The sequence below is a fragment of the Pseudonaja textilis genome, chromosome 3 (assembly GCF_049901715.1).
Source record: "Pseudonaja textilis isolate UNSWEBS1 chromosome 3, rPseTex1.2, whole genome shotgun sequence".
Taxonomy (NCBI): Eukaryota; Metazoa; Chordata; class Lepidosauria; order Squamata; family Elapidae; genus Pseudonaja; species Pseudonaja textilis.
The window spans coordinates 16,776,554-16,898,449 of NC_141992.1; the positions used below are offsets into that span (position 1 = coordinate 16,776,554).

Below are 121,896 nucleotides of genomic sequence, written 5' to 3' on the forward strand. Positions count from 1 at the left end.
CACCCCCACAGCCATCCACAGACTCAATCATTAGAACCATTTCACACAGATTGCCCTTCATTTTCTGCATACTACTTTCATCCAGGTTCCAGTGGATGGGAAGGGTTCTCTATCCCATCCTAAATTGAGTTAAGATGAATCAGACTATGAAAAGGCTTGTGAACATTCCTTTTTTTCCTTATTGGATTAAGAATGACTGGGCAAATAATTCAATGGTGAGATAGATGAGGTAGCTTCTGCCCTAGGGCAGGAGAAGGAGAGAGTGAGAAAACCCTTAACCTTCAGGCCTAAGAATCTTAAACAAATGCCTCAACTCTATGGCTCCATTACCCATTCATCCCTTTAAAAGAAAGAAGGAATCCACTATGGGAGACACTATGGCAGTTGGACTCGCTCCCCGAGTCAGAAAGGACCCTTTAACAATGACAGGCTAGGGGTGATAGTCCATCCTTAAATTTATGTGGATTTCAACTGTCTTGGTCCTATTGGCTTTAATAAACCAAATCAGGCCCCAGATTGAGGATAATATTAAACAGAGTCCACCATTTTAAATCCCAACTTGGTTTTGCCACATAATGTATCTATCTTATGAGTGGTACAGTTATCCTGCATCCCACAGGTGAAGGATGGATTACGGTTAACTAAACATAATTTTGTGTTAGAACAAGTCAGATGCATTAACCCTTTTAATCCCAGGCAGAAAAACTAATTCCTTAAAACATAAGCCCCAAGGATCTCTGAACATTTCTGATTTTGCCTGTTTCTGCTCTTGGACCATTGATTTGAATGGAAAAACCAAATGGAACAGAGAGGAAATACTTTAATGTAGGCTGTAATATGAATAAATAGTACGAAGGAGGAAAATCTAAATGAATATTTAGTTCCAAAGGCCTCTCAGCTACATTTTCAGTTTGACCCACTCAGTGAAAACAATTTTCATCTTCTTATGTGGTAGGAAGACAGATGAAAACTAACTCTTCTTAGAAAACATTTGTGTTGGAAATTGTCTTTTTTCTCCTCATCTGATCTATGGATGATGGCAAAGGAATCAAATTAATCTATTTTAATTCACTAAATTTCTGCACTGCACGTCTTTCCTAAGAGAATCTGGCAAGCAAAGGCGAAATTGGGACAGAAATGATTTTTTACAAGGCTGACAAAGCTTACTTCAATTAAAAGAGTAGATCTAATTTAACTGATATACCGAATCATACTAGGTACTAATCAAGAGGTGATCAGCTGTGGACTCTCAACATTGCAAAATATCGAATGTCAGATATTTTTTAAAAGGGAAAACATCTCTCTGAACTTACTTCTCCTTACATTTTCCCAACAGGTGGTAATATAATTGTGTTTGCAAAGAAACCCATGACACTATCAATTCTTTCAAATCATTTTGGAGCCATATTTCATGATTACAGGAGGTTGGTTAGTTAGAGAGGCCTTGCTTTCTCTCTCCCTGTCATGATACTTCAGTGTGGTCCCCGTATATTTTAAATAAAGTTTCGGCTGCTTTGAAAGCCTGCAGGGAATTACAGCTCAGTGCATTCTTTTCTTTCAGCCAAACCCAGACGTAATAGTTTTAATCACCTGTATGGGTGAGAATCTCATAACAGTTCCTCATAAAAGAGTTATCATCTTGGTTTTATAGTAACTAAAATACTTTCATTCTATGTAATGCTGACTTTTTATATTTTTATACAAAGACTTTTGGGGGGTTGGTAGTTTTGTTTATTAACTTTCTTACTGCCTATCTTTTCATACCACCTGCCTCACCTAAGTGGCTCTGGGAGTGGCTTAGACTTTTTAACTTATTTCAGAATGGATTGAGGAATAATTGTATTTATTTTGCATACCACCAACCCTTATGCTGACTCTGGCCTTTTGCCACAAGGCATTGCTATAATGGTTCATCACAGCACAGTCAGCCAGATGTTCAGACTGGATTTGGCATTTTTGTCCACCTATCGAATCTTTCCCAAGGACCTGGGGTAGGCAGATGTAGATGTTTGATGGTGTTACAGGTATCATGACAGGAGTTCTGAATAAAGCTGCCTTTTGCAACTGGTGTTCGGTGGTGAAAGTTCTGTACATTTAGGCAAGAAAAACCAAATGCACAGGTATAGTATATGTGGTATCTGGCTTAATAGTAATAACTGAGATTTTGGAGTACTAGTGGACAACCACGTACTGTAAATATGAACCAGCAGTGTGATGCAACTGCCCCCAAAAGCCAATACAGTTCTAGACTACATTAACAGAGGGATAGAATCAAGATCAAGTGAAGTGTTAATATCACTTTATAATGCCTTGGTAAGACCACACTTGGAATACTGCATCCAGTTTTGGTCACCACAATGTAAAAAAGATATTATTGAGGCTCTAGAAAAAGTGCAGAGAACAGCAACAAAAATGGTTAAGAGACTGGAGGTTAAAACATATAGAGAATGGTTGCTGGAATTGTGTATGTTTAGTTCAAGGTGACATGATAGCAGTGTTCCAATATCTAAGAGGCTGCCACAAAGAACAGGCATTCAACCTATTTTCCAAAACACCTGAAAGCAAGACAAGACGCAAGTAATGGAAACCTAATCAAAAAGAGAACCAACCTAGAGCTAAGGAAGAATCTGAGAACAATTAATTGGTGGAACAACTTGCCTCCAGAAGTTGTGAATGCTCCAACACTGGAAGGTTTTAAAAATATATTGGATAATGATTTGTCTGAAATGGTATAGGGTTTCCTTCCTGAGCAGGGGGTTGGACTAGAAGACCTCCAAGGTCCCTTCCAACCCTGTTATTCTGGTGCTCCAATTGTTTTAGGATCGTAGCCAAGGGGCCAATTACTACTGTTACTACCTTTGGTTGCTTTTGTTACAGTCATTCTATTTCTGTTTGCATGTCTTTGTACTTTTTTGTCTTTAGTTTTTTTTCCTATTCTGCTGTTTTCAGGTACTGCCTTGTCCATCATTCAGATTTTGTTGTCTTTCCTATCAACAATTGTTACATTTGGAGTGTTATGTGCAGGTGCCTATCTGTTTGAATTCTAAAGTTCCAGAGCACTTTAGTTTCTCCATTTTCTATTATTTTCTCCATTTTATGGTCCCACCAGTTTTTGCCTGCAAGCAAATAGTATTGCTTGCAAATGTACAATTGTTGCTACTTTGTCATGCCGTTGCTTGTAGTTATCAGTGACTAACCAAGTGATCAACTGTTTCTTTAACTTCTTTACAGAGACAGCACTTGCTATCCTTTGCTGTCTTCTCAATTCTGGCTTTGTATCCATTACTACTACTAAGCTGTTGTGATCCGATGGTTAGAGTGCAATACTGCGGGCTACTTCTGCAGACAGCCAGGTGCCTGCAGTGCAGGCAGTTCAGATCTTACCAGACTCAGCCTTCCATCCTTCCAAGGCGGGTAAAATGAGGACCCAAATTGTTGGGGGCAATATGTTGATTCTGTAAACCACTTAGAGAGGGCTGTAAAGCACTGTGAAGCTGTATATAAGTCTCAGTGCTATTGCTATTGCTATTATTGTTAATATTACTATTATCACTATTATAGTAGTAATATTATTCCTAGTGCTACCATACTGCTATGTATCAGTATACTTTAAACAATGGCAGGCAGCTAATTCTAGTTATCCATTTAATTTCCCATAATCCCTCTAAGTGCTGTTCTGGGACATTATGGAAAATCTAAGGAATTGTTAGGCCTTCATTGCCACGTACCCCATCATGTACAACCACAATAACTAGAGAAGCCAGTCCCTGAAGTGAACAACGCCCCTCCAACTTGAAATCCACCCAGGATCCCTTATGTTGTCCTTAAGATCTCCCATATCCCTTTGTCATAGAAATTGGAAGCTGTTTGTAATACGGACAGGAGGAATATATAATATGGACACAATAAATAACCATTATCATGGCTCTGTCTTTTGGATAAGTCTTTTCTGGATTCCTGTCTTCTATTGTTTCCAATTCATTACTCTATTGATTTTAGGAGTTTTATTTTGGTTATGAAAAGTAATTTCAAGGACCCTATTTGCAAATTGTAAAAGGCTGAAATGTTGAAATAATAAAATTCTTCAGCTAGCATTTTTTCCTTACTAAGGAAGAATATCACATTGTTCCTCCTTGAAAGCCTTTTCTGGTGTCCTTTCAGGAGGACATGAATCAAGTGATACAATCTCTTCCTGAATTATGGAAAGTAATTAAAGGCCAGAGATGGCAACATTCCTAAAAAATAAATAAATTTGGGAGTCTTTGTGATTAAGAGTTTGGCTGACAACTGCAGTCAATGAAATACCTCATCTAGAAGTGGCTTGGTATATCTGCCATTGAGTTCATGCAAATGACTTCTAGTGGGCATATATTATCTATAATGCTAAATCCAAGCATTGACAATCTCCCGCTTCCTTCAGCTCTTGGAGACACTTCAAGAAGAGGGACCTCTGAAAACAGAAAGTAGTCTAGTAACCTCCCTGAATAATTACATTGTTTAGACTATTAATGAGTTCCCAGAAGCTGCCTGAACCACAATTTATTAAATAAATCATAAATGACTGAACAATACCGTACAGGCTATAAACTAGGGTTCACCAACCAAAGTTGCTGAATTTACATAATATCATCAGCCAAAATCAGACTAATCACATTATGGTTAAAATATCGAATGAACCAGGCATGTGTGTGCATGTTTTATATAGAACTGGATATTCCATAATGAAGGCAGTAATATAGTTCTCTGAAAGAGCAGTTTTGATCCTATTCTAGGTAAGCCTTGTTCATTACAAAAAAGATGTTGAGACTTTGGAAAAAGTGCAAAGAGCAAAATGATTAACGGCATGGAGACAAAAACATGTGGAAACGATTGCAGGAATTGGGTATGGCCAGTCTACAGAAAAGAAGGACTGGGGTGGCATGATAGCATTACTCCAGTATTTGAGGGGCTGCTACAAAGAAGGGGTCAATTTATTTTCCATGCTACCAGAAGGCAGGATAAGAAACAATGGATGGAAACTAATCAGGGAGAGAAGCAACCTGAAATTAAGGATAAACTGTCAACTCATAAAATATTTCTATGGTCATTTTAGAGTTGCCAACAGAAAGGGAGGTGGAAAGGGGGTTTGAAAGAACAGTTCAGCAGCTAGGAAATCAAAAGTGCATTCCATACATAGTTTTTCAGAGATAGTAACTAGGTGACTGAAGTTTCTGCCGTGCAAAAATCTAGCTGGAGAACATGATTGATGACTCTTGACTGTGGATGCGTCCCATTGGAGAATATGAATTATGATACACTCAGGGGGTGGGGGGAAATCAGGGTCAAGGGTGACAATGAATTATGTGCCTCAGAGTTGGCTACATCCAGGCAGTGCCAGACATGTTAACTTCCAATAAATCCTTTTGAAGTTTTGGAAGTTTGGCTTGAGACTCATGATTTAATTGGGGTAACTGCTGGAATCCTGACAGAAACTTCTAACAGTGAGGACAATTAGCCAGTGGAACAGCTTGCCTTTGGAAGTTGTTGCTGAAGTCCATTTGGCCCCTACCTTTTGACCTCTGCCTCCCAGAATTTGCCTCCTTGCAGCAAACAACAAACAAGCTGGTCAGCTTGAGCACAGCCTGATTTAGCATGAGCAGCTGATCGGTGGTTGGATCGGCCTCCTGGAATACCACCAATCAGCCCGTTCCAGGTTGCAGGGATCACTGCCATCGATTGCCTATCGCCGCCTCTGCGCACCCCATTTCACACAGCCTCTGTGCATTCCTATCACTGTCACTGCAAGGGCCTGGAATAGGCTGAAAATAGAGTGTGGGGAAGCTGAAAATGGGGTGCGTGGAGGCAGCGATAGGTAGTGGCGATAGGTGGCGGCGATCCCCGCAGTCTGGAACAGCTGATAGGTGGTATTCCAGGAGGCCGATCCAACTGCCAATCAGCTGCTCGTGCTAAATCAGGCTGTGCTGCAGCTAACCAGGCTGTTTGCTGCAAGGAAGCAAATTGCTGGGAGGCAGAGGCAGATTTTTATTTCTTGTTTTCCTTCACAAAAGCTAGGTGCATCTTATTGTCTGGAGAGTGTTATAGTGCAAAAAATGCAGTAAAATAGGCAACACAGTATTAGATCAGACTCCTACTATTGTCCTTCTCCAACTAAAATAAAGCAGGAACCAGAGAGTTTGTATATGACTTCAAAGTTTAAATAGTGTTAAAGTACCTTGGAATAACTGCCTTGTTCTACCTGTCAAAGCAGGTACCAGTGTCTTCTGTCCCTTGCAGTTTACCTAGATTCTGTTTCAGGTAACTGAAACAGGTAACTGGTTCAAAGATGTCACTGCCTTCTCTGCTTTTTCTTTTTTTCAAGTAAAACAGAATATTTCACAATGGTTTGAAAATGAATTGCAGTTAGCACTGCCAAATGAGATGCAGTCATGAGCAGTGTTGCCTTGCTTGTTGGAAAAAAAAACACCACTATTTTTAAAACTATGCATTTTCCCCTATAAAAGTACAGTCTTATAAAAACAATTTAAAGACCAATATTCTTATTTGGGCAGAAAGAATTATAACACCTTTAAAGCGGACAACAGCTGTAATATAAATTTTTCTTGAACTGCAGTTCAAGAAATGGACAACATGTTGGCTTGATACATGTTGGTATATTCATGTGATTATGAAATTATAAGGTGGGAGGTAGAGATGGATATTATCAAGTTCGTCAGATGATCAGAAGCACTTTATCCAGCTGAGATATACAGTAGAAGTATGTGTACAACCAACCACTGAAATAGAGAGCTTGTTTCTTGAGGTCAGAGCAAACTACTCATGTAGAACACTGCATTCCTCAAAATGAGAAGTCCTATCAAGTTACAGATAAGTTGATATATCTGATGCAAACTGATGCAATCAGTAGGGTTTCAGTTAGCACATTCATCTTTTTCTCAAGGCTGAGTCAGTTCCACCATGAATTTTCAGAAGTTATTAATGCATAATATAATCTTGTTAGCCAGGGAGTGATAAGCTTGCCACATATAAAAGAACCAACACTATTAATATCAGCTGTCAGCATATTTGAAGGGCTACCAGTTTCCAGCTACAAAAACCACTAGACAACAGCAGAGAGATACAAAAAAAATAGTCTTCTTCTGTGCTCCCATCTAATGACCATCCTGAAATTGAGAGCTCTAATTTTGACATCCTCCATGAGAGAGATTTCCTTCTTCCCAATCACCAGATCTCAGGCTCCTCACCAGATATATATGGTATAACTATTTAGACTTATATTGTCTTCCTGTAGAAAACTAAGGTGCCCTTTCCATCACGTAACACAATTGCTTGCTCTTGGTTTAACATTTTCTCTTACTCTCCACATTTCTGAAAAGCGTAAGCCTAGATTTCTGTTGTTCCTCTTGTTTTTCTTGTCTTGTACTCAGATTCATATTGCACATTGTTCCACATTATTAACCCCATAAAAGTAGGGGCTCCTTCATTCTCATTGGAAGTGGGAGAGAAATTGTATGAACATTGAATATTTAGTGATGGATCCTTAGATTGCAAGGTAGATGAGTGAAATAATCAATGAAATGTACATGGGTGATATAGCACAGTATGACATTGGACTGGATGATGGAAAATAAATGAATTCTTTTCATTCAAGATTTCATGTATGCATAATGGATTTAAAACATTCCTAATTGATTGTAGTTCCGGATTACTAGAACTGCATTTAAATATTTCAGTTCATGTCTGATCACAAAAGCTGAGTAAGGATAGTGTACATGAGAACTCTTAAATTTATGTTCCAAAATTATTTTAAAAAATAAAATAAAAACAGAATAATTTTACATCTATTACTGTTTCAATTAATATCTTCCCTTTCTGCCTAGATTCAATTCCCTAACCCTAAATAATTTTATAAAACATCTGGTGGAACAATTTAGCTTTGAAACCTGACATTACTTGAGCCTGAATTGGTAAATTCAAATAATTTGAATTTGAAATCAGGCTTTGTTCTCTTTGGGAAGAAAGAGAATAATAAGAATTCAAAAATGGGATGTACCCCCCCCCCCCAAAAAAAAATAAACACCAGTACCTAATGCCTTGCTTTAAGTACTTCTGATTAACTAGGGGGCACATAAAAATAATACCAGCTTGATTTTCTAAGTGTGAAACGGTTAATTTTTTGCCACCACAGTTTAACCATAACCCACCCCATGGCAAGGTAAAGTTCAACAAAGCTTCCATCTGGAAAAGAAGCTCTGGCACATATTTTAGGTTCATGGGGAAAACAACAAAGGGTTTATTTTCTGGCAGGTTAGGTAAACATATGCCATGAATTTAATTTTGCGCTAGTATAAATTAGAAAGCTGGAGTAATTAGTGTTGTTCTACCACTGACAATTAAGGATATGACTAAAAAGCATAGTTGTAGAGTTGGCACAGTCATGAGTTTTCTATCCAAAATCCCATCCTGGCATTTCTCACACCTTTCACAGAGAAATCTTGAGATTGATAGCTTGACAAGAGAATTTACTGGTCCAGTAAAGTTGTGGTATCCAGATCAAAGTTATATACTGATTTCTGGGAACACAGCTGAATTTTTTTTCAAGAAGTGGTAAACATGCTGACTTGAGTTTACAACTAAAGAAAATGAAGCTGATTTCTATCAGTGTTATATCTTGTGTTTGTGCTGGTTCTGGTGGACCTTAAAAGATGTGTGGTCAAATTCTCATAATTCATACTTTTTGAATAAATTTGAAGTTGGTCTTGATGCATTAACTTAATCCAATCACAAGGTTGTTACAAAAATAATAAGGGGTGAGTAGGTTGAAATAATGGAAAAGAAAGCTATATCTTGCTTCAATATCCTTAATGCTGAGTAGCTATGTAAAATACAGTTCCCATATTACACAAAGAAGAAAATCTACTCTTGCTCTGAAAGAGTACACCAGTGTGCTACAAAACCTGAGACTATAGATATGTAATAGAACAGGGTATGATGTTAAGGTGTTAGACTAAGTTCCAGAAAACCAAGATTCAGGGCTATCCTCAAACATGAAATTTACAATGTGACCTTAAGCCAGTGCCTCTCTCTTAGTAACCACCTGTCCCATCAGAATGTTGTAAAAAATGCCTCCAAAGGAAAAGCAGTCTATAGATCTAACATATACTAACTGAATCTAGTAAAATGTGTTTTTTTCCTCTATGCATGGAAGATATTAAACTCAGAAATTAGAATTTCTGACTCACCTTTCTGAACTTGGAAAACTCACTTTCTGCTGCTTATCTTTTAATTTATAAGCTTGGGGGCAGTTCTCTCTCTCCCCCCCTCTCTCTCCCTCTCTCTCTCTCCCTCTTTAATAAATGGGATAAAATGCAATAAATAGTCCAGAAAATAAGCTTCACCCTTATTCTTTCAGTCGCAAGCAGTATGAGGATAAATTCTCCTCACCAACTTTTAGGAAGAAATACTGATCAGGTTAGGTGATACCTAAAGTGACAGAAGTGCAGAGTAGTCACCCCCAAAATTGCAAGACTTTTAGATGGTTTATATTCCAAAAATTGTAGCTGCTGAGACATAATCCTACGTTCTTCCAGAATCTATGGGTTAAGGCTTTTGCATTCTCTGACAGCCAGATAATTAATTTGCAGATAACTTTTTTTTTAAAAAAATCCTCAAACAAATACAAAGAAAAACATGAGGACAGTGCTTCAACTGCTTGGCTTAATAATGTAGATTGCTCTTGTTTAATAATGGTTGCATTTACATAAGCCCCATGGAGGCTTTGAAGTGAGTGGAGGGGAGGGGATGAGCTGACACTTTTGCTGAAATCACTTTTGTTTGACTGGAGACAGTTTTCTGCTGGACTGGTTTAACAAGGTAACAGTCCATTGGCTCCCAAAGATGCCAGCCAAATTGAACAAAGGAGTAAAAAAAAAAAAATCCACACACTCTCTCATCCCAAATCCTTCTCTCTTGCCTGCTCACTTCTAGACCGGCATCTGCATTGATCGTAAATGCAAGGAAAAGCACTTCAAAAAAAGGCTCTTTCTCCTTACCTGATTTGCAACACCAGCAAAGAATTTTAGAGCATTTATATCTTAACAAAATGTCTCTTGAATTACAAAGCAGAGTCTTTCACCTGGCCAAGTCAAACCATGAACCACGTTTTGAAGTCATTACTAAGGGTTTCTTTTAATGGTATTTGGTAGATTAGATGGGAAATTGGGAGACTCCACTCTGGCTTAATCCCAACTTTTTAAGACATAGTTTATTTGTATAATTTGCAAAAGCCAATTATAGAAAGATACTGATCCAATATGAGTGTTGTGGCTCCTTTATTGTGGTTTGTTTTACAAACCTTCCCTGTTCAAATGCTTTCATTTGTGTTTTGCATAAATCCTATGATCTGATCCATTTTGGAACTTGGGAGTTTTCTTCTCTGTTTACAGCTCATTTCATTATGCTGCAATTTTCCTGGTTCCTTGTCACTTCTCTTGAAAAAAAAAATCAAAATTTTAAAGAAACGCAGGTGTGTGTTTGCCTTTTCACTGTATAAAACAATGGCATACAAACGAATCAAACTACCAATTGGATGAAACGATGAACCCTGACTTGTCCCTAAGAAAGAGGGATTAAAAATAAAACATCTTAAAAAAATAAAATTAATTTTGGCTGGAATCCTTTGTATGTTGTGCTAGAACGTTAAATAATGAGGAGGGTGTTTTCTGTTTTGGAGCTGAGATGAATAGGGCTCAAATGTTTCATTGTAATTCTATTATGAATTATCAAGGATTAATTTAGGATAATGCAAGTAGCATTAGATTGTACAATTCCTTACGGCTGCTACTGTCTTTTCTGGGACTTCTTCCAGTGTCTGTAAAAACAGCCTGATGAACTAAAACCAACTTTTTTCTATATAGTGTTAGATCAAATGAGATGGAAATCCCTCTAGACCAGCAGAGCTATTAGTTAAGCCATTGGACTCAGCTTGGACAGGTTCAAATTCTCTTGGATTTCTGAGTCACTTATATGCCTGAATTATTCTTCTGTATGCATTTTGAATTCTGAGAGATCAAGTGGCATACAAATGCAAAAGGATGAATTGTAGTTGAAAAAATGGTCAGCTTTACAAAAACCTGTGGAATGCTTTTCTTTTAAAATCATCAAAGAACTTCAGCATAAAGCAAAGCAATAAATTGTGATTTAACAATGTAAATGGTCTGAATCTCCTGCCTGGCTCTGGCACCACTTTAGATCAAGAATGGGAAACAACCACAGAGACTATCTGTCTGTCTGTCTGTCTGTCTCTCTTTCTCTCCCCCTCTCTTCCCCCATTCACCCCCCCCAACACCTGCACTCTTACAATTACCATTGCTTATTCACTTAATCTCTTCTTTAGCCATCTCAGTCATCTAAACAAGGCTGATAACATGGAGTTGTTCTATTTTTTAAAACAATAACCACAGCCCTAACAACACGGGGTAAATGTGGAGATTAAATTTCAGCAAGATTATGGTTGTACATCTTGTCTTTGAAACTCCTCAAGGCCTGAGACCTGACCATTTTGGTGAGGTGGTTGTATCATCAACACCTTCCAGCTTTTAGAGTATAAATCTTTGAGGTTCTTGGTACTTTCTGAGCTTGGTTGTTTTCCTGCAGACATTTAATTACACAATTAGGTAATATCATCAGAGCTCTCTTCTAGCCTTGATAATGTTATCTAGTTTGGATAATAAACATTTGCAAGAAAGCAACCAAGCTCAGAGAGCACCAAGGATTCCCACAATTCAACCCTGAGCTACAAATGTTCTCTTCTATTAGTATAAATCCTTATTTTAAAAAAGAAGGAAGTGAAGTCCTCAGTCCTAAAAACCTTCTGATGTCCATGGAGATTGAGATTAGTAGTAAGTAAGTAAATAAGTTGCCTTCCTTTTCCTCCCCTTAGTGATTTTGTGGGAGTTTTCTAAAATGTTGAAATGCAATGGGGAAATCCTTGATTTCTGGGGGAAGAAACACGGCATTAAAAATCGGGTGAACAAGCAAGTTGAGCTAGAAAGTTGAGTGGCTATTTAGCAGCTGACAGGCAGTTTTTGTCTCTTGTTTTGGTCAAACATGTTAAAGACTAGTAGGAAATTTAAGAACTGTATAGAAAATACAGACTGGAAAATTAAGCAAGAATCATTATCCATTATAGTTGTGTTTCTATGATTGCTAAACATTACAGCAAGCTTCCAAAGCAAAAACCAAAACAGGAGACTGGCAAGCAATGTTTATCAAAGAGCACAAACCTTGACTTCTTCAAAATTATCCCTAGTAGGTTAAGTAGATTATCTTATGTAAATAATTTCCATAGCTTGCAGGCTTAATTTATTGGATTCATGCATGAAAAGCCATGGTGCGTTTAATATTACTTTTATTAAATAAACCATAGGTTATAGGTTAAGGGCCAGAATGGCTAGGTCACAATCACCCTAAAACCAAGCCAAACAATATTATGACTTAGTTGTGATGTACCACTCCAGCCTATGTCTTCAGAAAATTGCTCCTCCTTTTATTACTGGGCTGGCATGCTTTTCTGTGGTACAAGGGAACTAAATCACAGGGCTATTTTAGAAGGCATTATATACGGGAGTCTTTATGGTTAAACTGGGAGAAAATTAAGAGACAATGTTATTTGAAAATCCCAGTTTGGTTATCAACTATTGAAGTTTTTTCTTATCCTATAATATACAAGAAGGAACAAACAGTTAGATATGGGGAAATATTGGATGAAAAGGGTGAACTTAAAACAATGCAAAACTTAGAAGAACAAGGTATAAAGATGAATTGGTTTTCATATGTGCAAATACACTCAAGGTATGTTAAAGATTCTAAAACAGAGGGATTTTATGATAAATTGACTGATTTAGATAAGATTTTGACAGGTACTGATGAAAAAGTGATTAAAAAACTATATGGTTATTTACTGGAAATTAAACTAGAGGAAGAACAAGTTAAAGAAACAATGATTGCTTGGGGGAAGAATTTTGGATATGGGATTGATTTAGAGAAAATTGTGGTCTCAAAATTATAAAATGACAATGTCAACGGCATATAAAGAAAATTTGTATAAGATGTTTTACAGGTGGCATTTTCCCCCAACAAGAATAGCAAGAATGTTCAAGAATAAATCTGAAAAGTGTTAGAAATGTCATCAGATACCTGGCTCATATTACCATATGTGAGGTACTTGTGAGGACGCTAGAAAATATTGGACTAAAATTCGCATATGGTTGGAAAAAATGACAAAGAAACATATAGATTTAAAACCAGAGATTTTTTTATTGGGAATCTTACCTGATATATACAATAAAAATTTGAAATATTTGGTTATAAATGTATTAACAGCAGCTAGGATTGTATTTGCTAAAAATTGGAAGAGTGAGAAAATACCATCACAGGAAGAAATTATTAAGAAAATATTGGAATGTGCTGAAATGAGTAGATTGACATTTGAAATTAGAGAACAAGAAGATAAACAATTCTATGAAGTTTGGGACCTTTTCTATCAATGGTTAGATAATAAAATATAATAATAGAATATTTAGAACCTTAGGAAACAATGAATATATATTTCCTTTTTTTCTATGATATTATCTTTATAAAATTTTATTATGATAGACTTGCTATGACTTGATGATTTGCTATAAAATAAATTAAGTAAACTATAGTTATCTCGCTAAAGTATGAATTAATAAAATTATAGTCAAATGATTGTTTAATAATGATATCAGGCTATATAATTGTTGATTGATAATATGAGCTATTATGCAATATAACTACAATGGAGACTATGAAATGGATGCACAAAAAAAGTGATAAACCAACGGATACACTGTCTGTAAACTCATGAAGGAAAGGATGATGTTTTTATGTTATATGTGTTTTTGTTGTTTTCAAAAAAAGAAAATTGCTCCTCCTTTTGAACACCACACATTAAACAACATATGTTGAGCCTTACAACTGTGACCACATTTTTCTTCCCAGCTGGCCAGACTTTTCTGCCTTTAATAGCAGTGTGAGACTGAAAATTAATTAGGAAAAGCTTCTTTACATAGTAGGAAAGCCTTCAACTGCTAAATATCCATGTGTGGAGAGGTCATTAAGGAAAAGATGCCAAACCCAATTCCAGTATGGTACACTTTTGAACAATCTTTATCTGTCTTTCAGATCTTGAAAGGAAAATATTTTTCAAGTCCATAATTAAAACTAGCAGATCCCAAGGATGGGAGTTTAGTCATCCATACAGCAGTTTCTTGGTTTCCAGGCCTGAGAGAAATAATATTTGCTATGGTGTATCATCAGTGCAGTATGTGTAATTTCTCTTAACCCCAGTGATTTATATTCTCTTAAGTGCATTGTGTGTTAAACCACATTTAAAATCATTAAAGGAATTATGAGATCCAACTGTCTACCACCTCTCCACATCCCATTTAAAAATGTGATTAAAAAAAAATTCCTGCATAGGTAATATCTTTCTAAAAGATGTCTTAAAGAATACTGTATAAGAACATTCAGTCAATGTTAATGTCCTCCTTTTGAAAAGCTTTTGGGGCAACTGTCCATTTTAAGTGTTTTCAGCCATTCAAAAAAAGAATCAACATTTTAAAAATCCCAAGCAATTTGGATTTTTTTTAACATAAACCACACAAGAAAAAAAAATCAGTCGGCTGTATATCTGATAAACCTACTATGAATTATTTTCTTGGGTTTTTCAAATATCAGTTTTAACATAAACCTATGTTCCAATGTTCAGTGGTTCAGTGTTCTCCACGCATTATTCTCATTTTTACTTATTTATAATAAGTAAAACTTATTAATAAACTTATTATAAACTTATTTATAATAAGTAAAAATGAGAATAAAATGTGGAGAACACTGAAAAAAAACCCGATAAGTTAAGGTTTTCTTTCTTTGCACAAAAATGGGCAATTCTTATCTTTGAACCATGCCCTTTCTCTGAAGCTTCTGATACCTTTACTAAACACATATCTACTCGCTGGGAAAAAGATTTCTTAACATTTTAAAATGCAAAGCCTGTTAATTGATTATATCCTCAAGATAACTCAAAGATATTCAGGTTTTCATCTGAATATTACAACAGATTAAATTCCTCACCAATGCGTGGTAACCCGAGATAACATTCCAGTCTATTGAGATGGTTGAAGACTGAAACACATTCTAATAGAATTTGAAAGTGTGTGTGTGGTGGGGGGAGGGATTCAGAATTTTTTCCCTCTCCGTTTTGTTTTCCCTGGGAATTCTCTAAGTATATTTTTTGGAGTTACTCTGATATTATTAGATCTAATCAGGAACAGTTATCTTTCCCAAAACTATCATATCCATCTTTTTGCAACATTCCTTTGCCATCCTGACCTAATATTGCACATCAAACAGTTGAAAGATAAGTAAACTTACAGCCTATGCAGAATCTTCCTAGAAATGTTAAGTTCCAACTGCACAAGGACCTTTGCTTTTTTCTTTTCTGAAATACACTATGTTGGCCCAGAGATATTCAGACTTTTGTGGCTGGCAGTTGAATAAATCTGATTTAGGTTCAACATATTCTGATGCCCAATGTTATGCCACTATTGCCAACTCAAAATATTTTAAAGACTTCAATGCCAACCAAATTTTCTCGGATTCCCCCCCTGCCCCCCCAAGCTCTTATTCAATTATATGAAACACCATTTGCTTTTGAAACACTATCCTGGAGGAAGGGAATTGTACAAAAAGTATCACAGGTCAAGCATACGATGAGAGTAGCAGTAAAGACATCAAGCCAGAAACTGAGAGATTGTGAGTTCTAATAATGCCTTATGCACAAAGCCAAGTGTATGAGCTTGGGTCAGGCTTTCCCCCTCCCCACTCTTGGAAAGAAGAAATGGCAAACAACTTCTGGGGGGGGGGAAAACTTTGCCAGGAAAACGGTAGGGACTATTCCATGAAGTCTGCAAGAATTAGACTATTTTCCAAAGCATCCAAAGGCAGGACAAGAAGCAATGGATGGAAACTAATCAAGGAGAGAAGCAACCTAGAACTAAGTAGAAATTTCCTGACAGAACAAGTAATCAGTGGATCAACTTGCCTCCAGAAGTTGTGGATGCTCCAACACTGGAAGTTTTTAAGAAGAGTTTGGATAACCATTTGGCTGAAGTGGTGTACGGTTTCCTGCCTAGGCAGAGGGTTGGACTAGAAGACTTCCAAAGTTCCTTCCAACCAGGGGTAGGATTCTACTGGTTCGGACAGGTTTGGGCGAACCGGTAGTTCTGGTGAGTATTTGGCCTTGCCCCCCCCCCCCTTGCCCTTTTCCTGTGCTTTATTTCCTTGTTTTTGAGCACAGCTGATTTGTGCAGCAGAACGGTTTGCTGTGCATCAGCTGTTTTATTCACAGCAGCTGCAACAGAAGGTAAGTATTATAGCTAAAAATGGTCTTTTCTAAATGTTGGGCGTGTTTGGCATGCGAACCAGTTGTTACACCAGTTGAATCTCACCACTGCTTCCAACTCTGTTACTCTGATCAAATTGAAAAGAAGGGAAAAGAAGGATGCTTCCATGAAGTTATGAGGTAGACAAAATATGTGTGTGACTGTGTGTGTGTATCCCCTCATCTTTCCCAACTTTCCATTTTCCACTAAAAGCCGAGGGAAGACTTTAAGAAGGAACTTCTCCCTTGGTGCTTTTCAATAGCAGAACTAATGCTATCTGACTTTCAATGAATTGGCAAAAGCAGAAGTTGTTATTTTTCAACCTTTCACTGATAAATAAGCATGCAAATGCAAATTCAGTTATATTTTAAGAATTCAAACTTTGATTGCTTCTAAAAGGGACCTTAACTACAAGCACAAATTGTATTCCTTTGAGTGGCTTACCTTCAGGATATAGCAAGTGATTGTGAATCTATTCAAAGTATAATACATTTATTATTTGTGTAGAAGGTGGAAATGAGAGTGAAACTGTAAGCACTAACAATGAAACTAAAGCTTAACTATTTGGAGCACCCAATGCAAAGAGAAGAGCAACCCTGGAAAATCTGAAAGCAGGCAAAAAAAAAGTTTGTTTATTAAATTTGTAGGTCATCCATCTTAGCATCAAGTGACTTTGAAAGACATACGTGTGAGTTATGAGAACTCTTAGAAGGAGTTAAGGAAAGTTCTGGCAGAATAATGTCCATCAAGTCCCAAAGATTTGGAAGATACAGAACAACAACAATCATAATTCAATTATAATAATCTGGACAACCAAAGGAAGGTGAAAAAGAGATTAAGGGAACTAATTTTGTTCCCATGTAATGGTCTCCTGGATTTTTGTAGCTAAATATTGTATCTTTTATTTGTTCAGTGTCTTTCAATGAGCGCTGTCTGGACTAGTCCCTGCAGTTTTATTGGAAGCATTTTCAGAAGTGGTTTGCCATTCTTCCAAAGCCACCCAGCCGGCTTCACGCCTAAAATGGGACTAGAACTCAAGGTCTCCCAATTTCTAGCCTGCTGTCATAATCACTCCACCAAACTGATAATTTTTAAAAAATGCCAATCAATTGTTTTGTTCATGACAACAACTCTATGTCTTCAAGCGTTTTGAAAGACATTTCTGCTTTCTTTCCCCCTTGGAATTTTCCCTTGGAAAATTAAATGAGGACTATTCCCTGCTACAAAATTGTGGATGATTACTAGACCATAACACTATTTGTATGTACACTCAGGCAAACCTAACCTAGGAGCTTAGAGTTGCTGGGAATTAGGGGGGTGGGGGTGGATAAAGGCCAAGTAATTGAAGGATACCAAGGGGAGGAAAGGCTGCTCTAAATGCTCAGTGTCTTCCCCAAACATCAATCTGTGCCCATCTTCCTCAGGTACCACAAAACTGATTATGCTTCATGAACAAGAACAGCTGGAGCCTACCTGAATGCATGTGGCCAGCAGCTATTTAAAGGGTGAGTGAGGTGCCAATATAATAAACAAAATCCAAACAAATGATCCTGTGTGCAATCCACAGAGGTGTGAAATTGTGAGAGATGCAACAATTATCAGATGAGATTGAGCAGCTGCCTGTGTTGTTTGAGCTGCAATTTTATAGATAATGAATAGGAGTAATTTCTAGGTAGGTTTTGCTTTTATTTATTTTAATTTTCATTTGCAGCACTGTACCATCCATAATTTTCAAATGGAGGCCTTGAACGGTATCATTTATGTGTTTGTTTGTTGCTGTGCAATATATTTGCATAGCTCCATCATGGACTCCTCCACTCATAGAAGAATCTTGAGTTGTTAAATGCAAGCTACATGCAAATGAAAGTATTTGGTGCTTGCTTAGTCACTTTGACTACAGTTAGTCCTCAATTTAGGGGCACAACTGAGCCCAAAATTTCTGTTGTTCAGTGAGACATTTCTTAAATGAATTTTGGGCCATTTTCCAACTTTTCTTGCCATAGTTGTCAAAGTGAATCACTGCAGTTGATCAGTTAGTAACCTGGTTGTTAAGTGAATCTGGCTTCCTTGATGACTTTGCTTGTCAGAAGGTCACAAAAAGGTGACCCCAGGACCCCAGGACATAGCAATCATAAATGTGAGTCAGATAACAGATAACAGAAAATCAGAGTTGAAAGGGACCTTATAGGTCATCTAGTCCAACCCCCGCCCAAGCGGGAGACCCTACACCATTTCTGACAAATGGCAGTCCAATCTCTTCTTGAAGGTCTCAAGTGATGGCACTCCCACAACTTCCGAGGGCAAGCTGTTCCATTGGTTGATTGTTCTCACTGTCAGAAAGTCGGTTGTCAAGTGCCTGAATTTTGATCGCATGATCATAGGGATGCCACAAAGGCTGTAACAATGAAAAACGGCAATGAATCACATTTTTCAGTGCCGTTGTAACTTTGAACAGTCGCTAAATGAACTGTTGCAAGCCAAGGACTACCTGTATTTTGTTCTCTACTCCAAGTCCATCCAGCCAAAATCTTAAGTACAATCCTTTAAAGGGGAATCTATTGATTCCACAAGCTGAAATTCTTCAGGGCCAAAAGAAAGAAGGATTAAAGGAATTAAGAGAGAGGGAGCCTTTCTAGCTATACTTCACTGTATATATGCTAACATTGAAATCAGTTGAATGATGGAGGTGTGTACATGTTTGTGAGTGTTCACCAAACACAGGTGAAGGTACATCTATTAACATGAAAGAATGGTTTCAGTAATTTTTGTTCTGACCAAGGCTTTTTGAGACAGTAACAATCACATGCTGTTCCCCCAAAACTTTTTTATTTCAACAGCTGTGAATTATATGCATTCACAGCCTGTAATGAGTTCCAAACAGTTTATGAATAGTCCAACAGAAATCTGCCACAGTCTTAGAAGGACAAGGCTGATAAGCACCCACCTTTATCTCCCTTGAAATGCTGCCAATGACTAAATTTCCAATTAACTGTACAAGGCCAAAAGGAGCACAAGTCAACAAGGAGATTCAGATTTTAAACCGACCAAAACAAACAAAATTGCTTCCTGCAAAGGCTCATGTCCGTTTGCTCCTCATTTATGTCTTATGGGAGGGGCCAATCATCTCCAAGCCTTACTTCCGAGTTGCCCCTTTTGTTTTAACTGTTCTTGCCTTCTGGAAGCTCTGCACAAAGACACACTGGGAACAGGCTCCCCCTGTTCCTCTGCCTCACTGATGTCAGATTCTGGAGGCTCCGGAGTCTGCACATAACTCCCAGGTGGCCCTGGCCCCATCTGTTGTTAACCTGTTGTTAAATTATTTGAATCCCATCACTGCATATATTTTATTTTTATTTATTTATTAGATTTGTCTTGCCGCCTATTCGCCATGGTGACGTAAGGCAGCTTACAACATATAAAACCACAATTTAAAATAATAAAGCTTGTAAAATCAAATAAATTAATATGGTAAAATCACCCCCCCCCCATCTCCTCTGACAGTGACAGCAGATCACACAAGCCATTTGATGGGCTCCATCCAGAACCAGGGCTTCAATGCCTTCTGGAACAGAATCAGAGTGGGGGCCATTTTAATCTCTGAAGGAATGATGTTCCAGAGAGAGGGAGCCACCACGGAGAATGCCCTTCTTCTGAGTCCCAGGTGTATCTCTCTTGGGGATGGGACCCGCAAGATTCCCTGCCTCCCCATTCTGATGGGTTGGGTAGATGTGACTGGCAAGAGATGGTCCCTCAGATAACCTGATCCCAAGCCATGAAGAGCTTTAAAGATGACAACCAGCACATTTGAATTGCACCCGGAAACAAATAGGCAGCCAATGTAGCTCCCATAGGAGAGGTGATACATGTGCACACCGGGGCCTGCACAAAACCGTGTGGGCCACTCTATTTTGCACCAACTGCAGCCTCCGGATGCTCTTCAAGGGCAGCCCCATGTAGAGTGTGTTACAATAGTCAAGACGGGAAGTAACTAAGTCATGTATTGTCAAATGCTTCCAAATTAGCCATACAACACTACTTGCCCTCTTATTTTTTTTCAATCCATCTTTTATTGAGTATTGTATATGGTTTTAGGTAATAGGTCTGAGAGTAAGATGGATGGTCTGTAAACTTGATTGATAAATACATTTTAGGTATGATAGTTTATTATACTGCTTTCAAACATGGCAACTTTAAGTTGTGTGGACTTCAATTTTCAGAATTCCACAACCAGTCCATGAAACTTGGCAAATTGCCGAGTTTTTAAAAACACTGGTTTACTGAATTGACATTATTCAATAAACCATTGTTAAATAAATCATGATTTAAAGGGATATGTGAATTAAATTAATCATGGTTTAATGGAAATCAAATCACAACACACAAAGTAAAGCCAAACACTATGTAATTCATTCACTACAAATCCCATTCTGCAAGAACAGCCATATTTTTTATCACAAGGATCAAAAATCTATATCTATTCCAGGTGGAACTTTCTTAACAAGCCAACAGTAGTAAACACCAACAGAGATAATCTATTAAATTGATTACATGAATTAGTTTCAATGCCAATGTACAACAAGAGATATTACTTTAATCTTATCTTTTGGTTTTAAATATATAAATCTATTACATTTTCAATTAGGTAAATACACTAAAGCTATAGTCTTTAGTGTTGTAGGAGGTTATTATGAAAAAAAAAATCAATTAAAGCCCAACAAGCACAGACAAAATTAAACTGGTGTAGTTTTGAAACGCCCAAACAAGAGAATTTAATTTTACTAATTTATGTATCTACTTCCCTTCTGACAGTGAGTCACAACTTAAAACAACACCTTGCAACTTCAAGAATGGATAAGGCGAGGATAGTCACTTTCATATAACCCAAATACAGTTTGTATTTCCTGTGTTGAAATAAAAGAATGGAAATATCTATAAGGGACAGCTTTGTCTCACTCCTTTGCTGATCTGGAACCGGTCTGTTTCACAACATTCCATCTACATTGTGATTTCCAATCTCCTCTACAAGAGGTTCTGGAATTTCCATTTCCCTAATGACACTACTCAGCTTGGCATAGCTAACACAAAGGCCTTTCTATAATAAATGGAACTCACATTGGCATATTTTGGGGTATTCTTTGGCTTTCTCCAACATGCATTATCAAAAATGTCTCTAAAGCAGGGGTGTCAAACTCGATTTCATTGAGGGGCACATCACAGTTGTGTTGGACCTTGGGAGGGGAGTGTGGCCAGGAAGTGTGGTGTCCAGCTTAATATCACCTGTGGACTCCTGAGCTCCGTTTTGTGCTGCAACAGCCTCTGCGGCCCTCCTGAGCTCCATTTTTGCTGGCAGAGGCACCGCGGGCTGGTGCCTCACTATTTCAAGAGCAGCCCCGCCGGCCAGATCTAAGTACCCAGTGGGCCAGATCTGGCCTGTGGGCCTTGAGTATGACACCCCTGCTCTAAAGGATGTGCTATATACAGTTTATTTAAAAAGTCATTTACTCTGCTGTAATGTTACCAGCTAAAATTCTTTTGATGACATCTGATTTTAATGTCCCAAAGGTGCTTTTTCAGCCATGACCTGGATGATTGATAAACATCTGATTTTAATGTGCTGACAATCACTCAGCTATAAACATCAGTCCGATAAAAAATTGGTTTCTTAACATCATCTAGGAAAGCTTATGTCTTAATAGTGAATATAACCATTCACTGTATCAAATGATGGTTTGGGTTTTGTTTAGCATGCATTTCAAATTCAGCTATTACAGTTTATAGGCTTATGAGTTATGGCTTCCTGAAGGAACTCAGGAAGATTTCCTCAGAATCAATTTCATCAGCAAACCACAGCTAAAATCTCCCTAAAATCTCACTTAAGGCAATGGATAGTATCAAATTTTATGCTGCTTGTTAAGGTAGCTCAAAGCTTCTTTAGCTGGTTCTGGGAGAAGTTTCCATTCTAAGGCAATATTGGGTGAGGTTTTTTTCACAAGTAAAGTTGGAGTAGAAGCTGATATTTCCACTGAGCTGACATTAATAGTTCGCTTTTACCTTAGGCTGTGAACCCATTGAAGACCTTCTCACTGACCCATCATAATTATTTAAACAAGTAATTTAATTTAAATAAATATGAGAATTCCAGAAGATCATGTACTTCAGTCTTGTTCATGGAGTTAGTAACTCCTGTGTAATAAAACTCCTTGCTTAGGGAACATAAAAAGGAAACAATAGAAACAATTCCTCAATAGAGGTTATCATTACCTTCTACCACATTTTTTAAAAAATGCATACCTTCTCCTCCTATGTCAAATACAGACAGCATCCCAATATATTGGACTCTGTCACTATTCCTAAGAGCCCTGGAAATTTCCTTCTGAGGATAGAAGTGACCTGGTCATCAATTTCTGGGAGAGCCAGACAGGAGAGATAATTATACCACCAGTAGCAATCTGGTGGACGCCTCCAAAAGCTACTGCTGAGCCTTTTAAATGTAAATGCATCTGTTTCTTTGTAAAAACAACACAAAATACCCAACCAGTGTCATTGAAATTTATTGTGAAATATTTTATGTTGCTAATTAGGTAATAATGATGGATGGAGAGAACATTTCCTGACTATTAAGTCAAACCTTATGACCTTTGAGGTCAGTATCGGTTAGGAAGAAATTACTGCTTTTAAAAAGTGGTGGAATTAAAAAAAAAACAAAGCAACATTGCCTTTTAAGGTTTTTGAACCTTGACCATGTTAAATTGCAAAAGATGTTATTTTGCAAGAGACCAATTATTGGCTTGTGGGTTTGTAATACCTACATACAAAATACCTACATACCTACCTACAAAAACGTTGGTGCTGTTTAGAAAAGCAAAATACACTGAATAATAATACTGTTGGAAGAATTATCCTTCTGGGTTCAGTTCCAAGTGGGAAAGAAAGACACTGGAAACATGGTGACTGCTTGGAAAGATGGTTTAATGGTGGACAGGATCACACGCCTTGTGTGAAGAAAGAAGGAAAAGGGCTGAGATGCTAAGATTCCCTTAGTTATATAACCTCTGTTGGGCCCCACCTTAGTGTTTCCTGTTCCTGTGAAAGAAATTTATCCCATTGGCTGTCATACTCCTAAGGACGGGGGTCTTAGCTAACTTTAGCTAGGCCTTGTCTGGACCACATGGCTTCGCCTGAGCACTGGCTAATGCAATCTTCCCAGGCCAGGTGGTGAGATGGGCAGAGGCCTTTATTATGTAGAATACTCTGGCCCATCCATTAACAAAGGTAGGGGTGAGCTGCTTCTGAGGTGAGCTTCTGCTTCTGAGTTTCTACTCTTTTTAGGGGAAATATTCTGCATTTTAAATATTTCCTAGGATGTTTCATTTCTATAGGAGAGGGGTGGGTGATAACTTCCTACAATACTACTAATAATGGAACTTGGAAAAATATCTGAGGAACAGTGAAGAAGATGCACTGAAGGTAGTACACCATGAAGGCTTGTGGAGTATTGGGTAGACCAAACTGACCTACAAGAAAGACCAAATACATAAAAAAAGACATGGCAAGGAAGAAGACATGGCAGGCAAAATAAATAATGAGAAGATCTAGCACTGGCTAAGAGCACGAAAGATGAAGAAAGAAACAGAGCAATGTATTCTGGATGCACAAAACCAAGCCTTAAGAAAAAAAATGCATACAGTATAAAGCAAGAAATGAGAAAACAGCAATGGGCAGCAAATGCTGCCTCTGCAAAGAAACTGAAGAAACAGTGAACTGCCTAGTTATCTGCTGCAAGAAGATCACTCAGACGGACTACAAACACCAGCATGAGAAAGTAGCAACAATAGGGCATTGGAATATCTGCAAAGATATCTGCAAGTAAGAAGGGGCAGGACATAGCATAGACAAAATAATAGGAAACACAGAAGCAAAATTGCTCTGGAACTTTAGAATTCAAACAGGCCCCTGCCATATAATTCCTCAGACTTAAAAATGGTTAATAAGAAGGACAAAAAAGTCTGAAGAGTGAACATTGAAACAACAGAATAGCAATGAAAGAACTCTGGAGAAAATGATGAAATCCAGAAAAACGGAATAACAGTTGGGAGGGTATTTGGAGGTCTTCTATCTAGTCCAACCCTCTTCTCAGGCAGGAGACCCTACACCATTTCAGACAAATGGTTCTTCTTAAAAATCTCCAATGTTGGAACACCCACAACTTTTGAAGGCAAGCCATTCTACAGGTTTATTCTTCTGTCAGGAAATTTCTCGTTAGTTCTAGGATGCATCTCTCCTTGATTAGTTTCCATCCATTGCTTCTTGTCCTGCCTTCAGAGACTTTGGAAAATATATTAACCCACTTTTCTTTGTCGCAACCCCTGAGATATTGGAACAATGTTATCATGTCACCCCCAGTCCTTCTTTTCATTAAACGAGACATACCAAACTCCTGCAAGATTTTTTCTTATGCTTTAGCCTCCAGTCCTCCAAACATCCTTGTTACTCTGCAAATTGAAATAGACTGGGGCAAAAGAAAGCAAGGATAGTACCTGTATCTTGGATGCAATTCCAAAAGAACTGGAGCACTACTTGAGAAAATCACCATCACCCAAGTGCAAGAGTCAGCTTTATTTTGAACAGTTTGCATCTTAGAAGGATACCTTTAACACACCAAGCAACACCTACCTACCCCAGAAACTTGGCAAGAGTTAGATAGGTTGATCAAAATGCCAAATCTAAACATCTGGATGTCTGTGCAAGGAACCAATGATCTCCTTTCTTCTTAGATGTTTATGGAATCATTCACACCCAAGTAGAACATGTTTGTTCATTATGTACAAGCCACATGGGTATGCTGAGAATTACCTTCCTCTAAGATGTTGAAGAAAGAAACCCTCTCAGTTGCTTTCCCCTTGCTCAGAATAGATTGTCTCACCAGATTAAGATGGTTCCTTCCCTGTTGCTTTTCCGAGAAGTCACAACTGCCTTTGGAGCAGGAAGTGAATAATCAGAGGTAGCCACAGGAGGATGAATTGGTAGTTTGAGACCGGATAATTTTGGGTGAATGAATGAACAAATATATCCCAGCTTTTATTCAGGAGCTGAAGGCAGCATGTATAGAACTTTCTTCTCTTGATTTTTCTCTACAACTCTGTGTGGGGGTTGGGCTGGCTTGATAATCAATCCATGACTTTTTGTGGTTGAGACAAACAATAAACATGGGTCTCCCTGCTCATAGCACACCACCTTAAACATGATTACACTGTGTACGTGTTAAATAACTACCCTAAGAGATTCTTGCTCTAATCAAAATGTTTATCTACCTATCTTACTTTTGTCTACTGGGATTAGACTATATAACAATTCCATGTTGGGATGCTGTTCCCATTGCTTTCATCTACACTTTATTTGAAAGGAGATGGCAGAGATTGGGTTTACTGTGTAGAAGCACAAAGTCTTTATTCCTAGGCTCTTGGCCTTCTTTTTCTTCTGGTCACCCTCCATTTTAAGGAATGGCCTTCATGATGCCTGTGTTACAATTATAGTCTAGATGAAACTGATGTTTCCAGACGTTTTGCATTGTAACTCAGTTGTTGTGATGTAATGATGGGAATTGTGATATAATATGGAAGGGAAGTTTCAAATTACATCTGGAACTCTGACTTGTTCTTGATAGGGTTCCCTGTTCTTAGACAAGGAAGACTTTCTCCTACTATGTCTTATTAGGAGTCATGGTGGTGCTTTGGTTAGAATGCAGTATTGCAGGCTAGCTCTGCCCACTGCCAAGAGTTCAATCCTGATGGGGCTCAAGGTTGACTCAGCCTTCCATTCTTCTGAGGTGGGTAAAATAGGGACCGAGATTGCTGGGGGCCAATGTGCTGACATTAAACCACTCAGAGAGTGCTATAAAGTACTATGGAGTAGTCGTACATAAGTCTAAGTGCTATTGCTTATGTGAAATATGACTAGCACCTTCATTTTCTGAACAGACTTCTTCTGTGATATTAAGTTAGGATACTGCATGAAGCCCAACGCATTTTCTACATCAAATTTATCTCATTTCTCTGAGCATGCTGCCTGGTGAAGTAAGGAAGCCAAAGTTTAATATTTCTGAAGATTTTCTAATTAGGAAAGACTACTTAAAAATAAAATGCATAATTTTCTGTTGAGTCCTGAAATCGGGTTGCCAGTCATGTTTAACAGAAGTTTGCCTAGGACTCATTGAAATCTACACATCACAGACAGGCATGTCTTTGGCTCTTTTCCAAGACATTTTCTGCAATAGATAATTTTCTGCACGTAAGAAGAGAAAATAATATTGGGAATGTCCTTCAGTGGCCTGTCAGAAAAACAATCTTGCTGACTCTGGGGAGCTTTAAAGGTGGCTTTAAACCTTTTAGAAAACAGTGAAAACAGATGCTTGCGGGAATCACATATTTGGTTTTTGTATATCTGGGGAAGAGAGCAAAAATAGATCAAGTTGCTTTGCACTATCAAATTATTGGTTCATCTAGTTTAGGGATAACCTGCAGCCCACTAAATAATATTCAGCAACAACTTCTAGCATCTTTCACCACTGGCCATGCTGACTGGTAAATCTTTAGACTCTTGAGGAGACTCACAAAATGCCTACTTCTGGTATAAACTGTCAAGAATGATGTACACAAACATACAAACTAGACTTGGAACAGAATTGTTGCCTAATCCCACATAGACATGCCATCAGTCAAACTTGAGATCTTCTGCACATGAGGCAGGTGTCCTGCTAAATTAATCATGTTGGTTGAACACTATCAATATATAGTCTCTCCTGATTCAGTTTCTCATTAACCTATTTTATGTCGGTCCTTAGGCATGTTGCTGCTCTCTTCTCTTCAGTTTCCTTGGCCCTCAGGCTTAAGTTGATTGATAATGACCTTTGGCAAACATTTGTTCCTCAACTTCAGTTTCTGCTGGCTTCACTTGAAACATGGGAATAATAATTGGGGTCAACACCTCTCACATCTTTAAACCTCTTAATGCTTTGAGGACACCTTTTCTGGTCTTGATAGCCAAGCAGAATTGGACTCGGACTGTTCTTGGATGGCAACTAGAAGGGAATTCCAAGGCTGTAGGTTAAAGTAGGATGCAAAAAAAAAAAATACTAGAAGAAAGCTTTATCAAGCTACGTATTTTTTTTTTGAAGGATTTTTTGTATTAGTTTCTAAAATAAAATTTTTAAAAAATTCAAAAGAAAATAGTGGGAAAGTAAGGGAGTGGGAAAAGAAAAGTCTAGGGCAAAAAGAAAAGAAAGAAAGAAAAGGTATTGACTTCCAACTCAATTTGGTGCAGTAGAATAAGATAAGAGCATCAAACCTCAAATTTTTACTTATACATAGTAATATAAACCTTGCTACAACAACAAAGCTATCTAAACTGTAAAACCCAAAATCAAAAGTTTCATTTTTTCCACCTCAAGCACAAACTCCAGAAGTGGTTCCAAATAGAAACAAAAGTAATTGTTTTTTTTTCTTTAATCAAAGCAGTCAATTTAGCCATCTATGCTAACTTCCTCAACTTTTACAGCCATTCATCCATTATGGGAATCAAAGTGTCCTTATATTTTTGTGCATAATCTTGCTGCCATCAACTCGATGTAAACCCCTTCAAACTCGATTGCAGAAAGTACAACTTCAGCAACAGAGTGGTCAATGCCTGGAATGCACTACTTGACTCTGTTGTTACATCCTCTAACCCCCACTCCTTTAACCTCAAACTAACCACTATTGATCTCACCCCATTCCTAAGAGGTCTGTAAGGGGCGTGCATAAGTGCATCATTGTGCCTACCGTCCCTGTCCTATTGTCCCCATTTATTTGTACCTATTTCCTGTATTCTTACTCATGTTTATACTTATACCTATTATCTTGTAAGCAATTGACAAATCAAATAAATAAATAAATAAATAAATAAACAAACATACATACATACATATACCAAATTCCAATCCCCCCCCCCAAGTCTTTACTGATTTCGGGTTTTATCTTTTATCTTCACTTTGAGAATCTTCTGCATTAAGATGTGAATCTTATTCCAATATATTCCTTTGCTGGAAGCCACTTCTGTATTGTGGCTAAAGAAAATGCATAGTTATAGCTATAAAAAGACTTGGAGCTGAACTCATCTGCAAGGAAATATTATCTTTCTTTTAATAGAAGATGAACCAAAGGGAAATACTTCCTTTGCTTGGCTTCTCTTTGTATTTTATGGTGAAGGAGAGTGGATGGACCATAACTCTGGGAAACAAATACTGCTGCCTTTATCTCTTGAAGTCTTCATCTGATATCCAGTAGCCATGTTATAGTGGTCAAATTTACAGCACTTATTATAAGGATTATTGAGATTGTATCTGCAAGGAATCTTGTGTGATGAAATGTATGCTATAAATGCCAGGATCCGAGGTTGTAACAATGTAGGGAGAATGAAAACCAAAGTAAGACCTTTCCCCTCTTGTTCCCCCCGCCGCCCCAACAAATAAACTTCATGAGGCAGGTTGTGAAGGCATAAAACTGTCTTGTTTGTGAGTTGAGGGGAAGGTCCATATTGATACGTAGACAAACACAAATAAATCTGAGTGAAACATAGGTATACAAGATGGCAAAAAAGAAAGAAGATAGAAATACTTTTGTTATAGTGCTACCTATGACAAACAACTTTCAGTGTGTGATACAATAATTCTCAAACAGCCTACCTCAATGAATAGAATAGAACAGAACAGAAGAGAATAGAATTCTTTATTGGCCAAATATGATTGGACATATAAGGAATTTGGCTTTGGTGCATATGCTCTCAGTGTACATAAGAAAAAATAAAATACATTCATCAAGAATCATAAGATACAAGACTTAGTGATATTAATAGGTTACTAATAAGCAATCAAATCCTACTAGGAAACAAATAACACACTATAATTTGTAAAGATACAAGCAACATGGTTATAGTCATAAGTGGGAAGAGATAGGTAGTAGGAAGGATGAGAAGAATAATAGTAATACAGTCTTACTAAATATTTTGACAGCATTGTGGGAATTAGTTGTTTAGCAGAGTGATGGCATGTGGGAAAAAAATGACCTTATGTCTAGTTGCTCTGATGTGCAGTGCCCTATAGAGTCATTTTGAGGGTAGAAGTTGAAACAATTTATGTCCAGGGTGTGAGGGGTCTATAGATATTTTCACAGCCCTCTTTTTGATTCGTGCAGTATATAGGTCCTCAATGGAAGCAGGTTGGCAAGTTGGTTGTTTTTTTCTGCAGTTCTATATAATGTAACATTAAATTATCTACCTTTATTTATAAAATTTTGACGAGCAGCACAGTGGCCTCGAGGTGAAGATGTTCACCTCCCCCTTGGAAGGTTGAGAATTCAATCCTAGGCAGCGACAGATGTTTCAGGACACAAAGAGAAAATATCTGATGTGAACTCTGTGTAGGCACCAGGAAGGGCATCCAGACAGTAAATGTTCAGCTCCATTCAGTCACTCTGACTCCACCCAAATAAAAAGGATTACAGCATTGTAAAAAAATATATCCAATTTGGTAATTTAACTTTAGCTCACTACAAATTACTTTACACCTCTCTTTAAAAGATGTCTCTCTCATTTCCTTCTGTTTTCCAGAATAACTACACACTCTAGGACCAGAGAGATTAACAGAAGAGTTAAGGAATAATGGATGGAAACTGAACAATCAACCAATGGAACAGCTAGCCCTCAGAAGTTGTGGGAGCGCCATCACTTGAGACTTTAAAGAAGAGATTGGACTCCCATCTGTCAGAAATGTTTTAGGGTCTCCCGCTTGGGCGGGGGGGTTGGACTAGATGACCTGCAAGGTCCCTTCCAACTCTGATTATCTGTTAAATCTGTGGACGTCTTCAAGCCCTTATCTTGCCTGGTTTGTGTTGTTTTTTATTCTTTATAATTTAAATGGCATTTCCTCCTTCTTGTAACTGCTTGTGTGGGAATTTTTTGTCTCCATTCAAGGATATTTGGAGTTTGGAAGCAAAGTGAAGGAATAAAAGGGGCTTCACCTGTTTTTTGTGACTGTGTTTATTTTGTATCCCACCCTGGGTCATCACATTTCTTTCTAGAGCAGGGATGTCCAATCTTAGCAACTTTAAGGCTTGTGGACTTCAATTCCTAGAATTCTGGGAGTTAAAGCCACAGCTCTTAAAGTTGCACGGTTGGAAATCTCTGATGTATTTTGTAAATTCTTTGAAGCCAACATCTTTAAGGCAAACTTCTTTCCTGCTTCTACATGGAGTACATTAAAAAGAAATATATATTTGCTGCTGCTGCTGAAGACGATGACAATCATTGTCTGTTGTCTTTCTTTCTGTTTCTCTAAAGTCTTTCCAGAAGAAGACAAATATGGAATTCTCCCAGACTGTATTTACTAATTAATTTTTTGCCATCAATGTTATTTTTACTGCTTTGGCTGTTGCTGGATTGGTGGCTGATGTTTGGCCAGTTGTTGTAACTACCGTATGTTTAGATTTCATTATTTTAAATTGATTTATTTACTGTGAATGTGTTAATTGTAATTATACAGTGAAGGTTTTAACTATCAGTTGTAAAACATGAGTCCATAATACATTTGGCAGTGTAAAAAAATACAATATGGAAATATATATTACTTTATCATCATTATTATTGTTATTATCTTCTGTATAATTTTCTATTATGTTATTAATCATATTTATTTATTAAAAACATATTTAAAGTTCCTTAAAAGAGCTCAGGAGTTCATATTATTTTTATGTTGACTATTTAAAGAAGCATTTTTATAAAGGATGCTAGGAAAGCCATTGACTAGGGCAAGTTCTGTTTTCTATAAAAAGCCCAAGTAGAATTATAGAAAGATGCTCCTGTCTAAACAAGCCTATGAATTGGCCTGGAGGATATTCTGTCGCTCTACTAAAAAGACAACTGCTACTGCATGAATATATGTGTTGTGTATAAGGAGCACTCCAATTTGCACACTGGAGTTCCATTGCAAAGCTGACGGAGCTTTGCAAAAGAGTACGGCTCATTTTTCATTAGTTCTGAAACAGAGATTAAGCTGACTCCAAAGCCTGCATCTTTCAGATCTCTACCATCACACCAAAAAAATGGTGCAATTGCCCAAGGTATCAATTTACCTACCCGTCTCTTACCTTTGCACACATTGTTACCTTCTCCAGAGACGAAAACAACACCCACAGCTTCTAAGCAATGTTTACAGCAACTCCAGATCTAGCAATGATCACATTCCTGTAATATTTCTTTCTAAATAGCCACATCATAAAACTTGCAGCTGGACAGCTACTTTCTAGAGTGACAGTAAAAAATGGGAAGATATGTGGAAAGAATTTGGAGGGGGGGGGGAATTCTTTTCTGAACAAACAAGTCAATAGGTTGCACCTCTGACCTCTTTTCTCTTTCCTTTCTTGCAGGTTGAGGGACAGGATTATTCTAGTGATATTTACGGTGAGAAAATGCAGGGCTGCTGATTCAGTCTGCAGCATAAGGATCAAGTCTCCTTTGAGCCAGCATCATTTTCAACGTTGGCTAGTTGAAACATTGCACATCCAGATAGTTGAACTAGATATGCAAACTATTATTATTATTTAAGATTTAATCTTCAATACAATTCACAGTCTGGAACTGGGGAAAAATTAACAGTTCAAGACCTAACCAAGGACCTAACAGCTATTCAGGTAACATCTGAGTATATAGGCAGTTCCAAGTAAGATGCTTTTTTGCAAACTCAGAATATTCAGGTGTGATAAATTCTAAATTTCCATATATCTAGGCAGCCCTTTGGATATTACTCCATGAACTCCGGTTACTATTGCTACAATCATTTATTTCTTCCTGCACAATTGATCAACGTCCATTTGTAAATCATGAGGTTTTGTTATTTTTTCTAGCTCTCTCCCTTCTATTCATGGTATTATTATGATTTAAGATTTAATCTTCAGTTCAATTCATAGTCTGGGACTGGTAAAAACTTAATAGTTCAAAACCTAACCAAGGACCTAATACTTATTCAGGTAACATCTGAGTATATAGGTAGTTCTGAATAAGGTGTTTTTTTTGCAAAGTCAGAATATTCAGGTCTAACAAGTTCAAAATTTCCATGTATCTAGGCAGCTTTTGGGGTGTTATTATTATTGTTATTCTTTTATTCATTAAACATGAAATTCAGTCAACCGAACATTTTAAAATGTTATCACAAATACCAGTGACTGGTGTTAATGGTTGATATGGTTGCTGCCAGCATCCTAGGTATCAACTAAGTATCTTCTTAAAATATATGATGTTCCGAGTAGTACAGTTTTTCACAGTTCCGCTGGTGTTATTGCAGGAAACTGCAATTTCTTGATGTGTTTTGTAAAATTCTTGGACATGATATCAAGTGCCCCGATGGCAATGGGTATACTGTTACATGTTTCATCCATAACCATGTAGTTTTGATGGCCAGCTCACAACATTTTGTGATTTTTTCCAGTTCTTTTTCTTCAATTCTGGCATCTCTTGGTACAGCGATATCAATAAATTGCACATTTTGGCTCTCGACAACCGTAATATCTGGTGTGTTATGTTCCAAATGGCGATCTGTATTCAAAAGTCCCACAAAGATCTTCACCGTCTCATTCTCAACAACCTTTTTCACTTTATGTTCCCATGATCTTTCAGATACAGGTAGGGTATATTGTGAGACCATATGCTGGTACGGTTGGCCCTGGGTTCCTCCTAAAGCACGACAACGCTAGACCTCGTGTGACTGGAGTGTGTCAGCAGTTCCTGCAAGATGAAGGCATTGATGCTATGTACTGGCACCCGTTCCCCAGACCTGAATCCAATTGAGCACATCTGGGACATCATGTCTAACTCCATCCACCAACGCCACGTTGCACCGCAGACTGTCCAGGAGTTGGGGAATGCTTTAGTCCAAGTGGGAGGAGATCCCTCAGGAGACCATCCGCCACCTCATCAGGAGCATGCCCAGGTGTTGTAGGGAGGTCATACAGGCACATGGAGGCCACACACACTACTGAGCCTCATTTTGATTTGTTTTACGGACATTACATCACAGTTGGATCAGCCTGTAGTGTTTTTTTCCATTTTAATTTTGAGTGTAACTCCAAATCCAGACCTCCATGGGTTGCTAAATTTGATTTCCATTGATAATTTTTGTGTGATTTTGTTGTCAGCACATTCAACTATGTAATGAACAAAGTATTTAATACGAATATTTCATTCATCCAGATCTTGGATGCCTTATTTTTGTGTTCCCTTTATTTTTTTTAGCCGTGTATATAGTAATAGTAGTAATTGATGGTCTTTGTGATCCCTTACAATTTTGTTGTTCTGTGACTCATTTAGAGCTGATGTGCAAGCAACAGCCTTTCTCCATTGTTTGTCTTCAGAAATTGCCTCTACACATGAAAATTCAAACTTCCCAACCACTTTCCCTCTTCTTCCTAATTAGCTAATTAGCAAGATACTTCCTAATGTCCCCATTTAACATCACCATTGTCCTAAACCTTTAAAGAAAGATATGATAGCACTAGAAAAGATGCAAAGAAAATTAAAAAGGAAATAAAAATGTTTATACTGTAGAGCTCCTCTAAGATGAAAAACTGTAACAATTGGATTTCTCTAGTTTGGAATGAAGGAGATTAAGATGACAAAAGTGTCTACAATTAGACATGCATGTCATAGCATGAATAGAGACAAGCTTTCTTTCTTCTTATATATTGGAATTCCACTATACTTTGACATATGTGAAGATCTAATTCAAAAGAAGTTTCTAAGATGGGAGGAAAGAGAAGAGGATAATCAGCAGCAAGGTGAATGGACTTAATTATAGTGGCACTTTTGACACACCTGAAGGATCAAGTTAGGGATAAATCATAAAGGGAAAAAAAACTATGTGGTCACGAAGAGTTTACACCGCATTGATGACATATAATCAATCAATGTTTCAATTCAAGGTTATTCATTGCAATTAAATGCAAGGAGATTCAAGACAAATAGAAAGCAATGTTTGTTGTTATTTGTACAATGATGGCAGAGTTAAATGGTGGACTTTGTTGCCAGCAGATGTGTGAATTTCAGGCAATTTGAAAGGATTTAAAAGGGGATTGGTTAGATTCATGAAAGATCAGGCTATTCTTGTCTACTAATTTTGATTTTTAATTTTGATTGGTCTCATTTGAGACAACGATGAACCTGCACACAGACAGGAGGTTATACAACTTGCCTCATGGTGTAACCGGAACAATCTGGAAGTGAACGTACTCAAAACCGTAGAAATGCTGGTAGACTTTAGAAGAAACCCTCCAATACTACCACCTCTTACAATACTAGACAACACAGTATCAACAGTAGAGACCTTCAAATTTCTAGGTTCTACTATATCACATGACCTAAAATGGACACCTAACATCAAAAACATCATCAAAAAAGCACAACAAAGAATGTTCTTTTTGTGCCAACTCAGAAAGCTCAAACTGCCCAAGGAGCTGCTGATACAGTTCTACAGAGAAATTATTGAGTCTATCATCTGCACCTCTATAATGGTCTGGTTTGGTTCTGCAACCCAACAAGACCGACACAGACTTTAGAGGATAATTTGGACTGCAGAAACAACAATTACTGCCCATCTGCCTCCAATTGAGGACCTGTATACTGCATGAGTCAAAAAGAGGGCTGTGAAAATATTTATAGACCCCTCACATCCCGGACATAAACTGTTTCAACTCCTTCCCTCAAAATGATGCTATAGAGCACTGCACACCAGAACAACTACACAAGAACATTTTTTCCCTGAAAGCCATCACTCTGCTAAACAAATAATTCCCTCAACACTGTTCAACTATTTACAAAGTGTACACTACTATTACTGTTAATCTTCTCACCACTCCTTATCACCCATCCGCTCCCACTTGACTGTTTCCTAGTATGATTTGATTGTTGATTGTACCCTATGACTATCATGAAGTGTTGTACGTTATGATTCTTGATTCTTAATGAATGTACCTTTTCTTTATGTATACTGAGAGTATTTACACCAAGACAAATTCCTTGTGTGTCCAATCACACTTGGCCAATAAAATATTCTATTCTATTCTATTCTATTCTATTGTCTCTTGTATTGTAGGCAGTAGACCTTAAACGTTGAGAGAAGAATAGAATACTTTATTGGGCAAGTGTGAATGGACACACAAGGAATTTGTCTTGGTGCAAGAAAAGAAAAGATACATTCGTCAAGAGTCAAGAATCATAAGGTACAGCACTTAATAATAGTCATAGGGTACAATGAGCAATCAAATCATACTAGGAAACAGTCAATATAAATCATAAGGATACAAGCGACAAAGTTACAGTCCTACAATCACAAGTGGGAGGGGATGGGTGAGATGGAGTGATGAGAAGATTAACAGTAATAGTAGTGCAACCGTAATATAGTAATAGAGGCAACCATTGAAAGGAGCTATTGCCCTTCAGCCCAGGCTTTTAGAAAATAATTATTTGAATTTAATTGTTTGGTTTCTCTTTTAATGTACAATGGAAGGAAAATGAAGGAAAGGGCCCAGAGAAGCATACAAAAATACACATTGTGCACAAAAAATACTTAAAGTTCACATGAAATAAAATCCTTTCATCTTATCAGTCCTGTCATCACATCACTAAAAACCTAGGTCAAAGCATAAAAAAAAAAAACAGGTCAGAAACCATGTATTTTGTCATCCAAAGTCTGTAAGTCTGGGGCAACTCCACCTATCTACTGGACACTAAACTGAGCTCTGACCATTTTTGCTGTCTTCTATGCTCATAAGTCCATCATTATTCATATCCTGAGAAGCCTTATGATGCCACATTAACAATCCTATTGATAGTAAAACACAATGGAATATTAATAGAACAAATCCATATTATTTACATAGGTCCATTTATAGAAAAATGTCCAAGTTTTACACTTCCAAACCTAATAAGGTTGATAATTAGTCCTTTAAAAACATTCTCTGGAGAATCAAATAAATATGAATAAATACATTTCGGGAAATCCATCTCATCTTAATATAAGGAGAAATATATTTAATATTTTCAAAAAACCTTTACCTAATATAGGATGTGTGAAGTCATTTTCTAAAGGTCTTGCAAATATCTAACACCCACTTTAGTATATCCTTGATTGTTCATATATAATACAGTAGGTTTAGGAGTTTCTAAGTTATGCTCCAGTAGTAATAATAATACAGGGGTTTTATTGGTGCTAACTGCAAAATCAAGAGGTGTTTTAGAGGAATATTTTGACATTTTAGTTTACCTAAATTCTTCCTGCAATTGCTCTAGTGGTTTGACGTCTTACAAAAGAAGTAAACTGATCTAAAGGATATTCTTTGTTGCTCATGGCTACTCTTCCACACCCAAATGTCTACCAGCTCTTTTTAAATGGTGACTATTCCAACATGTAACTTAATACCACAAATAAAGATCAAAATTATATTTTTCCCCAACTATTTCCAATGTGCCCTGCAGCTTTTAAGGCAGCAAATACCTATAGCTAAAGCCAAGCGCTTGCTATGATTTCAAAATTTCAAAATAACTTTCCAACTCTGCCCAAATAGCTTTTGGAGATGATAAATCTGAATTCTGTAAGAAACAATTGACAGTAATCATAATTGTCAAAGCAGTAGTAATAGTACTGCTATATAATAATAAACCTTCAATCAGAATAATTAAAGCCCTATGATAAAGTCATATGATAACTATAAAATAGTTAATCTAGGAGTTTTTCCCATAAAACATTTTGAAATATTTTATCCAACTTCCTGAACTAAAGTTATTAACATGTGAATACAGCTCATGAAATTAGTCTTGAAGTAATATGAATTTGCAATACAATTTTTAATACATCTTTGTGTTGATTTTCATCTGAGAATTGTAAAATGTTAAGATACTGTTGCCAACTGTAGTAGTCTATTCAGAATCTTCTCTAAATATAATTGGTGGTTGCGAATTCTGCTAATTCTTGATTTATCTGAAAAGAGAGCAGCCCGTTTGCTGGTGTGCAGAAATACCATTAGGAAAAGGCTAAAAAAATCTCCATCCTAATATATTGAAAGGTAAACTGGGTTGAACAGTAAAAGTAGGGTAATTCAGATGCTGTAACATTATCCTCATGTCAAAATACTAAGTCTGTTTGTAATTGCTATAAAAAGATTGCAAGTCACTTCTTTTTTTCTTTTTGTTAACCATATTTTTTCTATTTTCTGATTTTTTTTCTATTTTTCTTCCCTTTTTTCTGTCTTAATCTTATTTTATAATTAGCTCGATACCTGTGCTTCGCTACGAAACTATGTGGTTGGGCTTAGTTTTTGGGGAAGAAAAAAATTCTGCCTCTGCCTACCAGCATCCATCGGTATTCATCTGGTTAGCATCCTGTCAGTGTATGAGAGAGTTGAGGGCTGTTTGGAAACTGAAACAGTATTTGCTGTGTGAGCAAGGAGACAGCAGAGAGCCTGGGCATGGCTTAGCTCAACTGTTCTGTACTAAAGCTGCTTGGTGATGTGAAACTGAAACTCCTCTCCTCTGCTTGTGTTTTGCATTTAGAACAGATTTCTTTTCAGGTGGGGAGGGGAAGTAGAACTCCTTAGCATCAGAGCATGTTAATAATAATATACGAAATACTAATGCTCTGATGGTCATTTCGAGAAATCCTTTCTTAGTGAGCACCTAGAAGCCAAGAGGAACATACGTGCCAAATTTCAAGTTTGTAGGCTTTACGGTTCTGGATATTTTGTGATGATGCGTGAGTGATATTTCGCTTTTATATACTGTATATAGATAACTTTTACTATTGTTAAAATCTTTAAGAAAATTATTTTTAGATAAAAGAATAATCTCTCCCAGCTAAAACTAAAATAAAGGAGAAAAAAATGTACATTCCTATTTGTAAGATTCTACTCCTTTAGCTGATACAATAAAAGCAATCCTGAGCTTATGGTGCCTTCATCTGGTCCACCTTGGTGTACTGACAGTTGTTTAGGCATGATCTGATATTGCCAAAAGTTCTTATTGATGAACTCATCCTATGTCCTATGAAGACACTCTGAAAGTTCTTGGGATGTTTAGCTTGGAGAAAAAACTATGCCGGTGCACATGTCCCTTCTCTGTGAGCAAGAGATAAACATAACTACACACTGAAGTAGGAAGGTCCAACCAATTCAATGAACATTGGAAGTGACCGTATCATTGAACTCAGAATCTTGCTTGTTCTACCCACTCCATTCTACCGGAGGACAAAACATTTAATTGTAGTCCACACAAACCATGGACTAGCATGTTGTATGAAACCAGGCATAGACTAGATATTAGTATTTCCAGCCCCCTCTTTATCATTTGCACAGTTGACTCACATCACCTGCTGTCAAGCCAATTTTGATCTTGGCTGCTTGAAGCAAATGTTGCCATTCTCGATCAGACTTGCCACTGCCGCACAACTCATCCCATAAGACTTTGTATTCTTATCATAAATTGTCATAAAACTCTGTTGTGATGTGCTAGAAATGTCCCCTGGGGGCAGAGTTTAAAGGTATCATATATCAGAATGAGTATGGAGCCAATCACAGTCACCAGGGAACATCCAGCATAGTTGGAAAGAAATTCAAGCTCCTAAAATGTTCTCTAAATGAATATTTGATGTTCTGTAATCTGCACAAAAATGATGATGATGAAAAACAGTATAAATCATTTAATCCTCTCCAATCCCTTCTATTGTAGAATGCTGAAGGAGCATTTTGTGATTAGATGTCTCTTAGCTAGTTTAGCTACTTAATGAAACAGAGCAGCTCCCTTCTTACTTATTACAGGTAGTCCTCAATTTATGACCACAATTGAGTCCAAAAAATTCTTGTTGCTAAGCAGTTGTTAGGTGAGTTTTGCCACATTTTATGACTTTTCTTGTCACAGATGTAAAGTGAATCACTGAATTTGTTAGCAACTTGGTTGTTCAATGAATCTGGATTCCCCGTTGACTTTGCTCATCAGAAGGTCATAAAAAGTAATCATATGAGCCCAGGACACTGCAACCGTCATAAATGTGAGCCAGTTGCCAAGCGTCTGAATTTTGATCACTCAATCATGGGGACGCTGCAACAGTCATAAGTATGAGAATTGGACATAAGTCACTTTTTTTCAATGCCGTTGCAGTTTTAAATGTTCACTAAATAAACTGTTAAAAGTCAAGGACTATCCGTAGTTACATCTGGCCAGGGGATTTAAACATTACTAGAGACCGTAAGCAAAACGATATTTCCCCCTACATTTTCCTCTGTCACTCAGCTTTCCCTAAATTGGTATCAGTGGTAGGATTCAAATTTTTTTTACTACCGGTTCTGTGGGTGTGGCTTGGTGGGTGTGGCTTGGTGGGTGTGGCAGGAGAAGGATACTGCAAAATCCCCATTCCCTCCCAACCCCACTAACCTGTTTTCCAACTCCATTCTCCTGTGCAGGGCAACCAAAGAAGAGCCAGCCGATCAGCTGGGACTCAGGAGGCAGAGAATAGATGGGGGCGGGGCCAGTCAGAGGTGGTATTTGCCGGTTCTCCAAACTACTCAAAAATTCCACTCTCCAGAACCTGCTGAATACCACTCCGGATTGGTATCCTCCTGATTTGTAGCGCCAGCAATGAAGGTGTTAAGGTAGAATGGGATAGAGACCCAGGGAGAAGCCTACATTCCATCATGGAACTCGTTAGGTTAAATCCATGCAAGGCACAGTCAACTGGACTCATACAAAACTTGAACTAAAATCATATAAAACATATTATGGTTTAACATGATATATGAACCAAGTTAGAGAATTGTTTCTTGGGAAATAAACCTATATGTTCCTGAATTTGCCTTGAACACCTGGAAGAGAAGTGAGTATAAATCTAACATAAGGAAGGAAGGAAAGAAAAAAAAATCATCACTCCATGGTCAATTATTTGGGATTTATGAAACCCACACTTCTAGAGGATTACATTTTCTCTCTAAAACCTAGACAAAAAAGCTAAGCAAGCAAGCCCTTGGACAGAGGGGAGGATAGTGATTGCCCATATCTCATTGGACCATGATTCATATTGTCCTTGACCAAACTGGTAATGGAGTCCAAAATATCAGAACAACCAAAGGTTTTGATCTCCTGTCTAATAACATCTATTATCTGATGTTCAAAAAGAAAACACGGTGTTATTGGGCAAGTGTTGGCCAGACCTTAAAATATGTTCTCACCTCAAAATGACTTTGGAAATGCTATATTGAAAAAGTAACAGAGACGTTTGCTGTTAAAAAGACTTAGAAAATACGGAAGCTATTACTCTTTCAAAATGTCTATGGAAATTCTCAGTCATCCAAGTCATGGTTGTTCCAAAGATGCTTTTTCAAAAGGCAACTTGGTTTTCTTTGTTTTTCCTTGAAGACATTTTGCTTCTCATTCAAGAAACTTCTTCAGTTCTGGAAGAAGCTTCTTGCATGAGAAGCTAAACAGAAAGTCCAGTTGTTGTATGAAACAGCATCTTTGGGACTCTTTCGAAATATTCTGAAAAGGGATTCCATGCAGGTAAGTGAATACATGAGACTGAGGAGTGAGTTTTCTATTACTTTTTTTTAATCAACTTAAATTTTTTCTGTAGGGAAAGTCTCTTTCCTTATATCTAACATAGAAATATAGCAACAAACCATTCATATAGGTCAAGTCATAGTTTGTTTAATCATAATTAAATGATTAAATCATTTTAATGACTGAACCACAACTGGCTAGGATCACACAAGATGTTAAGCAAAAAGCAACCAAACCCATAAAATGAGTTAATATGATGCGTGAATTAAGTTCTCTGTTTCTTTGGTAGTTACAGAAGTAAGTGAGTTATTGTGGTTGGTTAAGATGGACATTTTAATAAAACAGATCTCAAGATCATTTGAAGAGTTGACCTAGGTAAGAAGCATGCTATTCTACTTTGAAAGTCTGGTGGAAATATAGGATATAAACCTTTTTTTTAAAAAAAATCTCAAATTGCTTAATGGGAAAACAATAACCTGAAATCAATAAAGACTAGTGCCTAACTGAGAAATTGTTTTTTCTCTGGTAGTTCTCATCTAGTTTAACAAAGGAAGATTTGCTTCAGGTTTTTAGAAGTAACAGACAGTGAAATTCTCACAAATGCAGTGTAGTCAGTTTGTACTGAGTTTGGAAATTTTCCAGGTTGTGTATGCATGTGTTGTGTGTGTGTGTGTACATGTGCTGCCTTTATTGTATACTTTCTCCAGCATTCTGCAACATTCCTGAGTTTCCATAGTTGTCTTAAATCACATGAGAAAAGAACATGGAGGGAATTCTTCTCATGAAGCATTTTCACTAGTGGTGTCCCTATTCACACCTTGAGAAATATCTGGAGATGTTCTCTTTTCCTTGGAAAAAAATGAGAAAAATCCTTCACCCAAGTTTGCCACCTGCAAATTCAGAGAAGAATTTGAAGGTCATTTGTCTTTAACAAGAACACATATTAATAATTAAGTTTTGCACATAAGAGAACTTGGGTAGCATTAGACACAAACCTAGACATAGAAGAGATTGGAATGCTTGTTTGGGTATCTTCCCAGTATTTTATCCTGAGGACAAATTAGTTTCACTGCCCCCCCCCTTGCTTCTGCTTATGTTTCTTGAAAAGAAGATAGGTAATTACTTTTTGCTGATCTCTGAGTGGAAAAGCCAACATGAGTGTGAAGTATGATTATCCCATTTTTCCTTAATTTGGTGGCGCCCTTAATGAACATTTAATGAAGACTGTGACATCTGAAATTGTCTGAAGCATCCCAGGATGAGCAAGATAACAGGGGCAGAGCCAACACCGGCTGATTTTCTGTGGTCTTTAATTAGAGCTGGTGTGTGTGTGTGTTTTTAATTCATTTAATTTGTACTCTCTGTTTAAATAACTCCCTGGCAACAGTTTAAAAGGATCACACTTTTTTTTTTTTAATTTGAAGATTTAGGCAGAACCCAGTGAACACTTGACTTCATCAGAAAAAGAGTCATGTCACAATTTTGTCAGGCACCAGTAGTCCAGGTTCAAAAAGGGCAAGGGAAGGGTTGAGGAATTCAGGTCAGAAGAGTTGCTGGAACAGCTTTCCAGAGCCGGGATGGCACCACCCAGAATGATCTGCCCTCTGTAAAGCCTCAGATTACGAGTCTGTCATCCATGTTTTAGAGACAGAAAAAGGAGACGGGTGAGAGAAGGGGCTACAACCCCTTTCCCTGCATGAAATACAGATAAGGATGGGGGAGAAACCAAAGGTTGACTCTGGCATGATGTCCATCAGAGGTGCCAATTTATGGCATGAGCTTGGGAGGTGACCCTCATACAAGGTTGGGAGGATGGTTGAATGCCATCTCTACCAATGGAAAGGAAAAAGACACAGAAGTCTGATACACCCAGCAGAAGACTTCTCGGAAACTTTGGCTCCTGGTTGTCTCGGGGCAAAAAAGCTACCTAAACATTTCAGATGATTGCAGGGATGTGGTTTTCTTCTAAACCTAATCCATGGTTTGCTTAATTATGGTTTGTTGAATGAGCCACAATGGGCAGAATTCTTACCTTGGGCCAAGACATAATCTTGGTTTGAAATCAAGAGTAATTGGCTACATAGATTTTATTTATTACATTTATATGCCACACATCTCATTGCCAAGTGACTCTGGCTGGTTTACAATATCATAAAAGAATAATATAAAATACTTAGAATATGAATGAATGAATGAATTCTTTATTATTGATTAGACATACAAGGACATTTGTCTTGGTGCATATGCTCTCAGTGTACATAAAAAAGAAAAGATACATTCATCAAGAATCAGAAGGTACAACACTTAATGATTGTCACAGTGTACAAATAAGCAATCAAATCATACTATACAATATAAATTGTTGATTAAATGAATCAAAAGACATTGAGCATTAAAATTAAGACATCAAACTATATCATCCCAATCCAAACTAAACCAAACTAAACCACTTAATGGCTTAATGCAGTGTTTCTCAACCACAGCCACTTGAAGAGGTCTGGATTTCAACCCCGAGAATTCCCAAGCCAGCCTGAGCTAGTGCATGCACCTGGCTATCACCAGAGCTCCATGCCATGAAGGAAACCAAATGAATATCATCTTTATGATGGTAAAGAAAAGAATGTCTCCTCCATGCAATGTTGGATCTGGGATGAGGCAGAACCTAGTGCAGAGGTCTCCAAACTTGACAACTTTAAGAGTTGTGGACTTCAACTCCCAGAATTCTGGGAGTTGAAGTCCACAAGTCTTAAAGTTGCCAAGTTTGGGGACCCCTGACCTAGTGCATTAAGGTAGCCATATCCTATCTTCTGCATGCTAATTTATTCCTCATTGTCCAGTGGCCTTGTTTCTCAGTAGCCTCTTCCCAACCTTTTGAATCAGTTCCATGACTCATTGGATGTCTATACTATATGCCTGGAATAATAAGCTAGCATTCTCAAAATATTACACTTGACGTCTACATCAAGGGATGAAATAGAACATTGAGTAATTCCAACAACCTCAAAGCCAAACTGTAGCAGGTATTCTTCCTGTAACTTAAGAAGCTTTTTCTAACCTAAGGCCACTCTAGCTAGAAAGATGGGCACTGCAAGCAATGAAATCTGAAGGTTGCTGGGTTGGGAAAGATGTCTCTATCCCAGGGGCACCTATGGGGACAGGGAATGTACAAAATCTGCAAGATAGCAGGGATTTTTTTTCCAAGTGGAATTTGATCCTAAACCATTTCTACCTTCTTATAGATTTTGCCTCAATTCCCACTCTGGGGTTCCTCTGTTCTTTACGCTCACTTCTGATCGGTGGTGGGATTCAAAAAAATTTACTACCGGTTTTGTGGCTTGGTGGGCATGGCAGGGGAAGGATACTGCAAAATCCCATTCCCTCCCCACCCCACTAATCTGCTTTCCAGTTCCGTTCTCCTGTGCAGGGCAACAAAAGAAAACCCAGCTGATGAGCTGGGACTCGGGAGGCAGAGAAGAGATGGGGGCAGGGCCAGTGAGATTTGCCAGTTCTCTGAACTGCTCAAAATTTCCACTACCGGTTCTTCAGAACCGGTCAGAATCTGCTGAATGCCACCTCTGCTTCTGATGGAGCTTAGGGGTTTACAGCCCAAACTGCAGCTCCTTATTCACAGCTCCTTTGTTTCTTGCAATATCTGGGAGCAGCACCTGTGGAAGATTGGTTCCAGTGACCTGAGAACCAACTTAAGAATTATCCTGATTAGTGGTGGATTGCGGGGGGAGGTGGGGGATACTTTAGATCTTTGTAAAGCAAACTTTCTTCCCATTTTATCACTGTTTCTTTAACAGCTTTTTAATGGAAGAAATCAGGGGGGGGTGGCTTTCACAACATGCTGATCATCATTATCACTCACTAATGTCTGCATGTTCAAGACCTGTTTCAAAGGATTTGAATCAAAGTTGGCATCTTTAGTTATAAAAGGAAGCCATTTGAGCAAAGCAAGAGTTTTTAAGCTCGGAAACAATTCAGCTTTTTAAGACAATAGACAACTGTGGGTGATTTTTATTTTTCAACTGTCTGATGTTTCTCAAATTACAATTGCTTAAGCTACTAATTTTGGAAACAGTGGGGTATGAAAGCATTCCTAACTATAATATTGTGAGAAAATTTGTCCCACCTCCCCTGCAGGATATTAACTACTTACTTCTTTGCAACTATTCACTCTGTAGGACAGCATGATTCCTAGAAAATCAAGGCTGAGAGCATAGCTGGATTCAGCATCCTGCTTTCAACAAACACGGATTGGCTAGCTGTTGCAGAAAAGTTGAGAAATAACGCGGAGTCAACTTTCTTCTGCTATTCCATTCCTCTTGTCTTTGATATTCAAGGAGACAAATTCATAAAAATGTAGCTTTTGCAGAATTCTAGTCAACCAGCTTTGTTCAGTTACAGATACAGCTTAACAGAGGTGGAAGGGACCTTGTAGCAGCGGTGGGATTCAAATTTTTTTACTACTGGTTCTATGGGCGTGACTTGGTGGGCATGGCAGGGCAAGGATACTGTAAAATCTCCGGTCAGGGGTGGTATTTGCCGGTTCTCCGAACTACTCAAAATGCCTGCTACCGGTTCTCCAGAACTGGTCAGAACCTGCTGAACGCCACTTCTGCCTTGTAGGTCATCTAGTCCAACCCCGTGCCAAAACAGACCCTACACCATTTCTGACAGATGGCAGTCCAGTCTCTTCTTGAAAATCTCAAGTGAGGGCAAGGTGTTCCATTGGTTGATTGTTCTGTCAGAAAGTTTCTCCTTATTTCCAGGTTAAATCTCTCCTTGTTCAGCTTCCATCCATTATTCCTTGTCTGGCCTACAGGCACTTTAGAAAATAGCTTGACCCCTTCCTCTGTGTGGCAGCCCCTCAAATATTGGAGCACTGCTGCCATGTCTCTCCTGGTCCTTCTCTTCACTAGACTAGCCATGCCCAGTTCCTGTAACCGTTCTTCATATGTTTTAGTCTCCAGTCCCCTAATCATCCTGGTTGCTCTTTGTACTTTTGCTAGAGTCTCATCATGTTTTTTTTATAATGTGGTGACCAAAACTGGATGCAGTACTCTAGGTATGGTCTTACTAAGGCTTTATAGAGTGGTATTAGTACCTCATTTGATCTTGATTGTATCCCTTTGTTAATACAACTTACGATTGGACAATCATTTGTCTGGGATGAAATAAGGAGTCTTGCCCTGGGCAAAGGGATCAGACAAGAAGACCTCAAGGTCATTTGCAGCCCCATGATTCTATGATGGGGGAGGTGTTCGGTTTCTACCAGGTTGCAAAATTGGGAAAAACCTCCTCTTACAATCAAGTCTACTCAAGCATTTGCTGTGAGGTCAAAGGAGAGAGAGGACGAGATAAAGAAAGGTTACACCATAACTTCTCTCTTTCCATCTAAAATGAGGAGTATGCAACTACTTATATATATATAAAAAACATAATCAACCTATAAATATATCACTGTCTATGTAGAAGTGAGAGGGGAAGGAGTTCATCTAGCTATTACCAATGTGTCGATAGTCCAACTGGATGGACTACATCATCTAACCAAACCTTGAACTCTACTGATATACTGGGATCACATTTGCCAGAAATCACCACCAGGCAAACTTAAAACTCTGAATGCTGTTAGACCCACAACTATCTAGAACAGGGGTCTCCAGTGGGTTTCAAAAAGTTTTCCTACAGATTTGGTGTGAGTGCATGTTTTGCACACACACGCACCAAATGCATGCTTTGCGCGCACACAGCATTTGCAACTCACCTTCTGCTGCAAGCCCTTGTGTGTAAAACAGCTGACATGTGGCAATGAGCTGTGCCGCGAGAAGCAGCTAAGGTTGAAAGAAATAAAGGAAATAAAGGTCAGTATAGAACTGGGGCAGGTGGAAGGACCCAGCAGCTGATCTTTGAAGTAAACCAGTTCGCTCACAGATGATCATCGGAGCTACCGGTTAAGCCGAACTGGGTGAATATCACCACTGGGGGTCTCCAACCTTGGCAACTTTAAGACTTGTGGACTTCGAGTCCCAGAATTCTTCAGCCAGCTTTGAAGTCCACAAGTCTTAAAGTTGCCAAGGTTGGAGACCCCTGAATTCTAGAAGATGTCAGACTGTGTGATGTTAGTTCTCACATTAGGGTAGTACTATGGAAAAAAAATTTAGGATCACAATTGTATAAGAGGTGGGACGTCAAATACAGCAGCACCGAGTATAGGGATAGCAAAAACCACAGAGTGGGAATTAAATAACACGATTAAATCCAGAGCAGGCTCTTCCCTTTTAAGATCATTACATCCTTATTTCCTGCCTTCTAACTGTCACTTTAATCCAGACAGCTCCAGTCTAGAATTCTGAATCTAAAGTTCTCTAATGTCTCCACTGAGTAATTTTATTCATTTTAATGTTCACTCCACTCATGTCACTTCTGAGACTCTCATTTTGACTGATCGTTCCTCACAAATCCCATTTTCCAAAAAAAAAAAAAGGCTGTGCTGATGTTGCCATCATATGGACAAATCTAATAACTGCAACTTAGCAGGTATTGGGCCAGTGCTCTCTGTACTAAAGAGATGCATATTTTGAAATACGGAAATTTGACCTCCTTAGACGAGGTGTAGCTTCAAAAGTAACATGAATTTGGGCAAAGGGCGTTAGCAGTTTCAAATTTATGTACACATGATTATACCAAGCTATAAATAAATTTGTGTACACATGATCGCTCCAAGCTATAAATCAGTGTTTGAAGACAAGCCTTCCCTCAAGGGATTTTTGAGATCCTTTCTATTTTCTCATGTAAGTCATTTATGAACATATTGAAAAATACCTAAAAATGAATACTGTCCTAATCCATTTTTTTAAAAAAGAGACAACTTTGAAGTCCACTGTTAAAAGATTGGCATTATTGAATAATAAGAACATCTCTACAAGTCATACAGATGTTAAATGTCTTCTACAGTTATAGTTCCACTAAATTTCAAATAAAAGGAACACTATATATAATCCTACAATGATATCCACAGCAACAATGATTTGATTAATGTATCGGATTAACCAGTGTGAATTGGTTTGTTTTGCTTTATTGCATTATAAAGTGCAGCAATTGTAGTTTGCAATCTATATGTAGCACTATATCTGAATAGCATCCATTCTGTTTCTTTAAACAAAACATGGTTTTAAAAAAGCTACTTTTAGTATGATGTGTGTATCCAAACCAATATTGGGAAGTTAATTACACAAATATTAATGTGGAAAATTGGGACACAAATACGGTAGGGATTTTAGGCCTTTGCTTTTTTTTCTTCTTCTGTCTCACTATTGTCTTTATTTGTTATTTATTGTTGTGTGCTGTCTGGAGTCACATTGTTTGAGTTGGGTGGCATTATTCATCTGGTTAATAAGTAATAAATACTTTTAAAAGATCTTTTAACATTTTACTCACATGACTCTTTTATTCATGATTTTCCTAAATAGAATACATTTTAATTTTATTTTATTCTAAATAGGGCGGCATGGTGGCTCAGCAGTCGAGACACTGGGCTTGTTGGCTGGAAAGCCGGCAGCCCAGGTACGAGACCCAAGCACCAAGTGATGGGGTGAGCTCCTGTTCTTGCCTCAACTTCTGCCAACCTAGCAGTTTGAAAGCATGCAAATGCGAGTAGATAAATAGGTACCACTTCTGTGGGGAGGTAACAGTGCTCCGTGATGTCCTGTTGGCCACATGGTCATGGAAATGTTTTCAGACAACCCTGGCTCAATGGCCTTGAAACAGAGATGAGCAACGCCCCCTATCATGGCATGGCTAGTCTAGTTGTCATGGCCTGCCAGCCTCTGGCCCCTCCAGCAGCCAAATCCGATGAGGAGGAGGCGTGGGAGTCAGGGTCAGCATCAAGGCAACCTGACAGCTCCAAGGGGGAAGAGGGAATGGAGCTGTCAGAGAGAGGTGGAGCTTGGGCTGTCCGACAGCCCTCAAATGGAGAGTCAATAGCCTTCAGGTCTGGCGGTGGCTGATGAGGAAGTAGAGGAACATCTGGGTCCAGTGCCTGATGCGCAGATGCGCAGAAGACAGAGGAGAGGAGAGCAGAGGAAATCTGTGGGCAAATCCTTGGGATGGAAGAGCCACTGCTGCTAGAGAAGCTCCACCCTCACTCTGGGGATAAAAGGCAGGAGACGGAGATGAATAGGTATGGCAGACAACTATTCATCTCTCTGCTGGACAGACTTGTTAGCCTGCTGTGTGAGAGAGACTTGTGGGGGGGCTGCTGGCACTCCTAATAAAGGAATCATTGATTTTCCTACAGAGGATTTGTTGTGTTTGGGGAGCTGGGTCAGAACCCTAGTGAAGAAAAGGACCAAGGGATACATGATAGTAGCGTTCCAATATTCGGGGGGCTGCCACAGAGAGGAAGGGTCCAAAGCACCAGAAGGCCAGACAAGGAATAATGGATGGAAACTGAACAAGGAGAGATTCCACTTGGAAATAAGGAGAAATTTTCTGACAGTGAAAACAATCAACCAATGGAACAGAAGTTGCCTTCAGAAGTTGCCGGAGCTTCATCACTGGAAGAAGAGGCTGGACTGCCATCTGTCAAAAATTGGATAGGGTCTGCTTTGGCAGGGGGGTTGGACTAGATGACCTACAAGGTCCCTTCCAACTCTGTTAATCTGTATCTTAGACAATGTCTAGTGGAGTAAAATCTGCAGGGGCTCCTTTACTCTTTTTTTTTTAGACTAAATGTCTTTAACTGCAATTTCACACATTCCTTGCAAAATGGAGAGACCAGTAAGCAGTTACACAAAATAAACTCAATAAATTAATAAGATAAACTATAGCTGATGGAATTATTCCAATTTGGGACGTCTTGTACAATCCACTGACCTCTAACCTGGTGAACTAAATTTTCACAATGAACTAGGCTAAACTCTGGGTGGCTCATTGTTGTGGCTCAGTTTGTCATGCAAGTAAGTAATTATATACAAGTGAGAAAAAAGCCATCCGTATTAGTGGAACTTGCAAGTCAGCAAAAAAAAAAAAAGGTTTCTTGGGTTTGCTTGCCTTCCACCCCCATCCAAATCGGTGAATGAGCTCAAAGTTTGCTTACACCCACATCATTCTGTCCAAAAGCTCATAACAGAAAAGTGCTTATAAGATTTAAACCTACGAAAGAATATTAAAAGATAATGATCCCTTTTCCTCCAATTAAACTGAGCTGAGCTGAGCCTCCTAGGATGAAAATGTGACACTGGGAATGGGAGTTAAGCTCCAGCAGGTGTCTGCTCTGTTTCAAGGGTTATTTAAAAGCACAAGAACATTGGCTCCTGAAACACTCCAGACACACAGCTTTTGCTTAAGGCAAAAACCATATTTCTCACTCCAACTTTCCATACAAGATAATTGCTAACAAGCCAAATGTGCAGTCACAGCACAACTATTCAACATCAAGTTTGATTTCCAGTGGGACCCAGGGTTTCCATTCCCAGCATTTGTATGTGTGAGTGTTTGTGTTTGTGTGTGTTTAATTCTTAGTTTTAAAGAAGATGTTATGTCTGCAACGCAAACCATCTGGGAATTCTTTTTTTTTTTTAAAAAGCTGAGACAGCAGTAGCCAACTATCAAACATAAGGTCCCAGGGATATTTTTCCAAAAGGCAGCTAGATTTTCTTGGTTTTATCCTTGAAAACTTTTCGTTTCTCATCCAAGAAGCTTCTTCAGTTTTAAACTTCTTGGGTGAGAAGCGAAAACGTTTTCAAGAATAAAACCAAGAAAACCCAGTTGACTTTTGGAAAAACATCTTTGGTACAACCATGGCCTGAATGATTGAGAAACTTTATAGACAAGCAAACCCAATACACCTGAATGAGTTTAGAATGAATGTTATGTTAGAGATGTCTTCCTTTTTTTCTGGATATATAAATGACTTGAAACAGCCCTTCTGTCTTTCTAATGGGTTGTTTGTTATTATTATTATTATTAATTATTATTATTATTATTATTTTATTTGTTTACTTATTTATCAAATGTAGAAACTGCTGCTCTCCCTCACAGAGGGTTTCAGGAGCTCAAAGCAGGACAAATGCAATTCCCTTCTCCATTTCCACCCCACAATAATAATTGTTGTGTGATAATTCCCTGTGAGATAGGTTGGATGGAAAGAAATTGATCCACACTCACACAATGAGGTTGCATGGCCGAAGCAGGGATTCAGCTTGGTTCTCCCTCGGCCAAGTTTAATAGTTTAATCACTCACTCCACCAGCCCTCTTCTTCATTTTGCTGAACAGGGTTTTGGATTGATGCCCCTACATCCTCTCCTGATGACTCATTGGCTGGAATTCTAGAAAAACCAATGTGAGAAGTCTATGTTGTATACTCCAACCAATTCAGTGTGTTTGGCCTTTGGCTTTCTTTGAGCTCTGCCCATTTCCCAATATTTTTTTGGAGAGCATCAACCTTCCTTAGCCTTCTAAATGGTTTATGATTGGAGCTGACAGTTTTGGAAAAGAAATGGATAGGATCAGGTGTCTATGGAGAGTCTCGGACAAGCAGGTCGTGGTTATCCCAAAGGCGGTTTTTTAAAAGGCAACTGAATTTGTTTTTCTTTGAGGACATTTCGCTTCTCATCCAAGAAACTTCTTCAGTTCTGACTGAAGGGTGAGTCAGAAATGAAGACGCTTCTTGGACGAGCAGTGAAATTTCTTCAAGGAAAAACAAGTCTAGTTGCCTTTTGAAAAAAAAAACACCTTTGGGGTAGGATCAAGAAAAAAATAATAATTGCAATTTTTATCTTTGTCATTTCATTCATATCCTGCATTTATAAACTGATTAAGATTGAAAAAAACCTGACTTACAATAATGCAGTTAGGATATTCTCTTTTGTATCAAAAGTCAGGTTTTGGTAATAAATTTATTAATTTAAATTTAATGTTGGGAGATATTGGGTGGATGAACCCAAAGATTTTAGTTCTGGGACACCAGAAAGGATATTGTACATTGTTACTTAGTTCTGTTTGTGAATTCTGCCCATACTCTTAATTAGCTTCTGGCTTCTATTTTATACAAACTTGGATTTATAGAATACAAGCCAGGCTCCCTTTTAAATTGGAGCCTGTCATTGAACTGAGTAGTTGGATGAGCTTGTTACAGTTCTTCCATCCCAAATTATGCTGACAGCAACTGGCGCCTCAACATTGAAAAATTAAGCCACTCCACTTATGAAAGAAGTAATGTTGATCCGATAATCCAGCTAAGAACGTGACAGTGAAAGGAGAAAAACGTTCATCTTGCCACATTGGGAATGCATTTGACCTTGTGGGAATCTCCATCACTCACAGAAATCAGTGAGTTGTACACTAATAAAATTGTCTTAGGCCCCATCCACATATCCTCTAGCATTGACCTGAACGTGTCTTAATAACACTTCTTCAGGGCCCCATCTGTATGACCCTTGTCTTTATCTCCAGACATAGCTGAGGACAGATAACACAGGATGTTCCAGAACTGAGGCAGAAGGAGTATTTTCCATCTTTTCCTGACACCACCCTTGCAAAATGCATGATTTGGGTTGCACTGATGGTAACTGAAGTGATGAAGTAATTGGAACTGGAATCTATCCAGCTTCTATTGGCTGCTTCTCCTTTCCAGTAACTTTTTTTAAAAAAGTAGTAGATAGGGACAACTATAAGGTGACTTGACCATAAGATTGAGAGGCAGGTTGTTTAGTTTCTTAGCGTAGGTCAGGGGGGGGCTAATTTCTGAAGAGCATTGGATCTGGCTTTAGAGGGGGTGGTTTTTGACCTCGGGAACCAAAGAGAATTTAAACCGGGACCAGAGACCCTGAAAATCCAAAAAGGTCTGCAGGAAAATTCCCCACCCTGTTTTCCTATTGATCAATCATTCTTTATTTGGGACCACAGGATACCATCTCCAGCTCCGTTCTCAGGGGGAGAGTGAGTGAGAAACTTTTGGCTTCATGCAAGGAAAGCAGCAGAAGTCTTTCTTTCTCTCCCCCAAACTCCACCAGAAATGAGTCTTTGCTGGTGCAGCTTCTTGGAGCAGGATGCCTTGCAGGGTCCCAAAGACTCATTTCTGGTGGAGTTTGCGGGAGAGAAAGACTTTTGCTGCTTTCCTTGCGTGCAGCCAAAAGCAGAAGAAAGAAGCGGAAAGAAGCAGCCCGGTGGCCAGGCCAGGCGCATGGGGTGAGTGGAGCAAGTTCCCTCCCTTTGCCCTTCCCCCTTCCCCTCACTACCTCATGTTGTTTGTAATGCGATGCAAGCCTTGTGTTCCCATGGGCCATGTGGATGGCACAGCCTTGTGTTCCCACGCAGCCTGGATTAATTACTTTGAGGGGTGCTTTGGGGTGCTATTTCTCTGTCGACCACCAACAATTTCTCATGGACCACCAGTGGTCCCCGACCCATTGGTTGGTGACCACTGATTTAAATGGTTCCTTTCAGTTCTATGATTAAATGTACGCCTCTTTCTTGTTTATATAGACAAGGGTCTCCCTATTGTTCAGGATCTAAAAATTGAGATCTTAAAGAGAGAATCTATTCTGGAAGCTTTTACTCACTGAGCCACACCAGTCATAATTCATGCTCCCTTATGAAATCCTCTTGGCAGAGAAGTCTTTTTAGGGCCTGTTTTATTTTTGGATTTAGGATAAGTTATTTTTGTATTCTCGAGCTCTTAGTCTGGGAGAACAAAGCAGACGAGAACATATGCATAAACACTTGTACTTTTGTTATATTTTTAGACTTGTTGTGATTCATGCTATAAGCTTGATTACTTTTAGTTTGTTCCTGGTTTCATTTTGTTGTTCTAAAATTGGACTTCCACTGGTTTTTACAATTTTGTTATGCATCACAATAAGCATAGGAGAAAAACAAATCAGTATAAAATCTGATAAACTAATATACCCATCAAGGTTGAAAGAGTTTTTAAGATGCCTGTTAATTTTTAAATAGTATCTGGACTAAACGTAGGAAATGGCCCATAAAAAGTTTATTCAACACTTTTCTTGAAAAGCACCTCTCAAAACTATCTACTCATTTGATACCAAATAGATCAATTTAGTGAGATTGGCTTGTTGGCCAGCTGTGATCTCGATTCTTTCCCTTTTATCGCCACCCCCCCCCCCTAACCAGAAGACACTGAATTGCCTTAGACACAAAGCCAGCTGGTGGATACCTTTGGGCCAGTCACTTTATCTCACCCCTAGGAAGCAGACAATGACAAACCACTTAACAAAACAAAGAAAACTGAAGAAACTATTTGGATAAGCAGTGAAACATTTCAAAAGAAAAAAGAACAAAAGTCCAATTGCCATGACTCAACTCCCATGTGCTTTGGAAAATCTTACAGAAAACCTGCAGGGCAGTGGTGGGATTCAATTTTTTTTTTTACTACTGGTTCTGTATGCATGGCTTGGTGGGTGTGGCTTAATGGGCATGGCAGGGGAAGGTTACTGCAAAATCCCATTCCCTCCCCACTCCACTAACCTGCTTTCCAGCTCCGTTCTCCTGTCCAGGGCAACAAAAGAAGACCCAGCCAATCAGCTGGGACTCGGGAGGCAGAGAATAGATGGGGGTGGGGCCAGTCAGAAGTGGTATTTTCCGTTTCTCTGAACTACTCAAAATTTCCGCTAACAGTTCTCCAGAACTGGGCAGAACCTGCTGCATACCACCTCTGCTGCAGCGGTTAATTTAGGCTAGAGTTCCCCAACCTTTCTGGCTTGGCGATCCAGAGGGTGGGAGGGGCAGGTGCCATTATGCATGCATGCACATGCATGAATGGGGCTGTGCATGTGACACAAATGGGACGAGCACACTTGTGATGCAAACCTAGGTTGCGAGCGTGCGTGCCACTCTGGGGGCGATGCTAGTGTCCACACAATGCTGGCAGCAAAACTAGAGCGAGTGGGCATATGTGCATGTGTACAAATGCATGCGTACTTGGCCAGTCACTCATGTGGCCCGGTGGCCAATAGGCCAAGGCCCGGTAATGGGCTGCAGCCCACAGGTTGGGGACCCCTGGTCTAGGCAGTCCACCAATGATGTTGACTGAAAGGCATGCACAAAAGAAGGCAGAAACAACTACTGAGGTTTTACATTGTAACGTTATGTATACTGCATTTTTGTAAGCAGCCTAATATTTCTGTCAAGAGAATCTAGCATTTTCCAGGTGAAAAGAGAGTGGTTTTACTGCCTAGTCTTGAAAACCATGATGGAACACTTTTTTATAGCTCTTATCATGGATGTTTTAAGCTTTTCTGGGCATCTGCTTCCATGTTGGGGCAAGAGATTATAAGCAAAACTCATCCTTCATTCCACTTAGTTGCCTTAACATTTATTGATTATGGATTAACCTAACTTTGAAATTAACACTGCTTAGCAATGTGTAGCATGACTTTGTAACAAAGCTTACAGGTGATGATGTATTTTTAAGAGACAGAAAATTTCTGGCTAAGCTGAAATTTCTACCAGCACTTACTATTTAGATAGGCTGTTGAGAATTATGCGTCAACAATATCTGAATATTTCTATGAACCAAAAGGTTTATATCTGATAAGTCATTTGCATTATTTCTCTAAGATTAACCGCCTCTCTGGAGAAAAAGCTAAGGTGATGTTGTCAAAACATATCTATGTTGTGATTTGGACTGTCATATTCTGCCTTCTATAATGAGAAATTAGCTTCTGTGCTTCACAATCAAAAAGAAAAAAAAGGAAGAGAAGAACAAGAGGAAAAGGTCAAACACTCATTTATAAATAGCATAGAGGAGAATGAGAAACCCTCACAATGTTTTGATCTGGGAGAAAATCTTCAAGGACGTAAAATTGTTTTTTATGGGTTAATAATTTAGAAGAAGAAAAATATTATGCAAATGATATGACAAATGGAGTGTGAAAAATATGACTAATTATGTGTATAAAATGGGAAATAATATTGCAGTTACTGAAGCTGGCACTTGTATAGTAGGCATGTTGCCCAAATAGTAAACACCGTTGTCTGATTTTGTACTCAGTTTTATTAATATTAGGGAGAGAAACACAAAAAGCATAAGGCAATGTCATTATTAGTGACATCTGAAATGTCTATGAAGATTCTCAGTCATTTAAAGGTGCTTTTCAAAAGGCAACAGGACTTTTTGGGTGAAAAATGAAATATTTTCAAGGAAAAAAACCCAAGAAAGCGTAGTTACCTTTGGAAAAGCACCTCTGAGGTAACATCTCAAATGCCATATAGTTGCATATGCTTTTAAGAATCCCAAAACTTGTGACATCTTCTTCGAGTGTTTAAATATACAAAGAATCATCACTAGGCAGTGGTAGCACTAGCAAAATTCCCATTTGTATTAGTCTGGCAAGAATTTTCAAAAGCTTTGTGGAAACAAACACAAGGTGGCACTACTGTTTTTCTCTTTATTGGTGCTCTTCAAATGTATAGTTCAGCTCTCATCATCCTCAGTTAGCATGGCCATGTTGTGTTGGAAGACATTATGGAAACAGCCTGCATTGTCTTTTTGGCCAAAAAGAGGTGATGAATTAATTCATCTGGAAACTTAACGCTATTGAGGAGTAACTGAAGTTCTGCCGGCCAGAGATTTCGGGTACAGTATTAATTTGGACCAATGGCAAACAATATGGGAAAGAAATAAAAAGGTTACCATGGCCACTGCCTATAAGGAAAATTTGCTCAAAATATTTTATCGATGGCAACTTCCACCAGCCAGATTGGCCAAGATGTATAAAAGCCAGACCTCAAATTGTTGGAAATTCTTAACAGAACGGGGAATGTATTACCATACATGGTGGTGCTGCAAAAAAGTGCAGAAGGGGGAAGTGGCTGGAGGAAATGTTGGGTTTTAAATTAGATCATCTACCAGAATGCTTTCTATTAGGAATCATGTCAAAAAACCCCCACAAAGATGAACTTTATTTGATTATACACATTATTACTGCAGCAAGGATAGCATTTGCCCAAAACTGGAAAGAGACAGACATACCAAGTGAAGAAGTAATAAACAAAATCTTGATATGCGCTGAAACGGACAAGCTAACTTTAGAAATGAAAAACAAAGATGAGTCGGCATATTTCTATCACTGGTGGGAGCAGAGAGGAAGGTCTTAAGTTGGGAAAGGAGTTGCTGAGAGGATAAATGATTGGATGAGATGAAAAGAGGACGAATAATGTTGGAAATGTAATATATGAGCGAACAAATGTATATATGTATATATTTGAATAATTGTAGATAGGAAAATTTATATATATGCGATACTGACCAAAAGTTATGTCAAACCAACTTCACTATGCTCAATGTTTTTAATTGTTTTGTTCAATAAAATATTTTTTTTTTAAAAAAAGAAGTACTGCCAAATTAAACAGAATCAGTTTTCGAAAAACTCAGTTTCAACTGCCCTTCGGTTCTGACAAAAAATTGAGCAGTGCTAATCCAAGATTAAGATGACCTGGTTATGCTAGCAATCCATAGCTGGATATGTAGTACTACTGTAATATTAATGCAGTAAAAATAGTTGTTGGGAGGTGGGGAAGAAAGGACTGGAAGTTTATGCACTTTCTCACTCTTCCTCTGTATGACAATATTTACAATACTTTTCAAATGCATTGTGTTACTTTTAATATTCAGGGATTTCTTTACAGGTTTGATTGTTGTTTTGCATTTTGACTTTCTCCTTTCTGACTCACCTGAATGTTCTTTGATACACTCATTTAGCTACTTACATTGAAAAAAAGGAAAATAACATGCTTGTGACATTTAGTAATTTCAACAGCTTTATCAAATTGTCCGTTCTGATCTCTGGCCTACCCTTTCCAAATGAAGTATTAGATGTCTCTCTCTCTGATCCTGCCTGACCACTGAGTTCTCAACTGCATATTCCTTCTTCAACTATACCTGGATTCACAAAGACAACCCCGCCTCCCATAGTACAAATACAACTCTAGCAATGTCTAACAATCAACTAAGACTTCCTTCATTATGCTGAAGTTCTCTAGAAGAAATCTTGAAAGTTCATACATTCACTTGTGCATTCTTGTCTGTCCTAATCAAGGCCTTAAAGAACAATGGTGTTTACTTTTCACTGAATTACTTTGGGTGTTCCAATTTCTCGGATGGAGGGGAGAGGATGGGACAATCCTCTAGACTCCAATGCTCAGGAAAATAACTCTTTTTTGCAGCATTGATGAAAAAACACTGTATCAACTCTCACTTGTCAAAGCCTTTGGTCTTTGGTGGAAGTAGGGCTTTTTCATTAAGGCCTTGGGGAATTCTGAGGAAATTTTTTATTCAGAGGAGAATGTAATATTAAAATACCTTCATCAGAATGTCTCATCTCTACTTAAGATTGCTTAATTTTTTATCAAGAACTTTGCATTCAACAAGGGAATATTCTATCTCTTATTTTTCATCCAACTTCTAACAAATTATGAGTCCTACACTTCACAAATACTAGCCTCCAAAAGAGTTCAGAAGTCACAATTACATCTTCTCTGTTTGCAATTCTTTTGATCCAAAAATCTAAAAAAAAGTTGTGCTGAGTTTCATAAACCTGAATCACATACTAGACTGCAAGATGAATTATTCAATTATTGTTTTATTTCAACATACAGGGTTTCAGAATGTTACAAAACACTGTTAGTTCTTTTTTTTAGAAACTGCAGAATTAAGGTGATAATTTAAAACAATCAGCAATATAAGAACTCTTAGATCAACAAGAGCTATATCACGAAAGATGAACAAGCTAAAGACTGCAAAAGCGTGATGGAGGCTCATCACTCCACAAACGTTCTTGGACATGTCGTTCATGAATCATTTTCAGGATTAGGACCTATTAAATTAATCTCACATTTTGACAAAAGGATGGGGAAATGTCTCAAGTGGCATCTGTAACAAAACTAAGCAAAAATCGAATAGGTTGATGTAATCCTGGCCTCTACCTTTCTACTCACAATTTTGAAAATTCCTACTAAAGTAAATTGATAGAAAATACTTACAAGATACCAACTGTGCCTATGTACTCAGATGCAGCCTAATTATTCAGATTAAGCAGAACCTAGTTGAAATAAGCAGTTCCTCACTTCTAAAAGGATGCCCTTTAAAATCCAAGTTTAGCTACCTTTTTAAATTATCTCCTCTTCAAAACTATGTTGGTTTGTTTTCGAAGCTGTTTCGTTATTGAAAAGAGCACTATTTCCTAAAACAAAAGCTTCTATAAGTAGAAAGCAACAGGTGGCAAAAAGCAGGGCAAGCTCAAAATCATAAAATTTTCTATTTCAGAAATAGTACGCGGTGTGTGTGATCCAATTGGAAGACTCTTCCTTAGAGCGTTTGGCCGAGCTGTGGGAAGTAAAAATAGACTTGTACGCTTCTGATTTCTCCCCACTGGCTACAGAGGACCTCTTCACAGGTTCTGTTGCACCTTTGATGCTTTTTTCAGAGAAAGATGGTGCTTTTTCACTGACTGCCATAGAACAGAGGACAAAGAAAATAAGGAACATGGGTTCTCTATTGATAAAGTAGCATGCACATACAAATAAACAATATATTCCTTACTAAACAGTCATACCCCAAATTTTAGGTTACTTGAAAGTATTAGTTTCCCTAATTTTTAACTTTTGTATCTAAATATTATTTTAAGAACAGAATAACATTTTATCCAAAAGATTTGATAAAGATACATAATAATCATCTGTATAATTATCTAAATGTGGATACAATGTACTTTTCACAGAAATATTTACATCTCAAAAGTTTAGTCCTCTGAGGCATAACAGGGAATCTTTCAGGTATTGCTAACTTAAAGACAACACAGCAGTCAATTAGATCTGCCAAGAACAAAATTCAAGCAAGCTGCTTAGCACAGTTGCATATTTCACTTTCAATTTTTACTTAAGATGGAAGCCTGGATACTTTCTGTAGGTTTAAAACTCAACACTTAACAGTGCTTAACAGCAATAGGGAAAGTACTCTCAATAAGAAAGGAACTTAATTCTGTAAACTCTGATCTTTCAGTTTATGGAAATGAAGAGGACACTTGGCTGCAACAGCTTCACCTAGTACTATTGAATGGAGGATTTATAAATTAGGTTTGAAAATGTTACACAAACCTGTACTCTTGCAGAAGGCAATGCTTCTCTTTTCTCCAGTTTGCGTAATATCTTTTGCAGTATTTACTTGAGATGGACTCTGTGAAGCTGTATAATAGTAAAAAAGGTAAAATGGTGCAGCATGGATTAGTTCTATTAATGAAACTCTTTTTTCAATTATATTACTTTGTGACTGACACAGGAAGACAAGTCTCCATCAGCCTATTCTTGAGAAGCAACAACTGACTGAATTTTGAAAGAAAAGAGGAAAAAACTGTCAATGTTTGCTTACTTTTTTTTTTCAGAATGAGGACATTTGTGTTAAGTTTTACCGGCATAAACTTTGTACCTACTTTTTTCCAATCTCATCACTTGGTGTTCAACTATCATGTTTTACCAAGTACATTACACCTAGCATTAATAAATCGGAAAAAATGGGAAATCTACAGACATAAATGTTTGTGCAACTTGATAATCTTTGCGGTAACCTTGGTTAAACTTCTTTGGCATAACCATGTATAACAACCTTCTGATTAATTTATGATTCAACGTACTCTGAAAAGCCAAAAAACCAGTTAATTCAATAAGAAGATTCTGCAGACACACTCAATATATAGTTTCCATACAATAAAAGAGCTCACAATCCTTGCAATAAACAACAGAATAAAAATATACATTTTATTTATTTTGATTTATAAGACCTTTAATCTTTTTTTTGCATTAATAACTGAACCCAACGTAAACAACTCACCTTCAGCGGCTTCCGATTTCACAATGGTCTCTACTGCTTTAGATTTCTTAGACTTCTGAAACAAAAGAAACAAAGCAGAAACGATTTAAGAAGCTCAGCGACTAGCAAAATCCAAAGATACATATGATAACTAGGAATATTCTTGACTGGGATTTGCTTTACACATTCATTCATCCTTGCTTTAAACTTCCAAAACTACACAATCATCTAAAGGCAAGGCTATATATTTCTAAGTCCATTTTTATTTTATAATGTTGAAAGGCAAGTATATAAGGATGTACTGGGAAAAAATTATGAAGCAAACGTGCTTGTCCTAAGAGAAAATTTGTATTCTGAATCCAGATGTATTGTCAATATGCACTTCTGGCAGATATTCCAGTAAGGCAGAGGTGCCAAAATGGCCTGCAGGATGCTTAGATCTGGCCCTGGAAACAGCGAAGGACCAGCCCACGGTGTCTCTGCCAGAGAAAATGGAACTCGGACTGCAGCGTGACCTCCCAAGGTCTGTTTTTGCTGGCAGAAGATTGCAGGAGGCTGTCACAGCTGGAAATGGAACTTGGGAGCCCGTTTTTGCTGGCAGAGGGTTCATGTCACCATAGGTGCCCTCAACATGAGTGACAACAAGCTGGCCATGCCCACCCTGGCCTCCCAAGGTCAAACACAACCCTGATGTAGCCCTCAATGAAATTGAGTTTGACACCCCTGAAGTAAGGCGTTCATAGGTCTAATGAGCAAAGCCAACATGAAAAGTATGTGGTCGACTTCATTTTCTGGGCCAAAGAAGGGAAGTTGTTATATCTGAGTTTGGAAATCAATTGTCTCTTATATGAGGCTTAGGTTGTCGGAGTTTTCAAAAAAAGAAGACAACTACTAAAAAAACCCCAAGCGTACCATAGCAATGCATCAAAAGTACACACAGAAATATGTCAAGCAAATTTAATTTCAAGAGATGGATAACCCTGTACGTTTGTATCATCTGTCATCCACTAGATGGCATACTATCATTTCATTCTAGAGAAATAAATTAAGAGAAGATGGCTTTTGGTTTTTTAAAACCCGTTTCTCACTCCTGAGTAGGTCGATAATTGACCTTAAAAGGTATTACTGATTGAACTCAGTGTGATCACCAAGCACCTTAGAGCATCTTGAAACCTTAACAAGATTCTATAACAGATATAACAGATAATCAAAGTTGGAAGGGACCTTGTAACAAGGTCATCTAGTCCAACCCCCCGCCCAAGCGGGAGACCCTACACTATTTCTGACAAATGGCAGTCCAATCCCTTCTTGAAGGTCTCAAGTGATGGCGCTCCCACAACTTCTGAGGGCAAGCAGTTCCATTGTTTGATTGTTCTCACTGTTAGAAAGTTTCTCCTTATTTCCAAGTTAAATTTCTCCTTGTTCAGCTTCCATCCATTATTCCTTGTCTGGCCTACAGGTGCTTTAGAAAATAGCTTGACTCCTTCCTCTCTGTGGCAGCTCCTCAAATATTGGAACACTGCTATCATGTCTCCCCTGGTCCTTCTCTTCACTAACTAGATTCTAAACAAATTTGTCTTTTGAAATAAGACAAAACAATTATTTGGTGGAGTGGATCAACTGCAAAATCTACTGGAAGACTAGTCTTACCAGTCCATTCCCAAAATTCAACATCTATTTTTCTTTTAATTTTGGACATTCATATTTTTCTGTTTCCTCTGCTTGATGCAGTCTTCAAACTTAGGGAAATGAAACAAGTAGTAGAACAAGTAGTAGAAATAAGTAGTGTGCTGAAGTTTTGAGTGTGTTTTTTTTAAGAGGTGTGTGTTTTTTTGGGATGCGTGAAAAGACCCGTAGTAGAGAGTGAGTCAGTATTATAGTGTATAAACTGCCTGCAATTTGGCAGTTCAAATCTCACCAAGCTCACGGTTGACTTAGCCTTCCATCCTCCGAGGTGGGTAAAATGAGGACTCAAATTGTTGGGGGCAAGATGCTGACACTGTAAACCACTTAAGAGAGGGCTGTAAAACACTATCAAGCAGTATATAAGTCTAAGTGCTATTGCTATTGCTAAACAATGCCTCCATCAACACTTTTAGGCTTCAAAACCAGGATATTACATACAGATATACATAATCCATATATGGCTAGGATGTTTTGTTTGGCTGCATAATCGAAGACTTTATGAATTATTACAAGTCAAGAGATTAATTCAATGTTTTTTTCATATTTAATATTGAAAATCAATGTGAAACTTCTCCTTTTTTTTGATCAATGATAGAATGGACTGAAAACAACAGAAGGGTCTCATAGGGTTAAAAGTTGGCCTAATCAGATGGGGTTAGGGACCTTCTGAAAAGAATAGAGCTGGCTACAGACATGGCTTAACTCCATCCATATTCCCCCGCTTTCTCTCCCCACTTTTCACATACTATTTGGTCTTATTACATTTTTTTGGAAATTCAGAAGCTGGCGACATACAGCTTACTAAAGGTTCTGCCTCTAGATAGAGGTCAAATTTTTTTTTTAAGATAATCAACAGCTGCTACATTCTTTACGGACCAAACGTTGGTGAAAATGTAGTCAAGGATCTAACAGGCTGTGAACCTCTATTGGCTGAAATCCAATGAACTGTGTTAAGTGTCTTGAATGGAAGCCAATGTTTTTGGCATGTAAAATTGCTTATTCAAAGGATATTGAGAAGCCATTTAGACTACGCTTTAGCGTTCTGTGATGAGTTCCACTGGGCACAGCAACGTTATTGGGGAGCAGAAATTATCTGAGTGACATTTTTTATTGTAAAAACAGTTATGGGTTTCAAAGTAGGTTACCACCGGTTCAGTGGGCGTGGCTTGGTGGGCACGCTTGTCGCATGCACACACTTTGCGTGCACATATGTGCATGCCAAACACGCATGTGCTCACTTTGTATGCACGTCCGTGTGCACCAAATGTGCACTTTGAACACGCGCAGAGGCTTTCCGACTCACCTCCTGCAATCCTGCACTCATCCCTGTCGCTTCAAACAGCTGCCATGCGGCAATCTGCTGTGCAGGGAATAAAGGTGAGTATGGGAGCCTGGGCAGGCGGGCCGAACTGCAGCTCCTCAGAGAGAACCAGTCTGTTCTTCGCTGAACTTTGGTGCTATCAGTACGCCAAAACCGGTAGAATAACACCACTGGTTCCATTCCCCCCCATTCCTCCAGAACCAAGAACTTCCATGCCAACCCTGTCCTTATTTTATCCTTGTATCTGCATATAACTCCAGAAAATGTATTTAGATCTTACCTTCCCTAATTTACTTTTCAGCTTTCGCTCCTCCATTCTTTTCTTTAGCATCTCTACGTCCTCTTTACTGCCATTAAGGACAATCACATCGTCATCTTGAAAGGGGACCCCACACTTTAATAAGGAAAAAAAAAAGAGAGAGAGAGAGTGGCTGTTTATGATACAGTACAGTTCCAAACAGAAGCTAAAAAGTAAAAAAAAAATGTTATTCATACTGCAAATATTTTATTAACCCCCCCAAAACCACAAACCCACCTAGATTTAAATGTGTACTTTTATCACAGATCTGTAATTCAGGGGTCTGTTTTCTCTGCCATGATTAATTCGTCAGGCAAGGCACATAACTTTTTAATCATTTTCATTCATCCAGCAAGGATATTTAACAGGAAATGCCTGTATTCTCCGCCCCTCAAACTTTATTAAAATAAAGCTTTACACATAAAATAAACATGGCGTTATGCAACCTATATGCAAAGAAGAGCTATGGCTTCCGTCTACAAGTAAACATAACTCACTCAGTGTCAGACCTGCCTCAACTTGAGTCTCTAAGAAAGAACAATCCTCAACTCCATTTATTGAGAAAAGATATCGTATATTAGAGGTCAAATGAAGCACAATAAAGACAAAACCCAAACTGAAATCCCCAAGTGTAACTTTCCCCATTTCTTCCTCATAGGTTCTTCCCCTTGCTTGCCCCCATTGTCCAGTCAAATTCAAAGAACATGTTTTTGGAAAGGTCACTAGATTTGGTATGCAGCCATGTTCCGTTCTCAGCCATTTGACCTTGAAGCCTTTCGTTTCCCTTGAAGCCTCCTCCCTTTTATCTAGCCTCCCATGAGTTCATGGTAGCCGATACTGAATGACTGAAAAGTGCAAGCATGAGGTGGAAGCTGACGCTTAAGGTTCGATATCTAAATTATATTTGGAATGTAAAAAAAAAAAAAAGAGTAAGAGCCAAAAGGCTTTAACCAAAGACAACCCCATTAAGAAAATAAAAACCAACAGCTCCTTTGCTATTTTCACCTGTTTTGTTCTCGCTACGAACTGGATTCTATCTCATTCATGGGCAACATTTTGGAAATACTTGAATGCCTGCAGTAGCTGAAAGACTGAGAACTAGTGTACTTCCGTGGAGAGCCAAGGAAAAGACAATGATGGAGGAGATCAAATAACCCATTATGGAGTTTGTGCTCATCTTTCTGAGCTTACTTTCGCAATATCCCCTTTTGATTGCCTGTGCAGTGAGTATTCTTCCAGTGTAACATGGCCTGATGTAACAGGAAGCTAGTGCAAGAGAACTTTGAAGTCCGGTAAGCTTATTTCCTCTTATTGTTAATGACGGTTTTGGGGTAACTTTTTCTCAGCGAGATTCCTAGTGAAATTATCTCTATGTTGTTTTGGAGTAAGCATGCTGCTTCGTTTGTTTTATCACAGAGCAACAGTTGGGAGGGAGGACAGAGCTCACACAGAATCCCACTAGAAGACCTTTTATTTATTTGATATCCGTAAAATGTGTTTTTCTGGGCCTGGATGAGGGATACGATACCAATGGTAGAATCATAGAACAGGCAGTAGATACCAGTGGCACAGAACAGACAAAAACCTGTGGGAAACATGGATGCATATTGGCTCTTAAGAAACATATTTTCTCCCATGGGGGACTTATTCAGATTCAGTGCACCTTGCACATATTTCGGTTGTACAATTTGTTCCCCTTGAGGATTTTGCTTGGTGACATTATGAGGTGCTGAGAAAAGAGAAGGAGGCAGGGACTGAGTGATTTATACAGAACTGCAGAGCAACCGTAATGGGAAGTAGATAAGCTTGCCAAGTGCTATGCATTCACCGCTGAGAGTAACAAGTACATGGCTATTGGGTAGAGGCTGTATATCTTTTGTTCACTGTTTTCACGTTACTAGGTGGTGTATCTTAAAAAGCTGTTGCTAGCTAGGGAGAACAGTAGAAGAAACACCCTTCAGTCTCTGCATTTGAAAGCTTTGTACATCTATCTCCACTGGTCATTTTGAAGGATTCCAGGATTAAATGATCAACTAGCCTGATCAGGTAAGGCTCAAAATGTCGTGTTTGGGATTCAGCTGTAAAGAGATGGTATGTCAAAATGAGACAGGAAGCAAATATGCCAACTCTGTAAACTGTTTAGAGACGGCTGAAGGGCACTATGAAGCAGCATAAAAGTCTAAGTGCTATTGCTATTCAGTTTTCCTCATTCATTTAAACATGCACAGTTTTACATTAGTTGTTACTCTATGTCAGTGTCATTTTCTCAAGGTCATTGCTATACGGATACCATTAGTGTAGCACTTTACCCAGCTGGGAATGCAAAACTAGATTATTCTCTCAATAAAACCCTGTGTTTAACAATAATCTTAGATCATCAAGTCCTGATGCCACTAAACCTGAATAGGTCTTTGTTCTTGAATGTACATTCTTACTTAGGCAGCTTATCAAATAGGATCCAGCTAACAAAATACTTTGATAATATCTAATCTTCTTTAAAGAAAATGGTGATATCTTGGCTTGTAACAAGAAAACTAACTGAAAAACAGTTGAGCTACTACAGTTAAAGGTTAGAAAACTGCTACTGCCAGGCAGGTTTCTTCAAATCTTTTTGAACTGCTTCACATGAATTACAATCTGCTTCTCTCTTCTGAAAATCTACAATTTTCAAGACTTCTTTTTCAGATTCTGATTATTTAAAAAAATGTACATAAATGTTTTCTCTTAAATATGCATGATTTTTAAAATATTTTATATACATACAGACATTACCCTAAATCACATCATCAAGCCTATGAAAGGAATCTAAATAAATTCCTAACTAAAGCCACAACATTTTTCCTTATGATGGATGGATGGAAGGAAGGAAGGAAGGAAGGAAGGAAGGGAGGTAGGTAGGTAGGTAGGTAGGTAGGTAAAGGAGAAAGAAAAAAAGAAAAGAAAAAAGAAAGATGGAGAGAGCGAGAACAGGAAGAAAGTCAGAGCCTCTCACTCATACTGTAGAAGTAACAGTTCAACGGATTATGTATCATGAAGTTGTGCTTGACTGGTAGTAACCACAGATGTTCTTTTATGATAATCTGTCCCAAATCTGGTCTTTCAGATCTTCCAATGGTGCACACTCGCCACCTCTGAAACTAAGTCCACTCACCTTTCTGCTTTTTTGTCTTGTTCTTCTCTCTCTTTTCATCTTTCCCAGCATTAGGGATCCATTTATTTGCTTTCTTGACAGTCCACATTCTCCAACAGAAAAGTTCATCAATATTCTTTCAATCCTAAATTTTCAAAGTCCAACTTTGAATTCCATAGACTAACACAGGGAATACCACAATTTGCATGATTCTGCTCTTGGTAGACCTCCATAGAAATATACCTAAAATTCCTAAATATTATACTGTTACAATTGCCAGTGCAAATCACCAGAATGTCAGTAAATGGAATTTGCTTTAAAAAGTTTGGGAATCCAGGAAGAGCATATTATCGGAAGCATACTTCAGAAATTCTACTCAAGTATTTTAATTTATCTTTTTCTGGAATGAAAAAAAAATTAAACACAATTTTTATGAGTCAGGTTTCCTTTCCTTTTTGATTTTTTATAATCAGAACTAGAGCTTCATAGATTGGTGGTTGTTTTGAAATAAAACTAAAATATGTTGTAATAATGCTACAGAAATCAGATCTCTTATTACTCTGCCTACAAGAAATGAAACTAAAACATAATGGTTTTAGATAAGAGGTGGCCAACATTCATTTGTGCTTTGCATAAGAGGGAGAAGGGAGCTTACTTTCCAATTCCCTGTTCTGAAATATACCAGGTTTTGTAATCTCAGTTACTGAAACTTTCTAAAAACGAATAAGGCCATGGCAGAAAGAAGACAGAAACATTTTGAAAAATGGCTGAAGTTAATGATCAGTTGTGATAGTTCTCTATCAAATCTAATGATGTTATTCACATTATTCATATCTAGTATATACTGTACTTAATACATAAATATACTGTATTAAGTATAGTATAATTACAATTGAAACATGTAAAAGTTTCATTACTTATTATCCCTGGTAAGGCAAGCACTTAGCAGTGCATAATTGTTCTTGGTTTTATGTTTGCCATTCTGTGCTGCTATTATTATTATACAAATTACGCAATTGTTGATACTTTTATATTGAAAAATGAAAGATTGTTTAATGCGATGGCCAATTATTTTGCCAAGCAAAATCATTTTAATTTTGGCTGAAGTTCATTCATCAGCTTTGAAAGGCAGTCTCTATGTGCCTCCTTATCAACAAAGGTTCATTGTGTTTGCCAGCTGCAGACAATTCCATCAAAAATGCTGCCAGAATGTCCTTAAATGGAAGCTTATCTGTAGTTTGCTCCAATACAAGTAGTTTTTGACTTATAACTGGTTGTTTAACAACTATCAGCCGCAGTGGCGCAGTGGTTACAATGCAGCATTGTAGGACAACTCACTGCCGACTGCCAGCAGTTCGATCCTGATCTGCTCAAAATTGACTCAGCCTTCCACCCTTCTGAGGATGGTAAAATGAGGAGCCAGATTGTTGGAGGCAATATGCTGACTCTGTAAACCACTTAGGAGAGGGCTGTAAAGTACTATGAAGTGATATATAAGTCTAAGTGCTTGGCTTCACTGGTTGCCAAGTGCCTCACGGTTTCACGATTGCCATTTTCAATCTTCTCTGCTCCTCAGAAAGTTAATGAGGAAGCTGGCAGGGAAGGTTGCAAGCTGCTGCTGCTCCCTGCCAAAAAGGACTCCCTCTCTGGGGCCTGTCTGAAAGAGGAAAGGGAAAATGGACGGGGTGCAGAAACAGAGCAGAGTTTGCACAGATTCGGGCACCATACCCACTGCCTGATGGAGAAGTTTCCTTCCACACAAGGACGGATCAGGCAAGATGGAAGTGATTTGCTGTGTCCAGGACTTCCATTTAGGAATCACCATAATATGTTCCACGGGAAGTCTATCGGGCTGGGGAAGGATTGGGAAACTGGCTTTTGGGGAAACCTGGATTTAAAAATGTCTTTGCCATCAAAGAAATGTCTACAAAAGCCATTTTCGACCTCAAATAGCCCAAAGGTACTTTTCCAAGAGGCTGAAGCTTCTTGGATGAGAAGCGAAGCTTCTTTGAAGAAAAATCAGAAAGTCCAGTTGCCTCTTGAACAAAGCACCTTTGGCACAACCATGATGACCTGGGTGACGGAGAACCTCCATAGGCACTTGGAACTCAAATGTTACCTAATGTGACAGCAAGATGCAGGAGCAATCCAACCAAATTAATTCATTTTAAAAATGCATTGAAACCAGGTTGCCTCTGACAAAAGCTACAAGTTGTAAAATAGTTTGGATTGTGTAAAAGTAGTATATTAGAATTGCATGTAGCACACAGGCAGTGAACTGCCCATTTTCAGCAAAACAAAACAGCATTTCATGAATAAAGGCAAATTATACGTGTCCCAGGATAATGTTGCAAACTGGGTCAGTCATCGGGACCTGAGATTAATTCAACATTCTTCCACATTTACTAGTGTAAATTACCGTGAAACTTGTCCTTCTTTTGACCAGTTATAGAATGCAGGATCCAATCTGGGTTGGTTACCAGGACCAGAGGTTTTAGTCTTCTGAGCTTTAGGACTCATGCTGGACCCCATCCTCAGGGAATTTCTCTCTTACCAGAATGTGATCCTGGTGAGAAAGAAGTTACCAGAGGATAGGAGCCATCATTTAGTCAACGGTAAAATAATCTTCTTATTTTGGGATATAATGCTTCTTCTTTTACTTCTCAGGGGATGCCAGCATTTTCCAAAATGGCACACAAGCAAAGTTCAATGGGGAAACCAGATTCTCTTGGCAGCTAATGTTACTAACTGCAGTGATTCACTTAACAAATGTGGCAAGAAAAGTCGTAATATGGGACAAACTCACTTAACAAATGTTTCACTGAGCAACATGAACTTTCAGGCTCAGTTGTGATTGTAAGTGATAGCAATTCTGGCACTGATAAATGAGGACCTCGTGTGTCTGTAACATCTGACTTCCTCTCAGCTTCCGCCTCTTGACTTTGCTTGTGGGAAGCTGGCATAGAATCATGATTTAGGGCTCGCTGCAAGCCAGATGCTGAGCGCCTGGACTGCAATCGTGTGACTGTTGGGATGTTGCAATGGCCAGACTTCTGAGGACTGGTTAGAACTCATTCAGTGCCACTGTAAGCTTGAACTGTTGCTGAAAAAGTGATTGAGGACAGTCTGTAAATGATTCAGAGGGAAGAGTCTGTAATCAAAAAGATAAATGTCCTGGTTCCTGAAAGATGGCATTCTTTAATTGACAGGACTCCCTTTACTAGATCTAATAAGATGGGTAGGGCTTTATAGATCAATGGTGCTCAAAAAATTGAGTGCCGGTTTCGTGGAGAGGTTTTTCCATGGACCAGAGGGGGCGTGGTTTCATCTGCAGCCTGCATCCCACAGATGGGGCTTCACTTGTTTGCACGACCCGTTTCTGGCATGCGGGGCTATGGGTTGAGGAACCCTGTAATAAATGACAACCTTAAATTGCACTTGGAAATCTGCTAGGAAGCAGAGCAGCTTGTAAAATAAAGGTATAACATGGGCAAATCAGGAATTGGTCATAATTATACGAATTTTTTTGCAGCTAAAAAGTGAAAAGATAATACAAGACTATTTCCCCGCACAATGTCTCCTATTCGCTACTAAAAGCCTAAAGACTGAAATAAGCCTATTTATAATCAACAGCACAGTACTATCTACACATCTTGTTTTCCCAAAGCTGGTTTGCTTCCTTAAAAGGTCATCAGAATGACAGTGCAGGAAAAAAATCCAGGAAAAAAAATCAGGTTTTAATATTATTATTTGAATTGTTATTTTTGCTGGATGTCCACACAAGGAACCTAAGTGGTTAAAGAAATTCATCACAAAATACTCACATTTCATGTTAACAATTAACTTCTTTCATGTGACTGAAACCACTTTATAAAATGGACAAGCTTAAAGGCTGAACTTGCCTGAAGGGCAATGGATCCTAAGAACACATCTACCCATTTCTTAAGTTTGGCTCCAAACCATCTCTCTTTCCAATACTGGGTGAGTGTAAACTTTCTGAATTTTTAAGAATGCTTTTAAAATTTGAACCAGCTGTAACATTAGTAGAAGTTTTACGGTATGGTCATTTACTTTGGCAATAAGCCCCACTGAACTCAAAAGAACTTACGGCTGATAATTGCACTCAAACCGGTATATATTCAGATTCAATCATTCTCTACTTAATTGTAGTCCAAAACATTTTGCTGAGTATAAGTGCTTTCAAAGTTTTCCTACTTAGAAAAAATATATTAAAAAGAAGAAATGTGTTCAACCAAATTATAATTTTACTGTCTACAATCTATAACCTTGAGAAGAACGGCTGGTCTGTAAATTCCTCTCCTTTTAAGCTCTTCTAAATAAGGAACTCCTCTAAGTTGATAGATCAAATGTTTTAAATACAATTTTTATGATAATTTATATTGAGAGTGATTGAAAGTGTGCGGACCCTTCCTAACAACTAAATGGTTAACCTTCCTAAAGGCCTTGGCTCCTAATTTCAATTTAAAGTTTTATGACAGGGAGATTTAAATAATAAGCAAAACGTATATTATATTGGTGGTCATCACTTCTGTTGAAGAACTTGGCAATTCTTATATATCTTTGGTATCAAATAATTTTCTTTATGCCAATGATTTCTTTTAAACAATGTAAACATTTTCATTTGCTCCAGAATTCACTAATTCAGCTCAACAATTATAGAACAGTGAAAGTATTGTTGCTTGTAACACCAGTCTCACAACCAAATTCTGTTTGGAAAATTGTTCACTGTACACAAAGAAGCTCCTTGACTCTCAACTGGGCTTTTTGTATGTTCTACAATATGTGTTAAATCTCAATTTACATATTTTATACAAAGTATTATGCATATATAATGGTAATACTCAATCCAAAACTGATTATGTACCTTATAAGGAAACTATAAATGTATAGTTATGATGATTTTTTTCCTATTAAGTTATTATCAATACATGGACTTGCTCTGTATTGCATTTTCAGATTTTTTTTATTTAATCCAGTACTGTTTGTCCTGATTAGCAAAAGCTTTCCAAAATCCTCCTGAAAAATTATGTAACAGTATTGTTTATCTGATACCCTAAGAAGCGGTGGATGCAGTCTGTGATTTTCTGCATAAATCCATGCTTCACCATTGACCTTTTAAAAGTTTTTTTTAAAAAATATTTATTTGCATCCCACTTTTATTATTTTTACAAATCACTCAAGGCAACATACAGATCTAACACCTTCCACCTCGTATTTTCCCTACAATAGCAGTCCTGTAAGCTGAGAGAGAGAGAGAGAGAGAGAGACAGAGAGTGTGTAACTGGCCCAAAGTCACCCAGCTGGCTTTTATGGCTAAGGTAGGACTTTTTCTCCTTAGATGCAATTCCTTAATGCAATCCCTGATAGTTAAGATTGAAGGAAATTAGCACTTTGTTGGATTAAATAAAAGGTTGCTTCTCTGAGAAATCCCATCCCCTTCAATACTGTCAGCTGTTAGACTGTGCCGATTTAATGCAAAATTATGGCAGGCAATTTGTTCGGATGAAGCTTTTAAAATGCTCAGTTCTTTATCCATTGTCCACATATCAATATGTCCATATGAATAGATGCAGGAAACATATCTCATTCTGGCATATATTGAAGGATGCCTTAGTTGACATCCTTCCTAAAGGATGGGCTTTAAACTCAACCATCATCCCAGTCAAGGCCACGTTGGCTGTGAATAATGAATATTTAGGTCCAATACAGCTGGAAAACACTAGCTATTCAAACACAATTAGATCTTCTAGCACATCTTTCTGCAAAAGAATTAATCTTTTTGTTTTTAAAACACCTCTCCACCACCCACACAGTGGCTTATTATCAACAATTGTTGGGCAGAAAAGAGGTTATGAAACTAAATAGTGAGCAGAGAAATCCCAGGATTAACCACTAGAATCAGACAAAACTAGTTGGGCCTTCATCAAATTAAAAAATAAAATAAAACTCAGCAAGTGCTCCTCTATTACATACAACGTTGGCATTCCATACATTGCAGGGATATCTGAAAAGCCCAGGAGGATTTTCAACCAACACAGCATACAACGTGTCCACTTCAAACCCAAGAATGCACTAAAGTTTGTCTATCCCAAGGATATAACACCCAGACAAAAACCGAGCAGTGTGATACAGGCAATACAATGCAGTGAGAAGACATGTGCAGATCTGTACATTGGCGAAACAAAACTACTACTATTTCGCAAGCATGTGGCCCAATATAGGATCAAACCCGTCAGGACAAGATTCAGCAGTCCATCTCCATTTGAAAGACAAAGGTCACCCTTTTGAAGGCAGCAAAGTCCACATTTTGGATAGAGAGGACCATTGGTTCGAAAGGGAGGCAAAAGAATCCATCTATGTTAGGATTGAGCAACCCTCCCTCAACAGAGGGGAAGGAATAAGACACCATCTATCTCCAGTCTACAACAAAGCCCTTGCAGCAATTCCAAGAAGATTCCACAACCAGCTGCATTCTGATTCAGGTGACCCTGAGGGTACCGATAAACTCACAACTGGGCTCAGTAGCTCTCAGAGAGAGTGCTAATGACCAGATGACTGCAAAGAAATACAATCCTTCCATCTCTCCTGCCCCACCATCCACCTCAATTGTCAGTACCTATCCTTTCAATTCCGCACCATCAGAACTACTGAAGCTTCTTGGATAAGAAGCAAAATGTTTTCTTCTTCTTCCTCAAGGGAAAAAAATACTCCAGGTGCCTTTTTTGGGGGGTGGGATGTGGGGAGCACCTTTGAGACAGCTATGGATGACTGAGAATCTCCAAAGACATTGGTTGGGCAGTTAAGACTATTGAATTATTGTTATGATGAAAATCCCTAAAAACAGAGCTCCAGTGGTATTACAGTTTATTACAATTGAACCCCACTCTTATATTATTGGATAGACAAGATATCCTATGTAGTTATCAAGTTTTGACCAATCATTTTCCTCCTCCTCTGTTTGAATATTGTATAAAAGGCTAAGCTGCCAAGCAGTGAACGTACATCTTTATTGCTGCAGTAACAAAAAAAGTTGGCTTGGATTTCTCTTGTCCTGCATGTAATTTGGAGCCCCTCATGATGGATCCTCGTAGTTATACTAGTTTTATGGCCAACACATAAAACTTCAAGAATAGTATTTATTTTATTTATTAAATTTGTTTGCAACCCATGTCACCAAGAGGTGACTCTGCCTTAACGTAACATTGCCTTAAAAACTAGGCAAACCTGCAATTTACTTTTGGGGTTATTACTAGTGGAATACTAATAAAGGTGTTCTCATTTCCACTTCTGAAATGGTGAAGACTGTCCAGTATTATTGATTGGCAAAACTCCAGGGATGTAATTCATTTAACAACCGCAGTGATCGCTAAATAGCACATCCCCAAAAGGTAATAAAACCACCACCTTAACAATCATCCTGCTTAGGTGCAAAAAGTGATAGCCGTAAATTGAGGATTACCTATAAATGTTTTCCTTGGCCTTAAGCCATTTGTCAGGGATGGTGTAGGGTCTCCTGCTTGGGTGGAGGGTTGAGCTGGACTAGATGACCTACAAGGTCCCTTCCAACTCTGTTTATCTATCTAATCTGTGCTCCACCAAACTGTGTCCTTAATTGCATTGATTATACTCTCTCTCTACATTACCTGCTTTATTTTCTATTTTTAGCTTTTCATTAAAAAAAAAACCTGTCCCCTTTAAGCTACCAAACTGATGAAGGGTTGGTAGTCATACAGAGGATTTACAAAGGCATGTGGGGGAAAAAAATTAGACATTAATTCACATTTCTGAGTTGTACAGATTCCTTAATGATGAAAGTGCACAGTACATATTCAAGAGGTTCCACATAGCTTGGGGGATATTCGCTCAGGAGCTGTGACACATCTTAATAGAAGCCTAGCACTCTGACAAATCAGCCATCAACAGACACATAGACATTAGCAACATCTACAGACGATGCAAGAGAGACTATCACCCAGCCCAAAAAGTAACAAAAAGACCCAAACACCTCTCCACCAGCAATCAGCACCCAGATCAGCATAGATGAACTCCAAGGTTAACATCTGACCAACAATCAAGTAAACAAAACTGCCAAAAAAGCCAACAGCGAACAACCCAACCAAAGAATCTCCAAGACCATCCCCACCAACACTGACAGGCAAGAGACCAGAATATAAACCGACAGCAAACTGCACTCCTTACTAGCACTGATGATGTTACCTTGTTAGGGTAATGAAACGTCTGCGAAAAAGCAAGCAAGCTCAGAGAGAACCAAAGACCCTTCATGTCAACCCTGAACTACAAATATTCTCCTTTATCTTAATATCTTAACAATTCAAACTGTTTCTCTTCACTCTTTAAAACTAAAGATTATAAATGGGCATGAAGCACGGCACTTGCTGTCCCTTTCATGCTCTTATCTCCCCAGTGACAGGCAATGACATCAACTGGCAATGAGGTGGATTGCAGACCTCCTACAGAGATATTTTTTTAGATTATTTGCTGTCACACAGCCATTTCCAGTAATTCTTCCCCACTCCCCATTCAGTTCCTAACCCTCATTACAGTGTAAACAACGTCCATTATATTAATCTATTCTTGGCTGTGTTAGTCATTTTGCACCAGGCGGCATTTCAAGAGTGTGATTCTGCTTTCCTGAGAAATGTCTGCATTCACCTTCCAAATGTTGCGTCCTCCCCCACCCCCCCTTTTTCCCCGTCTTCACATCACTGAAAGGCTGGTGAGAGAGCAGAGCGTTTGCTGATTCAATGGATACTTACAGCTTGTCCTATTAAGAAGATGCTGTGTTGATGTTTACATACTAAGCCTAACTCCTATGAGCCTCCAGGCAAGCGTAATTCTATTGGGAACTGATTTTCCTGATGTTTTTTCTTCGACCTACAGAAGCAGCAACGCCAAAGAACGCCGTGGCTGAATTTTTTTTTTAAAAAAGGGATCAGGCTAAGCAGCAGAATGAGTGCAACCTTCATCTAGCCCTCCGGCACTGCGAACTCGGGAACGGGAAATTTTTCCGACTTGAAAGCCCAGGTCTTAGCAGTAAGGACAATGAAGCACATTCTGTATATTACTGTAGTATTAATATTATTATTTTTATAACTGCACTTGTCAAATGGGAGCATGTTGTTCTTGACATGCAAGGTTGAAAAACATGATTTTTGACTAGAATGAAGCTTTGAGATTTAGGAGTGTGTGGGGTGGACAGGCAGACACACCAATGCATGCACAAAATCATCAAGAGAGGTAGATTATAAGATGTTTTTGCTACTATATGTCATATCATGAGATTAAAAAATCATTCCAGTTAAGAAGATAAGGACATGCATATAATGATTTAGACATCATATGCGAGCATAATCAACAGGGTGGTTGAATGTTTGTTATAGCAGGAAAAATCAATACAAGATAATTGTTGGTTTGAATCTCAGTATTTCAACAAGCTGTCCTTTTCCTTGCCTCTTTTTCCCCTCCTAGGGTTGCATACACTTAACATCTAAGAATTCAAGGATGAAGACTTTATTCCTGAACGCTAAAGAAACATACTGCTATACTGAGGCACTTCTAATATTTCAACAAAGCCACACTGGTGGAAAAACATATTCAGAAAGGTAAAAATATGCAACCGTATTCCTCCACCCCTTAAAACTGTTCAGAAAGCCTCTTTAAACAGCAGTGCAAGGCAACGCAGTGTTGCTAGGGTCACAATTCCTTCCAAGCAGAATAAATATGAACTGCATTCAAGACCACTTCCTATTTTATACGATGCGTTTGAAAACAAAACTAATTCAGGCAATTCAAGGAAAAACAAAACAACTTATGGTTTAGATTTCATTATAATGATGATGGTGAAAACTTCAGTCTTTTCTGATGTCTCCCCATAAAATCAACAGTAAAAAACATACTAGATCCAATTCTGGTTATGCTTCAAATATATTTTTGAAATCCATAACAAGGTTTCTATCTAATCCAAAAGATTATCAACTAGCTGTATGAAAGATCAGTTTATCTCTATTCATGTCAGTGAAAGAGAGAACGATCCCATGATCAAAACCACAAGAGGTAAAAGCAGATTAACTGTTAAAGCAGAGTTAAGACAGTCTTCAAGAACACCTGCATTTGTAATATGAAACCTTAATACCAATGAAGTATTTTTTTTCTTTCAAATTGAATGAAGCTTCATTGAACTTCATTTAAATTAAATGATTAAAATGCTGTTTACCTCCCTAACCTTTCCTAGGTAGAACAGTTTCAGGGAACTGTGGCCAGAAGAAAACTCCAGAGAACATTTGGAGCTCCAGAAAACACCTGGAAAGCCAAAGATGAACCTACTTGAGATAGCAAAATCAGGGTTTCTAGTTTGCATTGTGGTTTGCATTTTCATCTTTGGTGTTTTCTATCTACGGAATACAATCTTCAAGGCAGATAAGGAAAAACTCATCCCAAAAGAGTGTGGCTTTTATCCAGATGAACTCTGCTCAGCCCTTTTTGATGGGAAAGAAGTTGCTTTTCAAATTGGCCAGTTGTGCCAGGAGGCTTTAGGGGGGAAAGAAATGTCTACCTGCATACAAATACCGTGCAACTGTTCTACGCTGCAGAAGAAACTCCACTTCATCACAAGGCCATTGTCAGAGGAAGAAAGGAACTTTTCCTTGGCGTACATCGTCACCATTCACAAGGAACTGGACATGTTTATAAAATTACTTAGAGCCATTTACATGCCTCAGAATGTTTACTGTATACATATTGATGAGAAATCATCAAAGGATTTTAAGCAAGCTGTCCAGACCTTGGTCAACTGCTTTGAAAACATTTTTATTGCTTCAAAGAGGGAAAAAGTTGTCTATGCAGGATTTTCCAGGTTGCAAGCAGATATCAACTGCATGAAGGACTTGATCCATTTAAATAATCAATGGAATTATGTTATTAATCTCTGCGGTCAGGATTATCCCATCAAAACAAACAAGGAACTTATACACTACATTAAAAGTAAATGGAATGGTAAAAATATCACCCCGGGAATTGTTCAACCCCCTCATATAAAACACAGAACTGGTTTTAGTTATCAAGAATGTGTACTTTCAGGAAAATCATATGTCTATCAAACCAAAAATATGAAAAGTGAACCACCCCACAATTTGACTATATATTTTGGGACTGCGTACTATGTACTCACAAGAAAATTTGTAGAGTTTACATTGACTGATAAACGTGCAAAAGATTTGCTTGAATGGTCAAGGGACACCTACAGTCCAGACGAACATTACTGGGTCACCCTGAATCATATACCAGGTAAGCAGAATTATAGAATTGTCTACTGTACATTGTTCAACAAAGATTGCACATCAGACAACCCATGATCCTTTGCGTCCCCCTTCCAGAAATATTTCTTTACCAGATTCTCAAGGCCTTCAACAATGATACTCTAATGTACTCCCTTCACTGGAAAACTGGGATATATTCAGACGTGCATTTGCTGAAAAACTAGACCATACACTATATAGCCACGTTCATCATCAGCAGAGAAAATATTTTATGGCATTTTTGTATTTATTACATTACAGATGAACAGAGTTGGAAGGGACTTTGTAGGTCATCTAGTCCAATCCCCACCCAAGCAGCAGACCCTACACTAGTGGTTCCTAAAGTAGGTGGTACTGCCCCCTAGGGGGTGGTGGGATGCCTTGGGGGGCGCTAAGAGGCAAGGGAGCCAGCGGGGGGGGGCGCTAAGAGGAAGAAGGGGGGTGCTGGAGGTGGGCCCTTTGCAGGGCACAATTCCAGGGTAAGAAAAAATCCCTCTGCCACCGCATTCGAGGCGAGGTTCCACAGGATCACACCATTGACTTGCACGCTCTGGTGCAAAGGGCTCAGTGGAGTAAGCCTGCGGGGCCTGCCACCTTTGTGTTCGGGGAGAGGGCCCGCAGGTCCACCCCATTGAGCCCCTTGCACCAGAGGCACCTGCCCAAGCAAGTCCGAATGGAGCAGTGCACGAAGTCAACAGGGTGAGCCTGGGAGAGGGAAACAGAGAGGAAAGAGAGAGAGAGAAAGAGAGAAGAAGAGAAAGAGAAAAGGGAAAGAAAAAGGGACAAAGAAAGAGGGAAGGATGGAAGGAAGGGACAGAAAGAAAAAGAAATAAAGAAGGAGGGAGGGAGGGAGGAGAAAGATAATGAAATATCTATCCTAGTCCAATGACCTGCTGCAGCAGAGTTAGAAGGGAGTGTGTGTTCTCCTTGTAATTTACCAAAACATTTTGGTTTTACCTTCTTCAGAATTGGCACTGTAATACATTGGGGAAAAGTAATTTTTTAGGGTAGAAGTCTGGTCCAGTGGATCCTGTTTAAACCCTCAACAAAATGTGAGAGCTTCCTGATAGTCTTGGCCATGTTTCGTCCACAAATCCTTTAATTAATAGAAGCCAAAGATGTTTCAATGTGTTAGCAAAGATGCTGGCAAAGATGTTTCAATGTGGAAAAGGGACTCTAAACTAGGCCTCATTTCAATCTAATGCATCAGGTCTCTGTCTCTCTCTCTCCCTCTCTCCCCCTTCATCCCTCCCTCTTTCTTTGTCCCTTTTTCTTTCTTTCCCTTTTCTCTTTCTTTTCTTCCTTCTCTCTTTCTCTCTTTTCTCTCTCTTTCCCTCTCCCAGGCTCACCCCATTGATTTGGTGCACTGCTCCGCTCGGACTGGCTTGGGCAGGTCTATCCAGTGCAGCGGGCTCAATGGGGTGGACCTGCGGGGCTGGAACCTAGAACGCAGCAGTGCCGGCACGTTTGAAAAGTAGAGCAAAGCCAGAGGTCGGTAATTTTTGCTGCAAAGAATCTCAAAAGCTTCTGGGCTGTGCACAAGAAAGGACACACATGTCAATGCAATTCAGCAACATAAAATAAAGAAATACAAATAAAACAAATCAACAAGAATTGGCAAAGCATCGTTGATTACTATTCACTACTAGAATCTAATCAGAGATGCTTTGCCGATTCTAGTCCAATGACCTGCTCCAGCAGGGTAGGAACGGAGTGTGTGTATATGTGTGTGCATGGCTGTCAAAACTCCAAAAACAGGTCAAGTAGTTCTGGGGAGGCCAGTCATAAATTAGAACACTTGCTAAGCAACAGGCCATTAAGTGAGGACCATTTGTATTTGGTTTGCCAGTCACCAAACCATGCCCACCCAGTCACGTAACCAGCAAGCCAGTCGCGTGACCAGCAGGCCACATCCACCCAGTCATGTTACCAGCAAACCACACCCTCAAATTAGACCACGCCCACAGAAATTTGAATCCCGCCCCTGAGTGACAGGCATTGAGGATGAGTTTGTAGCACCAAGGGGGCGGTGGACTGAAAAAGTTTGGGAACCACTGCTCTACACCATTTCTGACAAATGGCAGTCCAATCTCTTCTTGAAGGTCTCAAGTGATGGCACTCCCACAACTTCTGAGGGCAAGCTGTTTCATTGGTTGATTGTTCTCACTGTCAGAAAGTTTCTCCTTATTTCCAGGTTAAATCTCTCCTTGTTCAGTTTCTATCCATTGTTCCTTGTCTGGCCTACAGGCGCTTTAGAAAATAGCTTGACCCCTTCCTCTCTGTGGCAGCCCCTCAATTTATGTCATATACATTTTAATGCTTTTTATGTCGTAATTTTTTAAAATAAAATTTGCCAAATTTTGATTCCAACGGGAGTCATGGGTCCCAGATTTTGGACCAATTCTATAAGTTAGCCCATTTGAGGTACTTTAATTCAAAATTGTTGCCCTATGATGCATTGTTTTGCCCACTCAAAAATTACAGGAATGAGAGGTTTTAGTAATATATTGATAGATGTAATCTAAGGAGACTCTTTTGGAAACCATTAACCAAATTCCAAAATCTATTTTCAGTCTCCCTTTCAGACTTATAAAATAACAAATTCACATTACATTATGAATTGGAGGGCTTTTCCTTAACCTGCGAGCTAAGAGGGAGCGGGGGGGAGAGAAAAAACAATAAAACAAATTAAAATAAAAAAGAAAGTGAGATTTCACATTGTTTCAATCCCAATGGTTTAAATTATATAATCTTTTAAAAAATCAGAAGACACTAACAGCTTTCTTTCTTTAATTACCTATCCATGTAGTTCAATTTGTATGGCTACCCATCTTATCAAAGCTATTCTACATGGCTGACAAGAAACAAATGCATAAGTAAAATGATGTTAAAACACGAGAAGAAATCCTGTAAGAACAGCAGAGGTAAAAAATAAAGTTCATAACCACCTGGGCTGCATCTTACTTCCTGACTCCTAGTCCTTCAGTCTTTGAAGGTGAAATACAACCCATTTGGTTATTGATATACTTGCTATCAACCATGACGTTATATGTTCCAGACTTTTCTTGGTAAATAATACATTCCCACCGAGTTTCACCCACATTTGGCAGTTTGAGAAACATATGATCTGTCACCCAAATATCATGTTGACATATCTAAAAATTAAAGAGGTTCTGCAGTGGTAAGATTCAAAAATTTTACTACCAGTTCTGTGGGCGTGGCTTGGTGGCTGTGGCTTGGCTTGGCGGCCGTGGTAGGGGAAGGTTACTGCAAAATCCCCATTCCCTCCTCAACCCGCTAGCCTGCTTTCCAGCTCTGTTCTCCTGTGCAGGGCAACAAAAGAAGACCCAGCCAATCAGCTGGGACTTGGGAGGCAAAAAATAGATGGAGGCGGGACCAGTCAGAAGTGGTGTTTGCCAGTTCTCCAAACTACTCAAAATTTCCGCGACCGCTTCAGAACCTGCTGAATACCACGTCTGAGGTTCTGACCAGGTTCTGACCAGTTGCGACTCAGAATTATACAGTAAGTGGTATTTGTTTTAGAATGAGAGAACTTGCTCCAGGTGTGGTTCTGTAGACTGAGTTTGGGAAAGTGGGATGGAGATCCTCCCGTATCTGCAGTTAGGTCTAGGATTTTTCATCTCCTACCCTTGGCCGTGCCTGCTTCTCCACCAGCGTTCCTCCTTGGGCGATTCTCCTCTGACTTTTGTCCTCAGCTGACACGCCCCTACCCATTTGCCAGCGGTGGGTTTCCAAAAATTTTTCCTACCAGTTCGGTGTGAGCGCGCGCTTTGCGAGTAGTTGCAGCTCTTAAGTGAGTCAAACAATCGCTAAGTGGATCTGGCTTCCCCGAATCTCCATTGCAAAGCGAAAGAGCTGTTCAGTGAGTTTTCACCCACTTTATGACGAGTAGTAGTGGGTGAAAGTAGTGGGTGAAACGGAGACTCAGGGAAGACAGATCCACTTAGCGACTGTGTGACTCGATTAAAAGAGCTGCAACTACTTACTTAACAACGGTGGCAAGACCGGTCGTAAAATGGGTGAAAGTTCACTCAACAGCTGTCTCACTTTGCAATGGAGATTCGGGAAGCCAGATCCACTTAGCGACTGTGTGACTGACTTAGCGACCGTTCAAGTTACAAGAGCACTGGCAAAAGGACACGACTGTTTTTCACATTTAATGACCATTGCAGCATCCCCGTGGTCAGATGACCCAAATTCAGACGCTCGGCAACTGACTCATTCTTATGACGGCCTGTGTCCCAGAGTCATGCGCTCCCCCTTTGTGACCTGACCAACAAAGTCCACGGGGAAGCCGGATTCACTTAACAACCATGTGACTTACTTAAGAGCTGCAACTATTCACTTAACAATGCTCTTGCTCAGCAACCAAAATTTTGGGTTCAATTTTGGTTGTAAGTTGAGGACTATCTTTGCCTTCCTCTGCATGGCAGCCTTGCCTAGTAAACTCCTTCCCTTTTCTGGGAATTTTTCCTCTTGGGTTAGAGGCACTAAAATAACCAAGATGATATAAGGTCTCCTGCTGCAGCAGGGGGTTGTACTAGATGACCTCCGAGATCCCTTACAGCACTGGATTGCTGTGCTGTTTCAAAGCATCCTCTGAAGCTGCGTCTAGTGCCAGGGTTTGTGGCCCTTCCTCCCTCTCCTTTTTCTCTCCCTCCCTCCCTTAGTCCGTCCGTCCATCCGTCCATCTATATCTCATTCACTTTCCCTACCCTTCCCTCTTCCTCCCTTCCCTCTCTTTCTTTTCTTCCTTTCTCCCTTCCCACCCTCTTTCTTTTTTCTTTCTCTTCTTTCTTTCTTGTCTCCCTTCCCTCTCTTCCTTCCTTTCTCCCTTCCCTCCCTCTTTCTTTTTTCTTTCTCTTTCTTTCCTTTTTGTCTCCCTTCCTCTCTTCCCACCCTCTTTCTTTCTCTCTCTCTTTCTTTCTTCTTTCTTGTCTCCTTCCCTCCCTCCCTTCCTTCCTTTCTCCCTTTCCACCCTCTTTCGTTCTTTTTCTTTCTCTCTTCTTTCTTTATTTTCTTTCTTGTTTCCCTCCCCTCTTTTTTCTCTCTCTCTCTGCCCCTTCCCTTTGGATGAAGCTGGCATACTTACCGCCCCTCCTGCTCTTCCCTCCCTGTTCTTTACCAGGGAGGCACGATCAGGTACAGGGGAGCTTCCACCCCCTCCTGTTCCTTCTCCTAACAAGCATTTGGTTTTCCTAAAGCCATTTGGCTGCAGCCCTTCCCCCAAACCCCCATTGGCAGCTAGCCAATTGGTTGGCGGCTAACTGTTCTAAGGCGTGGAAAAACCCAGGATGAACCCTCCTTTTGAGAATTGGCTATGCCGAAGCTCGAAGCTCGTGGGACACAGGAGCTGTGGCCCTTTGCCCAGGGTGAATGGGTGAGGGCGTGTCAGCCGAGGAGAAAAATCAGAGGAGAATCACTGGAGGAGGAATGCTGGTGGAGAAGCAAGCGCGGCCAAGGGCAGGAGATGAAAAGCCCCATTCAGTTTGCAATCTCTGAAATTCTCAATGATTGGCTTACTACCGAGACTGAAGAAATTACACAGCTAGCAGTACTCATCTGCACTGCGTGTCGAGGTCCTTCTTTTTTTCTTCCAAAGAACACCCCCTAGAAAGTAATTAGTGTATTTATTTATTTGTTTGTTTGTTTGTTTATTTATTTTTGTCAATTGCTTACAAGATAATAGGTATAAGTAAAAACGTAGTTATGAATACATGGATACATATAAGAAAAGTAAAAACAATATAAAAGAAACAATAGGACAGGGACGGTAGGCACATTGGTGTGCTTATGCACGCCCCCTCCAGGCCTCTTAGGAAAGGGGTGAGGTCAATAGTAGACAGTCTAAGGTTAAAGATTTTGGGGTTTGGGGAAAAAAACCACAGAGTCAGGTAGAGTATTCCAGACATTGACCACTCTATTGCTGAAGTCGTATTTCCTGCAATTAAGTTTAGTGTGATTAACCTTGAGTTTGTATCTATTGTTTGCTTTTGTGTTGTTATGGTTGAAGCTGAAGTGTTCAATGACAGGTAGGATGTTGCAATGTATGATTTTGTATACTATACTTAGATCGGACCGAAGGCGGCGTAGTTCTAGGTTGTCTAGGTCTAGAATTTCGAGTCTGGTGGCATAAGGTATTCTGCAACGAGTAGAGGAGTGGAGAACTCTTCTTATGAAATATTTCTGGACTTTCTCAATTGTGTTAATATCAGATACGTAATGTGGGTTCCAGACTGATGAGCTGTATTCGAGTATTGGTCTAGCAAATGTTTTGTATGCTCTAGTTATTAGTGTAATATTACCAGAGAAAAAGCTACGTAAGATTAGGTTAACAACTCTTAATGCCTTTTTGGCTATGCAGTTATAGTGGGCTCTAAAACTTAGGTCATTAAAGATGAGTACTCCAAGATCCTTGACAGAGTTTGGATTATCAACAAGGTCTTGACTATTCAGCCTGCATTTTATTTCCTGATTTTTTTTGCCAGTATTTAGGACAGAGCATTTATTTGTTGAGATTTGAAGTTGTCATTTGTTTGACCATTCTGATACACAGTCAAGGTCTTTTTGAAGGGTAGCAGTATTGTCTGTGGTGTTGAATAGTTTTATATCATCAGAGAAGAGAACGCAGTTGCTTTTGATATGATCACAGAGGTCATTTATGTAGAGTATGAAGAGTTGATCCTAGAACACTGCCTTGGGGGACACCACTTTTGACAGGTACAGAATTTGATAGGATGCTCCCAATTTTGACCATTTGTTGTCTGTTTGACTGGAATGCTTCTATCCAGTTATGCAGGTGTCCAGAGATACCATAAGATTTTAGTTTTAGTAGTAGTTTGTCGTGTACCACTGAATCAAAGGCTTTACAGAAGTCTATGTAGATTGCGTCTATTGCTTTGCCCTGATTGACTTGTGTAGTCCATAGGTTTTTGCAGTGTAAGAGTTGCAGATTACATGATAGTTTTTTTCCTGAAACCAAATTGTTTATTAGAGAGTAGGTTGTTTGTCTCTAAGTGGAGGATGATGGATTGGTTAATAATTGATTCCATGACTTTACAGGTGACGCAGCATAAGGAGATTGGTCTTTAATTTTCAACTAGGCTGGGGTCTCCCTTTTTGAAGATGGGGATGACTGTGGCTTGTGACCATAGCTTTGGCAAGGAGCTGGTCCTGAAGATTTTTCAAAGATTATGCTTAGAGGTCCTGCTATGGCAGTGGATAGCTTTTTTAGGAAGTAGGCACATATTCCATCTGAACCAATAGATAGAGATGGTTTTAGGTTGCGTAGTGTTTTCATAATATAAGGCATTAGCTCTGCCCTGAAGCAATTTCCCCAAAGGCAGGTATCATCAAATCCTTGTGGATTGAATCTCTATTGAGAATTTACATATGTATTCTTATTTTAAAATAGAAAGTGTACTTTTATTCCAAATCAAGGGTTATACCAGCTTTGATTGATGTGCCAAGGATTGGACTCCAAAATGTAGAGGGGACCAGAGCAATTTAAATTTCACTGATATTGATTTTGTGCTAAAGGATAAGAAAAAATGCAATTTGTAGTAACTTTTGATGGGGACTTCACCCAAAAATTTTTAGAGGCTTCAAGCAATACTAGAAGAGTAATTCATACATCCAAAGCATAAATCTGTTTTTCAAAATGCAAAACGTGTATAACAAACCTTTCCAAGGTTGGTATTTCTAAATTTTATACCTAAATGAATCATGATTAACTTGTCCCACTTACTCCAATAAGTGTATCTAAATCTATATCTAAATTCCCTTGGTTGTACAGATGCTCCCGGTGCTACACTAAATACAACTTGGCAAGGAAATATACGAGCAATCAAGTGGAAAGATCAAGAAGGACAAGTCCACAATGGCTGCAAAGGTAATGACTGAACATGACACAATCCTAGTTCATGAACCATTGAGAAGTCATCACTTGTCAGGTGCTCAAATATGCATAACGTTCTGGTCACAAAATCCTACTGAAGCAATGCTAAGAAATCTACTGTGTTAGACTACAGTAGATGACTCAACAAACTGCAATACAGAATAATCCTAATTGTGAATTTAATTACGATGTGGGGCACAAAGAATTGGCACCTACAGACATATCCAATACATATAATTGGTTGAGTTTTATCCAATTAGTAAAATTTTGTGGCTTCCTTTTAAAAAAAACCCAGCTTTATTCTTCCCAACTTCTTTCAAAGGAAACAAAAATGTAGATCTTTCCTTCTTATTTCCCCATTTCATACACATATGCATGTGTGTCCATGTCACATGTGGACTTATCTTTGATCAAAAGCAAAATTTGGGTAAAAAGTAACTAATCTTTTTAGGCTATTATGTTAAAGGGCCGTTCTTTTCCCTTCTCCTTCCCCTAATTCTCCATCTATAATTCCTACAGCATATTTCATTTGCTGAATAATATCCAGCCTGGCATTATCAATTTACAGTGCAATTCTCTTTTGTAGGACATTATGTCAGAGGTATTTGCATCTATGGACTTGGAGACTTGGAGTGGATTATTAAGTCTCCTAATTTATTTGCCAACAAATTTGAGCCAGCAACATACCCACTAGTCATGGATTGTCTAGAAAGGCATTACAGAACAAAGTTGCTCCAGGAAGCTGAAGTTCCTGTGGAAGCACACTGGCGTTTGGAAGAATAAGACTGCTCTCTGCACATCTGGACTAACTGTGATCTCTATGGAGGGCAAAGCAGAACCAAAGACATGCTACATTTCAAAATGTATGTTCCAAAGAGGGATACTACATCATAAGTATTTAGCATCTTGGACCTAAGAACAGAAAGGAAAATTCTGAACATGAAGATTCAATATGCACAGCTCTAGTGTCTTTACAAACATTAACTTCTCTGGACCTGTTTTTTTTTCTTCTCTTTCTCCTAAACAATTGCTCTGAAACATATAATTGGTGCATATTGTCTTACATACTTAAGACAACAGTTTTCAATCCCTGTTTAGCAACTGCTGGCAGTTATGAAGATGATGTAAAAATAATTTTATGTCCAATTCTTGCATTTACAACTTTGGCAAGTTTGTAAAGCGAAGAAAAACTGCAGTAAAATGATAATCACAATGACAATTTATTTAATGACTGCTGCTTTGATTAACAACTGAGTTGTGGGCAACAAAAAAGGACTAAGAAATACCTGTATTCTCTTTTGTGTACATCTCTTTCTAATAGAATGCTTGCTCCTTTAAATGGACTGTTTAAAAATAGCCTCCTAACTTAAGTCTAGACCACACCTTCTGAAGTTAAAGGTACCTAAATGAATCATGATTAACTTGTCCCACTTACTCCAATAAGTGTATCTAAATCCATATCTAAATATAATTCATACATTATTTATCCTTCTTTAACATTTTTCTACATGAAGCTTTATGTAAAATTTAACTAATATATTGCTGAATAAAAAGTCATAAAATTAATCAAAAATTTCTGTCATTTGATAATACTGTTCTTCCATGCAATCCAAATTAATAAACTTTATGTAAAACCAAAGAAAAGCCTAGCATGCAAGCACACATACACATATGTATGTGCGCGTGTATGAAAAAATAAAAAAAATATAATTCAAGATCCCATATATCTTAATTCAGTTAGAAAAGAAAATTAAGTAAAATAAATTAAGAAGACAAAAATAAAAGTCTACGTGGCACTGAGCTAAATCTGTATGTTCTAAATTGAAAATTCATACACAGAACAGTATTAATGAAAATGTGCTGAATATTATTAATTTACCATTTGAGTTCCTCTACAGGAGACTGAAATAAAACGTCTGAAAATACTTATGACCTTATGTCCAGAAACTGTTCAAACTTATGATGATACTGAATGAGGGCACTTAGGACCTGTGCCCAACGTTATTGCAAGCCCCCATGGACACAGGACCAAAGTTTGCTTGCTTGGCAGCCTGCCAGCACTTACGATTGGCCAGAGAGATGTTGCAACTCCTCCCAACTGCCTATCTCCATCCCTCCCAGCTCCGTCCTTAAATGTCAGGCAAGTCCCAATAGCACAGCACAAAACAGCCACACTGCCCAGGAGACTTCAGTGGTGCAAAGCAATCATTTTCACCCACGAAACTCCAAAGGCCTTGGAAGCTCCAGCCTAGCCGCTTTCACCGCCCTGTCCTGCAGTCATCAAGTTGAGTCAGTCACCTGGTGAGCTGCTTAATGAGTGCAATGACCTATGACGAAAATCTCAGGCTCAACTGTGGTTAAGTTAATGACTACCCATACCCCAAAGTTAGACAGCTACTAGCTTAACCAACAACAAACAATCTACCAACATATTCCATATTCCAACACATAACTGTTTCATTCCAAATGATGGTGGGAATATGAAAAAACACTCCGTATCATGGTTTAATTTTGCTTCTGTGTCAGTACTTTTTACAAATTTGATTTTTTTTAGAAAAGAGGCCCTACAGAAAGCCCATAAATCAAATAAAACTCCCACAAAAAAATAATTTATTCTCAATGGCATTTCCCCTACACTTGTAAAGGAAAATTCTTTGCAGATTTTTTAAGTAGATGAGCTCAACCTTTAATGCTGTCTGTCTCTGATTTGTCTCACAAAGACTCAGCCATTTAGATATACACAGGTTTTGTTAAGTAAGGCGCCACTGGGCTGGTTTGTATCATAACAGTGAAGGGCAAAATATTTCTCTTTTCTCAGGAAGGCAGAAGATGGATGTAATAGCTCTAATGTGATTTGGTTATATCAGTAAAATGGAACCCATAAAACTTTGTCACTATAACATTTTGGAAATTAGGAGCACTAAATGGGATAGTCAGAGAACAATCTGATTTGCACTTTAAAAACTCCATAGTTGTACTTGAGCCCAACTTGTCTTTTGTTCATTTCCAAGCACAATAAAACTTGCGGGGTTGGATTCATAGCAATAGCAATAGTACTTAGACTTATATACTGCTTTACAATGCTTTACAGCCCTAAGCGGTTTACAGAATCAGCCTATTGCCCCCAATCTGGGTCCTCATTTTACCCACCTCAGAAGGATGGAAGGCTGAGTCAACCTTGAGCTGGTGAGATTTGAACTGCCAAATTGCAGGCAGCCAGCAGGCAGTAGAAGTAGCCTGTGGTACTGCATTCTAACCACTGCGCCACTGTGGCTCTAACTAATCTAAAGTGTCCAGTTAGGATACCTGAAAGTCTGCTTCCTTCTCTACAGGTACTTATTGCAATTTCTGAAAAGAGGCCTTATTTTAATTCTAGAAAAGTTGGGTTTGGCTCCTCTCCACCGAATTCTTTAAGGGAGGAAAAAAAATGCAAAAGTTTCACAAAGATTGTAATGGCTTCAGATGGATTTGATCTATATACACAATCATCTCACTATTCCCTTCCAAAATATGTAATGTTATGGAAAGCACGGGAAAAAAAGACTAAGGGGTGTTTTGCAAAGGCATTAACTGGAGTAAGAAAAGAAAATCTAATAGTATACACCAACACCATTCAGTATACTCCATAGCAATAGCAATAGCACTTAAGACTTATATACTGCTTCACAGTGCTTTGCTGCTAAGTGGTTTACAGAGTCAGAGTATTGCCTCCAACTATCTGGGTCCTCATTTTACCGACCTCGTAAGGATGGAAGGCTGAGTCAACCCTGAGTTGGTCAGGATCAAACTTCTGGCAGTGGGCAGAATTAGCTTGCAATACTGCATTTTAACCATGGCGCCACCACAGCTCTATAACTTTTTATCTTTGCAAACCATTCCATCTTCTATCTATACAGTATTTCATACATTGCCTTTAAACTTTGAACTTCTCACTGTAAAGTTCTCAGTAACTCTTTACAGTCATGCCTTTCTGCTTCTTTTCAGCCTATTTCTCCTCCTTTCCCAAGGGAGAGAAGAGAATGAGCCAGCATGATGAAATAGTCTATGTACTATGATTGGCAGAACCCAGGTTCTGGGCTTCTTCTGCTACAGCTGCTCAGTGGACAGTCAATTTCTTACTCCAAACTACCTCACAGATGTATTCTTGTAGCAAAAAAACAAAACAAAAAACCAAACCACTATGGAACTTCTTTGTATTTCTGAAGAAAGGGAGAATAAATACAAGTTGGAAGGATACTAGGTATATGCATTGCCTTGGGTTGCTTATAAAGTAATACAGGTGGGATAAAAATAAAATAAGTTAATTAACTAAATAATATTTACTTTATCGTTCAACCCTCATTCATTCCCTCTGTATGAGTAAATACATCAGTATGTTTATTTATATTGGCCACTGATTTTAATAATCATTCCACATTTATTCTCGAAGTCACAGAAAATAAACCACTGATATTGATGATGATGATGATGATGATGATAATAAAGATGATGATTAGTGTATGATGTTACAGTAGCCAGGAGACCACAATGCTATTGCAGAGCAGTAGTTTGGCTTGCCAAGGTACCACCCCTGTTATAGGAAACGCTTGCACCCTTCCCAAAGTGTGCCACAGAAGGGCAAGCTGGCTTTGCACCAGACTGAAACACCAGTGATCCTTCCTGCAGCATCACCCAAGGACCCCTCCCTTCCCAGAGCTGCCTCGCAAGTGGGCACCGCAACCAGAAAAGTTCAGAGATGTCAAGAATCTGATTGCCTGTACGGAGCACCAGCTTGTCACTCCATTGAAGTCGTACTTATTTTATCTACTTGCATATAATATGCTTTCTAACTGTAAAGTAGGCTGAAGCTGAGGTGAGTGATGGGAACTCATTCACCACACAATGCCATGCCTCAAACCGCCAGAGTTGAGACCATCTGAGCACACAATAGATACAAACTCAAAGTTAAGTGCACCAAAGTTGAATGTAGGAAATATGACTTCAGCAACAGAATGGTCAGTGTCTGGAATACTCTATGTGACTCTGTGGTTTCTTCCCCAAATCCCAAAACTTTAATCTTAGACTGTCTACTGTTGATCTCACCCCATTCCTAGGAGGTCTGTAAGGGGCGTGCATAAGCGTACCAACATGCCTACCATCCCTGTCCTAATGTTCCCCTTTATTCATATCTCCCTTATTATTAAGCCACTGAGATAGTATTGCCCATACCAGATTTAGACCAATTCTTAATCAAAGCAATACAGCTATTAAAGCAGTATCAACCAGATGAAGAAAGGAAAATGTGGCCTGTTTTTTACACTCAGGCTGAAATGGATGGAGAGGCGTTCAATTGAATCAAATTCTTCTTTCTTTCCTTCCTTTATTTATGTTGAAGGAAGGATGTCATTTTGTAATTCAGCAGATGTTTCTTCTTGCCAAGCATTGAAGAATTGTCCTTTATTCTTCTTACTTGCCACATTGTGTACAGGTAATGAGGCTTATCCTACTTTTATAGCAGGACATAGCATTATATATTTTCAATGAAATTCATTCACTGCTTGAAAATATCTCATTACAAGAAAGATGTGGAGGGCCTTGACAGTAAAAGAGTTCATCGAGAAGTTGATGAAACCTTCCATTTCAGTTACCTCTGGCTTAAGTCAAAAGGCCATTAATTAATAAACATTTTCCTACAGCTATGAGTATTTTCTTCAGCAGCTGTGCTTATTTTAAATAATCTCTAACCTTCTATTGGTCATTTGTTCCATTATTTATGTGAGAAACTAAGTCCAAAAAAAACCTTAAAAGGAAAGTAGTTATTGTTTTTCAAGCATAAACCATCTATTTCCTCCCACCCTGGAATTGTAGACATAATTTAGAAGGATTTTCTTCCTTGAAAAACAATGGATGGCAATGATTTATCCACTAGGTTTATGTTACACAAACTAGCTGAAAGCTGATATTGCAATGGAGAACTCTTCTGAAGTATAACAGTAATTTTGAAGTCATTTTCATATAAATATACCATAAAATATCAGCAATGCTTTTGACATCACTGTAGTTTTCAAGAAAATACACATGATACACATGATCCCTCTTGAGCGGGATCATGAAAAAGAATAGATAAGGGACTTCCGGTTTGAGCCTCTTTGCGGACAACCGAAACCGCGATCGTGTGCAGTTTCAATCTGTGCTCGCCGCTGGAGCGCGCTGAGCCGGCTGGTTTCGGGGCTAAGCCACCCTGTAGAGGTGATGAAGAGGGGGGAGACTGCCAGCAGGGTTGAGGAGAGAGCCGCATCTCTCCTCCTCAGCTGGCCATTACTCCCTTTCTCGAAAGCGGTTGCAGCGGTGGTCAGAAACGGCCATCTCAAAGAAGAACTCGACCGGAAAAGAATGTGCAGGAGGAAGATAAGAAGAGAAAGTTTTGGTTGACCGGGTTAAACTGCAAAAGCAGCAACTAAGGTACCCTGGAATTTAAGCTAAAAAAAAAAAAAGTAAAATTGTTCCCAAAGAAGACTTTGAAGCAGCGAAGGAGAGAGAAAAGGGAAAGGATTTGGTTTTTTTTTTCTTCTCTCCCTTTCCTTATACTGACAGCTAAGAGATTTATATAAGAAATTGCAAAAAAATCCACTTTGACATCAATAGGCATTTAAGCTGAAAATAAAATGTCAAAGGGATAATAAAGATTTCTGGATACTTAAAAGCTTTTAAAAGCAGGAAAGGAGAGAAAAAGAATAAAAGGGCAGAAAAAAGGGAGGAGACTGGAAAAAAGGGAGGAGATTGCCTGGAATTAAAAGGAATTTACAGTAAAACCTCAACAAGACTTCGAAAAGATACATTTTAACTGAAACTTGGCAATAAAATAGTAGAACCCCAGGAAGAGAAAGTGGAAAAAAGAAACATGAAGAAACAGCTTGGGAGTATTTGGATTATTTATTGATCTCTGGATTTTTGGTTATTGCATTTGAATGACTAAAATCAATCGGGTGGTTGTTTAAAAGTGTTTAAAATGGCACGACTTTTAGATGAACTGAAAATGGAACTTAAAAAATACAAAGAAGATGCACAAGAAGGGAGAAGTTCTTTTGGCTTCATATTTCAATTCTTAGAAATGGAGATCTGGAACTATGAGAAACAACAAGAAATGCCTGCAGAACAAGAAGACTGGGGCAAAGAAGAAGCCATCTTTAATGAACAAGTAATTTTATGTGGGGGGAAAAAAGGAAAGGGGGGAAAGAGAATGAAAAGTTTAAGATTTGAAAAAATAACCAAGAAAAGGAAGAATAGTTTGAAAAATAAGTATAATATTAGAAAGCAACAGAAGAGGGGAATACAGAAGAGAGAATTAGAAGTAGAGAGACATGGGGGTAAAAAGGGGAGGGAGAAGAAGAGAGGGAAGAAGGAAAGGAAAAGAAGTTATAAAGGACAGAAACAAAATATGGAGAAACAAGGCCTATTTAGAGATAATGGGTGAAAATTTAATTGAAAAAGGGATCCTGTAAAAGTACATAAGATAGTATTGTTACATTAGAAATAGAAATAATTTTAGAAAATATGAAACAATGTATGATTAAAATGATGGATAAAATAGTTATTGTAATCTAGTGAAATGTTTGTTAATAAATAAATGAAATAAAATGAATGAGAGAATTGAATTAGGAAAGGATGGGAACATTTTAATTATTTAATGCTTTATAAAATATAAGGGAAGAGAAATAGGGGGAAAAAAATTAATTACGGAAAACTTACAAGTGTTCCCAAGGAAGTATAATATTTAATTGAAAAGAAATGTTAAAGATGTTAAGACTTTAATGAATATTAATGATAGAACTGAATTGGAATGGAATGAGTGTTTTAATTACATATATTTATAATCACTTTTTAAGAATATAGTGTGTATTTTAAGAATGTACCAAGCAGAATTCGATTGGAAGTTATGTATTATATTGACTGTTATAACCTCAAGGTATATATTGAAGCTTAAATAAGAGTTGAATGGATAAAATTAAAAGATATAAAGGTGTCATACTCCAATTAGTAACTACAGGAGAAAATTTGTTTAATGAGAAAAGAAAATATGAAATTGAAACAGGACAGACAAAAGTATAAATATAATTATTTGAATTGAGATGAGATAATTAAAATAAAATTGAGAAAATTAAGAGAGGCAAAAAACTATGTAGAAAATGTAAAACAGTAATAAGATATGGAATAGAACATAAAAGTGAGCATGAAATTGAGTTTGTGTCTGCATGAAGAAGTGTAACCCGGGACCATGCTATTTTCAAAAAAAGATGTTTTATTTGTATTATGGGTTTTTTTTGTGAAAACCCAAATAAAATTTTCAAAAAGAAAAGAAAAGAAAAGAAAAAGAATAGATAAGGAAATAAAACAAACAGAACCCTTAGAGGAACAGAGAAATATTATCAGGATGAGGGGCACTGTTTATTTTCCTTTTCCAAAGCAAATGGTTGTGCTTTTAAATTAGCAATTTCTAACGGCAAAGTGTATTTTAAAAATCATTAGTGCCTTTCGGTATGCCTAATAACTTCGCTAGGTAAAGTTCAACAATTAAGTTAGAGATGTTGAGTTACTTTCAAACTAACAATGGTTTCCAAGATAAACCCTGATTACCAATTCTCCTCCCACTGCCTAAATTGGAGTTCAGTAACTATATTTATCTTTAAATTACTAGGGGAGAGGAATGGTAGACGATACAATTAAACCCCCAGGACTTTTCATATATAACATTTACTCTACTATTTACTCAAATCAAAGTAAGTTGATTGCATAAATTAGAGTTCAACAACTATATTTATCCTTAGGAAAGGAATGGGCAGATGATACAATTAATTCTCAGGATATATTGCATACAATAATACAGTTTTCTAAAATTTTCTCAAATCAAAGTAAGTTGATTTAGGGTAAAAATTGTGAAGAACAATAATGTAGCTTGTTTTATTTGATTTACTTATCAAATTTATATTGTTCCTTTGACAGAAAAGAATTTGCACCAATTAATATTTGATATGTTGTATATCAACATTACTAGTATCTACCAATAGACAGTTTGGTGTTACAATGGGCACATTGACCACAGTGGACTGAAGTTTAATGGAAATTTACCTCCAAAATATACATAGAGCATTGGGTTGCCTATTCCCGCTACACAGGCATTTGCTTCTGATCAAATAGAAACCAGTCATGTTTACAGAACATCACTGACATAAATAGAATATTTAGAACATTTCCGTTTGTATTCTCCATATAAGAAACATGGCAAAGAACTTCTACTTGCAAAGCAAAGCTGAGTTGATTTAGGGCTCCTTGCCCTCAGTAAACCAAGCTGGACAGACTATAATTTTGCCTTTGCTAAACAAGCACCCAGTTCATACGAAGAAGTAAAATTCAGAATGAAGATTTTTGAATATTTGAAATGTGTACACGCTGTTCTGCACAGAAGTCTAGAGGTGAAACTCTATTTTAGTGGGGAAAAACTTCTGTACTGTATCAGATCTTATTAGCTCTATAGGAATGAACCTTTGCTGCCTGTAATACAGTAATATTAATCTATCATTCTACTATTAAAAGTGGCATGTCACAGTCACCATGCCTGAAATTTTTCATACGTCAACACTCCTCATTTAAAGTTTGACGAAGATTCTTGTTTGTTCTGTTAGAAGGGCTGTAGAATAGCATCTCAAATACTTTTTGATAAAATGTTTTATATAGAATGTAGAATGAACAGAGGCAATACATGGACCATTTGAAGAGTAAGTAAGGAACAAACTAATATCAATTATGAGAAGATGTTATTTATAAATGTTTATGAACAGACAGCTCAGTTATTTATATTCATTTATGAAAGACACTTCTGTAAGACATGTCATTGCTTCCCCTAAGATATAAGATGAGACTGGACAACATTTGTCTGAAATGGTATAGGGTCTCATATTTGATCAGTGGGTTGGATTAGAAGACCTCCAAAATCCATTCCAATTCTGTTATTGTGTTAAGAAAACTCAACACAAACCATCACAAGATTAATATTATGCAATTCATTAGAACCTCTCTAAATCATGCAAGGAAAACAATTTACTGGATATTTTAAGTCTAGATTTTTTTTTTAAAGATTAATAATAAAACTGGAAGCTGGCACAGTTGTTTTAGAAGATGTATTTTAAAATGCAGAAGCCTGGATCCTGCTCAGCAACCTGGTTGTTGCATTTTGGACCCAAACAAACAAAAACATTGCCCCAAATATCACATGAAACATGCATCCAACATAAACATAATAAAATACAACATATAAAATTCAAACAAAAATTGGGAAATGGAAAAAAAATTGAAAACACAAAGCAAGATAGCATCACATATAAACTTAAGAAAAATTCCTCTAAAATAATACAGTGTTTAATATTTTCCGGAAAGCCAACAGGGGAGGCTCACATGATGGTCCAAAACAGCAGCATTCTCATATAAAAGCTATACTTTTTCACTTCAGTTTCACCCTCAAGCTTCTTACAATATGGTTATATTAGTTGGCTTTTTTAAACAGGTTATGCTGATGCTAATTGAGGCAAGTGGCCCTGAAGATATCCTACTACTTACTGTGTTTCTCACAAAATAAGGCTGGGCCTTATATTTTTTTTGACCCCCGAAAAAACGGCTAGGCTGTCTTTTGGGGGGGGAAACTTAATTTCCTCCCCCACCTAGGTTGGCCCATACCCACGTACCTCGCCGTGAGGCTGCTTCTATTTCTGGATTGCAGGGGCCTTTCCTGAAGACGTCTGATAGCGAAACAAGGCAGGGGGCAATGCGCACGTCAACCCAGAGCCCGTTTCTCGGCTGCAGAAGCCTTTCCTGAAGGCCTCTGGCAGCAAAATGGAGGGTAGGGGCAATGCGTGTAAGTGGTGACAAGCGGCCACAGAATAAGTGGGCCGGCAATGGGGTCCTGCTGGGTGGGGCTGTCGGTGCTGCCACCGCAAGGTGAGTCAGTGGAAGACATCCCCTGAAAATAAGACCTACTACCTTTTCTGGTGGCAAATATGTGTGTGTGTGTGTGTATGTGTGCGTGTATGTATGTGTGTATGTATGTATGTAAGTAATTAGGATTGGAATCAAAGTAGGGCAGCACCTCCAACCTCCAGCTCACAGAGACAACTCAAGGGGGATTGCTGATGGTACGAAAGATTCCAAAATATCTCACAGGATCAACATTGTGTTTCTCTCTCTCTCTCTCTCTCTCTCTCTCTCTCTCTCTCTCTCTTTCTCTTCCTTCCTTCCTTTCCTTTTCTTTTTCATTCTCTTTTACCTCCCTCCCTTCCTTTCTTTTTGCGGGATAACACCCATGAAGCAACCAAGACTGATATATTTCCCAAATCGTCTGGCTGGAAAACTCCTGCTTGATGCCTCACTTGGCATCAATTAAGGAACATTTGTATGATTAGGCTGGAGAGGCGGGGGGCAATGGAACAATGATATGATTCAGATTCAATAGAGATGATGATTAAAAAAAATACAATGGAAATCCAAGGGAAACAAGACAAGCTGAGTGGAACAACTTAATATGAATGTGTCAGAACAGTGCTAAATTGTGTGAGCCCGAGGATCTTTAGTCCACATCCTTAGTGTAACTAGAGGTGATAAATAAATCAAGAGCACTTAATGATCCTCAAATAATCTCAAGTGCCGGAGTTTTTCAGTGCAGCTAGTGTCATACTAGTGTCATACCAGTGTCAGTAAGTAAAGTCAACGTCTAACTAAAATCTAAAGGATGCATGATTTTAAAATAAAATAAAACTTAACCTTGAGACTAAAGAGATTGGAGATACAGCCTATAAATACTGGTAGCCCTCAACTTAAGACCACAATTGGGCTCAAAGGTACTTTTTTCAAGAGGCAACTGGACTTTCTGATTTTTCTTTTCTTGGATGCTTCTCATCCAAGAAGCTTCTTCAACTCTGACTGGATGGTGGGGAATGGAAGGACAATTGTTACTGGGACAATTGGGCCCCAAATTTCTGATGTTAAGTGAGATATTTGTTAAGTGAATTTTGGCCCGCTTTACGACCTTTCTTGTCACGCTTAAGTGAATCGCTGCAGTAGCTACATTAGTAACATGGTTGTAAAGTGAATCTTAACTTCCCCTCTTGACTTTGCTCCTCAGAAGATCGCGAAAGGTGAGCACATGACCCCAGGACACTGCAATAGTTCTAAATATGTGTTTTGACCCAAATCCTTTTCCAACAAGACAAACAATAACCAAGGGGAACATAAACCTTTTAATGAGTCTTACGAATCCCCGATTAAAAGGCTGCTGCAAACTAATTAGGTTTGGCACAAACCTTGCCAAAACTGTACAAGACTGGCAAGAATCACAGATAAGAAATATTTCACAACACAAGAATCTTCAAATACCAACTTAAAATACTGTAATGTCCAGGAGGTTGAGTTTCAAAACGTCTTTGCTTCCTGCAAAGAACATTCGCTTCACAGCTGGCTTTTATCTTCTTGAAGGAGGGGCTATTACCTTGCAGCCTTACTCCCGAGTCGCCTGTGCTGTTGCAGATGCTCTTTCCTGTGAGCAATCCTACGAGCACGTGCACTTGGCACAGGCTCCTCAGGAACTTCCTCATCACTGCTGCCAGCCCCCACTCCCCAATTGTCCTGGCCCCTCATCTGAGTCCTTGCTCTCCTCAGCTGTCCGCACCTGCTGCCAGCTAACCACAACAATATGAGTCGAATGCCAAGCATCTGAATTCTGATCAACGTGACTACGGGGATTCCACAATGGTAGGAAATATGAAAAATTGTCCTGTCACATTTTTCAGTATCGTTGTAACTTTGGTCATTAAATGAACTGTTGTAAGTCCGGGACTACTTGTATTATATATCATACCTAAGAAATGAAGTATATCTAAAGTGCGTGTACCTCACTGCGGTGTGGCTTTTTTTCCTTTTCTTAACAAGTTCAGATTGGGCTGAGTAAATGTCTAAAGATTTCAAAGAGAGAGCACACTTGGGGAATATTGCTAATTGCTAATAAAAACAAACAAACAAACATTAGCTACCAGAAACATAGCAACCAACTCCTAAAGGACACATTTGTCTCACAAATATGTCAGCAGTCTTACTTTTGTAGATAACTACTGGTTTGTTTTCATTTTAACAGAGCAAAAAAAAATCCCTCATGAAATTACAGGTATTTTGATTTATTAATAAGTGTATTTGACACCTTTGTTTGTATTCCTCTGAATCAAATAAAGCCTGTTCTTTGCCAGGCCAACCAGGAAACATTCCCTCTACCTAAATACAGGATCGAATCATAGAATCAGAGACCTAGAAGGGACCTTGGAGGTCTTCTAGTCCAAATTCCTCCCTTCCTGAGGCAGGCTCTAGTTCAAAAAATTCCATGAAATTCTAAAAAACTGAGGATACTCAACCTGGGCTTTGTCTAATTGCAAACGTGTGTCTGTCCTGCATGGTGTAAACCATTGGGTAATGAGAAACCCACTTTTGTTACTTATTCAAAAACCCATTTTGAAATGTGCAAATCAGGATTTTTGTTTCAGTTAACTAAGTTCTGAGCTTTTTGAAAAGAGTTTTGGGGATAACTGTATTGAACTACACAGCTGTTGCTGTTTTTTTAAAGTTATCTACTGCAAGAGAAAATAAATTAAAATAATTAAATTAAGCGGGCCCACCTCAGAATTTCTATCTGAAGCCCACAATTACATTATGAATTATTAATAATAGGCTGTTTTAAGTCTGAAAGAAGAGCATATGTTTGTTAATTTGAAATTTTCATTTTAAAACGATTTACAATAAATCTACTGCCAATTGAATATACTGTAGTTGACTTGCTTAGAATAAAGCTGGTTTCAACTTACGCCTTCTTCATAAGGTGGTTGTAAATAGCATGGCCTTGAAAATACTTTGGCTCAAAGGTGTGCAAATGCCCGATAATGTGAAGGTATATATTAAAGCACACAGTGAATGTCATGTACAGTATAGCTTCAGAAATGTATATTTCCCCAGGCTCAATTGATCACATCCCAGTACACTGCAGAATGTATTAATCTTTAACACTATTATCTCTGTGGCACATTATCTACAGCTTCTTTGCTTTTGCTTATCAACTTTTGACTTTGAGATGCTGGATTCAAAGAAACAGGGAGATAGGGAAACTTTTGTTTGCTCTACCTTATCTCATCCTCCCTTCCTCACATCCAGTAGGCAAGCCTACATTACAGGGCCTTGGGGTGAAAGTGATATAGTCACAGTGCCTTCAAAAGAACCAATATTTATTTACATGCTGCTATATTAGTCAGGCAGTATCTCAATTAAGGGAAAACTTTACTTTGGAGAGTTAGGAACGAATCAACTCATATTTATTCACAATGACACAACTGGTTTGCCAGCATCCATCCTTCCAAGGTGGGTAAAATGAGGACCCAGATTGTTGGAGACAATATGCTGACTCTGTAAACCACTTAGGGAGGGCTGTAAAGTGATAAATAAGTCTTATTGCTATATCTTAATGATTAAACTACTAAACAATTTAAAATCTGCTTTAAGAGATTTTTATATGTCCTTGTCTGACCATAAGGCTTCATAAAATTTTAAATATCTAGGGTTTTTTTTCCCTCAATAAAGTCAAGCTGGTGCACATAATTCTCATTTTAACCTTAAACACTGTAAAATGAGAATATTAATTCTGCTTTTTAGGCTGCTTTTAGTGTCTATTCCTTCAGTTTGTTTTGAAATAGATTTTTATGTGAAAGTTATCATTTGAAATGAATAATCTGTGAGGATGTTTCGGTACCAAACATTACTGCAAGATTTTATAAAATGAGATGAAATACATGAAAATGTAAACAAACACTAGGAAGTTTACAGCAGAAGACAGCATGCCCTGCATATTTGTTGGAATTCAGAAATGTTTGGACATTTTTCCCACACTTAGTGAAAACACAGATATATCTAAAAGAAGACAAGACTCCCACTGTAACTTAGTATGCATTCTGTTTAACGAAATCCAGAAAGATGAATTAGCTAATCAGCCCTCTGCCTATTGAGGACATACCTAATTTCTAGAGGGACACCTAAACCCTAGATCAGGGGTGTCAAATTTAGGGCCTGTGGGCCGGATGTGTCACATGCTGGCCACATCCACCTGCATTTTAGGAAAGGAAGAAAAAAATCACGATACGTCTGTGAATTTGACAGGCCTGCCCTAGATAAACCGGTACAGAAGGGGAAAAAGGTTCCTATGAACTTTTTTAGATACAGTTTTGTTTTTGAGAAGAGAAGCTGCCAAGTTGCCAAAATGTTTTAGTACCATAGCAAATTTCCTTAGTTCTCAACAGACCCTGCTGCCAAACAAGAAGAAGCTGAAGGGAAAGGCCTGGAAAGATCAGGAGTGAGGTTATGAAAAAAAAGAAGAAACCTACAGTTAATAGATACCTGACAGAGCAGCGGTAGTGATGGAGGCAATTTATTAATACTAATAAGGGCTGCTAATTAATTAATTAGCACTATCAGGGCTGCTTTGGTAGCCTTTTACATATTAATCTTTGACTTACAACCAGTCATTTAGCGATTGCTCAAAGTCACGATGGACCTCTCTGGGAATACTTAGAGCCTGATTCCAAAGTTCTCCCCCCGCCCCGTGGTCATGTGATCACACATTGGGTGCTAAGCACCTGGCTAACATTTATGGGCATTTGCAACATCCCATGTTACATTTTAGAATTTTGCCAAAAACTGGCATTTACTTCCAGTTTTCAGCAAAAGTAGACTATAGAAAAACCATTGATATGCTTAATGACCATAGCACTTGCTTAATGCCCCCCCCCAATAATCTGGGTCCTCATTTTACCGACCTCAGAAGGATGGAAAGCTGAGTCGACCTCAAGCCCCATTAGGATCGAACTCCAGACTGTGGGCCGAGTTAGCTGCAATACTGCATACTAACCTGTTCTGTCTCACCTTTCTTCTTTCCAAAAAGATGAAAGAGTACAAACTCACACAAACACAGGCAGGCAAGCTGGCTTGGACTTCACAGAATTAATTCTTTGGAACTGATAACGTCCTTGGCATTCCAATACGCTCTGCCTCCCAAGTCCGAACTGATAACAAGTAAAAAGCTACTTACAGAAAATTACAAGGCAGACCACAAAACTCATTCACAAAGAAAACCTGAAGTAAGATCAAACGTTGTCCCGTACAAAGTTCCAGCTGACAACACACCCACTTTTATCCCCTGTGGGGTGTGGCTCAATGACTCAGCTCATACTCTGACCCTCCCACTCACATTTCTCCCTACGACGCTGCTTAAGATCAAGGCAACATTTGTCCTCTTGACTCCCTGTCAGGGGCTGCTCTGATATGCCTTCCTCCTGATTAATCTCAGGCTGTTCCTCTCGGTTGTCTGATGAAACCTGAGGAATTATCAGGGAGAAAGGCATTGCCAGAGAGGAAGGTCCTGGGGAGGAAGGCATTCCCAGTTCCTGCTCCTCATCTTCCAAGTCCCCTTCTCTAACAGCACAGGCTTGGGAATCGGAGCCACAACACTAACCATTGCGCCTCCAGGGTCCTTGATTGTTGTTTTTATATTACATTTCATGAATTCTTATGCAAGATCGTTTCGTAAGCTGCGTTGAGAGCCTCGAGGGCTATAAAATAGAAATCAACTTTTTAATTTAAAAAATCTATTATCCTAATAAAGTTTCTCTGTCACAATATTCTTCTCTGAAATAAAGTTTCGACTGGGATCGACAATCGGTTGATTAAGAAATCAAAGGTAACACAAGCTGTAAAAATTCAGAAATACTAGTACTAAAAAGTTGTACCAATTTCCAGATGTTTCAAATTTGGTCCCTCCCCAGCAACCCTAATCTAAAACAGCAACCACACACACTATATTTAATCTTTTTTTTCTACCCCGCGGGAGACGCAATCAAATAATTTGTTAAGCCTTTTCTCTTCCAAACAGGATAGTAACAAGCTTGAGCACACCATCCCTTCTGCACATACCTCCTTGCATAAATCCAAGACAAGTGATTAAAGATAAGGTTCTTTCAATGGTTCAAGGGAGCTTGTTATTAGGGCAACAAGATAATTGTGGGGGGAATGGGGAAAGAAGAGAGAGAGAAAATATTTGCCTTTACTCCATATGTACAATATACAGATTAACTCTAAGATCAACTTCAGACCAACAATCAAGTAAGAAATACTCCAATCAAGAAACTGCCAAAGAGCCATCAGTAAATAGGCCAACCAAAGAATCTCCAAGACTGATCCCCACCCACACAGACAGGCAAGTCACCAGAATGTAAACTGACAGCAAACAGTACTACTTACTAGCACTGATGATGTTATCTAGTTAAGGTAATGAAAGGTCTGGAAGAAAACAAGCAAGCTCAGAGAGCACCAAGGACTCCTCCTTTCAACCCTGAGCTACAAACATCTTCCTTTATTGGTACATATACTTACTCTGTATCTGCAATCATCAACATACAGTACAAGAATGATGTGCATCCAAATGCTACAGTGAAGGTGCAAAAATATAGCCTAGGGCTATTTATAGCTTGACAACATCCTTTTGATGGCTCTAAGAGTTTCTTCTGCAGAATGTGTAAGTCTGATGTTTTCAAGCTTTTTCTCTTTTTCAGTTTTGGTGGAAAATGAGTGCCAAAGGCTAGGGAAATGCTTAATATGAGCATTTTATCCCTACAATACCCCAACAAAACAACACCAAACCTGCCTTTACTCACTTTTGAAGTACCAATTTGGTACTTTGTTATGTCACACAAAGTGTCAAAGTTACAGGAGTGCTACATCCCTTTGCTGCAGGGTCAGCTGTTCCTATTAAGTATTGCATCTAGCCATGCATCCATCACTGTCTTCCTTCTCATTTTTTCCCCAGGGAAAACAACTGTCCAAAAGCTCTATAAGACATGTCCATCAGCATGCCCACCAAAGCATGGCCTTACTACGAAGAAGCTGTCTACTCATGTATTAGAACAAATCTCAAAAGGGAAACCCACCGTTTCATGGAAAGCCTTTCTATTTTAGCTATTTGCCTCATCTCAGGATAACAGAATATTGAAAAAAGCCCTCTCTAAATTACTTAATCAAGGGCAGGGAAGCACTAGACTGATAACATTGCATAAGAGGAAACTAAAGAAATTGCAGAGCTCAGTAATTTTATACATATATACTCTATACACATTTATTTTTAGCAATTCTTTCACTAGAATTTGAGTCTGGATATTGATGTCTGACAAGCCACTCTCTTCTTTCAGATCTAATTTTCTTTTAAAATGTAGGCATTGATCAGAATTTGAAAAGAAAGTCAACCTTCTGCAACACACAAAATAATCATTGCAAATGCAATTAATGAAACAAAGAACACTCATAATATCTATTTCCAAGAAATATTTTAAGATGATAATACAGTAATTAATACAACAATGTCTGTCATTTTGATTTCTTTTTCTCAATCATCTACCAATCAAATGGCCTCAGCAAAGAGTTCAACTGCAAGGATGTTTAAACTTGTTTTGTGAAGGATCAAGAGAAATAAAGATGAGAATCGCTATATAGCTAAAGCAACCATCACTGTCTACTGATATTTGTATTTCAAACTCAAGAAGCATCACCATGTCAAAACCCTGCATTTGTTGCAGTAATAAAAAGAAAACAAATTTAGAAACCACACTATTGGGTGCTCTGTTCATTTTAAATGTGGACAACCACAGAATGTATGTTACTATGAATAACTAGAACCATGAAAAGCCAAAGATGTCCATATTGCAAAGTTATTCAGTGGGTTGGTTATGGAATACAAAAGTGATTTACAGCATAGACTTTATTGTCAGGTGCAACCAACCAGATCCACACATGCAAAGTTTCAGCTGATACTTCAATAGTTCAAAACATTCTCAAAGATCCCTCTCATTCTGGCACCCTTTTTTTGAATTATTACTACCTGGCAGATGGTACAGGATAATAAAAACAAGGACAAATAGGCTGAAAAACAGCTTCTATCCCAGGTCAGTAACTCTATAGAATTCTACTGTATACTGCAATTTTAATGCAATATCAGGGGTTTTCAATTCAATGTATAGAATGTGAAGGATGTGTGTTTGTGTTTATTTTCAGTCATAATGTACACTGAAGATGGTATTTGATTTCATTGTACGAGGTGCAATGACAATGAAGTAAACTAAACTAAACTACTTCAACTATATGCCCGTTACACAGAAATATCTCCAGCCTGCTTGCTTTTTCTTAGGAATAAACTGATAAAGACTCATGGGAGCTGGAGATGGGAGTGGTTAGTCCTGGACCTCTTGTGGTTGCACAATGATTTAAGGCTAACCTTTCATTTGAGTCCTCCTGCCTGCTTACCTGGACATTTCCTGAAACACGAAAGAACTAAAACTTCAAAGACCTGTGGAATCAAAGTGGCACTAGATCTATAGCAACCATTCATATTACCAAAAAGAAAATAACTGGATTTGGGGGAATTCTGAGAACTTCAGAATGAAGAACAGAGTAATTTTGTCAGCAGAGTTCCTGAAAGAATAGGGCTGCATAAACAAAACTGGAAAAAAAAAACCAAGAAAACAAAATCCTAGTTCTAGAGACAGATGTCAATTTGGCTAAAAGTAAAAAGCTTTGGCTTGAATGAATTTTTATTGGCTGCCAAGACAAAAAAACAAAGATTCCCACTGAATAAACAACCAATATCCTTTTTTCAATAATTAGATGCATCCAAAATCAAAGCAAGGCAGTGAGGATAAGTATCTCCTTAATTCACAACTGCAATCTAGTTAGCTAATATTAAAGCCTTATTAAAAATCCACAGGATTTAAGATAAAGGAATGCAGGACAAAGTTATCCTAGAAGAATGAGTGAGTGAGTGTGTGTGTGTGTGCGTGTGAGAGAGAGAGAGAGAGAGAGCAATTGGGGTCAGGGCAAGGAGGTAACGTACCTTGTGACAAGTTTCCGTTTTAATTTCTTTGAGAGCACGTTCAGAAAATACACACCCACAGTTACGTAGGAAGCAAAAGCTGAGAAAAAACAAAGGAAAAGAGATTTAAGTAAACTGAACACATAGGTCTTGGTCCAGCTAAAGCAACTCTGATTAGAACAGCAATCCTATATAGATTGTCCTTGACTTATGACCATAATTGAGTCCAAAATTTCTGTTCATAAGCAAGACATTTGTTAAAAGTGAGTTTTGCCTCATCTTACAACCTTGCTTGCCAGTTGTTTAGTGAATCACTGCAGCTGCTCAGTTAGGAACACGGCTGTTAAGTCAATCTGGCTTCCCCATTGACTTTGCTTGTCAGAAGGTTGCAAAAGGCAATCACTTGACCCTGAGACACGGCAACCGCCCTGAGTCAGTTGCCAAGCCTCTGAATTTTGATCATGTGACCATGGGGATGGTCATAAGTAAATTTTTTCAGTCCCGTTGTAATTTTGAATGGTCATGAAATGAACTGTTGTAAATCAAAGACTATCTATATATTTTAAGCTAGTAATGAGACCTACAGAATTCATGTATACTTATTTCTGTGAAACCATATATAGGATCTTGCTGTAAGTAATCAATATACTATTTGTTTCAAAGATATCCTAGTTGCACTGTTTGCACACTCCTTGTTAGGAATTAAATCTCTTTGCAAGGCCAGATTTTCTGACTAGCAACAATTTGCAGATGGAACAGGAAGTCGTATCCTGTTGCAGCAAAAAAATTTCCAGAGCTTACTGAAAAGACAAAACAAGGAAATATTACTCCCACGCTCCATCTGAGATTTTAACTTGGTGCAGACATAATGTAAGTAATGCTAATATTCTTACCAGATAAAGTTTCTGGGAAATCAAATACACAACGCTATTTTAAAAAATATTTTCAACTAGCTTAATCAACTAATTGTTTTTGAAATATATGGCTTTTGATGCACGATCAGCTCGGAAACTTCTACTTTCCATTTGTCTTCAGAAAAATAGTATTTTATATGTTTGTGGCAAAACTGCCAATTGATCATTCTTTATTTCCTGAAACACCTGTGTAGTTAACACTGAATGTGTGGTAATATGAACATTTTAAGAAAAAAACATTGCAAGACTATAATATTTGCTATTACATTTCAGTAAACTAATAAACTTATATTTCGATCAACATGGATGTTTCTTAGTTTTAACATTTTCTTTGCCAATTGTTAAAATATTGGGATATAGATAGATCAACATTTCAGACCTAAAACTGTAAGTCGTCCTTGGATGAGATTCACAAGCATTCATCATTAAGTTTGACTTCTTCAATAATACAAAGGTAAGAATTTTGGTAATCAATGCATATGTATTTTCAAAAAAAAAAATCCTATTGAATATATTGAGAGCTAGTTGTAAAGCAACAAGTTTCAAGACTGCTGTAAACATCCTACAGTAAATACTAATGACTGCATCATCATATGTTATGCTTGGCTTATGTTGAAGGGAAAAGCGGGGTTAACAAGGATCTGAATGAAATAAGGAAGAACCAAGAATTTTCCAGGACCTAACAGTAAAACCAGTGAGAATTGTACTTACTGCCGCACATTTTTATTTCTGAAACAGTGTATTCAAAAGAAATTGGGAATCTGGCAGTTTCTTAGGTTTGTGAAAACAGAAAAGATGCAATAGGGGAAAAAATGTAAGACCACCTTCAGTGTGTACTTTCTGTCTTGTTTGGAGTTTCTGTTTTGTATCTACATTACTTTTTCATTTTAACACACAACTGTATGACTGTGGATAATCAATTTCATAATTTATACTATTGATAATAAATTACTTGCATTTGCCTGGAAGCCATTTGATGTTACATTACAGAGTTTTTAAAAAACACTATGCTCCAGGGAGTTCAAAAGAGATTAAAGACAAAAGATGAATAGAAGAAGAGAGTTCACTCAAGTACAGCCAATTTTCCAGTTTGAATAGAGTTTTGCTCCTTCACTAGCAGTTTCAAAAATGTTTTTTTAATATAAATTCTTAATTAAAAAAATAATCCAATAAAAACTTGAAACTCCTGTCACAGGATATTGCAAATATGGTCTTCATTGCTGTGACATACTGAGTAATAAATCTGCCTGAGTAAATATGCTTGTATGTGGGTTTCAGACTGACTGATGTGCTGCTTCTCCAACCCTCCAATCACAGCACAAATAATTCTAACCTGTTCAAAACTATTTTAAAAAATCACATACTAAATAAGAGCATGAACAAACCCATTAGCTCCATCTAATTTAAGATGCGATTTTAATCACATTGGTTAGGAAACAAGTATCATGGATTTAACATATAAAAACATTTTAGGACTAAATATTCAGCTGAGTTCTGTCTGAATATGGGTGTTTTTTAAAAAGAACTTTTCCCTCATTTGCTCAATATCATCAAAGGTTTCTTAGCCAAATAATTTTGTATAGCATGAATGGGAAAAAATGGCCAGAAGCCATCACAGTAGAGCAAATACTGTAATATAATTGGACTTTTTAACATTCATGAAGTCTTGTCAGATTTCAATAATCTGCTGGTTGGCGGAGTTCTACTGTGGAGGTGGTGCTAGATAGACCACAAATTCCACCTCCCTTCCTGCTCCCCACTTGCCCATCTTTTTTATTAGTCATATTGATATATTTTCTTTGTTGACTTTTTCTTTATTTTATTGTTCTATTATTTTACTTTCACTTTGCTTAACCTTCCTTTTTATGCCCTTGTTTGTTACTGTTGTAAGCTGCCTAGAAAAGCTCCATGGTGAGATAGCTGGCAAATAAATTTAATAAGATGAAGAACAAATACAATAACTATGGCAAAAGAAAGCAAAGACGGTACCCACTGGGCCCCTTGGGTGCAATATCAAATCAACTGGAGCATCACATGAACACCATCGGCACTGACAAATTCACCACCCGTCAATTGCAAAAGGCAGCCTTACTCGGAACAGCTTACATCCTACAATGGTATCTGTAACACTGTCAAATATCCACTTGTCTATCCCAGGTCTTTGGGAAGGACTCGACAGGTGGATAAAAATGCCAAGTCCAGTTTGAACATCTGGATGACCATGTGGTGAACCACAGTAATCTCACCCCCCAAGACCTCACATGTGAACCATCTCATAGATGAACATCTAAATCTCTTGCGATGTAGAGAAGATGTGCAAGATATTATGAGTGACAGTGTTGAGGCTAGATAATGGTTTGTTCCAGACACCATAGTTCAGATGCATAAATATGCCAACAGATGAAGGTGATGGCTGAGAAGGATAGGAAGATCTTCTGCTACCATTGGACCTGTTGTGCTATGAAGCTATTAAGGACTTTGTCAGCAGTAGTGATGAAAGCTTGAATGTGCAGAGCATCCAGAATATTATTTATTAATCAAATTCATATAGCCATCCACCTCACCAAAAACAACTCTGGGTGGCGCACAACAATTGGGTAAAAATCACAAATATCAAAACAAATATTAAAAAAATATAAACATCTAACATTAAAAAATCATCTCATTAATAGATAAATAGTGTAAAAAACAAATATACAATCCCCTATATAAAAAGCGGATAAAAATAGCCATCTCAGTAATTGAGTCATCTGAGCATATCTCCCATTTCCTGTTCCATAAGGCAGTCACAAGAGAAGACTTGTCCCCTGAGATCCTCCCAAATGTAGGAGGACTTGATCGTACACACAGTACGCCTCTTCTGTCAGATCTAATGGAGCGGGCTGAAATAATTGGAGAGGTGGTCCCTGCTATGAAGAACTTTAAAAGTCAAAACCAGCACCTTAGCTGGACCTGAAAGCAAACTGACAACCAACGTAGTTCTTGCAGCAGCAATGTAATGTGCTCAGTTGTAAGAGTGCATGCAATTGCCATGGTGCTGCATTTTGTATTAGCTGAACCCTTGGGTTAGTCTCCAAGGCAACCCCATGAAGTAAATGTAGTCCAATCTGGAGGTGACTAAGGCGTGAGTGACTGTAAACAGAGTCTGCCGATCCAGGAATGGCACACAAGAAGGAACTGTACAAGCTAGCTTTCCTAGCTATAACTGCCACCTGCTTATTGAACTGGAGTCGAGCCAAATAGTTAAAGAACAGCATTGTGAGGAGAAAACTTCCAGGTGCTTCTGATAACATTTAAAATGGACCAGGAATAAGAAACCTTGGTATGTTAGAGACAGATATGACTGACCATAGTATGAGGTCCGTTATTTGGTGGCATCAAATGATGTTGAGTGATAGCATGTTTGCCTGGATCAGCTGCTTCCTAGGACCTAGGGCAATGGTGAAGCAAATGTTCCACTGGAAGTGATGATAGCAGCTGTTACTTACTGCTTGGTGATGGCAACAATCAAGATACACTGGCCTTGGTGTTCCAAATAAAGAGTGACTGGATGTTGCTAAACAGCAGCAGTAAGTAGTAGGCAGTATCTGAATATCTGAGCACTGGCTTGAATCCTGTACCTGCAATGGAATCAATCATCCTTGGCAACAATTGCAGTACCTTGCCTCTCTCATATTTTATCAAGACTGCAAGCAAGCGAACACTTGGCTATTTAGTGCAATCACTGACATTTTTTGTTGTTGTATACATCAGAGGAATCTTTACCTGACAGAATTAGAATGTTCAATTATTGTTTGAAAATATCATGATGGATGTTTTCTGGATTGAAACAGAGATGGAGAGGCAATTGTGTCCCTCTCAAATCACGCCACTGTATAGAGCAGGGGTCTCCAACCTTGGCACCTTTAAGACAGGTGGACTTCAACTCCCAGAATTCCTCGGCCAGCAGACCAGGGGTCTGCCAGCAAAGCTGGCTGAGGAATTCTGAGAGTTGAAGTCCACCAGTCTTAAAGATGCCAGGGTTGGAAACCCCTGGTGTAGAGAGTCCTTGGTGCCTTTCTGAGTTTGGTTGTTCGTTTGTCTCTATCTTTTAGTCATGATTCCATGCATCATTCAAACAAATTTTACCAAAGATTTATACATAAGTAATTTCATATTAACAGTTTTATTCTTTGTTTTTCCTAATGGTATCTGACATGGAATATTGTTTTTCACAGGGATATTATTTTCACTGAGCTATTTATTACTACCTCATCAAACTTGGAGTCACATATAATTATAATTGTTTGCATTGTACATATTACTTCGATTGAACAGTTTTTATAATGTTAGCATTCAATAACAGTTTATATCTTCTATTTCCATAGTTCAGAAACAGAACAAGCAATCTTTTTATGAAAATGGCCACACTTAAAAAAAGGCAGCAAAGCATATTATTTATAACCTAATTAAAATGGAAACACTTACCGATGCCTTCCATTCATTTCCAATCCAACTACAGGGCAAATAAAACGTGCACTTTGGTTGTCAGCATATTTATCTCCTTTTGTATTACCCTTGTCACCGGTCCAAGCTGGATTGTCTGAGAGATTCAATTCCATGACATTCTGCAAGAAATGAACCATACTTTATGTAACTTGATTTGACACTATGATAAAGGAAGCATCACCTAAATTGGAAGACAACAGTAGTGTATGAAAAATTCAAATATTCTAGAAGGAAATATGTTTGGTCATAGGGTGTAGATGCAAGCAGGCAGTTTCTGGCAACATCAAACTTCATAGAAAGCATTCTATATTCCTGATGATGTGCTTTGCTTCACTGATGTTAGGAGCAGAATAGAATAGAAATGGGATAGGAATAGGGATAGAATAGAATAGAATTCTTTATTGGCCAAGTGTGATTGGACACACAAGGAACTTGTCTTCTGTGCATAAGCTCTCAGTGTACATAAAAGATGTAAGTGATGAATCATGAATATACAGGTGAAACTCGAAAAATTAGAATATCATGCAAAAGTTTTCATGAGCTGTAAGCCATAATCATCTCAATTATAACACATCAAAGCTTGAACTATCTTGCTTTGCAAGTAATGAGTCTATCTCATATATTAGTTTCACCTTTTAAGTTGCATTACTGAAATAAATGAACTTTTGCACAATATTCTAATTTTTCGAGTTTCACCTATATAGCCATCATAAATACATTCATCATTAATCATAAGATATAACACTTTGTGATAGTCATAGGATCCTAAATAATCAATCAAAATCATACTAGGAAACTAAATAGAACAATATAAATCATAAGATACAAGGAACAGGGTTATAGTCATAAGTAGCAGATAATTAATAGGAAGGATGAGAATAATAATATTACAGCTTTTAGTATCACCTTCTTGTCTTTCAGTGAGTTAAGAAAGGGATAATAGAATTGTTTCTGATTTCAGACCAAGTTTGAAGTTTAAGACAATATCTGTGGGAGGTAGAAAGTTTCTGGTGATAAAATCATTTTTCTTATATGACACCAATGGACCTTTATAAGTTTAAAAGGGTCTGATTCTGGAAAAAAGCATGAGGGAAGGAGAAAAAGCAGTCTTTATACGGAGAATTGTGATAAGCATTTAAGCAAAAGAAGCAACAAGGAGGCAGTATAGGTAAAAAGAAGCAGTCTAACAGCATATATTTATGTCACAGAAGCAAAAAAGAAAAACATGTTGGTGTTTGTTTTTAGAAGAAAATGCATCTCACATATCCCCAGGTTTTTTTTAAAAAAAAACATACTGCATAAATACAATGCTTCAAAGTTTCATTAATATCGAGGAAGTTTATGTCAAGAAAATAAAGATAAATTTTGCGACGCTCTGTTTAACTTGTGTACTATAATCATTATCATATATTTTAAACTTGTTAACATACCTTAATACTCTTGATATGGGATGCAGCCTCCAGAAGGACTTTATCAGAAGATTTATCCAGCAAAAATTCAATGACTGCATCTTTGTTGTAAAGCCTGTAGCAGAAAATATATTGTGAAAAATAGGCTAACTTTCTTAAACTTATTCAAAACATGTGACACTTTGTCTGAAAAAGAATTTAAAGTGTAATCTTACCTGCCAAGTTCACAAGCTACTATAGGTCTGCTTAACTTTTCTTGACTTAGAGTGCAATAGTACCATTGGGCTACTAATTCTGCATTTTTGTCAACCTGGGGAATATAACAAAGTATATACAATTTTAGAAAAAGAAACAATAGTTAAATCCAAAATCTTTGTACTTACTTTGCATGCAATTTTTTTTTACCTATTTGGATTTGCATAGCTATCCTATACATGGAGAAATTACAGTTGGTCATCTAAGCTATATATATTCTCCTCTATTGGAAGGCTAAGTATCACAAACTAAATATTACTACATGCCATGATCTATGTAGTTGTAATATTTTCTTAGACAGTCCAAGACTATACTGGTTTTTTAATTGCAGTTTCACATCACACTAGTTACTTTCAGGACACTATATTTCTACTTTATAGATGTAAAATGATTTGTTTTTATTTTATTATCAAATGTTTATACCTCCTTTTTCCTTGCACCCTGGGCAGCAAGGAATAGAGAGCAATAAAACTGTAATAAAATTAAAACAAAACAAATGGCACAAACTAAGCGACAACCAGGAAACCCCTCTACCCAAAAAGGGACTTCAATCACCCTCACAAAAATGACATAACCACAGAAGAGCCCACAACATAATGTGTTTATTTCACCATGCTTATTCACCACTCAAGTCAAAACTGGATCTAGCTGTCGACACAATGTCAAGTATGTGCCCATCTGGATATTTCTAATGTTGAAGAGCAAGTTACAATCCCACATTTTGAATTGTGGAAAAGCCTTACGCCATTTCAACGTTTATTTTGACAAGGCCTTTTTCTAATCTTGTGGCCAACCTCCACTTGCCATTTTAATCATACCGATTCCTAGCTGCCTCAGATAACAGATAATCAGAGTTGGAAGGGACCTTGTAGGTCATCTAGTCCAACCCCCCCGCCCAAGCAGGAGACCCTACACCATTTCTGACAAATGGCAGTCCAATCTCTTCTTGAAAGTCTCAAGTGATGACGCTCCCACAACTTCTGAGGGCAAGCTGTTCCATGGTTGATTGTTCTCAACAGTAAAGCATCTTTCCTCTTGAAATTACTTTTCCCATAAGCAGGTTAACATTATGAAATTCGATGGAACTCCGGTCAGCTGTAGAGATAGTCCTTGATTTATAACCACAATTGAGCTCAACATTTCTGTTGCTAAGTGAGAAATTTATTAAGTGAGTTTTGTCCCATTTTACAACCTTTCTTACCATAGTTGTTAAATTGGTAACCCAGTTATTAAGTGAATCTAAGCCCTCCCATTGAGTTTCCTTGTGAGAAGGTCACCAACATGACCCTGGGACACAGCAACGGTCATAAATATCAATCAGTTGCCAAGCACCCGAATTTTAATCCCATGATCATGGGGAAACTGCTAATACGTCCCTGTGAGAAACGGTCATAAGTCATATTTTTCACTGCCGCTGTAACATCATAAACGGTCACTAAATGAACTGTTGTAGGACTACTTGTTCTTGCAAAAAGGACCCAAAACGCAGGTAGTGGATCTAGGTGGGCCACCATTTCCCTGTTCCAGAACGGAATACACCAGCCGGAGCTCCCCTTTCTGACCCCGGTCTCACCTTCTCCACCTTACGAGGGCCCTTTACCAGTTCGTGCCGTTTTGGGATGGTTCCTCCATCGCAACCCATTTCGCCTCCAACTGGCTTTCTGGAAGTTCCGGGTTGCCAGGCAGAAAAGACTTTTCCGGTCAGGTGACACGAGCTCTTCCGGCGCAGACCGGCGAAATAGAGGGCAAGGTGTGATGACGTAATAGTGATGTCATTCGGGTAACCTAGTAACGAAGCGCTTCCCAAGGCGGAAGTGTCCCCTTAGCGCTGTATTCGCACTACTAATTGAGACTCGAATTCGGCAACTGCACGTTACCTCTAGAGCGGCGTTTCTCAACCTTGACCGCTGGACGAGGCTTCAAGCCTGGCTGCGGAATTCTGGGAGTTGTAGTCCAAACATCCAAGTGCCCAAGATTGAGAAACGGTGCCCTATAGCCCTCCGCTCGCTCAGCCGGTAGGTGGAGTTCAGGAATCAGCATTTGGTGCTAATTGACTAACTAGGTTTTGTGACTGAGTCAGTATGGGTGGGGGTGGGGGGGCAATGATGTGAAACTAAGATTCTGATCCCAGCCACAAGTTACTGGGCAGATTTCACCGAATAACAGAGTTGGAAGGGACCTTGAAGGTCATCTAGTCCAACCCCGCCCAAGCAGGAGACTCTACCATTTCTCACAAATGGCAGTCCAGTCTCTTCTTGAAAGCTTCCAGTGACAAATGGCTGTCCATTTTTTTCTTTCAAATCTCCATTGTTGGAACACCTCTAACTTCGGAAGGCAAGCTGTCCCACTGATCAATTGTTCTAACTGTCATGAAATTTCTCTTTTTTTCTAGGTTAGTTCTCTCCTTGATTAGCTTCCATCTGTTGCTTCTTGTTCTGCCTTCAGGTGGGATTTGCAGTGGAGGAATAAAATAAGGGGGATCTGGTGGTAAGATGGGAATTGCCTGATGAATTTAAACTTCTGTGTACATTTCTGTGATCTGTAAAGTCAAACTTCACAAATAACAAAATATTTGATTTCTGGCACTCAGGGTTTGGAGTTCTTGGTGCTGACTTGGTTGTTTTCTTGAAGATGTTTTTATTCCCCAACTAGGCAACATCATCAGTACCAATGAAAGTGGGGTTTGTCCCTGTTTATATAGCAGTAGCACTTAGACATATACCTAGTTTGCCTTGCCAATGTTGGTGGGAGCATGGTTTTCTTTATACCCCAATCAAGTCTTCCAATATTTGAGGGGCTGCCACAGGGAGGAAGGGGTCAAGCTATTTTCTAACGCTCCTGTAGGCCAGACAAGGAATAATGGATGGCAACTGAACAAGGAGAGATTTAACCTGGAAACAAGGAGAAACTTTCTGACAGTGAGAACAGTCAACCAATGGAACAGCTTGCCCTCGGAAGTTGTGGGAGCGCCATCACTTGAGACTTTCAAGAAGAGATTGGACTGCCATTTGTCAGAAATGGGGTAGGGTCTCCCGCTTGGGCGGGGGGTTGGACTAAATGACTTCCAAGGTCCCTTCCAACTCTGATTATCTGTATTTGTAGAAACTGCAAAAAAGCCATTAGTATACAGCCCCACCAAAGAATCTGTAAACCTCACCCATCCAGACAGGCAAGACACCAGAATATATTATAAATTGACAGCAAACAGCACTCCTTACTGTATGATGATGTTACCTAGTTAGGATAATGAAATGTCTCCAAGAAAACAAGCAAGCTCAGAGCACCAAGAACCTCTCATTTCAACCCTGAGCTACAAATATTCTTCTTTATTGGTTTTCTTTTTGGTGGTTCCTTGATTAGGATATTAGATGATTCTTTCGTTGTTTGTGTGGTGTTCATCCTTGCTTAGCTGAATATGGGAATGTGTTCTAGTCTTTTTGATTCTATGTTTTATTTTATTTACCCATTTGAATAGTATGTAAATGTGCTTATCTCTATTGAGACTACTTTGTCTGCATGCCAAGCTTCCTAGAATTCCCTGGCATTTTTGAATTGAGACTGTTGTTGCACAACAAAAGATACTTCAATACTTTGTGTTTATATTTATGCAATGTGTTTGCATAAGGGCAGGTCATGACAACGGACACAGTTATATAACAGTAAGTTCTGTTAGTGTAACCTTGGTAATATTTCTTGTATGTTAGTTTATTCAGCATAGGACACTTCATTTGTGATTCAGTGTATTCTATAAAGCCAGGAAGTAGGTTAATTCAGTAACCTGATAAAATAGGTCTACTCTTTCTAAATGTTTGATAAAACTCTGCCTTTTGCCCTAAAAAGAATAATACTGTTGCTGTGTGTACTTGCTGGGGGAAGGCTGAACATTTTATGAACTTCTGCTTACTTCTCATTACTATAAGAGTAAACTTTTCCCAAGGACTGGTTTATTGGTTCCTCTTGAAGTTCATTGGGCTTTAAAAAATGGTCTTCAAATCCATAATTCAATGAAATCTACCTTGTCATGCTAAATGTCTTAAAAGCAAGAGACTAATAGTTATTTTGCAGATATTTACATTGATTTTTATCTATTATAAAACAAGTAAGTCATTCTGATCTTGAAATATACCTTTTCAATTGCCCATGAACTGGTCAGATCTGGTATAAATGGAAGGTGGAATGAGCCCACTTTGAAGCTAAACAGTTGACAGTTGGAATAGGCATTTCAGGGGACTTCCGGTGGCAAGGCAAGGACGAACAGAGGTGCAGAAGCCCGTTTGTGGTTTCAGTTAATCTCTTTTTGCGGTTGGCGCGATCCTTTGAGGGTGCATGAGTCACGGAGAGATTCGTGCCGGCATGGGGAAGACTCAGGTTGCAGTGTGGGGAAGGCAACCCCCCTGCAGTGAAGAGGAGCCCTCCAGAGCCCAACGAACAAGAAACAGCCTTCTATCAGTGGCAGCTCCAAAGTCCGGATTGCTACCAATGTAAAGAAGCAAGTGAGTGACAGTTCGTGAGATCATTGGGGAAGAGTGTGGCAGAGAAAATTAGCGGCGGAGAGGAGGATTGGAATGCCATAGACTTTTATAAGGCTGTTTCAAGTGTCTGTCCGGAGCCCTAAAAGAAAGCGGCCAAAAAGCGGATGCGAGGCAAGTGAAAGTGAGAGACAGAAGAGAGAGAGGGGACAATAACGAGTAAAAAGGGAAGTTTACGAGGTTGGGAGACTAGTGGCTGGAAGGTGCCTGGAAGTTGTAGAGGATTTGCACTATATCATTTGATTTTTATTCTGAAAGACTTTATTAAAGTGGAGACGGGAAGAAGATCGGAGCTGACGGAACAGAGACAGTGTGGCTCCACAGGCGATATTTAGAAACCCTGAAGCCATCGTAACAATATAACTGATATAAACCACTTAACAGCCCTTTAGGGAGCATACTGATCTAATTGAGGAGGTGGTTCCATCTGAAGAAAATCAGGAAAATTGAACTTAGGAATGCTAAGACAAAAAGTAAAAGTTGAAGCTTCCGAATGTGTGGAGATACCGTGTAGTTGCAGTCACTACTCAGCATTTTTTACCTCCCTACTTCCGATGCGTTTGGAGTGAAAGCTCTCAAACTTAGAGACAGAAAGCTAAAAACTTACTTCAAAATTCCTTTTCCCCCCCTTTTTTACTCCCTTTTTTCTGTATACATTTGCTCAATTTTTTCTTCTTTTTCCCTCATCATCTGGCGCTATGATGAACTATCTCTCCTTTACTCTGTCTTTATAATGATTATAAATATGCATACTGGGGAAAGGAAAATAGATTGTTGTAACTGATTGTTATATAATTGAATTAATTGATTTAATTGATTTATTAATAATAGTGATAGTTATACTTTGATTAGATATATAGGGAAAATAGTAAGAACATTAAGTATTATTTAATTAATAAGTATAGGCTTTTATGTATCAATATTATAATTTATTGTGTGATCACAATTAATCCACTTGGGAGCAAACGTAATACTGTTTGTGTTTAAGAATATTTAAAATAAGGTTAGATAAATACACATATTTATAACATTTAAATATATTTGGATTTGGATATACTATATATATAGTATATAGAATATAGTATACAGTGTGTGTGTGTGTGTGTGTATATATATATATATATATATATATATATATGACATGAAGTTATGTATTGAGGCTGAGTATAGACCTTACAAAATTATATATGTGATTTAGAATTTGGATTTAAAATAATACAGTGATAATATTTTTATATACAAGTACTTATACTCCAGTAACCAGTTAAGAGCACAGCTATCCAGCAGATAGATAGATTAAGTAATTAGATACCGGTCAATCCTAATACAGAGATTCTATCATTGAATGTTAATTTGGGATAATGTAATTAATATAGTACACCAACAGAAACAAATCTTAAAAGAAATGACTTCCACAACTACTATAGCTCTGAAAACTGGAAGAAAGGTCACCACAACATTAACAACTACGTTGGCAACAGCTTCGCCCATGGCATAAAAAACCATAGAAGAAGCATTACCAGTGGAGAAACAAGCTAACATCTTGAATGCCAACATCCAATCAATTTTGCTGACTTTACAGGAATCAATGACGAAGCTGCAAGAAACAATGATGAAAAACCACAATGAGACGAGAGCAGATACCAATGAACTAAAAGAGGAGATGGGGAAATTAAAAGCAGAAATGAAAGCGGATATCTCCAAAGTAGAGGACAAAGTTGGATTATTACAGCAGGCCTTGGAGAAAAATGAAACAACAATAAAAGAGGTAGAAAAAAGGACTGAACGAACCGAAAGGAAATTAGAAAGGGTAGATGAAGAATTAAAGAATGTGAGTAAAGAAATGGAAGATTCACTGGTCTATCTAGAGATGGAGAAGGCTGCTACATACTTGAGATTCCAAAATATAGTGGAACCCAAAGAAGAAGACCCGGAACAACTAATGGCGGGAATACGGGCTGGACTATTGGAAAAGGATAAAGATGACATCTTAAGGGAGTTTGGTGAAGTTTACAGGATTAGCACTAATTATGCAAGTCGCCACAAATGCCCAAGAGAAGTCCATATATGATTTGCGAGAAGGAGTGTCCAGGATGTCATATATAGGATGTCAAGAGATGAAACAATCATGTATAAAGGTAAAGTAGTCTTGATTCTCAAACAAATACCAAGAAGAGTAAGAGAACAAAGACAAGACAGCAGCTTACCTAAATCAGAAAAGAATCGTATTTAAATGGCTAATCCCAGAGAGGATGTTAGTTTTTTGGAACGAAAGGAAAATTAAAATAGACTCCATGGAAAAGGCCCAGGAGTTTTATGAGCGATTGGTAGGTCCGGAAGACCAGAGCAGTAAGGAGGAACTGGAAACAAACTCCCAGAAAGATCAAGGCTATCATAAGAACAGAGATGGAACTTTAGGAAATCAAGGAAATACTCATTTACATCAGGAGAGAAAAGAAAGTAGGACGCATCTCCAGGCACAAGGAGAGACCAGAGCCATTACAAGACAAAGAGCGAAGCAGAATTAATTAAATGGAAGAAGAAAAGAAACTACTATCAATTAATATAAATTGTTTAAACTCGATGATAAAAAGGAAAAGGATAATAGCTAAACTAATCAAACAAAATGCTGATATAATATGCCTACAAGATACTCATATAAAGAAAACAGATGAAAAATACCTAGAATGTCCAAAATTAGGGAAGCTATTTACCGCACCAGCAGACATGGGGAAAAAGAAAGGGATTGAAGTATATGTTAAAGAGGATTTGAAAGCAGATTTAATATGGTCGGATTCTGAGGGAAGAATTCTGGTTTTGCAGATCTGGATTAATGCCATTCCAATTCTCTTAGTGGTAATCTACGCCCCGAACGGAGATCAAAAAGAGTTTTTTAAGCATCTTTATGGAAAAATAGTAGGATTGGAAAAAAGAAATATTTGTATCATAGGAGACTTTAATTCTATTGCTTATCAAAAAGACCACAGTAATGGGGGGAAGAACAAAGTGGGGGAAAGAGAGCTTCCCAAGATATGTATGGAAATGATGAAGGAGTTAAATTTGATTGACGTATGGAGACGATCATATCCCGAGAAAAAACAATTTACATTCTATTCAAATCCTCATCAAATATGGACACGAATTGATATGGCATGGATGAATGGGGAAATAGCAAATGAGATAAAAGGGATTGAAATTTTACCTAATGAATGGGCAGATCACAATCCAATTCAGATAATATGGAAGGGTAGGGGAAAACCCAAGAAAAGAGGGACATTAGATACTCAGTTAATAAGAGAAAAAGAATACACCAACTCAAGGAGGAATTAAATTATTTCTTAAAAGAAAATGATAATGGAGCAACTACGAAACAAAACATTTGGGATACAATGAAGGCAGTAATAAGAGGTATAACAATCATAAGAGATTGTTACGCCAAGAGGAATAAGGAAAAATATGCCCAGCAAAACAAATTACAACAAAAAATTAAGGAATTAGAAACTCAATTACAGAGTATCCCAAAGGATTCAAAATTGCAAAATCAGATAATAATAATTAAACATAAACTTAATTTAATTGAACAAGAGAGAATGATTATAAATTTGAATACAACTAGACAAACTTATTTTGAGCATGCTGATAAGCCAGGGAGATGGCTATCATATAGACTTAAAAAAAGGAAAGAAAAGAGATTGATATATCAGCTAATAGATGGAAAGGGGGATATACAACAGGA

The 121,896-nt window shown here is 38.3% G+C and overlaps 2 protein-coding genes across 8 annotated transcripts; one reads left to right on the forward strand and one right to left on the reverse strand.

Moving 5' to 3' along the window:
- Positions 1–58,671: 58,671 nt before the first annotated feature.
- On the reverse strand, positions 58,672–115,435 carry RTF2 (replication termination factor 2). Its single transcript, XM_026697465.2, has 9 exons — positions 115,205–115,435; positions 113,592–113,686; positions 113,398–113,491; positions 111,947–112,086; positions 106,587–106,665; positions 64,201–64,314; positions 60,935–60,989; positions 60,205–60,291; positions 58,672–59,558 (listed from the first exon to the last, which is right to left on the reverse strand). Exons 1-9 carry the CDS (start codon positions 115,271–115,273, stop codon positions 59,371–59,373), a joined length of 921 nt encoding a protein of 306 aa, XP_026553250.1. The 5' UTR covers positions 115,274–115,435; the 3' UTR covers positions 58,672–59,370.
- On the forward strand, positions 66,048–90,780 carry LOC113434341 (putative beta-1,3-galactosyl-O-glycosyl-glycoprotein beta-1,6-N-acetylglucosaminyltransferase 7). Of its 7 annotated transcripts, none has more exons than XM_087928975.1 (6): positions 66,151–66,264; positions 76,271–76,423; positions 76,859–76,992; positions 77,622–78,673; positions 86,501–86,596; positions 87,189–87,823. In XM_087928975.1, the coding sequence occupies exons 4-6, from the start codon at positions 77,704–77,706 to the stop codon at positions 87,383–87,385; spliced, it is 1,263 nt and encodes a 420-aa protein (XP_087785101.1). In that variant the 5' UTR covers positions 66,151–66,264; positions 76,271–76,423; positions 76,859–76,992; positions 77,622–77,703; the 3' UTR covers positions 87,386–87,823. The 7 variants fall into 7 exon arrangements, with proteins under 7 accessions (XP_087785100.1, XP_087785101.1, XP_087785099.1 ...); XM_087928973.1 differs by lacking the exon at positions 66,151–66,264 and adding an exon at positions 71,105–71,329; XM_087928974.1 differs by lacking the exon at positions 76,271–76,423 and having other exon boundaries at positions 66,048–66,264.
- Positions 115,436–121,896: the final 6,461 nt, after the last annotated feature.

Bases quoted from the DNA above. Each gene is read 5' to 3' on its own strand.
- LOC113434341 (XM_087928974.1), top strand. From the start codon at position 77,704: ATGAACCTACTTGAGATAGCAAAATCAGGGTTTCTAGTTTGCATTGTG. The intron at 78,674-86,500 runs GTAAGCAGAATT...TTGGTTGTACAG, and splicing joins CACCCTGAATCATATACCAG to ATGCTCCCGGTGCTACACTA. The intron at 86,597-87,188 runs GTAATGACTGAA...TCTCTTTTGTAG, and splicing joins AGTCCACAATGGCTGCAAAG to GACATTATGTCAGAGGTATT.
- RTF2 (XM_026697465.2), bottom strand. From the start codon at position 115,273: ATGGGTTGCGATGGAGGAACCATCCCAAAACGGCACGAACTGGTAAAG. The intron at 112,087-113,397 runs GTATGTTAACAA...CATTTCTTGCAG, and splicing joins CCCATATCAAGAGTATTAAG to AATGTCATGGAATTGAATCT. The intron at 60,990-64,200 runs GTAAGATCTAAA...CTTTTGTTTCAG, and splicing joins TGAAAAGTAAATTAGGGAAG to AAGTCTAAGAAATCTAAAGC.